The 144,179-nt window shown below is 33.9% G+C and overlaps 3 protein-coding genes across 4 annotated transcripts; 1 reads left to right on the plus strand and 2 right to left on the minus strand.

Annotated features, from left to right (window-relative positions):
• Nucleotides 1–9,186: 9,186 nt before the first annotated feature.
• On the plus strand, nucleotides 9,187–69,166 carry LOC108363060 (F-box/LRR-repeat protein 20). Its single transcript, XM_017616297.1, has 9 exons — nucleotides 9,187–10,656; nucleotides 22,146–22,262; nucleotides 55,671–55,754; nucleotides 55,845–55,939; nucleotides 56,149–56,326; nucleotides 65,556–65,744; nucleotides 65,807–66,100; nucleotides 66,177–66,389; nucleotides 68,168–69,166. The coding sequence occupies exons 1-9, from the start codon at nucleotides 9,499–9,501 to the stop codon at nucleotides 68,273–68,275; spliced, it is 2,436 nt and encodes an 811-aa protein (XP_017471786.1). The 5' UTR covers nucleotides 9,187–9,498; the 3' UTR covers nucleotides 68,276–69,166.
• A 17,495-nt stretch (nucleotides 69,167–86,661) lies between these two features.
• On the minus strand, nucleotides 86,662–92,199 carry LOC108363062 (UDP-glucuronosyltransferase 1-1-like). The gene is made up of 7 exons (XM_017616301.1): nucleotides 92,118–92,199; nucleotides 90,271–90,544; nucleotides 88,784–89,001; nucleotides 88,458–88,605; nucleotides 87,726–88,214; nucleotides 87,330–87,490; nucleotides 86,662–87,213 (listed from the first exon to the last, which is right to left on the minus strand). Exons 2-7 carry the CDS (start codon nucleotides 90,538–90,540, stop codon nucleotides 86,937–86,939), a joined length of 1,563 nt encoding a protein of 520 aa, XP_017471790.1. The 5' UTR covers nucleotides 90,541–90,544; nucleotides 92,118–92,199; the 3' UTR covers nucleotides 86,662–86,936.
• Nucleotides 92,200–94,574: 2,375 nt separating this feature from the next.
• Nucleotides 94,575–99,795, minus strand: LOC108363061 (UDP-glucuronosyltransferase 1-1-like). 2 transcript variants are annotated; one of them, XM_017616299.1, is made up of 6 exons: nucleotides 99,522–99,795; nucleotides 98,667–98,940; nucleotides 96,222–96,439; nucleotides 95,964–96,116; nucleotides 95,229–95,867; nucleotides 94,894–95,170 (listed from the first exon to the last, which is right to left on the minus strand). In XM_017616299.1, the coding sequence occupies exons 2-6, from the start codon at nucleotides 98,934–98,936 to the stop codon at nucleotides 94,894–94,896; spliced, it is 1,557 nt and encodes a 518-aa protein (XP_017471788.1). In that variant the 5' UTR covers nucleotides 98,937–98,940; nucleotides 99,522–99,795. The 2 variants fall into 2 exon arrangements, with proteins under 2 accessions (XP_017471789.1, XP_017471788.1); XM_017616300.1 differs by lacking the exon at nucleotides 99,522–99,795 and having other exon boundaries at nucleotides 94,575–95,170; nucleotides 98,667–98,936.
• Nucleotides 99,796–144,179: the final 44,384 nt, after the last annotated feature.

A 144,179-nucleotide genomic window follows, 5' to 3' on the forward strand; every position in this document is an offset into this window, starting at 1 on the left:
TGTTGCTGGTATGCGTTTGCTTGACCTCCATTTTAGCAGTTGTTGCGCTTAATTCGCAGGAAAAATAAATATCTCTGCGTGGAAACAAATTTTAGCATTTTATTTCGAAAATAATTCGTCCTTTTTTTATCGTCAATCTTGATTTTAAAAAAACGACCTTTGACCTTTGGACCAGGGACCACAGATAGCTTTTTATAGCTTTTCCCTGTTCATTGTTGATTTGAACAATGCGTGCTGTCTTCGCTTAATTTCACGTTCCTTGTTAGAGAAGAGAAACAATATGAGAAGAAATTGCGTTATCGATAAGATTGCAAGGCACCACCGATGATCTTTTCTAGTAAAGATATTGTAAAAGCTCGTTTAGTTAATCCTGTTTTTTTCAGAAAGGTTTGATTAGCTAGTAGTTCTGACCATCAGCACATTCTTTCGCACCATCGTTTCTTCGTTAAAAAAAAGCCCGTCTAACCATTCATGGAGATAATTAAATGGTTTGTTGGTTTGTGTTTTTTTGTGCTTGTTTCGAGATAACTCCTTTATGATCTTTTATTATACAATTGTACTGTTTTGAGGACATTCAAGATTTTTTTGAGACCTCAATATATTTTGAGAGTAATCGATACGTTTTCGCGTAATTGATATTTTTTGTTGATTTTTTTTAGTAAATTATATTTTTTGAGTAGTCAATATTTTTTTGAGTAATCGATATTTTTTGAGTAATCGATATTTTTTGAGTAATCGATATTATTTTTAGTAATCGATATTTTTTGACTAATCGATATTTTTTGACTAATCGATATTTTTTGACTAATCGATATTTTTTGAGTAATTGATATTTTTTGAGTAATCGATACTTTTTGAGTAATCGATATTTTTGAGTAAACGATATTTTTTGAGTAATCGATATTTTTTGAGTAAACAATATTTTTTGAGTAATCGATATTTTTTGAGTAATCGATATGTTTTATAACTAGTTGATATTTTTTGAATAACCGACATTTTTTTAGACTAATCGATATGTTTTAAAACTAGTTGATATTTTTTGAATAACCGATATTTTTTTAGACTAATCGATATTTTTTCGAAGATATTCGCTGTTTTTTCGAGACTAATCGATATTTTTTTGAGACTAATTTATATATTCGAGACGGATATTTTTTCGAGACATCGATATTTTTTTGAGTCTAATCAACAGCGATATCTTTCGTGACTTGTCGATATATTTGCAAATTTTTGTCGATATTTTTTCCAAATTTTTACGGGTTTCATCAGGTAGCTTTAGCACAAAAGAGGCACAACTCAAAATTTGGCTTTTTTGAAATTATGCGCTAAAAATGTGCAAAAGCTTGAGCAAATATTTGTTATAATTTGTTTGAAAAAAAAACGCTAAGGTAAAGGTAAGAAATAGTATTTTGCATTTTCTGGCAAACGTGTAATTTTGAGTTGTACCCCTTTTGAAGACTTTTGATTAGAAAACGATTCGAATTCTACTGTATATCGCTAAGGTAGAAGGTTTTAAGACAATTAGAGAAATTCTTGAGAATTAAAGCATTCTCTACAAAACGGAGACTTAGTTCTCGATATTGAATAGAAGTCTCATCGTATTCTCACGTTGAATTCTAATTGGTTTCTAATCATTCTCTAATCGAAAATACAATATTTCAAAACGTTAGAGACTGTGTTTGCCGGGTTTCTGAAAAGTAAATGAGGTCCATTTATTAAAAACAAAAATGAGGTCCATTTATTAATAAAAAAAAAAAAATAGTATTGTGTTCACTTTGCTTCTTTTCATTTGCTTCCTAGCAACAATTGCTATAACAAAACTTTGAAAGTCATGACACCAGTTTATTTCACCACAAAAGTTCTTAATTACGTAGCGCCGCTTCGCACTGCCAATCTAAACCATACATTTACTTTGTCAATTCAACAAAGTAATTTTAAATGAATCAATTAAAATGTACAAAACAATTAATGCCTTAGCGTGTCAGCATAATTCGAAAGAATTTCAAAAGCACAATTTTTGTTAATAAATTCTTTAAGAATTAAAATAAAATAAACAATCATAGACGAGTAATAAATATGACAATGAGAGCGAGATGAGCTAACTTTATTGCTGTGCGCTGTATAAATTTTAAATTGACGATACTTGTGTACAAAATAATTTATGCCATAATTAATTTTCATGTGGATGTCGCAGTATTCGAAGAAAATGTCATAAGAATGCATGCAAGATCAAACAAAAGCCAAGTGTTCCGGCATAGGCTATGAAAATCTGAAATATTTATTAATGCACATATGCTTGTTTATAAGTAATAATAAAGTAGAAATGTTTATGAAATCGGTGCACTATCAGCATTAACCTCATTTAAGTTGCAGTTGCTTGTTTCTGGTTTGTTGCGTTGTTTGGCTGTGCGAGTCGTGCGATTGGCGTGTACATATGTAGTTATGTACGTACATATGTACATATGTATGAGTACGTACAGTAATGGCCACAAAAACTCGAATGAATGAAATAATTTCCCAAGAAAATGTCGATAAGTTTCAAAAACTGCATAAGATTGTGAATAATTCCGAAAAACCTAATAAAACTTAAAAAAAAAAATCCGTAAAAGCATCCAAAAAATATTCGAGAAAACCTCCGAAAATTCCCAAAAATCCGTAAAGTTCGAATAATTAACAAGAAAAAACACACACCAAAGCCACGGAAAATGACGAGAATAAAGCACTAAGTGTCACGAAAAATTATATTTTTTCATTTTAATTTTTTTTATTTTTCATTTTAATTCCTTTTCTATTTAATTAAAATTTTTTAATTTCTTTTATTTTTAATTTTTTTTTTATACATACATATGTACAATAGATAGGTATTTTTTATATTATACTTTTTCTGTTTATTTTAGTTTTAAATTTAAAATTTTTTAAAACAATTTTGCTATCTTTTTTCGCCAAAAAATTACGTTTAGGCACTTTTAGCAAAGTGAAAAGTTTATAAAATCTTCATATGAGCTGAATAATCCTTTGAAACATCCACACATTTCTTAAAAACTGAACCATTTGTTTACGCAAATTTTAATAGCAATTCTTAAATATTTCACTACTCTTTAAAACATAAAATAAAAATGATGACCAAGTTCAAAACCCAATAAAAAGCCTTATAACTTTTTGGTTGTTATAACGCTTTAAATGCCAATTCATTGGCGGAACGAACTTTTTAGTACGTCACTGTATAGACAAATTTACATGCATACATACATGCACACTACACACTCCCAAATGCTTTAAATTTTGTTGTTTGCTTGTTTACACTTTTTACGCGGTTTTACACGGCCTTGACGAAAAAGAAAACAAAAGCACAAAAAAAAACTTAAAAAAATTTATACATACAAACAAACTTTATTCGTGTCTGTTCACCATCTTCCTTTTTCTACTCAACGCATTTGTTAATGTTTGAGTAAAATTTTATCGCCCCTAAAATGATAATAACGCGCTAAAAGTCTTGTCTTTTACCGCCATGTGAATTGGACACGAGTTTTGTTAGAATTTCTCAACTCACACAAAAAACTATGAAATACGCCAACGAAGCGAAGAACTTCTGCATTCTCAACTAAGCATCTCTGTCAGCTCTTTTATTTGTGTAATTCTAAAAATAAACTATCCATGCTCTGAAATGAAGAAGAAAAATATGTATAAGGGTGGTCGATTAAACAAAATTGGACTTTTATAAATTCTTTTTTTAATGAATTAAGATTTTTGGTGAATTTAATTTTTAACTGACTTTACATTTTTTTTTTAATGAACCCCCAAGGGTGGTCCCATATTAATACAGTTTAGTTCCGATCATTATGTCATGAAGAAGTTAAATTTTTATACGCTCATTGAAATCGGTTGTATTTTTGATTAAAAATTATGTTTTACTTTATAATATAATTTTTTTTTTATTTAAAAATTTTTTATTTTATGATTTTTTGGTTAAAAATTGTTTATTTTGTTTATTTTTTATTTTATGACTTCTATATTTAAGTATATTTTTATGAATTTTTATTTAGATTTTTTATTTTATGATATTTCATTGTTTATTTTTTATTTATATTAATTAATTTTTTATTTACCGTAATTAATTAGTTTCTTTTCCAATTTTTATTTTATTATTTTTTTACTTCAATTATTAATTGTTTTTGGTTTGAATTTTTTTATTATTAATTGCTTTTTTAATCTGATTTTTTCTACTTTTGCTTTGTGTGGTTTTCATCATTCATTTAATTAATAAATTTTTTATTTAACTATATAGTTTTATCAGCAAAAAAATTGATATAAAATCCGAACCGGTGACCCTAGTGGATGCCTGCATAAGCATTTATGCATATACACGTGTTCATATGTATGTAAGCATGTATATTGAAATGTATTTATATATTCACAATTATGCCTACCGGCATAGCACGCTGTTGATACATACAGAATTAATGTATTGTTTTGACTGCGGCCGAGTGACATTTTTGACCTCCTTTTGTTTTCACCGTCACCGCCTTGAAGCTATGTATTCCATTGTTCGGTGAAATGCAGTGTAATAAAAACAAAAACGCATACGTCATAAGTGGCGATAGTAATTACCTTTAATTTTAAATTCCACAATATTTTTTTTTTTTAATTTTATTTCTTGATGCAAGCCCATTAATTACTTTGCTTAAACTAGATGGCTCTTCATGCTAACTTTGCAAACTTAGTCCTCTTAAGGCTCCTCGCTATTTAATTTTGATTGTGTGATTTGCATATACGCATGACAGACGGCACGATTATCTGTATAAACAGACTTTATTTACGAACCATTTTATTGGTCACCGTGCTTATTTGGAAGAACTAAAGAGTTCCTTTACTATTTATCAACAAGGACAAAACAGCTGTTTTCTAAATGCACATAAATGTCGTCTGTTGGGGTAGAATTGTTATGCGCATTTGTATGCTAGTTAATCTGCATCAGCGTTGCCGTCTGTCAGGCATATTACCAAAAAGGTAATTCAATGAGCGTTACTTGGTCGTTTGGCTAATGCGAGCTCTATTTTCATCTGTTTAGGAATGGTTTCGGTTGATCTTCGTAAATAGGGAGGTTTGTTTCGTTATATACGATTTAGCACGTATGTTTTTTGAAGTTTCCACAAAAATTTACTTTGTCTGCCGGGTCCATGCTTTCTTTCCCTTGTTTTATTTGCGGTCAAATGTTGTAACACTAAGTGCTCTACATTTCATTAATCAAAATTTTTTAATTGTAGACTCGACGTACTTCTTTTGGCTACTAAGTAATCCGAAAAATATCGAAACATGTAGCTTGGATGAGTTGTTCCTCGATGCTTCTACCGTATTGCCTGGATCTTGCCATTTTAATATGAATTGTTTCCATCTCTGCAAAACTTTTTCTTGGAGAAAGCTGACCTCAAAAGACTTCCTCAAAAACTGCATGGCTTAGTTTTTCGCTCGAAAATCTTAGAGAAAAAGTGGCAATAGGTTATCGATAAGAACGTTACATCCCTATTTATACTATTGGTTAATGTTGAAATTTATATAAATGAGTTAATTAAAAAATCGATTAAACTGCTTTTAGATTTTTTATGGGGTATTGAGAAAAAATTAAGTACTGAAATTCAAAATTCGGTTGAACCAATTGGTTTAGTGTTTGTAATATATTAATTTTTTTATTTTTAGACATTTAGGCATTTATATATATCGTTCATTTGCTGCAAACATTCAATGATTGGTTTGTTTTTTTTTTTTCAGCGAAAATCGACATTAAATTCTCGTAACATGATTGATGTGCCAATGATTTTGAATAACAATGATTTAATGAAAATGTCACATATGCAGATCTCATTCATTTTCCAGTAGCGCATTGCGAGTTCATTTCATAATCCCCCCTCAAGTCTAATATTGTTTCAATCACTCTACAAAGCCTTCAATCGACAGTCACGCCCCTTTTTCTTACCACTGAATTATGCACTCAATATATACATATAATGCATATATTCACATAAATACATAGATAAATTTGCACAAGCACTAATCACTTTCATACAAAAATCAGCAAAGGTCAATGCACAGCAGTCCCCCCTCCCACCCCCCACAAACAAATTTTACCATTTGCGTTTCATCCGGTATTCCTATTGCAAAATCACCAAACAATCTATGAATTTGTTAATAAAAATTCAAATTCGTTGATACTACATATGTACATAAATATATAGTATATACTGTATGTATAGCAATTTTTTCCCCTTTGTTCTTGTTAACTGAAATGTGCAAACGTACAAACATTTATATCTAAATTGTATTTGTACTCTTCTCTTTCTCTCTTCCCATTGTTTTTTTTTTGTGCTCACATGCTCACACACACAATGCGATGCGAACGAACTGCGATGTTTTTCAGTGATTTTCGACGTAAACGCAACGACAACGACAATCTTTATCTAACTACTCTGTTACGTATACGCCGTGTGCGACCGACCCACGCGTCACCGCAACAGCTGACTTGGAGAAAGCAGCGGGATGAGTTAAGAACGTCAGAGCTAGCGTGCGGCGTGTGCGTGGATTAAATAAATAATACAAACCAAAAATAAAAACAAAATTTATACATAATTAGAAAGCCAATAAATTCGTTTCTATGTAGTGGATACCTACCGCCATAACAAAGTGGCTGTTAAACAAGTTCCGTGAACTCAAACCAACCCAAAAAAAGGAAAACGAAAAAAGGCAAACACAAAATTTCTTTATATTTTTTTATTTGAATTGGGCAAAAAGTGGGTTATTGAAAAGTAGCAAAATAAAAGAAAAAATATACATATGTGTGTATGTACATATTAATTAAAAAAGTGCTTAAAACAAAGCAGAAACAAATAAAGGGTGGAAAATAAAATCTAATAAAATCAGGTGATATTAAAAGAAATTAAATCAGCTGGTGGCATCAAAATAAAATACGAGTAACTACATACAGTTCAAATGCAAAAGAATTTTATTGAAAAGCACCCTGTCTCAGAATTTGGTTGAAGAACGCCCTATCTCAGAATTCGGTTCAAAAATGCCCGGTGCTAAAATACATTGAAAATGTGCTGAGATAGGTCGATCTTCCACTCAGCCATCGGTATAAAATACACATACACATAAAATAACATTACATGCAAGTTTCAATAAGCAAATCTAGCTGTCTGAAATCATAATGTAATAAAAAAATATGTACCAAAATAATGACATAAAATACCAAATATTAAAAATATAAAATTAAAAGTAATTAAAAGCAAGTTGCCAATAAAAATATAAATGGTGAATATGAAAAATTTAAATTAAGAAAATTTAATTAAAAGAAAAATTATTAGATAATTTGCTAAAAACATAGAATTAATTAGTTTAAAAATAAACTTCAACTGAAGTAAAAAAAATCCGACTAAAGATTTAAAACATATTAAATAAAACAATCAATAAGGAAATTAAAATGTATTGAAAAAAAAATAATACATATTAATTAATTTAAACAATGTGTCTAAAAATTAATTAAAAATTTGAAAGAAATTTAAAATATAATGGGAAAAATATGAATAAATAAAAATCAAATTTAAGGACATAAAAAATTAATAAATATAAAAATAAATCACAATTAAAAATAAAAAAATAATATAAAATAAAAAATAGTAAATTTATCATAATAAAATTTTTTAAATAAAGTAAAAAAAAGTGTTAAAAATATCAAAAATTTATGAAAAATAAAAAACTTATAAAATTTATAAAGATACAAACTTTTAAATCATGAAAATTAAAAAATTAACATTAATAAAAAGTAACATTTTTAAAAGAATGAAAATTTATAAAAAAATACTAATTTAAAAAATCTATGTTAAAAAATAAAAAATTAATAAATAAAATTTATAAGTAATGAAAAATTTATGAAAATAAGGATTTATAAAAAAAAATTTATAATTAATAAATAAATGTGAATAATAATAAATAAATAAGAATAAGTAGTTAAAAAATATTAATAAATAAAAAAAATATAATAAAATTTAAAAAATTAAGGAATCAAATAATTTAAAATGAAAAAGTTACAAAGATAAGTAAAATTAAAAATATATAAAAAAGTTAGAAAACCAATCAATTTTTAGGAACTACAATATTTTTATATTTTTGGACCTACAAAATTAACCTATAAAAATTGCTTTGGATATAGATGTTCATAGGCATTTGATTTTGTTCTTATAAATTCACAACACTTATGGAAATAACAAATTTTCGCAGAACGATTATAGTGATATCGTCGCCCTTATGCCAGAAACATGAATGTGTAAAACTGAAAATGTTGAGACATTGAGTTTGAAATTGGTAAATTTGCACATTCATGCTTCTGGCAAAAGGGCGACGATACATATATACATAATTAGAGCAGCTGAGTCTACAACCACTGCAGTTGTATGTATATTTTTTTGTTTCATTGAGTTTTTTTTATAGCATTTTTTTTTCATAAAATTTTTTAAATTTTTTTTTTTTTTGTAAATTGTTCTGAATTTTTTTTCATGAAATCTGATTTTATTGAACTTTTCTTCATAATTATTATTTATTTTGTCAGGTAATAACGGTTTATTTTATGTAACCTCTGCCTATTACTTTATTTACTTCCAATTATTTACATTTATTAACCCCTGTTGGCATGCGTTAATTTTACGGTAGTCGCCTTGTTTTAGCTTCAAAAACAAAATATGTAATAACAAACAGCCAACAGCAAAAATTAATTAAATTTACGTGCATATTTGCTGCGGTCAACTCAGAGGCGTTCGCTGGCAGACGCCGCGCAATCTTAATAATCTAAAAAAACAAAAAACACAGATCAACATATTTAACGAGCGACGAACTTGTTTTATTTGCCTGTGTTGCTTTTGTTTTGCGAGTAACGGACGTAATATTTTTGACACTTTTTTTTGTCTCGAATGTAAACATAAACCTGTTCTCGCGTATTCGTACGCGTTTTACGCAGGCTTCTAGAAGCAGATAATTGTGTCAGAAGTGCCGGATGTGTCGCGCGTATTTTCTGTACGACAAACAGGGCGTAGCAGTAACAGCAACAAAATAAAAAAAAATGAAAAAAGCGGCACAAACAGAAAATAATAATACAAATAAAAGCAAACAAAAAATGTATAGACTGGAAATTTTTTTTGCAAAGATTATGTTGTAGTGAACATTTGTTTTTTTCTATTTATTTATTACCAGCGGCTTGTGGGACTACAATAACATTTTGTAAATAAATAAAAACATCAAAATTTCGGAAAACACGCTTTAAAGAGTGCTAAAATACAGTTCTTGAAAAGTGCAGATAAAACGCTCAGCCCATTAACTGTACCAACAGTTTGTACGTTTAACTTGGAACAAACCCAAGACGCGAAGAACCAAAAAAAGCAAAAAACGAAAACCACATTCAAACCAAACCCTTCTCCAAAGCCTCAGCTTAAGCGCGGCAAGTGTCTTCGGCCTTAAATGTTCATCAAAAATAATACAATTTTGAATAGCAGCAGCAGTGGAGTTGGCGCAAGCATTGGCGGCAGCGGCATCGGCATAGGCATTGGCAGTAGCAGTCTTGGTGTTGACAGCATCGTTGGCGGTGGGAGTGAGAGTGTTGGCGCCAGCAGCGTGGCAGGCAGTTTGAGTATCGCAAGCAGTAGCAGCGTCGGCGGCAGCAGCAATAGCATCGGCGGCGGCGGAGGTGGTGGCGGCGGCGGTGGCAGCGCAGAGTTGCTTTACCCGAGCAGCAGCAGCAGTAGTAGTTCGAGTGCAAGTGGCCAAGTTAGCAGCGCTTGTAGTCATAGCGGTAGTAGCAGTAGCGTCAGCGGAGGTAGCGCAGCGCCTTTAAATCCAACACGGCCATCGCGCAGCACCGCGCAGACTGAAAATAATAATAGCGTTAGTGGTGGCAAACGCGGCCTCAATTTGAGCTTATTACACAATCACAGCAATAATTCGAGTAGCAGCAGCAGCAACAGTTGCAGCAGCGGCAATAACAACAACACTGCCATCAGCAGTGGCCTTGGCACATTAGTTGGCCACAGTGTTGGTGGCATTGTCGGCAGTGGTCGGCGTTTGATTGGCGGTCTTGGTGGCAGCATTTGGCGTTCGGCCACCTCGAACACATCCTCCTCATCGTCGTCGTCATCGTCCGCCTTATCCTCAGCCGCTGTTACAGCCTCCGCGCCGCCAACGGCAGCAAACTTAAGCGCTCACGCACCGGCTAGCGCAACAGCATCCGTCTCCTCAAATACGACATCGGCTTCATCGCCGACAGCTTCTTACGCCAATTCGACAGCCAGCAGCAGTGCTGTTGCTTTGACCATTACTGACGGTCTGGGCGCCAATAGCGGCGGCGGTAATAATTATTTTGTCTGTGGCAGCGCACCGGCGGCAGTAGCAGCAGCAGCAACTGCGGCAGCAATTGTTTATAGCGCCGGCAATAATCGGGCTAGCGGCATTGGTAGTAGCGGTAGCAGCAGCTATCTGCGCGGTCATACAAAAACTTTACTATTTCAAACGGTTAACGCAACAACAGCAACAACGGGTAGCAGCGTGAGCGCAATTGCTGGCGGCGAGAGCAGCGCCATCATCAAAATGGACGAGGAGGACTCGATGGATGAGGACATGCCAGTAAATATACATTTTTTAAATGCCTTTTTAGTATACATACATAGTATATGCTTTTCTAACTAATATGCATTTATACTGGCTCACATGCACATAAATATGTATGTATGTATCTAATCGTATACTACATGTAGTGCATAGAATTTGCATAGCCTCCTTTTAATAATGTGCATTGTATGTTATATTTCACCCACTAAATTGTTGTGTAACTACCCAACGGTCCATTCTAAAATGGGTTTCCGCTTGAAATCGATATTTATATAGTACTAGGTTATTATAAAGACGGTACAAATCGGAGCGAATATTACAGTAATCGCTCATTGATATGTTCTTGATGCATACATTTAGATGTATATCGATATATGTACATCGATTTACATACACACATGTATAACATTTTTGATAACATTTGTTTTCTATAGAACTTTCGATATTATCTCGATAAGTTTAAATTTTATTTTTTGTTATTTATTTCCGATAACTTTCGATTTTATTTCCGAAAACTTCCGATATTTTTTCGATAAATTTCGGTATTATACTCGATGAATTTCGATATTATTTCCGATAGCTTTCGAAATTATTTACAATAACCATCGATTTGCTTTTCGCTAACTTTCGATAACATCGATATAATATTTAAAATCGCAATAATACCCTGAGGCCACCGAGTAATGTTTTCATCAGAGCGGCCCGATTGAGCTAGCCTAACCTGACTTCTTTTCGATAATTTCGGTATAATTTTCGATAAATTTTTCAAAAACCTTCCATATAATCACTAAGAATTTTCTCTTTTGATTTTCAATACAAGTTTTGATTTAATTTTCGATAATTTTGGATTTAATATTCGATTTCAATTTTTGATATACCGTTCGCTTGAAATTTCGAAAATTTTCAACTAATTTTTCGAAAACTTTGAACGAATTGAATTTTTGATAACTTTCGACTAAATCTTCGAAAACTTTGAACTTACTTTTTGTAAACTTTCGATTTAAATTTCAGTAACTTTCAACTTTTGGTAAAATTTTCGATAGCTCCCGATACAACTCGCGCTAATTTCCGATAAAATTTTCGATAACTTCAGATACAATTCTCGATAATTTCCGATACCATTCTCGATCATATCCGATACAAGTCTTGATCATTTCTGATACAATTCTCGATAATTTCCGATACAATTCTCCATAATTTCCGATACAATTTTCAATAACTTCCGATACAATTTTCGATATTTTCTTTTAATTTCCGATAACTTTGGATTTTATTTTCCAATAATTTAATTTTCGATAACTTTTGATTTGGTTTTCGATAACTTTCAATTTAATTTTCGAAAAAATTTTGTTTAATTTTTGAATTAGTAATTTAAATTTAATAATATAAACTTAAAACCGTCAAAAAATTATGCCCAATTTTTATATGACTACAAATTTTGTACAGCTTTTACTTTCAAATGTTCATTTACACTTACAAATCCAATTTTTCCTAAAACAAAGTCGATCGCCTTCAGTTTTATTACCGTCAACGAATTCCATGCTAACCAAATAATATGCAAATACACATAAATTATCGACTAGAGGACCACGGCACTACATATTTTCCTAATCCATAAATTATGTCGAACGACAATTATCCAAGTCAACAGGTCGAGCAATGAATCAACAGTTTCTTTATTCTCTACAACTTTTACGTTAAATCCCGTAAATTGCTTCCTTAAAGAGGTAATAACCGGATTGTGTGCATATGATTCTAATAAATTGACTTACATTAATATGTATTGTGCTAGACAAGAAGTCGAAGTCGACACAACAACAGCTGTATTGCCTTGAAACAGCACCCTCGCCCACCCGCTTTTTTCATTTAGCCTAACTTATGTCCAATTTGAGAGGCGTATGGTATAGCGTTGTTGTTGTTTTAATTTCGCTATGTTATGCCGATAAAGTGGTGAATGTGCTATAAATCAATATGTGCTCGTAAAATTGTTGGCATTTTGCATAAACAGCAGATACATATGTATGTATGCGAACACTGTACAGCAACAGCAGCAATAACCATGCAAATGGATGGCGGGTGTTTCGTTTTTAATAAAATTACAATGCTTTTTAAGGTAAAATTTGTCTGATTTTTTTTTGTAAAAATATGGCTCCTGCTTTAACAAAAACTATATAAATCACACTTTCAAACTTTATACAGAACTTAGAAAAATTCCACTTATTTTTATCTAAATTTTGAGCTTTGTAACCAGAATATTAGAAATTTTTTGGGTATGCAGTTAACAAGCTTATAAAATTCTAGTAACATAAGTGCAAGTTTTGGGCACCTAAAAAATCGCATTGATTTTTAATATTCTTTTTTGCTGACGGCTTTTGCGTTTTTTTCCAAATAAATAGCGAAATTTAGAGGAAAGCTGCTGTTGACTTTTTTTTTTGTTTTTTCGCAATGGTCTTGCGCATATTCTTCCCCAAATATTCATGTTTACTTATATGGGAAAAGTGCAAACGCCGTCAACAAAAAAAAAAAATATTTTTAAATCAATGCGATTTTTTAGCCGCTCGAAACTTGCACTTATTTTACTAGAATTTTATTAGCTTGTTAACTGCAAGCCCAAAAAATTTCTAAAGATTCTGTTTAAAAAGCTCGAAAGTTAGATACACATTTGTGGAATTTTTCTTAAGTTCTGTATAAAGTTTGAAAGTGTGACTTATATAGTATTTGTTAAAGCATGAAACATATTTTTATAAAAAAATATCAAAAAAAATTTAGCTCGAAAAACATTGTAAATATTAAAAATGAAACACCACACCATTCATTTATTTTTGACCGCCACTGTATGTACATACATACATAATACTAGATAAAAAAAAAAAAAAACTAAATAGAAATGAGAAACAAAACAAAGCGCACGCGATTGCAAAAGTTAATGACTTTAATTGTAAATCAATTGTGGGCGAACAATTGAAGAAGCAGAAAATAGGTTCTCTTATGTAATAAGAAAAAATTCTATGAAACAGCAGCTGATTTTAAAAATATTTAAAAAAAATTAAAAAAGAAAATTATCCTTACTCAAAAGGCAAATATGGCAAATATGCGAGGCATGTTAGATGGCAATGTGACAGAATCCCATAGTCTACTGCCGTGTGACAGTTTTGTGTATCTGCTACATCTACAAGCATGTATTTACTTATCTCTCTTGTTCATACAAGGATCTCATTGCCCGGCTGTAGTGCCAGCAGGTGCAAGGATATAGCTAGTAAGTAAGGCGAGGGCAAGGCATGTTTAAAGCAGAGCTATTTACCCATGCGCTTGTTGTTTGTTGTTGTTGTTATTCGATGCCATGGGAATTCCAACGGCGCCAATGTTTGTTAGTCATTGTGGAACCATGGCAATTTCCGCAGACAAACCGAAACCGTGGGCGGTTAATTGGTTAACGTTGTGGGAGAGTTCATTTTGATTTCTGCGTAGTTGTATATACATAAATATGCAAATATTTTCTTTTTAGAAGTAATTTTTTTCTTTTAAAGAAGTAATGAAACAACGTACTAAATAACTTAACTTAGCTTAGATTTCGCAGGGTAGGGTGTTAATAATAAGTATTTTTTGTTAGTAGTCTTCAGAGTAGCCAGTTTCCAAAAATGACAAACAAATAAAAATACCAGTGAGAAGGGCCTTTTAATGATATTTTTTACGGTTTTTTTGTAGTATATAACGTATGTATATGATTAATTCGAAATTTTTAACTTAATTTTTTAACTACATTTCTTGACCAATTTTTTTTTAGAAAAAATTTTTTCCCTCAATGAAGGAAGGCTAATATTTTATGGCATTTGGAATTCATTTTCTTCATCATTTGTCAAATTTAGTTTAGACACAAACCAGTTTCAGCTTTTTGCCAAGCTCAGTGTCATATTTTTCGAACGAATCCGTCCTCGTTGGAAGCTTTAATAACCAAAATAACCAAAAAAACGGTTTCGTAAAAATAAGTATTGTATATTTTGAGCCTTTCGAAATTTCAATTCAAGAAGTCAGACGGAAAGAATTTTTTATATATGTTATTTGAATATATGCAGTGTGATGCTTGTTAGCTAAGGGGAATAACCAAATGATTTAAATTCAGGGACCGTAACAGGTACAACTTTTATTAAAAAAATTGCTCTTTAACAATTATTTTTTTACTTTTATTTAATTACTCCTTAAAAGTCGGTAACTGATTTATATTGATGACTTTTAAAAGTAAAAGTCACTGACTGATTTTTATTGCTGACTTTTATAAATAAAAGTCTTCAAAAACTGTTATCTAAGATATATAATATAAAAATAAAAAATAATTGTTATTTTGGATTTATAATATAAAAATCAAAAATAATTGTTATATTTTATAATTTTGCATAAAAATTTTTTTTTCAAATTTGAGTCTCGGTGAAAAAAGAAATTGANATTTTTGTTTGTTATTTTTGTTTAACAATATTCTTTCTGTCCAAATTAACAATTAAAATTTGATTTTTATTTTTTTGATCAAAAATAAAAGTTAAATCGAAAAAATCAAAGCGAAATTTGAAAGAAAAAATATGCATAAGTCAAAAGTAAACTTTTATTTATGATCGAAAAATTAAAGTCTAATTTCAACTCTTAATTTTTGATCGAAAAAATCAATAAAAAAAACGATTATTTATCGACTCTTTTGAAAAAATCCATAACAGTTACGGGCCCTGATTGTATGGTTGACTCAAAAATCATCTGTAGTGTAGGGGAGCGAATACCTTCAACTAATCTTCATATGAAAAGTGTTTGCGACTTCAGATTCTAGGTAGGCAATGTATTTATGAGAATAAAAAGGCTGCCTTGTTGCCTCGAAACGGCTTAAAGCTGAAAATTTCAGCAACGCGAGGTGTGACTCGTTAACTAGTTACAACAAAAATCACATTTCTTAGTACTGCCTAAATGTACCTGATTCTGCAGGGTCTGCAGAAGTATCCGGCCTTCAGAATCGCGGCTAGTTAAGCATAACACTGGACTCTGGGTACTTTGATTTCCGGACTTAGCAGTGCATTCGGTATAAAATCTCTTTTGTGATTGCCCAGCACAACATATCGATGGCTGAGTGGAAGATCGACCTATCTCGGCAGCCAGTTCGAAAACATTCTATCTCAAAAAAGTTTTCACGAACGCCCTATTTCAGAGTTCGTTTCAAAAACGCCCTATCTCAGCTGCCGATCCAAAAACGCCCTATATCAGCATATTTTCAATACATTTTGAAGTGAGATAGGGCGTTTTTGAACCGAATTTTGAGATAGGGTGTTTTTCAATAAAATTCTGAAATAGGACGTTCTTGAAAAGTTTTTTGAGATAGAGCGTTTTCGAACTGGCAGCCGAGATAGGTCAATCTTCCACTCAGCCATCGATATGTTATGCACAAATATGAAACCGAAATGCGATTTCTAGACAAACATTTTTTAACTGTATTTATCTGGAGTTCGAGGCCTCTTAATGTTGATTCATTAGATTACCTTTATCGTTATCGATATTGGCAACGTTAAAGATATCTTTACCCCTACAGTTTCGTATTCGATTTCTGTTCCTATTTACATATATATGTATGTGCCCTTGTACTTATACTTTTGTGTGGGAACATAACCTTAGTACCAAGCTGTGCAGTACAGGCACTTATTGTTTTTTTTTTTTTAGAAAAAAGTCTTCTCTCCCAGCAAATTCTATTTATATTATGTTTGCACAATATTTGCTTACACTCAGCGCTGACTACTCCATTTCACCAGCGGTTCATTGAACTTTTGCCGACAGATTGCAATTGAACTGTGTGCAAACGATTGGGTTGGGGCGGGGAGTGGTGGGGATTTGAGCACAGATCTAAATTTGATAGCTGTAGGAAAGCAAATAATCTTGGCTGTGGCGTAAAATGCATTTATGTAGATAAGAAAAGAAGGAAAACAAGTGAAGTGCAAATTGATTTTGAATTTGCATCTCTATTTTTTTTTTATTTTTTTTTTTAAGGAGCACGTGATAACAGAGTGCGAATGATGAAATGGAAAGCTTTTACTACGCAGTGCGGATTTAAAATGCTATCATTTTGTTTATATCGTTAAATTTTTTGTTGGCATTACGATTGCGGTCAAGGAAGTTTAACTAAAAACATTCACACAAGCGAGTATGTATTTACATACGCAAGCAGCGCTTTTCTTTGTTTGCCAAGATATTTTTTTTCTTCGCAAATATTTGCAATTTCACTTTACTTCGGTTGTTGGCTGTGCGAAACAAAGAGACTAGAAGGAAGTGCGAGTTGGAGTGCAGCAGTGTGTTGACGGCAGAAAAAAAGCATTTTTTTTTTATGTATTTGGTCTGTCAGCGACGGTTGTTAGTTATCTCATTCGCGTTTCAAAGTTCTCATTGCTTTGCCATTTTATGCATTCCTTGTTCGCTGCTGTCTACAAACTGATTAAGATCTGACGCGTTTTGTATTAACTTTCAAACTTATTTATGTACATATATTTCAGTCACGAAAGTTGGCGAATAAGTAAGACGTAGCTGAACTATCCAGCGACTCCAAACTAATAGCTGGCAAAAAAAAAAAAAAAAANTTACATACGCAAGCAGCGCTTTTCTTTGTTTGCCAAGATATTTTTTCGCAAATATTTGCAATTTCACTTTACTTCGCTTGTTGGCTGTGCGAAACAAAGAGACTAGAAGGAAGTGCAAGTTGGAGTGCAGCATGTTGACGGCAGAAAAAAAAAATATTTTTTTTTGATGTATTTGGTCTGTCAGCGACGGTTGTTAGTTATCTCATTCGCGTTTCAAAGTTCTCACTGCTTTGCCATTTTATGCATTCCTTGTTCGCTGCTGTCTACAAATTGATTAAGATCTGACGCGTTTTGTATTAACTTTCAAACTTATTTATGTATATTTCAGTCACGAAAGTTGGCGAATAAGTAAGACGTAGCTGAACTATCCAGCGACTCCAAACTAATAGCTGGCAAAAAAAAAAAAAAAAANATAAAAAATTCAAAATTTTTGGAAAAAATTTGTCATAAGTATAGTTTCGTTTTTATATAATGTGACTCTAACCGTCAACTTATTCAGAATTCGTTATATATAGGCGTCTGCTAACGGGACTCTAACCGTCAACATATTCCGATGCTCGTTCTTCGTTATACAGTGACTCAACAAATGACCACGTGATGATTTTTTTTAAATATTCGTAATGTTTTTCGAGCTATTTTTTTTTGGTATTTTTCTACATATAAAATACCGTCCAAGCTTTAACAAAAACATATATGTAAATCACAGTTTCAAACTTTATACAAAATTTAGGAAAATTCAACATATTTTCATCAAAATTTCAATATTTTTGGGTAAGTATGCAGTGCAAGTTTCAACCGGCTAAAAAGTCTGGTTGATTTTTGAAAATCTTTTTTTTTTGGAGACTATTTTAGCGTTTTTTTTTTTATATAACAAGTGCAATTTATAAAAACGGGCGTTGATTTTTGGAAATTTTGTTGCTCACAGTCTCCCACATTTTGAAAAAAAAATAAAATGCAAAAACCCGTCGCCAAAAAAATTCTCAGAAATCAACGGTATTTCTTGACTGTTTAAAACTACACTCCATTAGACTAAAATTTTATGGGTTATAAAATTGTATACCGAAAAATGTTCTAAAGATTCAGATTAAAAAGTGGAAATTTTGATAAAATTTGGTTGAATTTTCCCTAATTTTGTATAAAGTTTGAAGATGTGGTTTATATGGTTTAAAGCTTGGTCGATATTTTTACAGAAAAATAACAAAAAAAAAATAAAAATACGAGTATTTAAAAATATCAACACGTGGACATTTGTTTGAGTCACTGTATCTATGAACCATTTTTGTATGGAAAACTTCGCAACAACGTAGTTTTTTCGAGGGTTCATAAAAAATTTTGGGTGAGAAAATACCTTTCCAATGATACCCCACAAGTCGAAATCGGAAGAGTTTAGGTTCAGTTATTCAAGTTTTTCTTATACCAGTCTTTGAAAAAGGTAAAAAAACTGCATCAAAAATCTCATAATTACGATTCCATTTAACATTTTTTTTTTAATATTTGTATGTAAATTTTTTAATCTTAAACCGTTTTGGCATTTGAGGTGACTTTTTCAAAAAAACATCTTTAAGAAACTATTTTTATTCATAAAAACTCCATTTTTGGAGATATTTTCAAATCGGTCCAGCTCGCTTAAATCTTCATATTTTTCCGAAATATTTTGGTGGACTTCTTAAAATATAATTGATTTTATAACTCCAATGGAAAAACAGTACCTATTTTTTTGTATGGGGAGTGATGCNCCAATCATATCATCAAGTCCATTTTTATCAAGCAGCTTTTAAGGAAAATTTCCTTTAATACCAAATCTTACCTATATTGATTCTCTATCTCAGTATGCATAGTTATCGCCAAAACTAGGCTTGGCCATTCCATCCGAATTTTTTTACTATCCGGATAATCCGGATAAAAAAAATTAACGGATATTAACCGGATATGTGGTTATATAGTTTACAAAATTAACGAATATTAATCGGATTTTCGAATCTAGAAATTAACAATCAAATAATTAAGCTTTCTTTTATTTATTCTGTAATTCGATAGATCCGCACCAAACTCTTGAACGTTGTTCAAGAATAAAGCGATTCATTTCGTTCCGCGGAGATGTGATATTGACTTTCTGACAAGATATGCAGTGGGAAAGAGCAATGTCAAAATAACACATGATTAAAAAAAAAACACTATATGGACCACCCTTACATCCCAATCTCACAAATTGCGCGATTATCGCTGGCGCCACTCACAAATTCGAGTTAGCTGGATTTCCTAGGTTTCAAAAGCTTTCCTGCATTTGTCTGCTGCAAGAACGATGTTTTATTGTTGTCAGTTTTACTTTTACTTTACTTTGAAACCTTAGACCTCGTAATGCTATTTCTGCTATTGGTATTGTGGCTTTTATTTTTTGCCTGCGCTGCTGATAAGCCAAGCAGTAAATTCATGTTTTTATTTACCTTTCACTTCGTACGTACATAATTGCCAATTGTGTTGATGTTGTAGATATTTTGGCCAAATAAATCCAACAGCAAACAAACAATTGTTGCGGCGCTGCGCCTCTTTCTTCTTGCTTTTGAACTATTTAGACCACGACGAAATAGAAGAAAGCAGCCTGCGGAAATACCAACAAAATCATTTATTTGTATGGGTTTTTTTTTCGGCATTTTGTTTTGCTTTTGAGATTTGTTAGCCAATCCTAATTACTTGTATAAACTATGCACCTCACCTGTGAGGGTTGTTGGTTGGCGTTGTGGGAATTCAAAAATATTTACATAGCTAATACATTTGCATACAAATAGTACGTACAAATAAATACCAATAATTGCACTTGTAATGGGAAAACTTTCGTGTGGCCAAAAAAAAAAAAAAAGTTTCAAAATTTTGTGGCAAGAAGCAGCGGTTAACTTCCCCTTTTACTACTCAATACATATACAAATATATATGTATGTACATACATAGGTCGTACCATGACAACAAATTAAAAAAATAAATCGATACTCATACGCTTGGTTGGCTGTCGCTGACCGGCAGTTTTGTTGTTATATGTACATATGTAACTTAAATTTGTTTCTTTTATTGGCGCAATGGTAAAACCCTATTCAAGGTCAGTGCTAAAGAGGTGTTTGTCGTCGTTAGGCACATCGACTGTCTTCTTCGTTTGGTTTTTTGTTTGTTTTTTTTTCCCTTACACAATCGATTACTTGTGGTATGCGAGTGTAGAATCTTTTATTTGTGAACATGTGTGTGTGTTTATAAATTAATGCGTTAACTTTCGTAGATATACTATTTGATTTTTATGTTTTTGTTTGCTTTGCCCGAATGACCTTCCGCTTTGCTTAGTTGTGGTTACGTATTTATTTATTTTGTTTTATTTTTCATTGTTTTTTCTTTGTAACTTTGTGGTTTTGTGTAGATTGTGCATTTCTTTTGGCCTTTTACGGCCCCAGGGCGTTGTTATACACATACACGTACATCAATGGTAGCAAAGTTATTTGCATTTATTTTTTCATACTTTTGTGTCTTCTTTAATTTTTGTCGACGAACGGAAAATAATGTGCACATTAGGCCGTACCACTTTACAAGCAAATTAAATAATAATAAAAAAAAAATTGCCGTACACCCCGGAGTCGTAAAGTATTTTTGCAAGGCAATTTCGAAACATTTTTTTTTTGGCCGAACCCAGGGTTCGTCTCTTCACAATTTTTCGGTGACACCTACCCTGTGGTCAGCTGATTTAGTTAAGTGACATTAGGTTAGGGTTTTTGTTGAAAATTTCAAGACCCTACCCCCTAATTTTATGAGAAATATTAATGCCTATTTTAATAGCTTTTTTAAAGGTCATTTAGTCAGTTTAGGTCAGAAAATACGATTTTTTTAGATTTATGAGTTTTTGGATCATTTTTTTGATTCGATTTCAAAGATCGAACATGATCTGAAAAGAGGATATATAGACCTTTAAAATGGTAATCTATTGTCGGACTTGGCTTGTTGGTACTTTTTATGGGGAAAAATGAAAAAAAAAACCATACTTTTAATTTTTTAAATTTTGACCATCGATAATTTCCATAATTTGAAAATATGCAGTACTATCTAAAATTGAATCTATTTTTAAACAAACTGATGGCTCGTTTATTCCAATCGCATAAAAATTGTCGAAGTTAGGCGACTTTTCTTAAATACGGCCTTGAATTTATATGTCAGAGCTATTAACTTATTAATTATTTTGCTCAAATATTACTTGTTTTATTTTATTGTATTTTATTTTATTGTATTCTATTTTATTTTATGTTGTTTTATTTTATTTTATTTTATTTTATTTTATTTTATTTTATTTTATTTTATTTTATTTTATTTTATTTTATTTTATTTAATTCTATTTTATTTTATTTATTTATTTTATTTTATTTTATTTTATTTTATTTTATTTTATTTTATTTTATTTCATTTCAAAAAAGCAAGTATCGTGTTTTTGCACTGATTTTCTTTATTTCTTTGTGTCTTTCATATACAAATTTAAATCTTTTGATCTTGTTTTTATTACTGATCTTTCCTGCGCCTTAAATGTCACATTTATCGAAATGTATGCCAAAATTTCTTTTGACATCAATTAATTTTGTTGTAAATTGTAGGTCTATAAATATATCTAAATTTGTCTGTTGCTATTTATACACCTTTCCTTACATTTTGAAAATTATTTTACATCGTTTGTAATTTTATCTACATCATTCGCATATAATTTTTTTAATAGAGGATACAAATTTTACAAAAAAAAAAATATGTATGTATACATATGTTTTGTACATATATGTTACCCTATATGCACACAGCTGAATACACCAAAAAAACTTACTAATGAGCTTTTCTATTATTTTTAAGTTGGCACAAAATTTATTAAAATAATTCCTTCTCTCTCATTTACAGCAAACATTCCTCAGTTCTTCGGATACGGATGATGAACCTATAAAACAACTGCCAAAAGAAATTCTTTTACGTATATTCTCCTATTTGGATGTGGTGTCTTTATGCAGATGTGCACAAGTAAGTTGCAAAAAAAAATTAAAATATGAAAATGTTTATTTTGATTTATAGTGAAGAGTGCTAGGAAAGACGAACATACGCCAAGCAGATGATTTAACAGAATTATGCAAAATTGTGAGATATACAAAAAAAAAATCATAAAATTTATTGCATTTGTGTAGGCTAGTTTTATTAAAACTCAGAAAACAGAAAACGCGAATACCAAAAACGATTACAGTTTAATAATAACCATTTAAGTTCCGTGCGGAAATCGGCTGGCTTTCTCAAACTACTGTAATTATTAGTTTAGGTAGCTGTAGACAAATAGGCGGCTGCTTTCTATCGCTTCCATTTATAACCGTTAAATTTGAACTTCTCTGTGCTGCCTCGCAAATCGCTGTTCATTAAGCCACGCCACGTCACTTTGCGTCGCTCAATATTTAAATTGTTGCTCTTTAACGCATATTTATTATTTCCGCTATGCTTTGCAAATAAAAAAAAAAGCAAAAAAAAAAACAAATTTAATAAAGAAATATGTAGATATATTTTATTATAGGCATGTGGAACTTTACCTGCTCGGAATTGCCGATGAAGATATTAATGCTGAGCATTCATCACATTTCGCACATATTTTTTTATTTTTTTATTTTTTTTTTGGTCTATCAAATTGTNAATTTTCTTTTTTTGCAGCGTCACTGTTTGAGTCGTCTATTATTTATCAGCTGTTGCGATCATTTATTAAAATGTGTACTCTTTGCTCTTTGCCTTTTTTCTGTTTGTTTATACTTTTTAACTACTTGAGCGTAGTGGCAGTTAAATTTGATTAGTATTATTTTTTTTTTTACTCTTTCACAAAAAGTTAACTCTTTTTTTCGAAGTAAACTCAACCGATTGGTTCACTGAAAAAGATTAGAATTTGTATTTCTTTGTCATTGACAGTGTTTCTTTTGTACATTTGTATATTGTGCTTACCCTGCAAACCATTTTTTCAGAGTATTCTGAATAGTAAAGAAATTTTAACGAATTCGGAAAGATCCCATCCGATTTTTTTCCGAATTTTCTAAAATGAAATAAATTACGCACACTTCCATTCTTTTACGAAATTTCGGAAGAAAATCGGTGAAGAAATGAAAATAATGCTGCTATGTGAAGAATTTCTTGCAGACTTTTTTCAGAATTTTCTTTATTTTTCGTACAGAAATTTCTTTACGAGTTCGTGTCAACCACTTCATATAATTTTCTTTGAAGATTCGGAAAAAAATCGTTACAGAAATCAGATACTCCTAAAGATTTCGTTAAGAATTCGGGAACTTTGGTTTGCAGGGTATATACAGTAAGTAAAGAATTCTAAATTTTCTAAAAATTAAATATACTGTGTACACTTCGATTCTTTTACGAAATTTCGGAAGAAAATCGGTAAAGAAATGAAAACAATGTTGCTATGTGAGGAATTTCTTGCGGCATTTTTTTCAGAATCTTCTTTTTTTCGTACAGGAATTTCTTTACGAGTTCTTATCAACTACTTCATATTGTTTTCTTTGAAGATTCGTAAAAAAATCGTTACAAAATGAGATGCTCCTAAAGATCGTTTCGTTAAAATTTCGGGAACTTTGGTTTGCTGGGTGGGTTCATATTTTTTTTAAATTTAAAGTTGTTCCAAACATGTTTCTAAAAATCGAAATGTAAAATACAGTCGTTCTTGTAGAAGAGTATTCGCGATAAATTGGAAAGTGTTTGCACAATTGAATATGCAATTTCGAAATTTGGACATATCCGAAAACTTGTAGTATTGAGGAAGAAAAACGAGTACTTTTTCCTAGAGTTGTGATCTTTTCAAATATTTTCGGTATTCGCCATGAATACATCAGTAGAATTGATACAAAAATGTACCCTTTACAAACTTAGTAAATACAGAGAAGCATTTTGATTACATTGATATGAAAAAATTTACATATTTATCAAATCATGCGAGGCGTGCCCTGTTTTGAAATAGCACATTCAATTCTATTCGCACAAAATGCGTTTTATAGATTTTCAATATTTTTTCCTACGCAATGTTTCAAGTAGAATGTATAGCCACCGCCATAAGCGATCATTATCTTATTTCCACGAGTCATATTTTGCACTAGTTTCAAGACAAGTTAAAGAATTAGCAAATAAATTTAAGAAAAAATTCTTAGATTTTAAGAAACACTAGATACGTGCAGTTATGTTTAGCAAATTTTATTTACGGTACATGAATAACATATATTTTCTTCATTCCGCTCATACTCTATATTTGTACCGTAATATGCCCATTCTTTTTCTACCTGATCTTACTTATAATATAAATTTATTTATTTATTTCATCCATTCATAAATATTTATTGAATTCGTCTGCTCTAAAGTTGTCGATATGTGTCTGCGTATGCGGTTTCTCCAGGAAGTGAGAATGCCCAAAATTTGTATTGTAAATTTTTCATGCGTCGGCTGCATGCCTTTATTCGAAGTATTGCTTATTTTCAATAGAAATCACCCCGTCTTACTTAAGCTCATTGAAGATATTTATGACGCACAGATGTATGGTTTGTGGTTTTTGGTGTGAACTACACATATGTACATACATTTGTTTATGTCATAACAATTATCCTAGGTAGAATTTTATTATTTCCGTGTAGGTACGCAGAAGTGGTTCGAAAATTGTATCAAGTAATAACAGATTATTTCACCGAAATGTCTGGTAGATATTAGCAAACAATTGTTGCCATTAAATTTGAGCGGCGAGTTAATCACTGCCTTACTCTCAAAACTTGTAGCTTAAGGACTAGTGTGCGAGAAAAGCATTTCAAGGAAAAGGTATTTAAAATTATTGATGTGAAAGCTTCAGCTTTTGTTTTTTTTGAATATGATTTGTAATACATACAGTGGTGGTCACATAATTAGATATACTACTTTTTATAAATTCTGATGATTTATTTTTTCTGTGCTTATTTTTTTTTTACAAAAATGTAATTTATACTACAACGAAAACCATGTAACTCAATGTTTCTAACCTTGTACCAGTTTCATAAAAATTCGCAAAATTCAAAAAAAAGGTCGTAAAAATTTCAAACTATTGCATCAAAATTTATACTGCAGTTTTATAGGCCATTAAATTTTGTGTAAAATATTATTCATATTTTAGGCGGCTAAAAATTCGCATTGATTTTCGAGATTTTTTTTTTTGTTGACGGTGTTGCTAATTTTCGTACATGTATGTAAGCGAATTTTTTACAATACGGGCAATTATTTTTCAAATATTTTATTTTTCGCTAATTTTTTATAAAAATATAGTTACTTCTACAACAAAAACCCCAAAAATCAGAGTTTCAAACCTCTTGCAGAATTAAGGAAAATTATGCTAAATTTCATTCAATTACTGCACTTTTTATTTACGCTCTCTAGAAAAAAGTTGAGTATGCAATTTTTTAGCCCATTCAATTTCAGTATAACAAAGTGCAAGTTTGAGGTAGCTACGACTTACCATTGATTTTATGCAATAAAACTTCTCAAAAGTGTCCTGTCTTTCCAATTCATCGGCTCTGCAGTTTCCTGCAATATCTTCACGGTCTGAAACTAATATGGCCGCCTGACTATCGGAACATATGTTCACATCCTTGACTGGTTTTACAATCCTGTCAGCTTCTCTGATTGGTCCATCGATGCGAGGTGCATATTTAACAAATAAATTGCCAAAACGAGATCGAGAGAAGTACAGTTGGGTTTCGCCATGCACCTTGCAGATTTATTTAGTTGCCTGCGTTTCGCTTCCTCTTTTCTTGAAGTAGAACTTCAATATCTCTTAATTATGCGCTTTTTGGCAAATGGTAAGTAGTTCATATGGACTTTTTATCGGTTCCAAGCGAACTGCAGACCTTTATTATAACCTTGAACATATCAAAATCCAAAAACGCTATAATCCATATCGTCACTTTTGATACTTTCGTCGACGCTATGCGTTTTTTTTTGCTGCCATCGAGTTTTGCTGTTCGCCATAATTTTACTTCTTTTTATTTCGCTTAGTCGCCATAAATGCATATTTATGAGCAAAGCGATTGATTTTTGTTGTTTTTTTTGTTCGTGGTTGGTAGTTTTATGATTATTAAATAATAGGGGTATTCTTTTGAGTCTTACAAAGCGTTTGCATGGTGCACGTATTGTACGGTTTGCAAAGCTGTCCCATACGAAAACCGCTTTTTACCGTGCAATCGGTGCACTGTGCAGAGAATACCCCTAATGATTACATGCAGTGCAGGTTCGCAGAAGTAATATATATATGTACATACCCTTCGGCGGGGTCGTTGACAATTGTCGCTTTCGTACTAGTTACATTACTAGTTCCAATAGCATATTATGCTCCAGGTAGTAAGAAATCGAGCTATATTGATTACATATTACACCTTTTAAATGTTATTGGTCGTTTTAATGTGATAATGCTCTCTGATTACATAAACGAATTTGTTATTTGCCATTTAAATGTAAATAATAAATTTTGAATACTTATCCATGTTCAGTTTCTCTCTTGTGACCACCACTGAAATATCGAATTGAAAAGTACCAAATTAAAGCAATATATAACTACTACTTTTTATTTAATTTTTTTGTTTCTTTTCAAATCTGTTTATATATAAGCAGGCAGAAAATAAGAAAAATAATTCGAAAACTATGATTTATATAGATTTTTATACGGGCTATACGATGGTAACATGCGTTTTCCGAAATTTTCCATTTTCATGGTGAAAATTCTGAACGAAAATTTATTTGTAATTTTTCTCAATTATGGTAATTTTTTCCTTAGATAGTCATCTACAATAATGTTTTAAAACAAACATTTTTTCTCAAACTTTATAACACAACTTTTGCATTTGAAAACAAACGCTCTCTTAATTAATTGTCACCTCCTAGGATTGTCAAATGCGACAGTAGAAAGCATGTGTGGTAGATTTGCGAGGTATCGGTATTCGACACGCGAAAACTGGTGAATTCACTAGTTCTGTACTAGTGTTTTCCGCTGCAGGGTATATAATAGCACTCACGCATACATTGCTACTAATTGCAGTGGGTATGTATGTACATTTACATATATGTATGTCTGTGAAATATCTCAACGCGCTTGTTCCCATGCCATATTAGCGCATACATATGTGCCTTATATGCATGTTCGTATGTACATATATACGTATGTAGTATGTTTGTATGTAAGGTGATGAATTTGCATATGCTTAGTATGAATGCATGTAAAGTTCTTTTTTTTTTTTGCTCGCGTGCGCTCATATTCGTTTGCAAGGTCAGTTTCTGATAAAGTTTTTCATTTGCCGCGTAATTTAGCCACTAATGGCAATAATACATACTAGCCGCATATGTGCATGTTTATATGCATACATATATATTTACATACATATATAGACTTGTATCTACATATCTATATATGTATGTATATGCATTAGGGTGGTCCTTAAACGTAGGACATAGGATTTCCTAAGCCTCAACCTCTACGTCGATGCTTCTATAGTCGAATATATCACATATAAATTTGGATCCTGATTAAAGTCGGTTAAGGCGTGTCGCACAGGGGTCACAGTTCAGATTACCCTATGAGGACGTCTTAAACGACTCCAGTTGGGACCAAAATTTATATGTGATATCCTCGACTTTAGTAGTATCGATTTTGGGTAATAAATGAAAAAAATATATATATATTGTTTTTAATTTTTTGAGCCCATCTGGCCGTTGACCCCTTTGCAACACGCCTTAACCGTCTCCGATTGGGACCAAAATTTATATTTGATATCTGTGACCGTGGTATTACCGATTAAGGGTGTGAGACTGAAAAAAATCATTCGTTTGATTTTTTTTGAGGACCACCCTAATGTACATAGTCTTGCACGCGCTAAAATATAAATGCTAATTGTGCGTTTTAGTTGTTGATTGAATGCTCACACCTTCATACAGACATACATGTGTACTTATATAGACTCACAATTTATAACGAGTATTGAGCAAAAATGCAGTATCTGCATAATTCATAATGCAGTAATCTTTCACTTATGCATAATTGAATACATGTTTGTATCTATGTATGTACACACTTATGCTTATTTAAGCCCATTTGAGCTTTATCTGGTAACAAAAGATTTGCTGTTGAAGCAAGATATGTACATTAGACCGTACCACGTTATAAGAAAACAAAAAAAATACTAGTTTTTTTGCAAGGTAGTTTCGAAATTTTTTTTAACTTTTTGGCCGAACCTAGGGGTCGCCTTTTTGCAGTCAATGAACTTTCGAACGAAAAAAATGTGTTTGCTTTAAAAAAGAACATCGATATATCGCACTTAAAGACCCGACTGTAAATGCAGAAGCAGTGTTGGCAGAATGCTAATCTGATTAACGATTGAAATGTTAATCGCGAATGACGATTAAAATTAATTAGTCGCAATAATCTGTACGATTAACGATTAAAAAAATTTAATCATTAATCGTCGGTTGTGATTACGATTAAATAATTTTAATTATTAATCGTTAATCCGATTAAACAACATCTGATTTAGTGGTTCAGTTTGTCCCAATTTGAAATTAAACGCCAGATAAAGTTATTCTTTTGTGGTCGACGCTTATAAAAACACATAATAAGTAATAATTAAAAAAATTATTATTATTATTATTATTAGTAATAAATAATAGATCACAACGAAAATGCCCACCATATTGCTTCCAGCATAATTTAATTAATCACCAAACCTACTTAATGAAATTAAGGATTAATGATTAAAAATAAGTTTATTTAATCACGGTTACGATTAGCTGTTTAATCAGACTTAATTAAATCAAGCATTAGGTGCCTGTAATCCGATTCAATTTAATGAAATTAATTAGTTGATTAAAAAATCAATCGATATGGGCCAACACTGTGCAGAAAATATGATAAAAGTATAAAAAGTATAAAATTGTCTTGAAAAAATACTTTAGACTCAGGGGTATACAACAAACTTTGTTTTTGGTTCGGTCTAATGTACATAAATCGTAAGGAACGATATTGTAAATATGGACTTAATAAAGAATATTTAATGCCTTGTCGTGGCTAAAGAAATCGTCTGTGATTATTTTTTTTTTTTTTTTTTAATTCGAATTGAACTTTTCTCATTTGGTAAGCCACCAGGCTGTGAATTCTCTAAGTAACTCCTCGATGCCGTCCAGCATCTAGCTCCAGGTCATGAATTGAAATTTTTGTTTTTTTGGTAAAAACTATAAAACTATAAAAGTTCATTACGTACTAATTTCTTCTTAACGGAGCTTGCTTCTGCTCACTGTGCTTAGTGGAGAAAAATTGCAGTAAGAGAGTTGGAAAATCGATGGAAGAAACAGCAAAAAAGCAGTACGAATATTTATGGTAGGCTGGCCTATACCAAGATCAAGTGGGAGTTGTTTCCTCAATAAAGCTGCCTTGAGTTTACAAGACGATAATACGCCCGCTCTGAAAATATTCAACTCGAGAACCCGCTTGTGGTAGCAGAGGCAGAGGGAGGCTGCCACTGCGTTGGAAAGGCCGAATGGAGAAGGACTTGGTTTTACTTGGCATTTCCAATTGGCGTCAGTTGGCACAGAAGAGAAACGACTGGCGTGCTTGGTTGAACTCGGCCAAAATTGCTTCTTTATTTTTTTTTTACAAAATCATAGTTTATTCTATAACAAAAATCATATAAATCCATGTTTCAAACTGCGTGTAATATTAAGATCAAATTCAAAAAAAAAATGTTTCGTAAAAATTTCAAGCTTTATAATTAGATTTCTTAGAAAGATTTTGAGTATGCAATTTTGTAGTCCATTTTATTTTAATATAATTTTTACGCTGACGGTGTTGTGTATTTTCTTCCATACAAAGTATGTGCAACGATTTTTTACATGGAAGAAAATAAACACCATAGCAAAAAGTCAACGGTACGCCCTAGCTACTTCAAACTTGCACTTTATTTACTAAAATTTAATGGACTGTAAAACTGCATACTAAAAATCTATCAAAGAAATCAAATTTACAAGCTCGAAATTTTTACAAAAGTGGGTTGATTTTTTATTTATTTTTTTTTTTTAATTTGGAACAAAGTTTAAAAATGGTTTTACACGATTTTGGTTAACGAATAAACTATATTTTTATAAAAAAAATAGCTAACATTAAGTAAAAAAAAAACTTTTATTTTGTGCTGCGCTTATAATTAGGACACGGAGTGTATATTAGAAAATATATTGGCGAACTTCTTCCGCTCTAAAATTTTTTCTATACATTTCTTCCGCGCATAGAACAAAACGCACCCAGTTTTTTATATATGTATGCAATATTTTAAAAAGTTTGTGTTGTATTTTGCTGAAAATTACATTGCATTTCCTTAAAATTATTCACTTGCTTCCCATAGAACTCATTGCAAAGTACATTGAACTTGAAAGCAAGATCTCAATAAGTTACGCATCATCGAGTTAACAAAAACAAATCATGTTTTCATTCGCGTGACCGCAGCCACTACTGCTTTCTCTTCGTAACTCATCATTTGCCGAGTGAAAATTGTTAAACAAACATTGTGCTTCCATTAGACTAATACGCTTTCCGCCCATACAAATGTTCGAGTATCATTAAATTTAAAGCAGCACTTTTGTTGCTAAAGAAAATGGTGATAAAATTGCAGTCAAATGCGCGCGCCAGACACAAAGAAACCAAGCCACCAGCTAGCTGGCGTCGGACGGTGGTCTATTACCAGCAGCAGCGGCGGCGGCGGCGGCGGCAACAGCAAAACCCAACAACCACCATGGCGACAAGCTTTTTTTTTTTTTGTTGCAATGTTCACCGCCATGCTGCCAAGCATGAATCATTTTACGCTTTTTATATTCGCACTCAATGCGCTTTTTGCACTAATCCTTGCCAGCAGTGTGTAAATAAAAACGAGAAAAGGATTTATTTCTTTTTAGATATTCCTTTTTGTTTTACCATTTAATTTTCATTTTCTGCTGGCTTTGGTTTCATTGTCGTTGGACTCCTTTAGCTGTCTGCCATGAATTGCCAAGAATTTCACTGTCGTTGCGAGAACAAAGGAAATGCAGTGAAACCAACCAAGCAAACAAGCAGGCAAGCAAGCGACCAACCAACCAACCAACCAACCAGCCAACCAACCAATGAAGGACATTCATTGCCCTGAGTCATTTGTGGGACGCAAAAGGCAGCAGCAATGTGTGGTGTGTGAAGGGGTGTGTAGCAGCAGGAAAGCTTTAATGTTTATCGATTTAGAGTTGCAAAAATTTAAATTAACAGACATGCTGGTGAGGACACACAAAGCGAAAAAGTGTAGCGCAATTTCTTGTCATAACATTAAATAGTACACCGCTCGCACCCCATACACCCTTTCAGGAGGGAGGCTGGGATGCTGGCACTAATCGTAAAAATAAATAAATGTACTCAAAACGGTGGTCGACCATACTGTCTGACTGACTCGGAAGAGAAACTGTAAAACATTTTTAGTGTAGCGCCGCCGCCGTCGCCGCCAGTCTGACTGCGTTCAAAAGCGAAACTCGTAAAAGGCAACAAAAACAAGGAAGAGCCAAAAAATTAAACTTGCATCCAACATATTAAGCAGACAACAAAAACCTCCCAAAGTCCACAGTCATGCGGTGACCATGCGGCAAATGTTAAAATTAAAAGAAAGAGAAATTGTAGTCCATTACTTGCTAAGCGGTGGGAAATGGCCGTACAATTCTTGAATTCTGCTGTGAATCTAAAGTGCACAATAATCGTTTGAAACGCAAGTGGGTGGTTAAATTTTCTAATGCGATTAACTTAATGCCTTTATTTGCATCAGTTGCTGGCGCTTTTTACGTGCCGACGATGTATTTAGTTTAGACACCATTAACAGGGAATTTCTTGCCAGATCCGCCATTGAAGAAACTGTTGTTCAACTATGTGACGTCCAGAGGCAGGTAACATCTTCTCTGATATCCAATCGACAGTCGTGCCCTCGTAGTCGACAACAGTGTGCTCTAGACTTCTAGGTAATGCCTGTCTAATTATTTTCTAGGTACCAGTACCATTTTGTCATATGATTTGAGACTAAAAGCTAAGAGTATTGTTCTGACAACTGTCTAAATAAATCTCGGTTCGCGGATGCCACTTACTTTACTTTAGGTAAACACTCTTCCCCTTCTCCCTCGTCTCGGAAGCTTCGGCAGGAGTTATTGGCCGTCAAACCCATTCTGCCGACATGTCTTTCCATCAAACAGCGACCTGTTATAATACCGGTCACTTACCTAAGTAGATAGCGCTTTAACCGAATGAGTGCTTTGGACATATTCTTTTCGAAGCTGGGACAGATGTGTCGTCCAACACGTTGGTTCTTCCGACCATTAAGAAATTATTGGATGAGCCAAAGTGCAGCGAGCTTCGCTTGACAGACACTGCAATGATCTGGAATCCTAAAGCAGAGTTGTAATGAGAGTGTATACTTCCTCCTACTCTTAAATTTAGTTTAGAGATATCCGTGTAGTATATGATTTCGATCATCTCAAGGCCAAGGTAGTTCAATTTAGTCTCGTTTTACCCTTTTTCTTTCTGTAAGTACGAGCTCGATCGAGTTAGGTAATATTCAGTACATACAAATCAATCGATTAGATTTTAGTCCCAGATTTCGTGGCCTCCGTTTGAGTTCTTTATGACAAATCCACTTTATCTAATATACCTTCAGATTTGTCTAGCCAAATCGATTTTTGATCTTATTAAACATATTGGCCCTATTCAATAAAGTCTCGTTCATATCTGCACAGTATGGGTGGGAGCTCTAGCCGGATATCCGGATGAGAAAATAAACGAATATTAACCAGATATGCGATAGTCCCAGCCCTACTGCACAGTCTAATAAGATCCGCAATTTATTTTAGTTCTCTCGTCATCCTCTAATACCTTTCTGTATTGGTCAGCCAAGTCCAGCTTATTTTGTATTCTTATCTGGCATTGTAGCTCACCCTATTCACGATCTATCGTCTGGTGAATCCTTCTGTCTAAAGCTGAATAAGGCCATATCAACAAACGCCTGTATATTTTTTAAGATCTTGGTTTCCAGCATAATTCCCAACTAAATTCAGTTCAGTCCAATGTCGTTCAAACCACTCTCGATCCGATCTCAATTTTGTTCAATTCATATGTTGTACCCTGTTTCGAATTCAGAACTTCGCACACTAACTAAATCTAAAGCAAAAGTCGTGTGGTTTTCCAATTACCCTTCGACGCCAGTTGATTACTTCCACACAATTCCGTCGTCGCGCTTTTGAAATTCCCCCCGAAGTTTATGTACACTGCTGTTGAAAACTACTTGAAAACCACTAAAATCATTCAAGCGTGATTTCGTCAATCTCGCTAACAACAAGTTGAACATGTGCGTGTGTAAGTAATTGTCAGAAGACATTCACCAACTGTTATTAAATCGACATCACCCATCCTTGCATGCAACAGCTTATCCTGTTATTCGATGCTTCCACACGTTTCTTCTTTATTCCGGACGTTCTGGCTGGATTCGCTTAAACTTTATGGATCTGCGATCTGCATCCCAGTCAGCGTTGTGCGCATTTCGGTAAGGTTTCGGTCGTTGACTAATCGTCACCAGACAATGTTTGTGTGCGTTATTTTTTCTTGCTAATGATTTTACCGTTTTCTTTTTTGCTGTTGTTGTTGAGGTCGAAGAACTTTAGCCAACCAACACCAACAACATGTTGACGTTGTTTCACATGACCATGCGGATGAATGCTCACCCTCGGTTATGCGGTTATCCATCCATCCATCCTTGCATACAGTCAGGCCAGGCCGTTTGTTCTTTGTTGTCTGTGGCGTTGTCGTTCACCCACCGTTCGTTGTTCGGAGTTTATGTTGTTATTCGACGCGCGGTTTCTTGTCCTTGTTGTACTTATTTGTTGTTCATAATTGCTTTAAGGTTGTGGTAGGTCAATGAAATTTCCAAGCGTAAATGTCAAAGGTGCTCATTGCTTCGAACTCACACTTCAGAGATTTGGGTCGTCAGCTGTGGCGTCATCGAGGCGTTTTGCCCATACATACATATGTAGACATATGGCAGAGGGGGGATATAGTTAAAAGGTATTTATTTGGTCGTGATTATTTTACGCGCAAAAGTTTTCCGCGGATTCTCTTTCATCACAAAGGAAGCACTCAAAATTTTATTTTGGCAGCAAGTTGAAAACATTAAAATAATATTAAGAAAATATTGGTTGGAAGGACATCCGATTGTATATTATAGTTTATTATTTACATACATACTTAACTGGTCTTAATTTAAAGGGTTTTGAGGGTATTGAGTAAAAATTCCGTTTTCTATGCCACACCACTTCAGCAGCCGTAAGGGAGGTTAAAGGCTTGATGGGGAGGAAATAAATGGAATAGGCTGCACTTACATTGACTACAAGTCCTTACGTATTTTTATTTTTTTTCTTTATGTGTTCTTTTTTAATTTTACTGGGGATTTTTTCCGAGACCTCTCTGAATTTTGTTGTTACTTTTGAACGGTACATTTCAATATTTACTTTCCTGTTTACGACTGCTTAAAAAAGCAAAAATTTAAGGATTTTCTTGTTCGAATACCTAAAAGTGAAATAAGCAATTGACGCTACATTTTTGTTCAGTATTCGGCCAAGCTTATTTATGATGTGTTTGTTCATTTCGTTTCATATAAATCGAGGCACTTAAAAAGTGCCTACTCCGAATGGGTTTTTATGAGAAGCTTTCCGCATTGCTTGCTGATGTGCGGCCTATTCAGAAAAACCTTTTCTGGATAACGCTCGTACTAAGAATCAAACCTCGGTCATATGCCTAAAATTCGATTTTTTTTAGATTTTTTAAAATTCTTTTTTTTTTTATTAACAAATAGTCAATATGGTCTCGATAGCTAAAAAGGTTAAAAATCGGTTGAACGGCCAAGTTCGGGCGCGTACCAACTAAAACAGATCATTCTGAAACAAAATGAAACGGTACTCTATGTACACAGATGATCACTAACAATATTAGATCGTTTATGCTCAACGAAAGCAAACTCGAAATACTAGATCTGCACTCAAAATTAGTAAACCTTATTTCAGGCAGAGCATGGACCGGCGAAATAAAATAAATTTGACAAAATCAGCTGATTTGCTTACGGCAGAAATGTAGCATTTGACTAAACTTAAAAACAAAATGTTTTGTTCAAATACCGTGCCAGGTATGCATTTCATAGTAAACAGCAAGACACTTTAGTTAATTTTTGATGTTTTGTACTTAAATAAAAAAAAAATCGAGCATTTCTAAGAAGCAAGCTGCGATTTCTGGATTCCGATAAATCCTGAAAAAAATTGTGCAAAAAACAAAAAAAAAACATCCCAAAAAATCACGAAAAATAAGGCACAAAAGTAGCAAAAAACCCAAAATAGCTCCGAAAAAAAATTGAAAAATTCTAATGGTTCATGAAAAACCCCCCAAAAAAAATTAAAAACAAAAAATCCCGATGAATCCCAAAGAAATCATAAAATCTACCAAAAAACCGCAAACAATACAAAAAACGAAGAATCTCGAAGAAATTTTAAAAGCTCTCGAAAAATCCCAAATGATAAAAAACAATGAATCCCGAAATGTACCGAAAAAAAAAAAAAAAACAATTAAAAAAACTCAAAAGTATGAAGCTTTCATTTTGCATATTATCAATGCAAAAAAAATCAAAATATTTTCCATTAGGGGGATTCTCGAAACATTGCAAAGTTCTGGCACGGTAAAAAAGTGGGGAATGCAATCTATTAAAAAACAGACTATTTTCAGTGATATTCATATTTTAGAAACATATTTCGCGAAAGAAAAAAATAAAAATAATTAACATTACTTCCTTGAATAACGGTAAAAAACTACGAGTTTTACTGAATTTTCCATTGTATTTTTAAAATCAAGTTGAGTTTTTTTACTGAATGGTATTGCGTTGAAAATTTTTTTTTACAAAATAATTCCCAAATAAGATTCACGCCAAAAAATTTTGATGCACAAAATGCAGATTTTTTCTAGGAGAGTTATATCATAGTATAGTACAATATATAATTAACATTACATTGTACATATGTATGTGTGCATGTTTGTCAATACAGGTCATAAATTGATTTATCTCCCACTAAGGTCTAGTAAATTTTAATGAGCCGAAAAAATAAAGGATCAATAAATATAAGCTTGTTTACACGCTGTCTAGGCGGATATTATTCTTGCGTACTCAAATTACCCGTATGTGATTTTTTTCTCCAAAGAAATTTAATCATAAAACTTACAGCCAGCACACGTTCACAGCTTCCATAGAGATGAGCATAAGCAGCTAAACGCGCGTCTGTGACCCTACCAACAAGGGTAGTCAAAGGACAAACATTTTCTTCTTTTCCTTTCGCCCACTCAACGGCCAAAGCATTTCAATGTGAATAACCTGCAGCCATTCGATTGGCGGTGCTCCTTACAACCCAAAAATAAATATGCAAAAGCATGCATACATACACTTAATATATAAAACGTGCGTCGTCACCGTCGTTTTGATAAGGTGAATGCACTCTAAAGTAGAAAATATGTTTATTGCGTAAATTTAATACTTTTTTCTACTCATTTGTATTCTGCGCTCATTTTTATTTTTTTTTTTCGCGAAAAAGTACAAGTTATGAAAAGAAAATTTTCATATCTTTGGCTTCTTATTGTGATTGGGCGACTCAACACCCCTGTATGCGAAAATCAAGTTTAATTAAAAGTAATTAAGCGCTCATAAATTCTTAGCACCACTCGCTTGTACAAACGTATGCTATATTCTACTTAGCGCAAAAAGAAGTAAATAAATAAAGAACAAATTGTCTGGCATCAACCGCTGATGATAGCATGAAGCATATTTATGCAGCCGAATAAGGCGGTTCGAGGATTCGTCACACGACAGAACTTTCTTTTTTAAGTTCGTTTTGCACAACCCGATAATTTGTTTTCCTTTTTGACCGTAGGGTGACGGTAATCCGTCCCGACTTGACCTTGAACTTTAGGCTAAAGACTTGCACTGAAATTACGAGAAGATAAACAATTCAGGCAACTGTCTTTTAACTCACCACAGTCTTTCGAAAGACAGAGGTATTGAAATACAGAGTTTTCGTAAGATAAGTCTTTCGAAAGACGGGTCTTTCGTAAGATACAATTATTTTTATAGCCTAAATTAGGTGGTATGAACTTGTATAATATGTATGTGGTTACAACAGGACGGTGCCACTTGCCACACAGCGCATAAAACAATGGCCCTATTGCGAACATCTTCGGTCCTATTTAGAGCTGTCAAACTATCGACGATACTATCGATAGTTATAGTACTATCGCCACTATCGTCATATCATTGATAGCGCATTCTCTTTCCTAGCGCTTTTGATATTTGCACGCATTGGTTCAAAGAGAACAAAAATTGCCAGCATTATTTCATGAACGAACGAATAAAAAAGTATTTTTTTTTTTGCAGCGACGTCAATGACATTATCATCTATTATTATTTTTTCTCAAATGCAATTATAAATACGCGGTTATCGTGCTGGGTGATCTGTTTAGTTGGTTCGTGGCATTATTTCTAAAAGCGCCATTTTTTATTTTAAGCGTGGAAATAGAGGTTACATTGCCGTCTTAAGAGCGTGTCATACCGGGCAATGCAGTATATTTCAAAAGACTGTCAAATTGGGAAATTGCAGAAAGCAGTTGCATGAGCAGTGGCACCTTGCATGTAAAGTGTCTCTCGAAAGAATTTTTTATTTATTTCCGAAAGGCGAATTGCAGGGAAAATTTCTGAAATCGCTTTTTGACTGTTTACACGGCGAATGAATTTCTAGCAATATTTCTCGATATTAAAATGCAACCGTGAGCCGCTAAAATAAACAAATTTATAAAATCAAGATAACGAAAAATAAATGGATTTAGAAAAACATATGAAATGGGTCGATACTATCGATAGTATCGATAGTCACCCTTAAGACTATCGTAAAACATCGATGGACTTGACTATCGATAGTTTGACAGCTCTAGTCCTATTGAATGACCCTATGCATATGGGTGTTTCCATTGGAAGGTCTACCGCCGAAAAAAAATTTAAGTCATATATCTAACGTATTTATAAGCCAATTTTTCTGCTATTTTAAATATATACCGGTTATGTAAGCAGGAAAGTGTTTGCGTAAAATGGTCTTGCTAGGTGGCGCCGAAGTCAAAATATAAAATATATTCGACGTAAAATGCATGTTTCATTTGAAGCAATATTAACAAAAGTATAACTTTGGAAATTTATGTCTCGTCACGCCATGTCACTTAATTCAAAAAACCCTAAAAACAATTAGAATTACTCCAAATCACATTAAAAAAATTTTCATGAAAAGAGCCATCCACAATTCGCAGAGTTTTGCGATTTTGTAAGAAAAGAAAAAATCAACTTCCATTTTTGTCACGTAACGTCATTTAATTGCGTATAGATACGGACCATGCGGTTCGATTCTTTTCATTTTTCGTTTAAATATAGAGCCAATTATTTGCTAAACAAGGGTCCAAAAAAAAAGTTAAAGAAAATAAATGTTTTCATTGTTTGTATCTCATTGAAACGTACGACTGTGACGTATGTGACGTATGGAAATACCCATATGTTTGTGCATTCTTTTTTTATGCCAGTGGATACTGCCTTCGTTGCACATGCTGGCATGTACTGCTGGCAGCTTGGCAGTGGCGTTGCCAAATGTCCCATACTTGCCCGGACGTCCGTATTTTGCATTAAATTTGAAATGTTCCGCCGAGACAAGATTTTTCCCGAATTTTCGACAATTTCATTATTTATTTCAACCTGTAAACTTCTACTCAACATGTCATGCTATACATATATAGCTAAAAATTATCGTTGATTTTTTAGAATTTTTTTGTGGAGGGCAACACCGAATTTTCTTCAATATAAAATTCTAAAGAATCAATGGCAATTTTTAGCGACTTAAAACTTGCACTTTATTATACTAAAATTGAATGGGCATACTCTTTCTACGAAATCTAATTAAAAATCTAAATTTTGACTTCGTTGAAATGGATCACCTTTGTTAATATATAGCTCGTAGTAGGGCTTTTAAAGCAAATCCTTTATTTCTCATTTGTCCCGCAAAATTTTTATAATTCCCCTATTTTTGGCACAAATTATGCGTTTGTCCCGTATGGCAGGAAAAAAAAATCTGGCAACACTACTTGACAGACAAAGAAATCATCAAATTGAGCAGCATCTCTGACGCTGAATTGCGCCGATCAAAACTTGTACTTTCTATCCCTCAATCGCACTCCCGTGCGCCCATCTTTCTACGCACGCATCCATCCAACCACTTAACTATCCATCCGTCAGTGTTGTCGGCGCCGTCTGTATTATTTTGCAAGCCACTTTGTCTTGGCGCGACTCCTTAGCAAATATGTTTCCTTCATTTGCTTCGCCATGCTGCTGCATGGCGTTTCCCACTGTGATGACGCCTCTACGGCTGATGACAGTCAATAACTTTGAAGAACAACACAAAAATATTTAACGAACTCAAGTTTCAATTCAAAGTTACCTCCTTAAAGTTTTTGGTTTTGCTCTCGGTTAGCATGCCAAGTATAAATGAGTCTTTAGCTATTGTACTTAGTATTTAAAACAAACTTTTGCATTTGCTTTGCGTTTCTTCTCCTTCTTGCTTTTAACTTCTTTCTGCTGTGGAGTTTTGCGTACATTTTTTTTTATTGCTTTAGCAGTTTTTTTTTGTTCCGCAATGCTTTGTTACTTGAGAATCCTGCTTTCATTAAAAGAACCCCTAATAGTCCTTATCTGAAACTTTTACACTTTTTTTCACTCTTTTTGTGTATTTTTTTTTACTCCATATTAGTATTGAAGCATTGTACTTGCAAATTTAACAATAATCAGACTATCGACCTTCCCACATCAGCCTTGGGCAATTGTGCTGCTCCTGTGACTGACAGGCTATTGATTTAATTTTGTTGTCAGAACTCTAGTCTGCAATGCATTATTTATTTGTGGAAACCTACGTACATGCGAATCATGCGTTTTGTCATTAGTATTCTACAGTTCAGATATGAACAATTCATTGCTTTGGATGACAGACAAACAGACAGCGAGACAGGTAGGCGTTGTGTCGAAGAGCGTGTCGACATGCGTTACCTAGTTAATAGTCACTGCTGTTTTTACTTTGTTTATAATTTTTTTTTTGTCATTAGTTTCTGATGTGCTAAGCTTTCATTTCATATCAATGTAACACAATTTATTAACTGTCACACATTTTAGGAACAAACGAAAGTGTTAGACCAGAATGGTTCGCGAATTCTAGTCATACGAAAACTCGAATCTCCAATAGTTTAGAATAATTATCAGCTCTAGACATACCCCAAACCATCTGTTCCTTCAAAATATCTCGAAAAATTGGTTTACAAGATACAGCTGATATTTCTTTGTAAATATCTGTTGTATGTATATTACCAGTACAACAGTCCATAGCTTATCCCCCAAGATGAATGTGAAAATAATACATTACATAAAATCTCGGAGGGCTCAAAAGCTAATAAACGACGCTTGGATTGTGAATTCCTTAGACCCGTGATAAAGACGTAGGCTCTATTCTAAACCGCTAGGTGTCGAAAGAGTCGATTTTTTATAATCCGATTTGGATGAAAATAGACACTTTATTGGTGGTATACTGGTGGAAGTATTTGTTCTACGAAAATTGAATCTGCTCGCCACCTACAGTTGATATATTCATAAAATCTCTATTTACCGTTAGATTTTTACGAAAAATAGATCCGCTAGATGGCGATATAATCGAGATATTCAGTAAATGCGCATTTATGGTCCGATTTTGATGATACTAGAAAGGTATGCTGCAGGTGCGAAATACTTTATGAAAAATACTACGACCAGTCGGTGGCGCTGGAGTCGAGATACTTAGAAAATCTGCTGCGCAGTCGAGATTTCCAGAAAATCCATATTTATGGTATGTTTAGAGCTAGTTTTGACAGTATCCCATTGAATATTATGTCGAAAAACTGCTAATAACTTTAAAGTCGACTTCATCTTAATTGTGACTACGGGACATTGTTTATAAATTCATCAAGGCTGCATTTTTAGCTTTTAAAATCTGCGACAAGTTAATGGAAAAGCAGTAAGCTATGCAGACGGAGTCTCGGGTATCAGCTAGTTTTAAATAAATTTTCATTAATTATGAAATGTAATTCAATTTGAGCACTTTGAAACACGTTTTCGTACTTTGACTGAAGCTGTAGCTTCCAGAAGGTCACGTGTTTGTATGCCGCCCGACGCCACATGTTAAAATAATAATAATAAAAATATGTTTTGTGTTTCCGAACTATGAAAATGCATCTATGAAGTGCGGAACGAAAGAGAATTCAAGCGAAAAAATTCGATCTCTAGTCCGATCAGTCTTCAATACACCTTTTTTTCTTCAACCTTTCAATTTTTAAGAAATGTGTGTGACATTTCGCCTACTGTTACAATAGCAGAATCGCCCTTCAAATGTTACCCTACTTGGTTGACGTACCCAGCCGATTGAAGCAGGAATTCGAATACCTTATTGAATACCAACGCTAATATGAATAACAAATTTGAACGAATTTCATTAGCCGATCGACTTTGCTGTGACGAACTTTTCTCCTTGGCACGCTGTGGCGCATACAATTTAATCAACGTTCTTGGTTCAATTGACGAGAATCAGCTCTCTAGTTGATTTGCATGCAACAGCCATAGACGCGCTGACACTGCCACTGCCACTGCTACTCAACTTAATGTATCGGGAATGTACTTATTTAGTACGAGAATACGTCTGAGTGAGCCACAAAGTGATGCGGTGCATATTATAACGTTCGAATATGAAATTTGATTACAGACAGGCGAAGAAGCGCTAAGCACAATCGAAAGATAAGTATGTATGTTTGCATATTGATGGGAGAGTGAAAAACGCGCAGATATAGACGGGCAGGCAAGCGAGTTTATAGCGAAAATTTAATACTTTAACACGATTACATGTGTGCAAGTGCATATGTGTGTATGGATGTATAGGTGTGTTTGTTTGACAGTTAACTGGTAAAACGATTTTATATTCATGTTGAATTGCATTATACATGCATAGTACTATGTATTTACATATGTACTTGTGGGCAATCTTCTCACACTTCTCGTAGTACTCAATTTTACAGCATTATTAGTGGTTACTCATACGCCTCGCACCCGCACCCATTACCACAGCCCGCGACAAAAGATAGCACATCACCTTTTTTTTACCAGTTTTGACTACTTTTCTTTTGATTTGTTTAAGGTTCATTAATTTTTTATTCAAGTTCTGCTCCTTTTTTAATAAAAACCATATAAATACAAATTTGAAACTTTGTAAATTTTTTTTAAATTGCACAAACTTTTCAACCCAATTTCAAGTATTTTAATAATAATCTCTATATTAACTTTTCCTATGCAGTTTTAAAGGTTATTAAAATCTAGCAAAAGTGCAAGTTTGAGGTTTCTAAAAAATCCCGTTGGTTTTTTATAGTAATTTTTCTGACGGTATTATGCTTTCTTTTCCATAAAAAAAAAATTACTTAAAAAATGCGTGATACCGTTAGCAAAAAATTATCAATAATTAAAGCGTTTCTTTATAAACTTCAAACTTCCGCTTTATTTTGCTAGAATTAAATAAGCTATAAAACTGCATACCAAAATTTATTCTATATATTAAAATTATGTAAAATGCTGGGATGAAAAGTTTGTGGAATTTTTATAATTTTTTTACAAACTCTGAAATTTGGATTTACATGGCACTTGTTAGATAAAGAGCTACACATTTATATATTATGCATAAAAATAATTAACATTAAACAAACAAAAGATAAATTGTCAAAGCTTTTCAAAATGTTGAGGTGCTATCCTTTTGTCGCGGGCTGTATGTATGTATGTATGTGCGGAGTATTTGTTGGAGTTTCATATGCTATGTTTTGTAAATACATACATGCGGGTATGCAATTTTATCAAGTTTGCTGTCAACATTGAGTACTTACTAGCTGTCAACAATTGCTATATGTATGCAAATTTTATTCTCTCCACCTTCATACATCCATATCTAGAGGACCATGCATGAGTATGAGCGCGCCTGTCAAGCTTCAGGCATCTTCTGCCTTCACTCCATTGCATCTGCACTTGCCATAAAATTTTGAAGTGTAAATTCATGTCTTCTCTACTGAAGGCTGCATATTCTTCGCTTTTATTTATATTCGCTCATTCTTCGCTTTTATTTATACCCGCAAGCAATTCTGACTGCTGCAGCATCTTCCTCACAAAATGCGCTTCATTGTCATTATTTTATGATTTTCCCCCGCTCCCTACTCCCTGCTACCACCCCCCCTCCCCTGCAACGAATAGCTTTAAAATGCTTATGGCTATCATTGCACCGTGCTGTGTGTGGGTCGCGTCTCTCACTCGCCGTCTTTAGCCGTAGTTACACAAAATTACTCACATATATATTTTTACGTCCGCTGTTGCACTCCGCCTGTACATACGCTAGGCCGCTTTGCGTATTGAATTACAAATTAAGGTCATTCATTACGCTTGAGGCGCCGCAGCGGGAGCAGAGCAGCTAGGAGATAAAACTATTTTAGTCGAAACAGCTGCCTTGATCGTCGTTGCTGCAATTGCCGCTTGCGTTCCACTATGCTTCGCCATTATTACCGCTGCTGTTGCTGCATTATTATTTCTGCCGCTGCAGCTGTTCCTTTATTTTGCATACAAACCCTGCTGCTACTATGTATGTATGTATGTACTATATATTCACTCGATGCGGCGAGTTCAGAGTTCATTGAATGTTGCTATTTTTATAACCGAAAACGTTTTTTGTAATTTTTGCATCTCTAAGTGGTCGCTGGAATAAATATTTAGTTGCATACACTATCTATCACTACACTGCAGGCGAAGTGTACATAGACGGACAGACATTAACATAGCAATATATGGTGCATAAGCAAGTACGCAGACATGCTATTTTTGCTCACTGACACTTTGTTCCTAGATTTAAGCAAGTATTAGCGCACTCAAGCTGCTGGATTAAACAAAAATACGTTGTGTGTGTTACAAGCACAAACTTCTAGACAAGACCAAAAGAGATTTACTATAGTAAAAAATATAGATTTTTAGCAAAGCAGCATGGGCATAGAATCAGAGTCTGAATAACTCAGTGAGAGAGGGGGACCAGTATGTTTTCATGTATTTGTATAAAAAAATAAATATTTATTTGATCAAAAATGGTGGGTGGGCACTGTGGCCAATGGTAACTATAGGTAAACAGCAAAAACTCCGGAAGCATTGTTCGGAGGTTGCATCAGACTAAGCCGAGCATACTTTGAACCGCCATAAAATATCAGCTTAAGAAAGTTTTATTACATACCAGGTGAGAAATGCATGTGCAAAAATTTCATAAATTTAATGAAGGAAACTTTGGCACACACCGCAGTGCATGGCATGCATTTAGGCGCCAGGTGTTAGCAGTCGCGCCTAAACAGAGTTTGTGGTGAATTAGTGACCAGAGACCTCCTCAAAAGCTGTCTGAGAACATAAAATATGCGGTTGCATTCCGGTGAGCATAAAAATAGTGTGTTATCGCAGTCGTATTAGTTTTTTCCATTGATTATTGTTTTAGTTATCATAATAACTGTCGATATAATTATGGGTCTTATAGATATAGGGCATGTTCGATTTACAATTACAACTACACTTTATCAGTTGAGCAGTTGCAGTATTGCCGCTTTTATTTGGAGTGTCGAACAAGCCGCTAATCATATTTGTAATCGATAAATAATCATTATTTTGAACATAATTATCGTTATCCTTATAACTTCCACTGTTGCCAAAATGGTTTTCATGGCTATAGAAGTAATTTTCGTCAGCAACAAAATTTTCGTTGCTAACGAAATAATTTTCTTTATCGAAATAGTCATCGTTTTTATCATAATGTTATCTTTTTTATCGCAATATTTTTTTTTTATCATTTATCAAAATAAATGTTATCAAAATAGTTATCGTTGTATCGAAATAGCTTACCTTTTTATAGAAATAGTTATCGTTTTTATCGACATAGGTATCGTTGTTATCGAAATACATATCGATTTTATTGAAATAGTTATCGTCTTTATAGAAATAATTATCGCTCATATTAAAATAGTAATGGATTTTTTCGAAGTAGTTATTGTTTTTATCGAAAATAACTTTTGAGTTATCGAAGTACAATTATCGCTTATGGTAATCTGCTTTATCGAAATAATTATCCTTTTTATTATCGAAAAAATAGTTCATTATAGAAATAGTTCGTTATAGAATAATTATCCTTCTTATCAAACTAATTTCAGTTATCGAAATATTTATCGTATTGTCATTGTATTGTCGATATAACTAGCATTGGTATCGACCAAACTATCGCTGTAATCGATACAATTTTCGCTGTCATCGCACAATTATCGTTTATATAGTTATCGATTCTTTTATCGTTTATCGCTGGTATTCATCTTATTGCAATTATATTCGTTTACTTATTTGCATCTTATCTGCAAAAGAACGCAACTAATCCGTAATTACTCCGTTGACCAGTCACAAAGGGTCATGCGGCTATGAAATAATCGGTTCTCTTTTGTTCGAGCATGCCTTATGAAGAGACTAATTTCGCTAAAATTTTTTTTTACGTAAAAAAATTATCGCCAACTGAGACTCACATCCACATAAATGTCGCATATTAAATGCTTAGTTGCATACATAAATAAAATTGAGTCGAAGGATCGTAGTCAAATTCTTGTATTCCTTGACCACTAGATATAGATAACTTTCCTCCAATTTTTCATTACATACATATGTACATGTGTGCATAGTTCCGTGTTCGAAAAGTTCAAAGTATTTCGAGACTTAAAGTGATTCACCGATTCCATTGCATGCAACTAACTGAAACGAATTGCAGCATTGTGAATATTTCATATGTCTAGAAATTTCGAAATTGCTAATTTCACTTTAAAATCTAAACTAGCCTTGAAAAATGGAATTAATTTGATTCATCGATGCATTCGTAATTGTTTGTTTACATTTTTTTTTCTCTAAATATAAATAACACAGACGATCGGGCGCAAACGAACGCATCGTAAAAGGTTAAATGTTGGCAAGGCAAAATAAAAAATACATAAAATAAACTAAAGCACGTGGAATTTGTGTGTATATTTTTAACAGGCGCATGAAGCGACTAAAATAAATGTATGGGCAAAAGTCAGACAGCTCAATTTAAATTTAGAAAATTTATTGACTTTGATTTCTTATTATTATTAGCTTATGCGAGAAATGAAGAAAAATGATATCAATTCAGCCAGACAGGCAAGCAGAGACAGACACAATAAAGCATAAGCGGGCGGAATGATTGATTTCATAATGCCTTATGTCAGGTCACCGTTACTTCTTGGGACACACTTGTTTTGCTTTCGCTAAAATCGGCAAAAATTAGTTCATAACTAGAAATAAAATATCAACATGTAAATTTTGCATGGAGGACCCATTTATTTTGGTTTACGTACAAAATAAAGACATGCCGAGAATTTAAAAATTTTGAAAAAATTTTTAGCGGTCACTTCCAGGGCTTGCAAAACTTTGAATTAAAAAAAAAATAAAAAAATTCGCCAAAATTTTTGACTTTAAATGTAAAAAATTTTACATATTATTGAAACTTTTCCTATAAATTAGTATGTATATATATACTCGCTCAGTTATAGCTGGTCAAAGTCAAAATTATGCCAGTTTTTGTGATTTGAAAAAAATTAAATTTTTTGAAACCGCTTAATTTTTTACTTGTGTACGTAGAACCTAACCACTGGTAATTTTTGGTCATTCAAAAACTAGACATTATACATTTTGGTGAGTTTTGCAGGGGTAGTAAACAAACCGAATACAATTTTCTTAAATTTCTTCAAGGATTACTCTCTGTTTTGAAATCCATGTCTACTTATTTTATTGAGTCTTACAAAGTCCACAAAGCAAATTTTTTTATGTAACTAAATTTTTTAAAAAGTTCCTTGTAAGCTGACTGGGCTTTTCCAGATCTGGCAACCGTCTATTCAAAGCTAGTTCTGATAAGTGGTAGATCTACCAGCCCCTTCAATTCCACTTACGATGTAGTGTGATAACCCGATTGCATATATCAAAGCTTTAATTTTATTCTTTCTCAAACAGCGAGCTCTTCCATTTTGCCTTTTAAATAATCATCAAAATCGACAAGTTTCATACAAACAAATATTTTCTTCGGATAAAGTGATTTATATTCTCTTCTGTGTTGTTGTAATGAACATTCAAACGAAATAAACGCATGGATGATTGGAGTGATGCATATGTAATAGGGTGGTCCAAAATAAATAAATCGGAATTTTAATGCTCTCACCCCGCGGATTGTTCTATACCGCGTGTTTGCCACTCAAAGCGCTCAAAGTTTTCCATGTATTTTTTATTATGGAGAAAAACAATTTTTCGTAGAAATGGTTTAGCATTCTTGAAAATCTATATTTTTCGATCGGAAAACCCTGTTTCTCTTCAGGAGACTTTCAATAATAATACCCAATTAGCGACCTGTAAATATCGAAATAAAAAATCGGGGGTATTTTTTCGACAATCCTGGGCGTTAGAGCATTAAAATTCGGACTTCATTTTTCCATATGCTTTTTTTTCGACTACCCTTATATGCAATCAATGGTTAAAGCTTATGGCCAAGGGATCACGCGCCACTGACTGATCAATTGATTTAAGTGATTTATTTGTTTAATGCCCCTTTTTAAATAGGAATTTTTTTTTTAAATTGCTATACGCCGTGGTTTAGTGAACTCTACATCCACAATAAATGGTTTCATGGCTGAAGGACAAAATTGTTTTCATTTCATGTTTTCTTTTTTTCGTTTAATGTCATTTTTACTGGCTGAATAATGCAATTTTAGCTTTGCAAACTACCATCGTAATACGCAAATCGAATGCGGAAGGCGCGCAATAAGTTTATTCAAAGTGAATTATTTATACAACGATGCATACTTACATATATACATACATACAAACGCTGCGCATTTTTTTTTGTTTGTCGCGGTTGGTGACTTTTCACAACACGCAAAAATTTGCATTAACTGCATGCGGTGGCTCGGCAGCGTGCTTGACTCACTGACTCATTGCCGCCGCTATTGTTGGAGCAGCTGCTACTGATCGGACTTACATATTTAACTGAGCTCAGCTCAGCTTGGCTTGGTTTCGACTGTAATGACTCCTGGGGACTCCAGTTGCTGGTTGGCTTATTACCGCGGCCAAACTTTTGTTCGAATTACTGGCGCGTACTTTCATACACAAAAATATAATGTATACATACGGTGACCATATTTATGAGAGCCAAATACGGGACAAAAAATAATTTTGCAGATTTTTTCCACAACAGCTTACAGATCTTAAAGCCGTCTTCAATGATTCTAGATGTGTTGCCCTGAAACAGTATCCTTTTAGTAACATCACAAATTTGTAATTTTCTCGATATTTTTAACCCGATTTTTTTTTTAATTCGTCAAATTTTAGTATAATAATGCTATTTTAAGTCGCTAAGGCTTACCATTAATTTTTGGCAAAATTTTTTTTTGCTGTTGGTATTACGCCTTTTTTTAACCGACTTCCAAAAAAGGAGGAGGTTATCAGTTCGTCGGAATATTTTTTTTTTTTTAAGTATGTTACCGCAGAACTTTGGACCACGTCATCCGATTTCGAAAATTTTTGCATTGGAAAGGTAGTGTCTCAGAGGTGGTCCCATACTAATCTGGTTAAGATCCGATCAGTGGATCATGAGATATATATATATATGTATATATGGGTCGTTCTTAAAAAACATGACCATTCTGAATTTTGTAATTTTTAAAAATTAAGTTGGCCAAATATGTTTATAATTGGCCTCATGTGGTTACGGATGGTATCAACAATAGGAATCCATAACCAGCAGTATTTTTTTTAATTTTTGGAGTTTTTGGAGTTAATAAGTCACGGAGTGGACCGGTAACAGAGGGGACAAATTAACTCAAAAATACCATATTTTAGCTTTTTATTCGAATTTTGGAGAATTTATTTGTCCACTTAATTAATGTACATAAAATATTTATAAAAAAATTATAAAATAAATAAAAAATCACTTTACTCACCGTTTTTCAACAGTAACAGAGTTGACACTGAATAAGGGTACGTACCCGGCATACAATTGGGTTCCTTACTCAACAACGCACTAAACAAGACTGAACAGTTCAAAACACATTTTGTTGATTTTAGCTAAGTTATGATGGAGAAGCATAAGAGAAATATACGCGTCATAACGTTTAACAAACATTTTTCAATAAAATGAGTGGACGTAACAGAGGGGACCAAAACCTGGGGACACAAATTTTCTTCATAAAAATTATACAAAAAAATTATTTTTCATCATTCTTTTCTATATATGGTATTAATATACACAAACTGAATAACAAAAATTGTAAATATTATTTTTTTTTTCAATTTTATTTCAACTGAAAATAACTATTAAATTTTTATAAATTGGCTCGGGACACAGGTTTTTGCTAAACCTTTGACATTGAAAATATTTTTTAAGTTATTTTCAGATAATTAATTATTTTTTTTTTTATAATATAGTTACGTAGAATCGATAATAATTTATAAAAATGCAGATATTTTTCTATTTTCTTTTTGAAGAAACAAAATATAAAATAGTAAAGTCTGGGGACACCAATTGGTCATGTTTTTTAAGAACGACCCATATATTTTTTATATGAGAGTTGAAGTCGATTTTTTTTTTGCTAAAAATTACTTGTTCATACGAAGTAAGTATGTTCGACCGCTTTTTTTTTGAAACAGAAGCAAATGAGCAGCACTTTCCACTCGCACTTTATTATACTCAATTTTAATGAGTTACAAAGCTGCTAACGAAATTTTCTTCTAAAGATTATAATTAAAAAGTTTGAAATTTTGGTGAAACATTAAGTCAAAAAAGTGGCTAAACTAAGTTAAGTCGAGTTGGAGAAACCAGCCCTAAATATCTAAGGAAAAATAGCCAAAACTTACTAAAATATCAAGTCTTAATTTCTATTTTGGTCACTGTATGTACTCCTCGATTCGAATCACAGGCATTCAGATTAGAAAATAAAGCTGTTTATGGAGAAAATTACGACCATATACCAACATCGCTTAAAAAACTCGTTCATAGACATGCCATTTAAATGAGCTGTTAAGGCGTCGAAACACCGAATACGGGAGAAATATAGGACATTAAAAGATATTTGGCGTCCCGTATAAAATAAATAAATTACCAGGACAATGGGTCAAAAACGAGGCCTACCGCGTATAATATAGAACGGATGGTCACCGTATGTATACATATCCGTACATGTAATCAAGTAAAATACTTACATTTTGTACCTATTCATGCATACCGCATTTGTAAGCATTTACCATACATAAATGATTGTCATTGTATCTGTCTGCAACTGCAATTGCAAAGCAATTTACTGCTGATCGTGTGCACCGTTGTTGGTTGTTCCTTACTTAGTATTCGTAATTGCTGAGTGACAGGAGCAGCTGTTGTCGTCGCCATCGTCAGCTTTGAATCGATTGCTGGAAATGTGTTCTTTTTCGTCTTCCTCTTTTTTTTTTGTCCTAAAAATAATCATTACTGCTTCGTTTCTTACATATTGCTATTTTTTTTTTTACTTAAATGGTAGGTCAAAAGATCGCAATTTTTTTGTTTGAAAGTTATCAAAAGTTTGTCTGGCTTGTCGTTTGTATTAATTTTTATTGCAGTATACTTATAGATCGATTTTTATTGTCTGGCACCTTTGATCTTTCATAAATACATATTTACGCAAATATGTATACGTATTACGATTGCAGAAGCATGCAAAAATATAGTATCAATGCAGAAAAGACACAGGATCTTGTACTCTTCACCAGGAAATACAAGCTTCCAAGCAAGCGTTAAGAACGTTCGCCGTGCTGTATGCTACGGGGCAGTTTAGTTAGTTTAGTTTAGTCAGTGCTAAAAGGCGAGCAGCATAACGCTAATGGGGCAATTCTGGCAACTGCCTTTCCACTTACTAATAAGACCTCCGCGTTTTCAGATCTTTCGATTAGTCTTTCGAAAGACAGAAAAGAGCTTTCAAAATAGTTGCCAGAACTGACAATTATTTTACGAAAGACTTTTCGTCTTTCGAAAGACTGTAGTGTGTTGAAAGACAGTTGCCAGAATTACCCTGTAAACCTGCTTATTAAAGACCAAAAATTGCATTTGCACTATTTTTCGGCCGAAAGCTCAATTAATATTATGAATTTATTTATTTATTTCTTTAATTTCAGTCTACAGATTTAGTTTCTTACAGACTAGCTAAAGACTCTGGTTCAATATTGTGAACAAATTACTCTTAAATCTATCAATACTTATGTTAAAATTTTACTGATCAGAGTAAGAAAAGGCTAGAATGGTGTATTTTTGTTTTGTGGCAACTTAAAATATTTCAAGGAAAGGTGTAATTTCTATAAAAAAAAAATTTATGTTTGCTTCTTTTTTTAATTTTTTTTTGTAGTGTAATCAACGCAAACGACTTTCAAGAAGTGTGTTGATCTCATCCACTGAAAGTTGTTTATTTACAAATCGCTCTACGTGGCTTTCACGTGGTGGAGGCTCTTTTAATGCGTGATTTTTCCGCCATGAAATTTCACCTCGATGACGCAAAGATAAACCTTGAATTATTGGTATGCGAGTAGCATAAATACGTAATCACATTCACTGCTATCACTTCAATAATAAAACACCGATTTTTATTAATCCAATTTATATTTATTAATTTATTTGTTTATTTAATGTATTTGTTTATTTAATGTATTTGTTTATTTAATTTATATGTTTATTTAATTTATTTACATACAAAAGCGTCGTATTCTGCATTGTTTTTTGCTCGTGCGACAATTTGCGTAATAAAGCTGATAACAATAAATATATTATCTATTTGATATATCAAAATCCTGAGATAAGAACTTGTGAGCTTTCTGTGAGAGGCTTGCCACTCTACGACAATCTCTTCCTAAGCTTATTTCTGTTCGCAAATTTTGGCGAACGATTATCCGTAAAACGTTCGGATACTCGTATAACACCGTTGTCCTGGAGACCTTAACGCTACCTATTATTTACTTGTATAACTTTTTCGATTTTAAAGTGTTCCAGTCTCCGTAGTTGAAGTGCTTATCCAGAGTTGAAATGCTGCAGCATATTTCTTAGTTCTCCTATGAATCTACCTCCGCTTTTGAAAATCCGTTTATATCCGTTTACAGTGATCGGGTAATAGTTATTTAAAATAGCAAAATAGCATTCATTACTGCCTTTATATTGAAAATTTTATTATTTATGCTCAATCATAATCACACGTGCCACTAATTCGTTTCTAACAATTTCTTATCAATAATCGTTTGAAGCTTGTCTATATATGTATGTTGTATGTTTCTAAAATTAGGGTTTATAGGTGCGCTATAATTTATGTTGTTTTTTTGTTTTGTATTTTACGCTTAAATTGGCAAACATGTTAAATATCAGTTTTTTTTGTACATACATGCATACAAGTATTTTAAATATGTACATTAGACTGCATCACCAAAAAAAGTTTCGGGTTTTCCTACAGAATTACAAAATATATTATATTTGATGACTTCCACCAAAATATTTCGAAATAATATGAAGATTACCATGTGCTGCACCGATTTGAAAATACCTCCAAAATTGTGTTTTTTATGAATAAAAATTGTTTCTTAAAGGCTTTTAAAAAAAATCCCCTCAGATAACAAAGCAGTTTATGTTTAAAAATCTTCATAAAAATATAAGAAAAAATCCAACGGAACCATAATAACGCGATTTTTGGTGCTGTTTTTTTTAACTTTTTTTTTCAAAGATTCGTTTAAGAAAAACTTGAATAACTGGGCAACAACGATGCCGAATGATATCTCACCAGCCTAAATCGGTTTTGGCCCAGTTATTCAAGTTTTTCTTAAACCCATCTTTGAAAAAAACTTAAAAACACAGCATCAAAAATCCCATTTTTATGATTGCGTTGAACTTTACGATTAAACTGGTTTGTCATCTGAGGTGATTTTTACAAAAAATCATAAAAAAAAATATTTTTATTCATAAAAAACTTTACTTTTTAGGTATTTTCAAATCGACCCAACTCACGTAAATATTAATATTTTTCCGAAATATTTTGATGCAAGTCTTAAAATATAATACATTTAAATTTTTTTTGTATGGGGAGTGATGCAGTCTAATGTCGTATGTATGTATTCGTGATAACGTCTAGGCAGTGTTTTCAAGTTCAAGTTGAATGTGAGCGCATGGATCTATGTACTTTTGCTGGTTTGTCTGCCTGTTTATTTGTTTGTAAATTTGCGGCGGGCGTGTAGCTATGCTGACGCGCGAATTTCAGTGACACCGCAAAAATGTGTTCTACATTTGATTCTTGACTTTGAAATTGCGAATTGGAAAAAAAGAAAAAAGCAAAAGTTTTAAAACTTTTTTCTCGCAAATGATGTCTGTAAATCCAAAAAAAAAAATCGCCTTTATATGTACCTCTGCTGTAGGAGTGTTATCAAAAAGGCATGAATAGTAATGATGGACAAGTGAGCACTTTAATTTCATAAAAATGTATACTTACGTTGTTGTTAATGGCGACGAAACTATGGTTCTTTATCATCATTAGCCGCCAAAATGGGAATCGGACTGGCCTCGTCCGAGCTCACTACGACAAAAAAGTAAAGGAATCTCAGAAATTTGTTTGCAATTCCGAATGTATTTAAATGGATATAAGTTTTTGCCCATTTTCTTTCTAAAATGTTTATTGGTAAATATCTTTAATATATGTAATTACGGTTTATAAGATATCTTAGTGAAGGTATGCATCATTTGAAACGCATTTACCCTGAGAGCAGTTGTGAGTACAACTGGCACGCCACTTGGATTGTATTATGGCTAGTAAACTAAACCAGAGAGATCAAAAAAAAAAATATATATAGGTATTCACATTACGTGATAAACTGTATCTAATAATAATAGATTGGCGTTTACACATATGTACATATGTATGTACGTGTTTGGTCGAGCTTCTCCACCGATTTGTGGCGTGCGCCTTGATGTTGTCACACAAATGGGAGGGACCTACAGTTTTACGCCGACGCCGAACGCTGATTGTATTTTTATGAAAAGCAGTGTTGCCAGGTTGACGATTTGGTCGTCATTTGGAAGATTTCTAACTGTTTTGACGATTTGACGATTTCGACAAGCAAATGACGATTTTTCCTCGGTGTGCAGTTTTTTAGTGCCAGCGATTTATCGTTTTGTTTTACTTTTGCAGAAAATTATTGGGCTTTTAACACTATAACACCAAAATCTTAAACCCAAACTATAATATTTTTATATATGTATCTAAAAATAGATTCCAAACTTCTTATTTCAGACCTTTCTTCTAAATTCTAAGTTTCTTTGGAAAAGGCTTCCTGTACCATATATACGCATGGACTAACAAATTTTAATAAAAAGAAAATGTAGAATTCCACTTCCACTGGGTTGCCTTATGAGCAAAAATGGGAAAATTATATATTCGTTAAGGTTTAAGTCTATTTTCTAATTTAAAAAGTTCGATATATACCCAAGTACCTTGCCCAACACAAAAGGATTAAAAAAAGATTTTGTCAGGAAATTAGTACATTAGAAAATATCGTATGTTTTTTAATCTAAATACAATTAAGAAGTTTTCTATATTCATTTTTTTCGTATATCAAACAATTGCCAAAATTCCTCTGGACACTGTTCATTTTAATATTTGGTGGGTTGACGATTTTTCGATAACAAAGACGATTTTCGAGAACCGATTTGACGATTTCTCAGTTCAACTATCTGGCAACATTGATGAGAAGCTATTTTTCATAGCAGAAATACACTCGGAGGTGTGCCATTGCTTGCCGAGGGCCGACCGCTGTTAAGAAAAAACCTTTTTTTTATATTTTTTACGATGTTGCTTTGACCGGGGCTTGAACCCAGGCCCTGCGGAGTGGTAGCGCTCACTGCTAACATCTACATCACAGTGGCATTTATAATTTTATCACGTTTATCGACAGTTTGTGACCTTAGATGAATCCCCCTAATATATATTTGAATATTTTTTTGCTCATTATATCACACTTTCCTAATATTTATTTAATAACAAATTATCAAAAATTTAATTTCCAATTTTTGTTTTTATTCTATTTTAAGGTCTGCAAATATTGGAATGTGCTAGCCTTGGATGGGTCGAGTTGGCAGAAAATCAATTTATTTGATTTTCAACGTGACATCGAGGTCAGTCAAAGTCATTTGAAATCATATATATATATTTTTTTTTTGCAAATCAATAAACAAATTAAATTTTCATTCCTTTTTCACATTTAGGGTCCAGTTATTGAAAATATATCCCAACGATGTGGTGGCTTTTTGAAATTTCTTTCATTGCGCGGCTGTCAATCAGTTGTTGATAAATCAATAAGGTAATGCGAAGTGTTAATTAGAATTTTCACTATGCATTGGAATAAGAAAAAAAAACATCTGCCAGATAATTTTTTATACTAATTTTGTCAATTCAAGGTTTTGAGGTTTTCAATGCATTTTCCAATCTCACCCTTAAATTTCTAGTGTTTACTTTCAATTTTGTGAACTCTTATTAATTTATTCTCCATTTTTTTATTAACTCTTTCAGAACATTAGCATTTCACTGCCCCAACATAGAAAACTTGGACTTATCCGAATGCAAGAAGATCACCGATATATCGACACAGTCAATAAGCAAAAACTGTGCAAGATTAACAGCAATCAATTTGCAATCGTGCTCTAATATAACCGATGATAGCTTGAAATATATATCGGATGGTTGTCCGGTAAGTAAATACTCGTTTTAAGTTATTTCATAAAGGAAATTTTGAAAGAGCTTGTTCATAAAAAGGACAAAAAAATTTAACATTTGAAATTTACAGGGAATCGCATGAAATTTTGTTCATAATATTATTACTTAAACGAAATCTATGGCTGTCATGGGAAAGAATCAATTAAACGATATGCCAGAGTTCGTTCGGTTTAAAAAACGGACACATTTTTCATGAACTCTAACGTTAAACTTCTATGCTCCTCTAACAGCAGACATTAACATCCTGTGCACATCATTCCCACAAATAAGTGACTTTCTCTTTACTACCACAAAACGTTCGGACTTAAATGGATGTCTATTTTTGGCACTATATACAATGATTTTATTTTTTTTTTTTTTAATTTTCATATTGCGAACCTCAGCACTTATGTTGAGAAATGTTAAAATTGTTGCCAAGTCCAAAATATGTTAAATTTTTTGCAACCAACGACAGGCTGCTGACTGCTTCTCTCTGTTTTCCTTTGAAGAGCACTAAAAGAGGCCTACCAGTAAAATTTCATCTCCTTGTGGACGCTCTTGCTGCATGTTTTTGTGATTGTATCAATTTCTCTCAAAAATAGTTTTCGCTCTCTTTTTCGTGTTCGCTCTATGCAATCCTCTCTGTTTATGTGGAAATTTGCTTGCTTCATGTCCTTGCCCATTCAGTTTCGTAATAAACAAATAAATTGAGGCCAAGAAGAGCTCAGTTGTACATAACCACTTGCAGCTACACGCACACACCTACAGATGCTAAGTAATATGAACATTTTTTTTAACCACTTTTAACCTCCACTCGCCAGCACTCGGCTTACAAAGTTATTTTTTAGGGTATTACATATTTATTTATGTATGTACGTGCATGTGTGCTTATGCTGGCAACACTGACAGTGAGCGCTGAATTTGTTGGTATTTGCCCAAAAAGTATACAAGAATTCGCATAGCATTTATACACATACGGATGATTATCTACACATAAATATATATGTAAGTATATACTAATATATTTTTTTTTATTAAATTTATACATAGATATGAGTGTATGGAGATATGTATGTATGCTCAGCAATTCGCATTCTCAGACATTTGGCATACCATGTACTCGCACAACCCGTGCATATACTATTTTTGGCCTACTTTAAGGCGTTTTTGCTAGTTCTTTTTCCAACGCACCACCCGCTGCATCTCTGTGTGTTTTTAATTTTCTTCCTTCACCTGCTATTTATTTACATACCTACCTACGCTGTGTATATCTTGTTGAGTGCTGCTATTTTTGTTGGATTCTGCTGCCTACGCTTTTCTCGTAATAATGAGTTCATGCCAGTTGTTGCGAAAAAATTTGCATGTATTGGGGGTGTTCTTAAATTATATGCTTATGTGCTGCATGCATTCGTAGTATTTGTGTGAGTGTTTGTGTGTGTGGTAAACTTTTGGCGGTTTTTGAAAAAGTTTTCCCCAAGTCCAAGTTTTTACCAACATTTTTTTTTGTGGCTGTGCTCCATTTAGCACTTTCGCATTTTTGTTGCTTGGCACTGGCGTAATTTGTGTCAGCCTAAATCGCAAGTATGTATGTGTGTAGATATGTATGTATGCCACAAGCGAAGTGATGTTGAAAGAGGTCATGCTGGCATTAAAATAGGCTCTGAGGAGGATATACTTTGAAATTATAAAATTTATGGTATACTACTCAACGGTCAAAAATTGATGAAGTTACCTCTAGCTTTATATAATGTATGGTTTTTTTTTGGGAAAAAAAAGCAATAGTGTCCGACCTATGTATTTTCTTGTAACTTCTGCCAGTGACGTAAATCTGATACTTTTTCACTGGCAAATGTTATAATATGTATTCGATATTTAATTCAACCCAATTTTTGGTTATTTTACACAAATTCGCCAACAAATACATATGTCACACTAGGGTGGCCCAAAATTTTTTTCATAGTAGAAAATCCACGGAACCTCGACAATTTATTCTAATGCGAAAAGAGTAAATAATTATCTTTTATTTTTGAAAATTTTAATATTAACGCGTGCCACCGAGCACCTTAATTTTTCATGGGAAAATTTTAAATTTTCGAAAAATCGAAATCATTAGCCAGGATTTGAAAAAGCTAACTTTAAACTACTAGAATTTATTATTATATTATGGCTATCATTCGATAGAGGAATACTAGTGGGACTCTCACCTGTTGGCGACATGGCTGTCAGACTCAGAGGTTTCCAAAAAGGTTGTATAGACGTTGAAAAGGCTGTGATCTTATAAAGTAGGGTTTCCACTTGTTTAAAAAGTCAAATTCAACTTGAATTAAAGGTTAAGGGTTAATTAGGTAATTGGAATATGTAAAGAATATGAAGAAGAGGTTTAAGAAGCTTATAATTTGAAAATATTTTGAAGAAGTCCAATCTAATAAAATTATTCACCATTTATATGAAATAATCAAATAAGGTTGTCAAACGAAAGAGTGTTAACCAAACTTTTATTAGAAAATTTAGAATATTTTTTAGGTGTTTGAAGAGGATCGCCACCTGTTTAAAAATTCAAATCCAAATTATTCAATAAATAGTTTTGAAAATACTACGTTTTCAAACTACACGCAGAGGGCTTATAAAATCTAGTAAAATTTAGTTCATCAGTTAAATTTCAATGAACATGCATCACAACGTCAGACGAAAGAAATTTTAAAATGTTTTAGTTTGAAAATCCTTTTAAAGAGGGTTACCACATGTTATAAAAGTTGGATTAAGTTAAAATATACACAAGTTATGTATTAAAATATGAGTGTCAGAAAAAGGAGTTTTGATTAGGGTTGCCACATATTCGAAATGTCATATCCATCTAACTTTGTATAAATATTTATATACATACTTACATATGAATAAATATAAATGTTGAAAGAGACAATAGAATAAAAAATCAGAATATCGTTTATCTTTTTTAATATCTATTGCAACATTTTATGATTAATATTAAAAAAAAAATACTTTTTAATATACCACTTTTTTATAAATGGAATAAAAAGTTGAAAATTATTTTTTCTAGACTATTTATGAGATATAAAATAAAAAACGTGGAGCGCATGTAGTAGACTTGAAGTAATAAAGTTCCTTAACACCTGTATTAGATTTAATTAACAGTTAGTCTAGAGTCAATAAAATGATATTACAGTAACTTTTGTCTCATTAGGTAATTCATACTAACAATATAACGGGCATTGAAATTTCAGGTCGATTTACCGTGATCGATATCAATAATTGGTAAAAAAAAATCGGTATTGGGTATTTACATATCATTTGGCATATAATTTCAAGTCTGTTACATGCACTCCAACTTTATCATTTTAAATCCATAAATGGTATATAATGATTACACGGTGCGACATTAAATTTTACACACAAAAAAAATTTATATATTCTCGAAACCATGGTCCAAATATAGTAAAACTGCGTTTTTAGTTTTTCTCTCTGTCGTTGGGATTTTTTTAAGGACTTTGAAATTGTAAAAATATAATTAATTCAAAAAATTATTTTAAAAAATCAGTACAATGTAGAATTACACTTCGAATATCAAATTAAAGAGAAAATTCTGTAGAATTAAGGCCGATTAAGGTTTTTGGTGCATAAGGACGATTAGGTATTGAAAAAGTCCTTTTTACATTTTATAATTGAATATCCTTGAAATTTTACAATAATTATTTTCGAAAAAATTATGTGTCACTTAAAAAATACTAATTAAAAGGACATATTCAATACCTATTCGTCCTTGTGAACCGAAAAGTTTTCATTTTTTAATTCTACAGAATTTTCTCTTTCATTAGGTGCTCATACTGTTTTTCTATATTGGAATGAATTTTTTAAATTATTTTGGGAATTACAAAGACAAGACAAAATCTATGAGGCCAGGAAAAATTATTTTATATACTTACATTTTTTATATTATATGTAGTCCATTTATATAAATTTTTTTTATTTTATTTTATTTTTTACATTAATTTTAATTGTAGACATGCATGACTATTTTTTTATCCTATTTTATTTAATTCCATTGTATGCATTTAAGCATGTATAAACCTATTTAAGTACATATACATACATATGTACTTATGTACCTACATACATGTATACAAAATTTTTGCCTAAATATTACTGAATGACCTTGTACATGCAGCCGAGCGTCCATGTATGTAGTTCAAGTGTTTAAGTATCTCCATACATATATGTATTTATGTATATGTATAAAACATAAACATAGGTATGTATGTATGTATGTACATTGTACATTCGTAGTGCATGATGATTTGCTGCTTTTATTGCATTGGCCCACTTTCGAGCCAGCTATATATGCTGGGTATATACATTTATACTTAGAAATGTACATATGTATGTATGTGTGTGCATAATTTTATTTAGTTCATCGATAAGTGCACCAAAACTGCTCATCTGTGAGATTAAATAAATATTTTAGTATGTATAAAAAGTAGCAATACATTTTGTTAAAACTTCAACACTCATTCCACACCAAATTCGTAATGTTTTCTTTTCGAAATATTCAATTCAACGCTTTAAACATGCCAATTTATATACATAGATACAAGCACACGCGCCTAGAAGTATGCAAAAGATGTTTGCTTTCACTATTTTTTTTTTTTTTACTTTTGTACTAAGTACGCATATATGGCTACAAAGGATATTTACGCATACATATGTATTCATTCTTCAAGGAATTCCAACTATACATACATACATGCATATGTGCAAATCCCATGATTTTTTCATGAAATGGTGGTTCACCTATTATCTTCAGTTTGGTATAAAGGACAAGACTCCATCGCGAAATTGTGTCTAAAAAATTAAAGCTTAAGAAATATATACTAAAACGAGTAATTTTTAGCAAAAAAAATCAACTTAAAAGAAAAAAAATATATATATATATTTCATGATCCAATGATCGGATCTAAACCAGATTAGTATAGGACCACCTCTGATTTTCCATTTCGAATTATCGAAATCGGTTGACGTGGTCCAAAGTTATGCGGTAACATACATAAAAAAAAAAATATATTCCGACGAACTGATAACCTCCTTTTTTGGAAGTCGGTTAAAAAATAAATAACCACTCGCTCAAAACCCCGTAGTTGCGTATGTAACGTATACACCCCGTAGCACCATACGAAGTCATCTTCTAACAAGTTTACTCGCATGCCTTAACTTGAAAGCCATACTATTTAAAAGTGATTAAATATTGGCGTTTAATATTTTTACACAGTATTCATTATGCACATATGTATATATTTCTTTCTTTATATATATAACAATTTTAGATAGAATTTCGAGTGCACCAATAAAAATTTTAGAAATAAAATTTTATTTTCTCAAATCATAGTCTTCTTTTACTCAATGCAATTTTTTTCCTTTGATGAGACACTAGTTTAGTTCGTTTTGGAAAGACGAACATTCTCATCGTTTAATTTTAATTAACATTTTGAAGTAACTTAAATTATTGTGTTGGCATAACAAAAATGAAAAATAGTGGAAATAAGCAAACGATAATTTACAAGGCGTCTTAGCGCGGTGCATGGGCAACTGGCTGAGTCAGTGGGATCGTCGGTTCGAATCCTACTGAAAGAAGTCTGATGAGGAAATGTGGTGATTTCCGAAATAGCTATCACTTCTACCATTTTTTCAAATTGTTGTTGCTTTTCCACAATAAATTTTTCATTTAAAAATGGCCTCGAGCTCATTATAAAATTGTTGAATTAAATTATTAAAAATAAAAAAGAAATCCTAAAATTTCAAAAATTAAGAAATAGCTGCGACAGATATTTTGAATGCTGCCTTTTTTTTTTATTGCGTGGTGTACTCTTGAAACTTCATAGATATTTTGTACTTGACGCCAACGTCCATTGCTTCAAACATGAACATTCTACATATTTGAGAACTTACCAAAGTTATTTAAAAAAAACAACCATTATGATTTTTGCGAGTGACATTAAAAAAATTAGTAATTTCGGTTCTTTTCCGCCTAGATAAACGGTTTAAGGGTAAAATTGTTCAAATACCTGGTATATTTTTATTGAACTTGTTTCTGGAACTCCATTGATTGAAATAAATGCAAGAAGAAAGCTTTAGCATTTTTTTTTTGCCGAGAGAAGGGATTGACACTAAAAAAGAACAACTAGTAATCATATACATACATACATATTTACATCCTGGTTGGGCCATTGCCTCGTTATCTACAAAATATTAACAGTCTATCAATTTTCTAAATAATTTAAAATTTTCCCGCAGACGCTGTTCAATGAATATATCAGAAATATAATGCAATCAACTTGTTTGACATTTTGTGATGCTTGATACATAATATGTATGTACATATGTATGCAGGCTGTGTGTAGTACCAGCAGAACCACACAGTGAATGCACCCCTTCATCATTTCATTGTCCTTCACTTAGGTTTGTTGTATTCAAAGTTATGTATGAATGAGTGGCAGCATCCACTGGTATCTTTACTTACATATATTTGCCCTACATTTTCCACAGCCATGGTCGCACCATGTACTACATAAGTGTCATTTATGTATATATGTATATATATAAATTCACTTGAGTATGTACATAGATGTTTGTAATATATGAAAAGATTTTCACTTTCCTGCTGCTTGTGCATATCCTTTTATACTTTCTAAACTATGTAGGCACTTATGTACATACATATGTATACAAATAAAAAATATACATACATTATATTTTGCTTCCTTCCTTTCTTCTCTTTTCTTATACATACATACATATGTATTGAAACTTTCCCCTTTCACTTTTTTTTTTTTTAATGCGACGCTTTTGATAACCCAACCCAGCCTTGCGTATCAACAGTTGTTGCTATTCTTAGAACTTTCTGTCACTGTTTTTAAAATACTTACCTACTAATGTATATATTTATACATTTCTGCACAATTTATGTACATAAAATATATGTACCGATGTCCATCGAATAAGTGGATATTCAGGCATCTCGCTACGCTGCTGTTTTCCTCATCTTCTTGCGCTATTTTACATTCACCTACTTTCCCTACGTTGGGGCTGCTAGCGTTCAAGGCCAATAGACCAGCGAGGCAGCAATGCAGCCAACCCTCCACTGAGCCAACCAAAAGTAATCCTACCAAATATATGTACATACATGCGTACAAACTTACCATTGCAATTCAATGCTCCTACTCATGGTTGGTGACAGAAAGACGAGTAAGAGGAGCAGCAGCAGCTTTTGTTCGTATGGCTACTATGTAAGTCGCTGACAGCGGACGATGCCAGTCATCGTCGCTGGTGGTAGTGATGGGGTGGCATTGTTGGCAGAGCGACAGAGAACTAACTCTGTTGGTCTTTCGATATTCGCACGTGTTGCATTAGTGTGCGTCTTTGGGGATCAATAATGAATGGTCTTTACTGCATTTACACTGTGCCACTTTTTTTACGCGTTGTTCGATTGCATGCCTCTGGACATGCGATTTGCTGGTAATTGTGATTTTTGTGATTTTTTTTATGTATTTATTTCAGCGTGTTTTGCTTTTTCCTATAATTCTTTACTTGGTATTATTGCAATCTCTCGCTTTGCGAAAACAGCTGACGATTTCCTGTATTGTTTTTTTCGTCTTTAAAGCGATTTATCACAAGTATTGCATACTTTTCGGCTTCAGGCATACAATTTGTTTCACTCGATATCAATGCATGTTTTAACTTCAATAACCTCAATTGCTATTTTTCATTTTGATTGGCATACTTACAGTCGTTTTTTATGATTTATTGTTTAAAAAAAAATAATTGGACATTTAGTTTTTTCGAAAAAGTCGAGTTTGTGAAAGTATTTTATGCCAATACACTTATTCCGTGGTTTTTGTTGTAGCAGCAGTGCTCAACCTCCCCAGAAGGTCTGGTCATCCTATGACCCGTTCGACCTCGGACTCTGTGAGGAGGTGTTGAGTTCCATGAGAACCATATCCGCATGCTGGGTAGGTGCTTTGTCACTTCTGAGCTTAGCCGACAGATATAACTGTCAAGTCTGTGGCACTAGCCGAAACGAATCCGAGTCGCAGTTATGCTTACTCTGTGGAAAGCTAAGGCTCATCTTGAGCCATCGCGATAGACGTTGTTTGGTGTAGCTGCCGTCTGTCGCGCTGAGTAGGCGAAGCATTTCGAAACAGCGTTGTTCGTGCAGGTTATGCTCGGACGACATGAGATGACATCCTGCAGCGCGACGTAGAGCTGTGTTCTGACACGTTTGCATATTTTTCTACTACGCGTCGTTTGTTTCCGCCAACCACATTACCGACAGGCTTATACGTTGCTGGCAGCTGACGGAAAAGGGAGATGTACCAATTGAAGGCTACTCTGTGTCGAGTACGCCACCTTGAGGAAACTCCGGTTAAATTCTACGCGGCTTAAACTTAGCGTTGCAACTGATGATGGTCGTCCACGCAAAGAGTAAGACATCCACCGTTTCGCCCGATTTGGAAGCGACGGGTGTAGGATGTATGCAAATGCAAAATTTAGAACCATACAGAACTGCTTTAAATGTGAAAAAGTTACTGAATTTTAATCTCTAAATCATTACCAGGCTCGCCTAAAGATACACAATGTCTCCATTACATTGCCTGTTCCGCTAACGATTGCAACTTTTTGGATATCATATTATTTATTTCACGTGATGAGTCCCCCCTCCACCGTCAAAAAATTCGAATCCCAAATAAGGACATATAAGCAGTGGGATTCTACTTTTAAGCCCAAATTGTCTAAAAATATGTCCCATAAAAACTCAAGAGATTTAAAAAGGAAAATCGAGTGAAATCAGTGAAATCTGTATTGGTTGCATATTTTTAGGCAAACGAGTTTATCAAATGAGTTTCTGCTACATTTTTTTACTTGTTCTCATTGCTCATCCAACCATGCATTATTATTCGATTTCATAGAGACTTTTATATTTTTTATGCGGTATTTCTGTAGACGACACTAGACTGGAGGACGGACTAAGTTTCCTCAGCAACTTTTTTGTGTTGTGAAAAAATATCTTGAACTCTATTAGTTCATAAAAAATAAGCTTAAATGAACTAGTATCATTATTTTTATTTCCTATGACTCCTCTTCATTATGTAAATACCTTAATCTTCTATAGTCCATCTCTAACAAATTTCTCATTTTACGCTTCTTTTCTCTTTCAGAACTTACTTGAAATCAACATTTCATGGTGTCATTTAATCTCAGAGAATGGCGTTGAGGCCTTGGCGCGCGGCTGTAAAAAGCTACGCAAATTCTGCAGCAAAGGTTGTAAACAGGTCAACGACAATGCCATCACCTGCCTGGCCAAATTCTGTCACGACCTAATGGTGCTCAATTTACACAGCTGTGAGGTATGCACGCGAATGTAATGAATGTAAAAATGTAAACTCAAACCTCCTTATCTTCCCTACAGTCAGTCACCGATGCCTCGATACGACAGATCGCAGCCAATTGTCCTAAAATGCAAAAGCTGTGCGTTTCGAAATGCGCCGAACTAACTGATCTCTCACTTATGGCTCTCTCACAGAACAATCCGATGCTGAATACGCTCGAAGCGTCTGGCTGTCGTAATTTCACCGATATCGGTTTTCAAGCATTAGGCAAGAATTGCAAATATTTGGAACGTATGGACTTGGAGGAGTGCAATCAGATAACAGATTTAACGCTGGCGCATCTGGCTACCGGTTGCCCCAGTTTAGAGAAATTGGTATGCGTGAATTTTTATTCAGTTTTTCAGGTTAAGCTAAGCAAATTTTAATTTAACTTCACTTTATTTTTTATAGACCTTGTCGCATTGCGAGCTTATCACTGACGATGGAATACGTCAGCTGGCGGCTGGTTGTTGTGCAGCTGAAAGTTTATCCGTCCTCGAATTGGATAATTGTCCATTAATCACCGATCGTACATTAGAGCATTTAGTATCTTGTCACAATTTACAAAGAATCGAGCTATTCGACTGCCAAATGATTTCGAGAGCAGCAATACGAAAATTAAAGGTGAGTGGGTAGAAGAAATTAATGACTCAGACAAATTAACGACTCAGACGAGATGGGTGTTTTTACCGTTAAATCTGGATGGTGGTTCGAATCTCTATTGTTCCTTTACCTTCTCCGTGCGTGAACTGTTCCCACTCTTCAAAAAATCGCTTCAATTTAAAATGGAACGGCATGCTTACATATGTAGGTGTATGGCATGTCTTGTGAAGTGCCTGGAGGCTGATATATGCACTTTAAATACCGATCAACCAACAATTTTGAATAGTATTTGCTGTAACATACTGTTGACGATGGTTAATTTTTAATTCTGGAATGAAAAGTTTAGGAACTTTGACAGGCGATGCTCTCATCTGTACTAAATCTGCCTCTCCCATGTAGCCAGTGCAACGCCCCTCTCGCAAGAAGCCATGGTGAATATTTCAAGAAACCACGCCTAGTCGCTTTTTTTCATCTACTCGTTAGAAATTTCCAACGCTCCATTTGCGCCGTTTGCGTGTTTTATTCGCAGTCAAAAATCTGTTCCGTTTCTCGACACCACAAACTTTTACAACAGTAGAGTCGAGAAAAGTCAACTAATACACTGTATAGGCATCAAAATTGCCTTAAAAAAAATCAGTGGAACAAAAAGGAGGGACTTAAAGAAACAACCCTCCGGTGGCTGAGTAACTGAAACGCCAAGTCAGGCTCAAGTAGATTCAAAATTGAATAGGACTGCACATAAGCAAATTTTCTGGTTAAGATTGAGCATTAGAAATCAAAATGATATTTTTGAAGTTGAATCCTGTAAATACAATATATCAATCTCTGACGGACTAATAGCAAACATAACACCCGAGGGGTATATTAGCGTATTCACGACAGTCGTAACCGGAACGGCCCAGATTTATATCACTCCACCATCACTCCTTAAAAGACTCTTTGAGGATTTAGAAGCAGATATATTAACTTAGAGATTCCACAACTGATGAACCAAAATCAGCGGAAGAAGTGGAAAGAGCACCCCAAGACCTGAAACTTAACCCCTTGCGTTAGTTGTTGTCAACCGTCAGATCTCTGCCCAACGCGATGATGCACGATGCCATCGTGGAAATTACAACGAATCATCCTTCGAAGCTATTAACCCTGAGTCATTAAATCGTTTGGGTCTGACGGGAGTAAACACCCTTACCGAGGTCCTAAATTTGTCGTTAGCCACTCTCATCACTCCTGATATGTAGAAGTATGGGGGAGTCATGTCACTACTGCAACTTATCGTCCGATAACTATCCTTTACCCATTAGTAAAAATACTTCATGTCACTGTACTTACTTGAAGATGCACGGCTTCCGCAAGTGCACAGCACCACGAAAGCATTTAATGTCTTAACCTCTCTCCCCTTGTGAGAGAGGTGCGCTGGCAGTGTTGGACTTAGCGAAAGCCTGCGACATCTTGGTCACTTCTCGCTATTAGAGAAAATTGACATATCATCTCTCCCACCGGGTATAAAACAATGCTCAACCAATTATGTGAGTGATCGTAGTCGATTACAAAAAACATCAAAGCCACTTTTGATCCTACATAACACCAATCACCAAATCTTCACTTGCTCCGTTAAACCCACTCAGCCAACACAACTCTTTCTTTGCTTCGTGAGCTGAGTTTGACGCCGAACAATAATCGATGCCGCTACAACAACAACGTTCAGCCTGAGCCATTGTTTCAGAACTCGAACGTTTGATTAAAAAAAATATATAATTTGAAAAATAAAAAAAAATAACTCCTTTCTCACAATCTTTCAGAATCATCTACCAAATATTAAGGTACACGCCTATTTTGCACCAGTAACACCGCCACCAGTCACCACTGGACATCGCCCACGGTATTGTCGCTGTTGTGAGATTCTCTGAGATTCGGCCATCGGCTTCGCCAGGAAATTCTTGTGCAAGGGCCCTACTGACTGATGTTTGTATATATTTACTAGTACATTTTTAATTGTTCTGACGATCATAATGACATCGCTAACACTCATGTATCTCTTCTCGATGATTTTTTATGTTTTTTGAAAATTAACTAAAAATATTAAAGAACAAATGACAACATGCATAAATAACTACAAAAACAACCACTACTATAATCACAAGAATCACAATTAAAAATAGGAAAGAAAGCCAATGCAAGTGGTGGCATGATTTAATGTTTTCGAAAACTAGCTAAGGCAATTGCAGTCAACCCCAGCAAAACAAAACAAAGATTATGTTTGAATAATGCTCTGTAATTGAAATTTATTGTATATGCATAGGCAAAGCTTGGAATTACGTGATTGCACTGTAAAAATAGAGCAGAAATGTAAACAAACCAAAAAAAATGGAAATTAAATGCAAAGCGGAGTGAAAGCAAAAATTATTAAATGTAAATTCGAATTGATTGAGACAAATTCACTGAGTTTTTAAGTCAAATGGACTTTATAAGGCAAAGGAACGCGATCTATGTTTTTAAGTAATATTGTACGAATAAAAGGTTTTGTTTTAACGAAATTCTAAAATCAAAATATAATGCACAAAGCAAAATTGAGAATTATAAAAGACTAAACGTTTAAAGCGAAAGAAAAAAAGAAGCAAAAATAAGTAATTAATTTATTGAAATTCAAAAAAAAAAAAATCACTTAACTGCAGAAAAATCAATAAAAGAAGAAAAGTAAATTTACAAAAGAATTCGCGTAAGACGCTTTGCAATTTTACAAAATTTTCGCCGATTTTTGTGTTTCGCGCACGCATGCCGTAAAGTGAGTATTAAGAAAACAAAAAAACATTAGCAATACAGTTTGAGAATTGAGAAGTGAACTGCGAATTGGTAGAGAGGTTGAGGAGAAGGAAAATGTTTGTAATTGTATTCGATTGTGACTGTATTTAGACATACATATCGTTACCTTAATAGAGAAAGGCCCTAACTCATACAGTCGTTGAAGTGCAAAAAAAAAAACCGTAACTATTGCTTAAATTAAAATTCGATGAAATGCATCAAAATAAATCAAAAAGGGAATTTTGGATTTTTACTTAGTTACGGCCTTTTGTATTTCAGCGACGATGTGAGATGGGGCCTTTCTATATTAAGGTAACGATATGTATCTACATTACGCCCTCATTATTACAAAATTTTTAAGCCGTTACAACAACTGCAAAATTAAAACAAAAATTTGTTTAATGTTTTTTTGGCCTGTTAAAAAGTAAATAAATCTCGTTTTGTTTAAGATATACGTTTATTAAGCTTGAACAGTAAAGAAAAATTACACCTAGATTTTTTTTTTTAATAATGAGGACAATGTATACATACATTTCAATTTGTATATACTTCTGTTGTTGGTTTTTTTTTATATCATTTTTTTGTCGCACTTTAAGTTATAAAAGGAAATTTTTTATTTATAATTATCATGTCATGTATAAAGCATATACTATGCTAATTAATGTTTATATTTTTTTACACATAACACAAACTGCGGAAATTCGCGCACGCATTAACACATAAATATATTTGAAACAATCATCATATATATACATAACATACTACACACCTATGTACATATGAACATACATCTGTGACATGTGAGAGTCTGAAAAGCAGTAGGTTTAACTAAATTAGAAATTTCTTTTAATATTTTCACCTACATAAAATTAGTGCAGTTTTTGCATTTCATACGTTTAGATTTTTGGCTATGTGTATTATAGCCACGGTGACCAACCGTCTTGTATTGTATGGAAAAGTCGTATTTTTTTAGTCAATTGTGCTCTTAATTTATTTCGTTTATACGGAACTCAAAATGTTCTGTAGAAAATTATTATTCGAAAGTTTTAACAAAAAAATTAGAATTTGAAATTGTATCTTAAGCGCTAAGGAACTGTTTATATCTTTTAATTGAATTAAGGAAACGCAGATTCCAGTTTCTGACTAACGGGGAGCATTAAAAAATCAAAATGTTACGAAATAAGTAAGGCTTTTAATTAAAAAAAAAAAATTAATCAATGGCACGTTCTGTAGGTCCTTCGATTACAACTAAAACTTCATTCTAAACTGATATGTGAATAGAAGAAAGCTTTCTCAACTCCAAGCTCCAAGTTCAGAAAGCTCTAAGCAAAACTTAGATCAAAGTTTTACCATAATCGCGGCATTCGTGATCGAATGATATCTCGTTTTAAATTGAATAATTGCAATTTACAGTTTTTATTCCAATAAAATTCAAATTCGGGCCCTAATAAAGCAGGTAGCTGTGAAATATTGAATCGCAATAAAATGGGCAAAGGTTTTGGTAGGCGGGCACAGGTTAAAAGCTTTCTTTGGCCAAAATTTAAATTAAAAAAAAAAAGACTTAGGTAGTGACCTCTATTATACATAGTTTGGTCTACCTCAGAGCTTTTACTCAGCGCGCTTTCATATAAAATTTATAAGAAGCTTTACAAGCAGCCTCATTGCATAAGTCGTAAATTAGGCTGAATTGTACGACTCGACAACATTAGCATTGTCTACTGTCGTGCTGAAATAAGTAAACGACGAAAATTGTCGAAAACTATGCAGTGCTGCCAAGTTCTTCCGTTTTAATACACTAGTCGAGTGGAAATTTTAGGCAATGACGCTAAATTTTCGATACGATTCGACTCTCGAAAAACGACTTGCATTCGGCACGACTCTCGCAATGAGGCTGAAGGCTTCAAACGCGCGGGATTGGTTTTGGTCGTGAATGTTCTATAGGCACGCATGCAGTGCGTTTTTCAGCATTCTATATATTAAACTGGCGTAAAAGCTCTTTGACCNATCTCGCAATGAGGCTGAAGGCTTCAAACGCGCGGGATTGGTTTTGGTCGTGAATGTTCTATAGGCACGCATGCACTGCGTTTTTCAGCATTCTATATATTAAACTGGCGTAAAAGCTCTTTGACCAATACTTTTCTAAATTGTAGTAGAATAATTTGTAATTAAACTATCTTGTGATTGATGTTTAAAATCTTTTGTTAGATATATTCTAGTTAGATTGAGCTTGAAGACTCTTCCTTACACACACAGTTCATTTACAAATACTCACACACATATATACATATATACACCCTGCAGTAAAATTTAGAGACAGTCTGACAAAGCGCTAGAACCGAACTACATATGTATATCAGAACTATATCTGAACTAGTGCAAAACCGATGCAGAGCGGAACAGTTGAAACTTGCGGTGCAAATGCTGACTACTGGTACAATACGAGAGTAATGCACTGGGCGACAATTGCCACCGCCAATGACATCGCCGTGTAAAACTGAACAGTTGAAAGCATTGTTTGGCTATTGAGCTAGAACTAGTACTGTCGGCAATAGGTCTAGTTCTGAGGTAGTCAGACTTTCTGCAGGACATACATGCACACATACCCTCATTGCATTTAATTACATTTGCATATATACATACATAATACACACATGTATTTGTCAACTTGGCGCATAAGAGATTTACCAATTTTTCACCAATTGGCCGGCGAGCAACGAAAGTGTGTAAATAACAAAAAATAAAATAAAAATTATGTGATAAAATTTATGTAAAGAATTCGCTCATAATGAAATTATTATTTTCTCAAATTTTTGGTAAAAACAAATAAATGTATGTATGTCATCTAAAAAAAAACTCTAAGCAACCGCACTATCGCGGTTTAAGCTTATCGTGGGCGTATACATATTCAGTACCCTCTATCTGCAATTTTTAGAAAAACTACGTGCTGATGTTAGAACCCAACTGGGACTTAATTGTCATCATTGATGTAAATTTTAACTATGCAATTCAATAGTAAGTAAATTCTTCTAACAAGCGATGTACAAGCTCAGCATTAACATCATCGATGCCAGAGTTAAGTCTTAGGTGGATTTTTACATCAGAATCTCATTTTGATGGAAATTGCAGATAGAGGGTGTTGAATATAAGCCGCCGATGTGAAATTTTTGCTGAAATAACAAAAACCGCTAAAAAATGTGAAGATACACAAGAATATTGAGAAGAAAGGTAGCTAACTACTTTTTTCCCTAGGGAAGTATTGTGTCGCTTGCCGGAATAAATTCATTTTCAGGCAAAAGCCGACACACATACAAACAAACAAACAAACAGACCAACAATTTAAAAATGACTTAATACCACAACACATCAAATAAAATTATGTTAAAATAATTAAATTTAACTACGAAAACAAAACTTAGTGTCCCATTGCATGAGTAAGCAACAATAACAAATACAATACACTTACAAAAGAAAAATGCAAAAAGAAACAGAGATAAGAAAATAGCAGAGACAAAAGAAACAAGAAAAACTCAAAAATCTACTAAATTATACAAAGCAAACGTAAATAGCGATAAACAAAACAAAAGCGAGAGAGAAATGAAAATACAATAAATACAAAAACAAAAGCAAAGAGAAAAACAAAAAAAGCAAAATAAGCAAACAACTAATCTTAATGTTTAAGTAAGTAGATGTGTGATAAATGCTTTTAAATTTTTAAACTAATAATATAATATTTAATATTAATGATGAATATTAATAAATAAATATAAAGTAAAATACAAAAATATGTATATTTAAATGATACTATTTAAAATTAATACTATACATACGAGTACTATATATTGTATATTTAATATTAATGAATTAATGATTTAATTAATTGCAGCGCGTATGAAAACTATGGTATATATCTACTATATAAATAAAAAATATAGTTACGAAATAAACAAGAAATACAAAGCAAATAAAAAAATTTTAATTAAACAAAAAAAAGGACAACATCTGCAATTATTCGCTACGATGCTCGCATGCTAGTAAGCATACATTGTAAAGGAAAGGGCGCATTAGAAGGGAGGTTGCAGCGCAAAAATTCATTACAAAAATATTTAAGAGACATTTTAAAAAGCTTTCAAACAGCGAAATTTATTTAAGAAAAATTCATTTTTGGTGTTTAAAATTATTTATTGATTTATTTTTGGATACATAAATTTAATTTTAAAATGGTTTATTACAAAATAGTGGAATATAATTAGCAAGATGATTTTTTTTTTTACTTGTCTCTTACTAGATGTACCCCAACAAATATTTAAGTTAGAGAACAATTCAAATTCGAATATGTTTCTCTAAAGAAGAAGGTTAGAAGTCAATTAGAGAAACTGTCGAGAATTATAGCATTCTCTAAAAAAAGGGGACTTAAGTCTCATTATCTAATCGTATTCTAACGTTAAATTCTAACTGGCTTCTAATGTCTTGTGTGTTTCTAATCATTCTCTAATCAAATTCTAACATAGGTCTCTAACCTGATTTTGGATTCGAGAATTACATTAGAATTCTAATGTAAAATCAAAATATTTCTCTAACCGTAGAGACTGTGTTTTCTGGGACAGGTTTATATGGAAGGACTTCGAGAAAATTTCTCAAATTCAGATATCTGTTTCAAATAAAGCCACATTATTATAAGAACTTTCTAACCTTTTCCCTAGAATTATTTTACCAATAAAAAAAAATGGTCAAAGGAGCTAGGCTGTTTCTTCGTGCTAGATCCAAGTTTTGTTCATTTTTTTTTTGTATTGGCACCATGTGCTTAACAATTCTGTGAATATTTTTATTTATATAAAATTCTCGACGCAGTAAATTTTGTAAACTGAAAATGACACAAAAAGTAAAAGGTTAGTAGCGTTTATCCGTCTTTATTTATTTTAAAATAATACGCCCGTAGGTTATACTCGAAATAAAAGTAGGTTTTAGCGACAAAAATCATATTCAATATAAGTAAATGGTAAGTTTACTTTTTAGATAAGCGAGCGTCTTTAAAATTTTAAAACTAGATTCTGATTTTCCGAAATGTTTTTTAGAATATAATAAAAAATAAGCAATTGCTTTTTCTTAAAATTTCAGACCTTTTACTTGATTTATTCAAAGAAATTTAAGCAAATGGTCTGAAATTTTAGGAAAAAGAAACTGCTTATTTTTTATTCATAAGGCCTTATGTTTTCAACATCCAAACACCCAAATTCTTATCATCAAAATTTTTGTATTTCAAACTTTTTATTTTATTTAGAAGACACTTTCTTTGAGTACTAAATAGCCATTGAATTTCAAGATTTTTAAATTTACGCATTTTTTATTTTGTTTGCAATTAAGAATAGTCGTTAATTTATGACCGACTTAAATCTTTTGTGATCTAAAAAACTAAAATTTAAAGTAACGGTTAAAATATAATCGGAAAAATTAAAATCGACAAGTCATTTTTAAGCAAAAAACAAAACCGACTTCAATTCTCATATAAAAATTTAAGAGTTAATTCTAATTAATTTCTTCATAAACAAAATTAATATGGGACCCGCTTTATAAAATATAGCTATAGAAATCGGTTATGTCCAAAGTTATGCGGTAACATACATAAAAAAAAAGATTCCGAAGAATTGATTTTTGAAGTCGGCTAAAAATAAAATAAAAAATAAAATAAACAAATTGATCGGAAAAATAAAAATGACATTTCAACGGTTAAATTGTAATTTTTACTAAAAAGATTACAGCCGCTATGGTCCCTGGTATTAACAAATTTAAAAACTCAAAACTCCGATTTAAAATTTTAATAATAAAACGCTTATCCCATCAGACGACTATAACTACGGGCCATCAAATTTTATGTGGTTTTTTGTTTTTTATTAATATGGGTACTTACATATTTTTGTATTTCATTATTTTTCTAATAAATTTTCTTTTAATTCTTTCTTTTCTTTTAGAATACCTGCGTATATAAGAAAAAACTGTAAATATAACTTCATTTTTGAGAAGGGCAATGAAGAATGAAAATGCACTGATATTGAAAATGCGAAAAAAATAAAAAAAAAAAAAACCATAAACATTCAAACAAAGCAGCCACTTTTTTGTATTTAGTCTGTGATGTTATAACATAAAAAATTATACATACATATGTAAGTGTAATATTTACTAAAATAAGTGAAAATTTCAAAATTATCATAAAAGCATAAACTCGGTAATTGCTAAGAGTGCATAAATACAGTGCGAATAGACAGTTAAGAAAATGAAGTGGTACATATTGTAAAAAAAAAAACCAAACTCAAAGGACCATATTTGGAGTAAATCGAAGCAGAAACTTGAATAATGTAAGTAGAAAATGCTAAGATATGCTTAACGACAATTATTAAGGAACTGTTCAGACAGTGTTAACGCAAGCACGAAAATACTGAAAATACAGAAATACATACACAGCTAATTACAGTATTCAGTTTTCATATCCGAACACACAAACCTACTAAAACACATCGAGCACCTATGCCAGAAATTACAAAAAAGAAAAAAAAATACAAAGTAAAAAATAATCGAATAAATTTAAAGAAAATTACAAAAAATCGTGGAAATACATTAATAAAACAGATATTTTTGGCTTTACAAAAATTTTACTTTTAATACTTTGAACAGGAAAAACTTATGAAAGGCAAAATTTGACATACATACATATATTCTCTTCGGTTTTGTCTTGGAACATTTTCGGGATGGTTGCAGATTCTTCCTAGAGTGCCCCCATTTTTTGTTTTATTGGGCGCTTTCAAGTATATTTGCTTTTAATCCTTTTGTGCTTTAATTGGCGATTCTTCGTTTTTTTTTCGACTTAAAATTTTATGACTTATTTTTAGGAATTAGATAGATGGATAAATGCATGGGTATTTTAAAACAAGAGACACTGTGACCTGAAAGGTTTTTACTATCTCTAAAGAGTGTCCCTAGATCAGTATGCCCAAGAAACTCTCCGCTTTCCTAATAAATCCTAAAGGGGCCTTGATGGTCAAATTCTTTATTTCTAAGGTTTTGACGAGTCCATAAACAGGGATTCCGTTAGCCAAATCTTCACGATGTTTTCACATGACTTTATTGTTTTATTCGGAATCTTTGGAGTATTTTTTTTCTTTATTTTGCGGGACTTTCTGAGTTTTTTGGGAGTTTTTCGAAATATTCATTACTTGTAATAATTTATTTGGAATTGTTCCGGTATTATTGCTGCTAATTTTTCACAGATTAATAAGTGATTTTAAAGCTTTTTCAAGACCCTGACTCTTGAGGACTTTCGGGAAGTTACGGGATTTTTCTCGAAACATTTTGGAATTTTCGTAGCCTTTAATATTTTGCTCGGTATTGTCCGGGAGTAGATTCCTTTTTCTTTTTAATTTTATTTTTTTTATCTGGATCGCCTGAAAACGTTTTTAAGATTTTTTTCGGAGGTTTTCATGCCATTTATTGTTTTATTCGGAATTTTTTGAGTATTTTTGCTCTTTATTTCGCGGGACTTTCCGAGTTTTTTAGGAGCCTTTCAAAATATTCGTCACTTTTAATAATTTCTTTGGAATATTTCATCTATTTTCACTGCTATTTTTTTACGCATCAATAAGTGATTTTTCAGTTTTTTCAAGACTCTGTGATTTGAGACTTTCGGGACTTTGTGTAATTTTTTCGGAGGCTTTGGAAGTGTTCGTTTCTTTTAATATTATTTTTCGGTATTTGTGGGATTTTTTTTCGGAGCCTTACTATTTTTTGGGTATCTAATCCTGCTCTTTATTTTTTTCATCAATTTGTGTTTTCTTCTTTTTTCCAAGACTTCGTGAGTTTTTTTTTAAGTATTTTCTTGCAAAAAATTCGGAACTTTTCGTGATTTTTAGTATTTCACTCGAATTTTTTTTTTTAAATTTTTTATTAAAAAAATTGGTAATGAAGCATTTAAAACAATAAACAGTACACAACTTAAACCGTTTAAAGAAAACAAAAATAAAAATTATACACACAAAAAATAAAAGAAATTAGACCCCAAAACACAAAACATTACCTGTTTTATGCAAAAATGTGCTGCACATATTTTCTTGAAAACTTTTGAAATCACCAACAAAAAATAGAATTTAACAAAAAAAAAACAAACAAATGCAATTATACAAATTATGGAAAAATAATAGAATTTGTAGCGCAAAAATTAGTGTTGATATGTTAAGTGTCGTTAAGTGGTTAGTGAACAAGAAAAAGGTAATCATCAAATCTTAATAGAATCTGTACTGATTTGTGTATAGTAAGTAAATACATAAATATATATGTATGTAGAAATATGTACATATGTATGTCTAAGCGTAAGCGAGCAAGAATCGTCATCTATTTTCCTATAAAACATACAAACAAAGATACACACACACACAAAATAAATACATACTTATATACATACATGCATGCATGCGTATAAATAATTAAAGATACAGCAACAAAAAGTATGCAATTAATGCAACTTAAGTACAAGGAGTTAAGCTCACAGACATTTTTAAAAATGTACTTTCATTTAAGTTGTAATTACATTGTACATACAATGCATTCGATGTTTTTATTTTATTTTTAATATTTTTATTTTTTTATTTTTTTTAATATTTTTTATTGAGCTTTGTACCACGATTGTTCATTAGGAAAAATTGAAAAAGCAACAAAGTCTAAGCGGTAGAAGTAATAGCAGCTATTTCGGAGATCACCAAATCTCTTCATCAGACTTCTTTTTTTCCTAGACTTTTTTGTTTGAAAAAATTTCGTTTTTAGTTTTAAATTTGTTAATCAAATTCAAAACCGCGAAAATACATTATCAGAAATGCTCGTAGATCATTTTCATAAACAATTTTGCAAAAGAAAAAAAATCACTTACATTATTTTTGCGGCTAGGGCACGAGATATTTGATGAAGTTAATTTTCTTCTTAATTTTTCTAATTTTTATTTTTTTTGATTATTGGCATTAGAAAGCGGCAATTACATAAAAATGTTCGGTTTATGAATTTGGCTATTATTATATACATACGTAGTACATATAACTTTATTAATGTTAAGTTTTTTGTTTCAATAACCTGATTTCTGAAATTTTCTTTTGTGTAAGATTAGTATAATATTTTATTAAACGTGTTTTGAATCTCCTTTATTTTATTTTTATCTATTTTTTAATTAGTAAGTAAATGCGTAATTAGGGCTGGGAGTTCTATCCGGATTTTTGGAATATGCGGATAATCTTGTTATACGAATATCTGATTAACCCGATATCTGGTTGTCAAAGTAAGCGGATAATAACCGGATATTCGGATAAAAAAATAAACGGATAGTAAGCCGCATATTCGGATAACAAAATTTATGGATATTAGCCGGATACCCGGGAAACAAAATAGGACAGATATTAACCGTATATCCGGATTTTATCCATATGCAACAACATCCGAACGGATATCTGAATATACGGATAGTCTCAGCTCTATGCATAATTGTACAGTGAAACCTCGATATAACGAACCTTGACAAAACGAAAAGCTCAATATAACAAAATGTTTGCTGAGTCCTCTCAAAAATACTCAATTCTCCAAAGAAATATGTTGACGGCAAGAGTTCCGTTATAAAAAAAAAAACGAAACTACTTATAACGAACTTTTCCAAAAAAAAAAATGATTTTTCAATCGTTGTATCGAGGTTTCACTATACATGTTTTTAAATAATTTTTGTTTTTTTTTTACGCTCCGAACCATTTAATCACAAAAGTATAAAACAAATTCCGTTACCGTTTTGGAAACAACTCAAAAAGTGCAAAAGGACAATTTTTTCGACAATTAAAACTTATGTAGAAAAAATATATTCAGAAAAATTTTCAAAACAATTATTAAATAGTTAATGATTAAATATTATAAAAAAAAAATTTACGAACAAATATAGTTTGCAATCAGTTGTGCAACAACTATCGACACATAATAAGCTCACCAAATCACAAATCATTATGCAATAAGTACATGGAAATCTACATTTTAATAAAAAATAATAATAATTCCACTGAAAATTTTCAATAATAAATTCTGAAAACTAAAACACATGAAAAAATGCAGCAAATCTTAAAAGACAGCAGGATTATAAGTATGTATGTACAGGATTATGTATGAAATTGAAAAGAGTTCAAAACAGTTCTTGTGAAGCGATTAAGAAGTGGCAAGGCGTACGAATGCAAAAGCGTAACTGTACAATAGTACTTACTGTAATTCAAAGATTTCTTCTTAGCTTAATTTACGTTTCATAAATGTGTATTAAGTATAAAATGCAAAGTATTACAAATAAAAAAATAACACAAGCATACGCAAAAAAAGTATTAGTCATAGCAACAAAATAAAAAATTGAAATTAAAAGTAAAAAATTTAGATTCGCAATAAGCGTGACGGCATTAATTAAGTTATTCGTATTCGTAAAATTTAGACGAATAAAAAAGATATATATACTGTATAAACACGTTCGTACACCAAGCAAACACGCCCACTCAAAAATAAAAAATAAAATAAAATAAAAAAAACATTAACCAAAATCTATGAGCAAATAAAAAATAATAACAATAAAAAACACCCAAAGAACTGTTGATTTCCTCTTCTTGGTATTCGTAATAACCTACATTAACGACAAGTGAAAATTAAAAACAACAAAAAAAAGTGTTTAAAAATCCCAACAAATAAATTTGCGAAAAACGTGAATGAAAAAAATTAAATTATGATATTAAAACAAATTAAAAAACAAAAACAAATAAAATTATTTACACAAGCTTTTTATATACAACAACAAAATAAATATATATATATATATATAAAATATCTTGAAGTATGTAATTAATATTATTAAATACGAAAATAAGCAAATAAATGACGAAGAAAGCCAGCGTGTTGAGCGATTTTCAAAGTAGCAGGCGTTGAATAACTGTTGGAGTTATTGTACTCAACAGCAGTCGACAGGAAGCCTCGCTGCAAAAGAAAATAAAAATATAAGTATAAAAACGAAAACGAAAAACACAAATAAATGAAAGGTTTTAAGTGGATAAATAAAAAAATAAACGAAACTATGTTTTTGTTTTTTTGTTGTACTCTTTAGAACCCCAGTTTTGGGTATAATGCAATTCGCATTCTGAAGCCATGATTGTTACTGCCGTCCCTAAATCGGCGCGCCAAGCGTCAAGCAACTGTCAAACATCCTCATACCCAACGCGCTAATTAAAGGTTAAGGAATAAGACTTAGATAAAGACCAATACAAGAATAAAGGTAAAAGGTGAGTACGTAAATAGATAAAGAAAAGATGCGTAAGCACAAAGGTGAAGGGGAATATGTAGATGAAGAAAATGATAAACATAAAGGCATAATTCAATAATACAAGGTTCGATAAACTGACAGTGGTCTCTCTCGCACCGCTCCCTTAGCAGCGGCACGGTGTTGCTTCTTTGCAATTTTGCTTGGAAAAAGTGTAGCTTTGGTGTGAAATAGAAGTATAAGCTTTTGTGCAATATGCTTATTTGTATATGCATATGAAGCATATTTAACTGATAAAAACATAAATTGTTTTTAAATTGGAGGTTTACATCAATCTTATAGTAGTTTTATTTTAATTGTGAGTCTTTTTGCAGTTTTAAACAGCTAAATAGCACATAAATAACGTAACTCACATAGATATATCAATATTACGTTCAATATTTCGTTTAAAATGCCAGATTTCCTGCAAATACATTAGAATTTACAAAAGGAATTTCACTACTAATTGAGTACTTTTCTACTACCATTTTCACACCACGAGATTTCATTCCTCCCCTTTCTCCGTCCTTCGTAAATGCAACCTTTTGTAAGGGAGTGTCAAACCGCGGCTGTCAATAATTATCTAACCTTGTATGATTGAATTATGCATAAAGGTAAAAACAAAGATAAATATTAAGAAAAGTTTCACAAAATGAAATAATTGATTTATTGTTTAAAAGTATTAGAGTAACGGTTGAAATCTTCCGACCTACATGTATGACAAAGTCGAAAATGCACATATTTCAGGAGGTCAATGTACTTGAAATGGTAATGTACGAAATGGAGAGTTGAGGAGATTCAGAACTTAGTGTGTTTGAAACCATTTAGCGATCAACCCTATATGTATCAATGAAAAATGTCGTATAGATTGTTGATTAAGCTAAGAGCAAGTATTTGTCACTCTTAACGAAACTTTATTTTGATTTTGGCTATTTAATGTGAAATTTAATAAAACTTAATAATCGTAATAAGGAAGCAAAATTCCAAATGGGTCTCCCTCTTACATTAAAAGAATCCTTAAATTTTTGATAATTAAAAATTACTTGAAATCTGGATCCACCGAAAATTATACTTTCTCATCACTACTCACCAGTGTGTCCGAATTGGGCGATTAACTGCCGTCCCTAAATTGGAGCGCTAAGCGTTGCGTTATCCATTGTCGACGAGTGTCAGCGCGCGCTATCCCCAAATCCACGCGTCGTAATTTTTGCGTTTTCTCAGATCCTCTCGTTTTTATTCTCGTTTCCTCTTTCACTTTTTTGTCCTTTCTCTTTCTTTCCGTCTTCCGCATCCAACTTCAACACGTAACGCCCTGTCAAAAATGAAAATTCCATTTGCTCGGCGTTAGCGCCGCGTTATTGTGGGATGCTTCATACAAATTGTATGGGCATGAGGATTTTTGACAGTTGTTTGGCGCTTGACGCGCCAATTTAGGGATGGCAGTTAGCGTCAATTTGGCGATTTTTTTTTTATACTTGCGCGAAAAAATTTAGGAAATCGTCTTTGGCGATTTTGTGAGTTTTTTTACCTTCAAGTCCACTTTTTGTGCGCTACCATGTAAATGCGTCGAAAGTAGGTTATGGAGTTAGAGCTTTAGTTTTGATATAGCAACACTTATTATTGTTATCGCTTTTATTTTAGCCAATATTTGACAACCATTTGTGACAACTCCCGCTGAATTTGAAATTTGCAATTTCATAATAGCTGAACTCGCCTTATAAAAGCTTTTATTTTATTTTAATGCCGTGAGAAATTGGGCGATTTTTGGCGAATTTTTTTCGAAATGGATTTTTCTTTTTAAACAATATGGACACCCTGTTACTCGCACCCAATGGCATTGCCAGCTCGCATAGAATTGATTTTTACACAGCGAAGTTCGCAGGATGCAATCAAATTGGAAATATTCGCCATTGGCGTGAAAAATTGCAAGTGGCGTTGTTCGGTCGGTCAGTTGTCGGGAGTTGATGAAGTGTTAATTTGTATTTAATTGGAAAAACGATTAAAAAATATACAATAAGCCAATAAAGTGGAATGGATATTGATTGCAGTACAAGAAAGTGTGTGCAGAAGGAAGATTGTGGGTGTACGATGCGGAGGTCTCTGAGAAGGCTTCGTTGCTCTATTGCAAGTTGGACAATTGGGTTTAATATAAGCCACCGTGGGTTGATTTATATATCTACTGCAAGTTGCACAGTTGGGGATTAATGCGCCACCGTGGGATGATTAGATATATCATATATTAGCAAAGTGTATTGATTTATACAAGGCTTGCCCGGCAACAACCAAACGCCCAATCAGGCGCTTGGAAAGAGGAGCGAGCAAATTGCACCGCATTAGTATCGATGGGCCTGGCTAGTGCACATGCAATTTAAGTAAAGATTATACTGAAGCTGCTAGAAACAGTTAATGAGAGTTATAAAAAGTTAGTAATTAGGCCTGTTTGAGACTGAAAAGTGTTTAAAAAGGTTAAACGAAAAACGAACCGAAGATGTGTGGCCCAAGAAGCAATTCTAATGCACCGCTGCACAATGCAGTTAAGTATTGTGGGTATTTGGGGCAATAAAACTTAAGTTTTTTTAGTTGAATACCAAGAGCAATATTATGTAAAAAATAAACTTTCGTTTGTTGAAGATATATCATAAAACTACAAGCTGAAATAGAATTTTCACTAAAATGGACATTGAAAAATCGATGTACTGCATTTTTCATGTTTCTTTTATATTCGCCTGCCAGCGGTTCGCCATTTTTTTGTACTATGCACAGACGCAGCAACAACAAAATTGACAAGAAAAGAAAACAAAGTGGTAAATGAAAATCAGCTGTGAGTGGGAGAGAGCACTTGCAGGAAAATATAAATAACAAAAACAATGCAATTAAATTTTAAATGAAAATGATGCGAAAGCCGCTAGGTGTCAACAAAAACAATAAAAAATTATATACATACATAATTTTAAATAACCCGTTGAATTAACGGAGATTTCTGGAAAAATTCACAAGAACTGCGAAAAAAGACATTCCAGCTATAATTTGAGCTCGTATATAAATATTTGGAGTTAAGATTTTCAAAATATATACCTTTTGTTGATTTTGACAATTGTGTTACACTACCTATGATAATGCTCGTGTTCTATTCGCTTGGCGTGATTAGTGATTCGAAGTGCTTATAAAATAATTGATTTATATATATTGTTGTAAAGAAGTAAACTTAGCCTGCAGCCTGTGCATCAAGTACTTGTTTAATCAATATGGTGCACGATGATTATCAACGTTTTGCAAAATGTACTTATGTGCAATAGTTAAAGCAGTTATGTTGCAATGTGTACTTTCGTTTTTGCATTAGGTAAGTCCTTATAAACTTTTATTTATAGTTATATATGTATGTACATATGTACATTCTCTTGACCTCATGAAAAATGATTTATTTTTGCTAATTGAAAGCATTTTGACTTTCTTCGACAAATCATATGTTTTCTCCCTCTTGCTCTTAGTTGCTTCGGGTTTTTGTTGCATTTGCAAATAAAGAGAAACTTTGTTTTTGTTTACTTTTTCACTGGCGAGCGTTCATTCTCCGGCGAATTCGGCGTATCAGCTGCTAATGTCAAAATGATGACATTTATTTGTTTACGTACGTCAGCAGTGCTGCCATGCTGAAATAATCTATCAATACCAAAAAAATTGTAGCCCATATGGATAGGCAACGTTTATAAAAAAGAAAAACGGTTTTTTGATTTAAAAATTTAATGATTTGAAAACTGTTTTTTTATTCAGGTTTTAAACCGTTTAAAACCCTGATCCTTTTGGTTTACCAAAAAAAAATCCGGATTATAAAAGCACTGCAAAAAATTAGAAAACATCGATATCGAATTAAATTACATTTTCAATTACACTTATTACTTACTGCTGTGCAATGCAAATCAATTACAATAATATTTTTGCTTTATTTTATATAACAACTTTCAAAAATAGGAAATATAATAAAGCGTTGGATATGTTTATACAAAACAAACAAAACAAAAACAAACTTCATTTCATAAAAATAAACTTAAATTTATAGATATATACATATGTATGTATGAATTTAATTATAGGCAGGTTCTGCAATTCACTTCCGTGTGAGTTTCAACCCCTGGCAATTTGAAATAAAAGCGAATTAGAATGAAATTCACTCGCAAGCGAATTGCATAATCTGCCTGAATAACGACTTCAAAATTAAGTGTACGGTGATTTATTTTCAATAAATGCGCCCTCATAATTTGCTGGCCAAATGGCTTTAGAGAAAGAAGCCCATTTGCAATGTCAAAAAAGTGGGGGAATTGAACGGAAGTGGTTTTTGCTAAATGTATGCACATACATATGTACATACATACATATGTATATCAACAATAAACGCAAACAAATGAATACGTATATACATAGTTATGTATGTATGTATGTATACTCATTATTGTTGCTGCAGCGGCACCCTTCCATTAAAAAAATAATAATTATGCACATACGTATATATGTACACAGTATGTATTTAGTGTCCGATCGAAGCTGGAATTTTTGCCGAAGCCGAGTCCTAATATTAGGTACTATTCGAACACCGAAGCCGAAGCCGAACATTAAAATTAAGTTCTACGTTTCAAAAATAATAGGTCTGTGATTTTATATTTCGTAACAAATTATTTTTATTATTTTTTAAATAATAGGAACACCTTACAAACATACATAGTAGAAAAGAAAAACAAAAACGGCAAAATGGTGCAGTCTTAGCGTTAAAAAACATTTTAAGGACCTGAATAACTATCATAAAATCAATACTCAAATTAAGAAGCTTTATGTTATGTACAAAAAAAAAAATAAGTTTGTCTGTGTTTTCTCCTAAAATCATACATTTTTCCCAATTTTCTAACACTTCTCTACACCTTCGAAAGCAAAATTCTGTTCGACAGAAAATTTGATAGATACTCAACGAAAATTTCGACACGGTTGCATAGCTCATAATACGAATTTCACTTTCGATCTTCGATAACCAGCGAAGATCGAAAATCGAATTAAACTCATAATAAGGGCCCTATTGACACTACGTAGAACAAGTGGTTGATCTAAATATTCATTTATTTCAATTGCAAAAATAGTTGTAGTTTTCGCTCTGCGTGTAATTACAAAAAAATGAACTAAGGTGGGGTAGTACAACAACGAAAAGGAAATACTAGAACTGGGTAGTTGAGGCCAATGAACTTTGCAAAAAAATTAAACTGTCTACTTTGTAGAAACTGATTGAAACTGTAGACATTGCGAACTTTTAATAAGGCGATCCCTACGTTCGCCCAACAAAAAATTATATTTTTTTCGGAATTGTCTTGCACAAATTCTTAAGACTCAGAGGTATACAGTGCACTTTTTTTCTGGTATGGTCTAATGCAAAACTCATTATGCATTCATTACAGTGGTAAGTGGTTCAGGTCCTCAAAAAAATTATTGCCCAAAAATCTGAAGCGCTTTCTCTTTGTACAGCCTAACCTAGCAGCCACGCGACCAATTGACTCGTGTACCGCTAGTATTACCGTAAGAAAAATGTGTTACGATCATCGAGCACCTTGATACTCTGCATGTGTATAGATTAGTCCGCCTGCTACTTTGAACTTCTCCTCAAGTTGTAAAAGCAGGCAACTTAAAGAGGCTGGACTCGGTTCCCCAAGCCTTGTATAAGACTTTTTAGTCCTTATTTCCCGATGCACCACCATGTTCTAAAACACAGGAAAAAGGGACTAGTAAGCCCAAGACAGAGAGGGAGAGAGCCCAAGAGGATGTAGCCATTTTGGAAATTCCTTAAGTTATGTATAGACATCGAGTTAGTCCGGCTTCAGTGTCTTCATTGCAGACACATTTCTATAACAAAAACAAATCATCAGGTGAATCATCCTTTCACCAACCTTACCTAGAGTCTCAGCCTTAAAATTATTGCAATAATCTGTAATATTTTGTATACATACATCTTTGAAGATTGAAATTTTATGGTAAGGATCGTAATATCTCGGTAGACGCTTCGAAAACGCCCTATCTTAGAAAATGATTGAAAAACGCCCTATCTCAGCTGCCGATATATTGAATTTATAGGGAGTTAGGGCGTTTTCGAAGCGGCAGCTGAGATAGGGCGATGTTCCACTCAGCCGATGATATACATATGTATGGGCATTAAGGTTTTCGGGTTCCTGTGCTGTGCGGTGCTTAGATTAACGAGGCTCATTAAGTGTTGTTTCAAGCTTATTTAACTGTAAAATGTAACCAGTTCGAAGAGCTCGTACCAAATGCAGGAGTGCGAGGTAAGGTGGGATTATATAGAGGCGGTGAGTATCGTGCGAAATGTCTTGAAATATTGAATTTGGGTATACCAGAAACAATGGATACCTGCTAAGGGGCTTAGTACTGGTTTTCAGTATCATTAAATGCGCCTAAGCAATCTTTTGTTTCTCTGCTTTAGAGTGACGCGCGCAAAACTTATAGAAAAGAAGACACCAGCTAAGCAGTGCTGTTAATAAAATAAAGCCGACGAAAAGATAAAGATCCAGCGCGTGCGAGACAACGTACGATAAGTGCGCCGCATCAGCTTTAGTGAGAGGAGCGCCTTTCGTTTGGGCGACATATTCCACCCACCAGATGGCGGTTTGCAGCGCAGTTTGTGGCCGATGTTTGTAGGAGAACGCGATCGCTTTGGCGTTGTCCATGTATCTAAAAAAAGGGGGGAAAAACTCGTATTACATAAAATTTCACTAAGAATATGAGCGTACATAAAATATGAAGAATAAACAAAATGTGTTGTTGTACAGATGCGCCACTTAACTTACTGCTTGTGCAGCACCTTCTTAACCGATCTGAGCACTGCATTTTCCGTGATATCCTCATAGCGCAGCACTACACCCATACCGCGTTGCTTTATTGCCGCCGCATTCAGGAATTGATCGCCAAAAATGGGTGTGGCTACAACGGGCACACCACAATAAGCTGCCTCAGTGCAACCCATTAGGCCGGCATGTGACATGAAAACTTTCACATTAGGATGACAGAGTATGTCGCGTTGCGGCAGCCATTTACTTATATACAAATTGTCCGGCTTGTGATCCAATGTACTATTCTCCCATTTCCAAATGACGCGCTGCTTGAGACGNTTTTATTGCCGCCGCATTCAGGAATTGATCGCCAAAAATGGGTGTGGCTACAACGGGCACACCACAATAAGCTGCCTCTGTGCAACCCATTAGGCCGGTATGTGACATGAAAACTTTCACATTAGGATGACAGAGTATGTCGCGTTGCGGCAGCCATTTACTTATGTACAAATTGTCCGGCTTGTGTTCCAATGTACTATTCTCCCATTTCCAAATGACGCGCTGCTTGAGACGCTTCACAGCGCGCAAAATTGCTTCACGCTTGGCGGGCGGCAAAGTTTCGGCGCGTATCATCGAACCCCAACTAATGAAGACGACGCCATGCTCGGCATTGTCGATAAACTTTTGCAGCTCAGCATCCAGGGGCTTGGCCGTTTGTATGTGTACGCCGCTAATCTCCACGACAGATGGTGGCAGTGGCATAACGCCGCTCATTGAAAAGTGTTGATTCACAAAGTACGCTGCAGTTTGCTTAGCCAATTCAGCAACGGAGGGTAGGTCATGACCAAATTTTCGGCGTACAATGGCATCCGTANGGGCTTGGCCGTTTGTATGTGTACGCCGCTAAGCTCCACGACAGATGGTGGCAGTGGCATAACGCCGCTCATTGAAAAGTGTTGATTCACAAAGTACGCTGCAGTTTGCTTAGCCAATTCAGCAACGGAGGGTAGGTCATGACCAAATTTTCGGCGTATAATGGCATCCGTATCTGAGGTGGTGATAAAGCTAGGGAAGAAGTGAATAGTAATACAGAAGACTCCCGATTTGCAAGTAAATATGTAGTTCCAGCTACATTTTTAACTACACATACCCATAAAGTAAACGCTCGCTATGGAAGAGGAGCCAGTTGAGAAGGCGAGTGCCAAAGCCCGATTGTCCCATGAAGCTGTCGGGTATAGACGTTGGCATAATTGGTACGCCCATGCGATCGTAGTGCCAAGGCAACATTGCGCAGCTAATTTCGTGTGAACAATGCAAAACAGAAGAAATCGTAATGTGTGAATTATAATAAATGCAATTTGTGCTTTTGCTTAGAAAAAAAATTGCCAGCATTTCTACTCACCTACTCAACGCTATGAATGGCGCCTTGAGTTGATGTGCCACCGCNCAAACTTGCCAGCATTTCTACTCACCTACTCAACGCTATGAATGGCGCCTTGAGCTGATGTGCCACCGCCATCATGCAATCGCTGTTGAATTGCTCCATGATGATCACATCGAAATGTTGTTGGTGCCGCAACACTTGTGCCAAAGCACCCGAATGTAATGTTTGATTGCAGGCATCTTTCCCCCACTCGTGGATCATAAGGAGTTCCAAATAGAAGTTGTAGAAAGGTTGGTCTTCAAAGGCCTGCAATTAAGTGCAACGGAACTTATTGATAACAGTTGTTGTTGTAGCTTAGGTTAGGTTAAGTGGGCGGATCTGAGAAGAGTTCCACCCGGCCGTGAAAATGGAATGGAGCAATACGAAGTTCCCAGTCATTTCGGTCTGGATAATGGACATAGAAATCCCGATTGAAGTCAGTTTCCGTGACTTGATAGTCACAGCTTATGTACTCTCTCGAGGATCGTGGCGTGGCAAGTTCTTCGCAGCCTGTTAGATGCCCTGAGTCGTAAAGGGATTTTAGCTGCGGCACTTTTAACGTATAGGTCTATGGAGCTCGAGAATAAGTCCTCCACTCGTATCCCTTCGAGGAAGGACTGGAAAGACGTCTCGGTCTGGGCCTGCAAGATAACTCCACAGCCATCTACACGGATGGCTCCAAACTAAATCTAAGAGTAAGGAGTGAGATACACTCGAAGATCCTCTCACTGGATCTCTGCTTTATGCTACCAGACCACTGCAGTGTCTTCCAAGCAAAACTCGTGACTATAAAAGAGGCGGCACTCTGGCTTATCGAATCTTCTCTTAATCTGCCTTCAGTAACTATATATTCCGATAGCGGCTATCAGGTCTCGGGATTGCTGCAAGACCTCATCTATAACTGCGATAGAATGTAGGAAAGCCCTGAACGATCTAGCTTCAAAGTCTACTACTCACATCGTGTGGATGCCATGCCACAGGGACGTTCAAAGCACTTGTGCGACGGACGAGCTTGCTGTCTGACGTCAAGTCCTCTCTTGCAGCGGGCATACCCATATCTACCTGTAAAACATGACTCAGGGCATACTTCGTTGAGATTGCAAACAAAAGATGGTCGGAAGAACCGCCCTCATGTCGGCGAGAAGACGTTCATTCCACCACCACATTTTTGGCTGTATCCCCGATCCAAGTGAAGCAGACATTCACGAATTGTCGCGCTTTCTGAACCTAACCAACTGGTTTTACTTCTAGGTGAACGGACGGGTTCGAATTCTCAATTGGTATCACAACGTACCCACTGGGTCTAAGTGTGCCTCTCTCCCACGTTGGATGAAGGCATGCCGTTAGTTTATCTTGAGGACAACTATTGAACGATTATAAAAGCAGCAACAAAACAAATACACAGTATCTCATGTAAAGCAATTCAACTCTTAACCCAAAAGTAAACACTTCAACACTTTACAGTATTAGTAATTATGTATGTCAGTCCGAAAGTAATTATTCAAGTCGCATCCTTCTTTCTTAAATTTCACTCACCTTCAATTCTATAGAATTCGTCAAAATTTTTTGACCTGTCAGCGGCAAATCCCTGTACTGTTGCGGTGGGTTTTCATCCGGAAAATGACTTATCACCGTAACATCATGACCTTTTTCAGCCAGGCCACGCATTATGGGATGGAAGAAACGAAAATGACTATAGCCAGGGTGAGGAAATAGGCCGAGTATCTTAAGCGAGTTACTGGCTTGCACCAAAGTGCAACAGAGCCCAAGCAGCTGTAAGAGGTGGCCAGATGTTAACATCACCATTTCTCTACAAGGGATAGTGAAAAGAATTCAAATAAAATATTCGCTCCACCATTCAAAAATGGCGACACAGACATTAGCGGTTCTTTATTTTTAACCGACTTCCAAAAAAGGAGGTTATCAGTTCGTCGGAATATTTTTTTTTTTTTTTTTGATCTATGCTACCGCATAACTTTGGACCACGTTAACCGATTTCGATAATTCTTTTTGTACCGGAAAGGTAGTGTCTCAGAAGTGGTCCCATACTTGAGATCCGATCAGTGGATCATGAGATATATATATATACATATATATATATTTTTTTTTTATATGGGAGTTGAAGTCGGTTTTTTTGTTGCCAAAAATTAATTGTTGTATATACATACATAAATAAAATATTTACTGCACCATTCAAAAATGGCGACACAGACATTAGCGGTTCTTTATTTTTGTATATACATACATTGACAATCAAAAGTGAGAGCATGGTGTTTTTTGTTTAATATTTGCAATGTTTATCAAGTTAAAATTTCGTTGTTATTTTTTATAAAAATATGGTTCATCAAAACCACATAAGGCAAACTTTCAAACTTTATACAGAACTTAGAAAAATTCAACAAATTTTGGTCTAAATTCTGAACTTCTTTATCTGAATTTTTAAACAAGTAATTTTTAGCAAAAAAAAACCGACATAAAATAAATATATATATATCTATATATTTCATGATCCAATGATCGGATCTAAACCATTAGTATGGGACCACCTCTGAGACACTACCTTTCCGTTGCAAAAATAATTATCGAAATCGGTTGACGTGGTCCAAAGTTAAGCGGTAACATACATAAAAAAAAAAAAAAAGATTCCGACGAACTGATAACCTCCTCCTTTTTTGGAAGTCGGTTAAAAACATTTGAGTACGCAGATAGATCAGTTTTTTAATTATTCTAAACCGAGTGCAAGTTTTAAGTGGCTAAAAGATCGCGTTGATTTTTAATGATTTTTTATTGCTGACGGCTTTTTGCACTTTTTACCATATGAAATGGATTTTATTGTATAATAAAATGCGCATGACCGTTTGCAAATAAAATTTAAAAAATAACGCCATATTTTATAAATTGCAATTATGATGTGCATAAAACCGCGAAGTCTGTCGGAAAAAATTTATTAAAAATCAACGCGATTTTTTAGCCGCTTAAAACTTGCACTTGTTTCACTAGAATTACTTAGCTGATCTATCTGAGTACCAAAAATTTTTCTAAAAACTCGGATTAAAAAGTTCAAAATTTAGATTAAAATTCGGTGAATTTTTCCAAGTTCTGTATAAAGTTTGAAAGTTTAGCTTATGTCTTTGTGATTAAAGCAGGAACCACATTTTATAAAAAAATAACAAAAAAAATTTAGCTTGAAAATCATTGCAAATATTAAATAAAAAAAAACACCATGCACTCACTTTTGATTGCCAGTGTATTTAAGTGTGCACTTATTAATGTCAGTGGCCTGGTTTTTCAATTCACACCTAAAGCCATTTTTTTTTTTAATTTGACTGGTTTGATTGGATGTTGTTCCTTTTTTTTTGTCTGATCATTTCAAGTTCACTTACCAACGCAAAATTAAAAGGCGTTGAATGAACAGCTTTAAATTGATATAGTAAATGATTAAATAAAATAAATTGAAAAAACACACTTTTACACAAGTTGAACGAGTTGTCACAGCTTTCTTCTGCGACTGATAAATTAAGACTAAGTCAAGGAATTTGTAAGATCGCTAACTTGCAGCTAGAAGTGTATAAGTGATAGCGATCTCTTTCTCCGGTTTAAGGAGCATATGAGGGGTGAGAATTCTCAAAAAGATAACGAGTTGGTGATCGCAGTGGAGTCGATTTTGGAAAGGCTTGTAAAGATATGTAGGCTCTAAGCTAACCGTACGAGGGTAGTTATTATTATTTTATGATTTTTGTTTTTTTCGCTCAAAAATAATCGCTTTTTGGTGATTTTTAACCGAATTCCAAAAAAGGAGGAGGTTATCAGTTCGTCGGAATATTTTGATATTTTTTTCATGTATGTTACCGCATAACCTTGGACCACGTCAACCGATTTTGATAATTCTTTTTGCATCGGAAAGGTAGTGTCTCAGAGATGGTCCCATACAAAAATGCCCCTCATTGCGTGGCCTCGACCTTACAGGGCGGCATTGGCCATCAAGGCTGACGCTGAGTCCACAATCTTTAAACCAGATGTCTACAAAACTGAGTGAATTTTGTAGTACCTCACTCAGGACCTCGCCTCCCACCATAAGAAGGAAATTACACACAGCCACAATTGAAGACTCCCAGCGTGTGTTCCCTTACGGCTAACCTCTTTTCGATCGTCGATACGATTTCATGGGGCGCGGTCTCCACGGATTTTAGAGCAATGTATAACAGTTAATTCTGTTTGGCAACCATTTTTAAAGAATGGAGCAAAATACAAATGGCCTTTCAACAAGAGAAAGCGAGCTTTCACACACCTCGTCAAACAATTGATTTTTTAAGCATTGGTGGGCCATACGCAGACGGTTCCGATTTGCCACCTTTTTGAATTTTCAGACAGCGGAGAAAGTTGATTTCTTTAGGAAATAATTTCCGTCATCTCTCCTCAAGTTTGGTTTCTTAGACATAACCGGTTTCGACGTTATGCCACCTTCAATGTGACACTGATGATGGCACAATGCCGCAATCGGTTTGTCTCCAAACCAAACTTGACCAGGAATGAAGGGAATTTGTTCCAAAATATATCGTTTTTTCTCCATTCTCCATGTTTTTTTTTTTTTTAGTTAGTCTTAGAACTTTTTAGCGACCCTCGTATAACTTCTGTTCAAAAAGTCTCCGGAATGCACTTATGTATGATTTAAATAAAGCGAGCTTGTGATATCGTCAACAAATATTGTTTTCTAGTATCAAAACACAATGACTTGTATGTACATATATATGAATTTACATAAATATATGACTATTTGATGAAATGGAATGTTAATACAGCATACTTCAGTCAGCATGAGTACTTTCTGTTTCCTCCACCTCACCGAAAGTGTTTTAAGGCAATTGAGGCTATATGGTCAACAATTCAAAGAATGAACTGAAGGCGATGCCTGAATACAGTACTTACATGAAATGTGCTTTGCTGATTACTTAGAAAAAATTTAGAATACATATGTACTTAAATAAAGCTTTAGCTTAGCTTAAAGCTTTAAACAAGCTTACAAAAGAACTAAAAGTGACCCCAAATAACGAACGAAACTCTCAAACTCGACGATACCTGAGCAGTATTGATGCATCTGCAACTACCGAATATTCTCTCTGGCAAGTAGCGAGCAAATTCAAGAGACCCACCCTGATACAATCTGCAATAAGAAAGGAAAACAACGAATGAGCAAAGGGTGATTTAGAAAAGGCTAATACATTTGTGCGATATCTAAAAAAGGGAATTCACACCGCATAACTTTGAATCCCCGCCCATGACAATAAGTTCCCTGTGTTGTACTCATCAAATAAAAAAAAAAATAAAAAATAAAAAATTGACTAAAGCACAAGTAAAAACAGCAATTGGTAAGTCAAGCCTGAAAAAAGCTCCCAGCTCACTCTTTTGACTTCCTTGCTTAATGCTGTCCTCATTACGGGATTTATACCACCACAATGGAAGGAGCCACACATAGAAATGATGCTCAAACCCAGAAAAAGTGCGGATATAGTTTTACACGAAAGTCTTACTTGAAAAAAGCTCCCTTGCCAACTTGCATGCTGAAAAGCTCTTTTGACAGAAATCACTTGAGCATGTTCCCAACGGCTCATTTTGCTCGCGCTGCTCCCATAGTCGCAATGGCCGAGTAAGCAAAGCGCTGGCGTGCCATTCGGGATATCCACGTTCGAATCTTCGGGGATCGGATTTTTGTTTCTTTTATTTTATAAAAATGTTTTCCTTTTATTTATTTTATATTAATTTTTATTTGTAGGAAGAAAAACAAGCAGGGAACAGCAGAAGCAGGAAAACTACGTATACTGGAAGCAATTGAGTTAACAATCTTTGAAATCACTTTCCATTTATTTTACCACTACCAATTCGACTACAAATTATAAAGTGTAGTAAATAATCATAATTTTGTACTTTATTATCCTTGAACTGAGTTGTGTAATTTCATTCTAAAATAGTTTCATTTTTTTATGTACATATGAATCTCGCTAATTACGTACACTAATATTTATTATATGTAACTTTTGAACTTCATTTGATAAACTAAACTCATGCCACGCCAAAAATAATTGTACTTAAAATTTTTGTGCTAATCGCCATTCTGGAAATCTATTTACAACTACAAAAATATCACAAAAAGTGGTATTGTGTTTAGTTAGTCTTTTGTTTCTCTATTTTAGGACGACGCGCGCAAATTTTGCCACAAATGAAACTCCAACTTAGTATCGTAATGAATAAAACCATGCCCACGAATAGATAAACATCCATTGAGTAGTAAACAAAGCGTGATAAAAACACCGCATCGGCTTTAGTGAGCGGAGCGCCCTCTGTTTTGGCGACATATTCCACCCACCAGATGGCGGATTCCAACGCAGTTTGTGGTCGATGTTTGTAGGAGAATGAGACCGCTTTGGCATTGTCCATGTATCTGAAAAAAAAATTTGAAAACTTATTTCTTTGCTCCCCATTTGTGCCACTTAACTTACTGCTTCTTCAGCACCTCCCTAACTGATCGGAGCACTGAATTCTCCGTGATATCCTCATAGTGCAGCACTACGCCCATGCCGCGATGCTTCAAAGCCGCCGCATTCAAAAACTGATCGCCATACATGGGTGTAGCAACAACGGGGACACCACAATAAGCCGCCTCCGAGCTGCCCATTAAGCCGCTATGTGACATGAAAACTTTCACATTAGGATGACAGAGTATGTCGCGTTGTGGCAGCCATTTACTTATGTACAAATTGTCCGGCTTGTGATCCAATGTACTATTCTCCCATTTCCAAATGACGCGCTGCTTGAGACGCTTCACAGCGCGCAAAATTGCTTCACGCTTGGCGGGCGGTAAAGTTTCGGCGCGTATCATCGAACCCCAACTAATGAAGACGACGCCATGCTCGGCATTGTCGATAAACTTTTGCAGCTCAGCATCCAGCGGCTTGGCCTTTTGTATATGTATGCCGCCAAGCTCGACGACAGAGGGTGGCAATGGCTTGACGCCGCTCAGTGAAAAATGCTGATTCACAAAGTATGCTGAAGTTTGCTTAGCCAATTCAGCAACGGAGGGTAGGTCATGACCAAATTTGTACTGCACCATGGCATCGATTGTGGGAGTGGTGATGAAACTGTTAAGCATGTGCAAAAAAGAGAAAGAGTGTTAAAAAATAAAATAAAATTGTCTACTTCGCAGGTGTCTGCTGGGTATTTTCATATAAACTTACTCATAAAGCAAACGCATGCTGTGGAAGATGAACCAGTTGCCTAGGCGATAGACAAAGCTCATCGACTCCGATTGTCCCATGAAGAGTGTCGGTATAGATGATGGTATCATGGGCACGCCCATGCGTTCGTAGTGCCAAGGCATCATCGCACAGCTAATTTCGTGGGAACAATGCAAAACAGAAGTGCAATTTGTGAGTTATTAAAAATGCAACTTGAGCTTTTATTTACAAAACCACATTTCCACTATTCCCACTCACCTACTCAACGCTATGAATGGCGCCTTGAGTTGATGTGCCACCGCTACCATGCAATCGCTGTTGAATTGCTCCATAATGATCACATCGAAATGTTGCCGCTGTCGTAACACCTGCGCCAAGGCATCGGAACGCAGCGTGTGATTGCAGGCATCCTTACCCCAGTTGTACAGCATAAGGAATTCCTCGAATTTATTGTAGAAATGTCTGTTTTCAAACGCCTGCAAGGTGTAAAAGGAACATTAGAAAAATCGATATGTAAGAATGTAAGGGTTAGTTTGTCTTTATGTATTGCAAACCCTCGTGGAAACTTAATAAAGAAGGGCATGTATCTTTCCAAATGAAGAGAAAACAGTGGCGGTTGATAGCCCAAACGTTGCGTAAAGAAGCTATCAGCTTATTATCAGATCTAGCGCACTTCTGGAATTCGTCTGGATTATCTAGAGTAGATTCACTTTTTACTAGCTTTAAACTGTGGTAAGCACGACTTGAGAGCGCGTCAGAAACATCGCCCTAAACCGAGCTCGGCGAAAGTGCTTTGTAGAAGTCTCAGCTCCTAGGAGAAGTCGTAAATGAGCAGAAAATCAATTCCAAAACACAGGATCGCATTTGTTCTCAAAAAAACAAATATAATTATAAGGATGCAGAAAGACTGTAAGTAGAAAGCCACTTTTAAAAAGTCTCGATATCGTAGCCTAAAGCCTAGCAAGGTCTGCTTTGCAAGGACCACATATTATCTTCTGTTGGTTCATAAATGTGTGGCACACTTAGGCCTAAAATGAATGGCCCGTTGTGATACCACAACCCGGTGTGATTTCACTCCCCCTTGCTGGTCATTTAGAGTCTCTCTTGAAGTTGACTGTTTTCTCCTTCTCAGAAGTAGTTCTTGCAATTTCTGGAACATCTACGAAACGATACTCTGAGCCGTTTTCTCACCTATACGACAATGGCCCGTTAGAGCTAAGTTGGTGTTATATAACCAACACATATATTCTTAAAAAATGCAAATATCGAACTCTTTTTTCCAATTCACCTAAGGCACTTTGCCTAGATATCCGATAGGTCCTGCTTTGTATCCATTCATTAATTTTCTAGAGCATAACAGTCTTTGGTAGTTCAACTCCAGCTTGATTACCAGCTAAAGCGAGATTTTGTACCAAAAACATCTCCGTTAACAAAGCAGTCAATCTTGGTTAATTGAAAAGCTTTATGATATCAAAGCAATGAGTGTTAAAAAGCCGACCATGATTTGTCAGACATACATATATTGATCACTTTTATTATACATGAAAGGTGGCCTCCTCTGTATGTTCTATAAATGAATTGCTTTTTCGGAAGGTATAATTTTTTGGAGGAGAAACTTTTTTTCCTTTTTCCTTTAAATATATATTTAGTTTTTCTTCCACAACTCTACCGAGACTGAAATGTACCGGAAACAGCTAATGTGAGAAAAGCGAACTGAATTTCAGTACGATATAGTATTGTTTACAAGGAAATACTAGGTACCATATTTTCTTAATGAAGTGGGGTTTACAACGGCCTGCTTCTATGCTTATCATGGGGGTCTAACCGTATACTTACATACATATAGATTCAGAGCAGAACGCCAGCGTTGTAGGAGGTGTTTTTTGTTAGGAAATTTCCATAAACCTCAAGTTTAGACTATAGGATTTCCGGAGCTGTTTCAAGTAGAGGTGGTAGGGTAGGTAGTAGTATTTTGCCTAGTAACATTAGAAAGATGGGTACTATTGCAGTCAAGCGGAAACAAGTGTTTTAGAATCGCTTATATCTAGTGTGATCGAAACTGGTTGGGAAATACCTGACCAGGAGAAATACTTCCAAATTAGGTAACTGCAGGGTTAATGAATTTGTAGTCAGGGCATCATCAAAAATATTTCTCCGGACAAGGAATATATATGAGTTCCTACCTGTGGCCAATTCCTAAACTAATGGGCGTTTAAGGGCTGTAAAAAGGCGAAAGGAGCTTCTTAAGCTAGCTAAGCGCCAACTTAGGGGCTGGAATTACAATAGGACCTCCCTACTGTCGAAGCAGTTTGAGCGCCTCGTAAAAACAACACGATGATTCCACTATATGGAGAATCAGAGCTCACTAAAATGGCAGCAGAATGTGGCAACTTGGCTTACGTGCCCTGAACTTCGTTAAGGATGGTGCCAAGCACTTTTTCTCCTTCTTCCATCCCCCTATTGCTTTATGACGACTCAGTGCTACAGATAGATCTTATAATAAGCTTGATATAGGAGAATTCCTCATACTCCCGAAGTCATTTATTATCGGAACACTTTAGATTGTTTATGCCCGCAGAGTACCTACGTTCAGTTTTAACTTGGGATAATAACTCAGTCTTCTTTTCCAGTACCTCAGTGACGAGTGCACTGAGTCTCAACCAAACACCATTTTAACAAATTACCACCCACACTTTAACTTACCTTTAAATCCACACTATTCGTCAAAGTTTCGTGATTCGTCAGCGGCAAATCTCTATAGCGCACCGGTGGGCTTTTATCCGGAAAATGACTTATCACCGTAACGTCATGTCCTTTCTCAGCCAGGCCACGCATTATTGGATGAAAGAAGTGAAAATGACTGATGCCAGGGTGCGGAAATAGGCCGAGTATCTTAAGTGGGTAGCTGGCTTGCACCAAAGTGCAGCAGAGGCCAAGCAGCAGCAACAGGTGGCCAGATGTTGGCATCGCCATTTCGCTGAAAGAGAAAGGTGGTTGCTTTTGAATGAATAAAATACCAAAATATGCGCATATAAAATTTTAATTTGCATAAAATTTTCGCGAGACAAAAACACTTGTATATAATTTTAACAAAAACCAAAAAAAAAATAATAAAGAAAATCCCAAAGCGATTATATAAGGCACTAAATTTTCTTTTACGACCACAAATTGCTCTGTGATGTAATACCCCGTCACTGCATTCACTTCAATCGCCAATTCCAATTGGCAAATAAAAGCGCAGAGCGTAATGATAGACAGCTCCAACGAAAGTACGAATTGTTTGCGATAGAAGTAGCGCGAAATTCATTGCACTGTTAACAAAAAAAAAAACACAGTCGATACCGGCTTTGACGGCTTAATTTTATATGAATGCACCTACATATATGTCTGTATGGCTGTGTAGAAGTTGACGTGTTTTTCAATTATCACTTAATGACACGTTTTTTGCATTGCCTATTTATTTGGCTGTTTAATCGCTTTAAATTTATATTTTTTATCTTTTGTTGATATATATTTACATACACAATTTTTTTGTCTCATCATTTCCAGCTCACTCACCAGTGCCTGATTATGCAGCAAAATTTGAAAGTAGCTGCGTATTTTTTTATTTTTTATTTTTTATAATTTTTTTTTTTTGATATTAGGCTAAAAATTCGCGCCGAACGCTCGACACGTGCAAAAATTCTTAACAGTGTTTTATTAAAATGTCCACGAAATCAAAAGAAATTGAAAATAAATCAAAAACCAATTAAGTTTGCTGCACGGCCGAACCGTTTTGCTGAAGCTTTCTTCGACGACTGACTAAGTGAAGGCACTGCCGGCTAAAAAGGCCTTAGTAAGCTCGTTAACTAGCAGTTCATATGTAGCAGACAATTTCCCGTGCGCACATGTACATACATGTACGGATTTGTATCTATGTCTTTGTGCTCGTGCCAAGCGATTGTCAGCAGTTTGGTCGTTTGCACTATTACACCCTAGTGAAAGTCATTAGATAATGCTTGCTACACAAAACAAAAGAAGGAACCAACTTAAAATTTGTGTCATCATGACTTATCTTTTCTGTTGCAACTGATAGCGAATGCATATTTTATTGACTACTTTTTGAAAATAAAATCAAAAAGCATTTTTGAGAAGTGCTAAAGGAATTATTTATGCTGATATGAACACTTGATTATTTCCTCTTCTTGAGTGGCGCCGCGGCTTAAAACTGTCTTTTGTCAAAACTTGGTAGCACAATGTTTTGGTTATTTAAAAACTGGCCATAAATTTTGGACATAATTTTTAGTAACCTAAAAAGTGAACATACATATGTTTTTTGTCTTTTAAAGCCTGTGCCTAATTTTTTTAAATTGAAAACTGGACACAAATTTTTTTTCAATTAAAAACTGTACATACATTTTTGGTAATTTAAAAATGAGATATGCAAACATCTTCACATATTAGATATTTTTAGAGTTGGACTTTTGGTAGATCAAAAACTGAACATAATTTTTGGTACCTACTTTCAAAATTGGGCATATGTACATTTTTGGAAATTTAAAAACTGGTTTTCAATTTAATATATTTAAAATAATAATAGTCAGTTAAAAGCACGAAAAAACTGGTTGGCTATTCTAAAACTAGACATAAAAAATTGGTAATTGGTACAGCTGTATGTACATAAAATTTTTGGCCTTATAAAAACTGAGTATACACTTTTAAATAATTTATAAAAATTGTTGATATTTAATAGTTAGTTAAAAGCCGGACAAAAGTTTTTGGCTATTTTAAAACTAGACATAAAATATTGGTGATGTAAAAGTTGTACATAAAATTGTTGGTCATTTAAAACTAGACATAAATTTTTTGTAATTAAAAAACTGAACTTGAATTCCGATATTTTAAAAACTACTAGATTAATTTTTGAAACAGAGAACGAACATATTTGCCAAATAAAAACTAGAAACAAATTTTCATATTTTAAAACCTAACCCTAATTTGTTGTGACACAAATTTTGGTGCTTAAAAAATTGGGCATACATTTTTGCAATTTACACATTACATATAAACATTATTTAAAACTTGGTGCACAAAATTGAATGGCCAGTAAAAAACTGCGCAATTTTTTTTTTGTTATTTGAAAAATAACATACATTTTGCGTAATTTAAAAACACGACTACAATTTTTGTCACATTTTTTGATAATTTTAACAACTACACGCACATTTTTCTCATTTAAAAAATTGGCCATGATTTCTAGCAATTTCGAATTTGAACATACATTTTTGGTCATTCAAAAACCTTTCATAAACTACTGTTCATTTATGAACTGAACTTGAAATTTTTTTAATTTATAATTTGCACAAAATTTTTTAGTAAGTTGGACTTTTGTTTGGGATTTTTTTTTTAAATGAAAAAATATGTCATCCCAGTTTGGAAAGTTTAGTTTCTAGGCTGGAAAAGTTTGAAGACATTCGTTGTTGTTTCTCATTTGAAATTTAGCTTAAAAGTGGATAGGAGTATTTGCGAGCTAATTTCGACCTTATGCGTTAAGCATAGTTCCCCAGATATTTATATGAAATCATATTTACAAAGCATTTTTGCAAATTTTTACGGAAATCTCAATGGAAATGACAATCCCTGCTTATGTCTTTTTTCTAAACGAGATCGGTAATTTTGTACGGTACTTTACCGGGACGTTACACATTTAATTTTCCCCTTTTAAATTTTGATGATATTCGACAAGCAATGTGTGTGTGGAAATTGAAAGGCAAAACTGATTGTGTGTCGGCAGCGTTATTGCCTCAAATTGCCTTCAGTAAAACCTGAAAGTTTTTTCCGAATTTACTTGGAAAGCGTTGGAAATATTCTGCAAATTCGAGACCAAGATAAAGAAGGTCCTCTGGTATATATATTTTTATGCATCTATTTAAATGAAATATTTTATACTAAGCCTCAACAGTTTTAATTTTAACCATGGTAGTACTACACTGAAAAAATGCTTATCGCTAGAAAATCTCCCTTCAGTCAAAATTTCAATCAACTACGGATTTTGTCAACCATTTTGGTTGCGTAATATAAAATAAATAAAGGGTAGTAAATGTATGCTCATTAACTACTTAGTACTAACTTTATAACACGGCTCCCATTATCGCCCATCTTCAAATCACTTGAAACCAAATTTTTTTTCGTAGTGTTTTTTAAATATTGGCTTTGTTTCTTTTCTTTTCTAGCAGATAATTATCAGGAAGAAGAAGAATTAGAAAATTGAAAGAATTACGCTCACAGAGAGCGAAATAACGAAAAAGTAAAGAAACGCAAAACTAGCAAGTAATCAGCTGATCGGTGTATTTGACTATTGAAAATATTTGGCTCGAATTTTTGTTTATCCATTTTGAGAGCTGCTAGTTACTGCTAGTTACTGCTAGTAAAAATTTTACTAATTAGCAAGAAAGCCAGAGCTATTATGTTCGTAGTTGGCCAGCAATTAAACGCGTGTTTACCCTATTGTTGGTGTGAGCGCACATTCAAACAAACATGATTAAGTCGGTACCCTGTAGGAAATTCCTTTAGTGATGTTTCGGCGCTAGCAAAATTTCGAAAAATTTATACAGACAGTGAGAGAAACACATCGCTGGCTAACATCAAATAGTTCAACATTCCGACTGTTCCATTTAATCGGGACATGTCTCCCGACTTCTGGCGGTTGTCATGGCGCTCTCATAACAGGCCGAAATGTCTTCAAATTCTATGGAATTTTTTATTTTTTATTTATCGACTTCGAAAAAATATGCAGGTTATCAATTCGTCGGAATATTTGTTTTAGGTATGTTACCGGAATTGGAAAATATTAAAAAAATGAATACTGAAAAATTTATACCTAGCCGAAAAAAACAACTGACTACGGTGATAAGCAAAAAATCGTCTAAAAGCATGTACATATGTAGATGTACTTCAGGGGAAATTTTAGGTCAAATTACACGTTTTTGCGTGCTACAAATTCTAAATACATCATTTTACGACATACAACAAAGGGATATCTCTCTTAGTAGTACCACAGAAACGATTGCATTAGTAAAATTCCCATCAACTGCAATGAAACCATTTTGTAACCCAGTTTTTTTTCTTTGTTTGCCTCAACGTTTTCTTCTCAATAACAATTTACTTTTAAAAAATAAATTTTACAAGCACTGCCCAAATTCAAAAATACTATTTATATGTATACCAGAAATTTATATTTAAGTGGTGGTTTTGATTTAAATTTTTAATAAAATTTGTAAATAAACCCTTTCTATTGAACTTCGTAGAGAATAATAAGTACCAACCTTAAATTAAAACAACAACATTTTTAAAGTTAACACGTGGGAGTTACTTGTATAAATATGTAGCTCGCTTAAAGCACTTATTTCCGTAAATTTCTTAACTTTCATTAAATCGTAGGCATAACTACTGTATTTGAAATGAAATGAAAATACTCAAGAAATATTTCCTTTTTGGTTGTTGTTGTTTCCGACAGGGTGGGTGTATGATGTATTATGGAACGAATTTCCGTCATCCCTTGTCAAATTTGGTTTGGAGACAAACCGGTTTCGGCGTTGTGCCATCTTCAGTGTCATTTTTCGTTCTGCATAATTTTTGTTGGTTGCTCGTATTTATACTCCTTGTTAACTACCTCTTTCTTTTGTTAGGTACGTCTTTTTAGTTTTGCAGTGTTTGCGGTACTCAATAGGTAGATGAATTGTTTTGGCTCGTTTTTGACGGCAGGTAGAAGTCCGTGATTTTTACCCCCTTTGTTTTTGCAGTCGGTGTATTCCCTTCCATATCTGTCCTTAATATTTTCTTGTTGTCATTCTTCTTCTTGTACAGTAGTTTTAGAGGTTCAAACAGTACGTCCGATGCAGTATTTATTTGCTCATTTATTATTTGTCCTTTGAAGGTCTTCTGTTTATATATTTCCATATTTTCTAATATATTCAATCTTTGTCCTTTATGTTGTACACGGAGAAGTTCTGTTGTTTGTCCAATCTTCATTGGTGTGCATTTATTTTTGATCATGTGATTCGCGAAGTTCGATTCTATTGCAGCCTCTGGTTTTCGTTTTTTCTTATTATAATCCCTTATGTGTTCTCGATACCTTGTTCTTATATTTCGCCCTGTTTGTCCTATGTAACTGTGTCGGCACTCACAGGTTAACTTGTAAACACCCTGTTTATCTAGCGGGTCTTCCTCGCTTATTTTCTCTTTCAATATATTTCCCACTGTGTTCCTTGTTTTAAATGATGTCTGAATGTCGTACTTATGAAAGAATTTGGCAAGTTTGTAAGATGTCTTTCCTGTGTAAGTTAGAGCTGCCCAAGTTTTTTTATTGTTTTCCTCTTTGCTAGTCTTTTTCGATTTTGTGTCCTTTCTTAACTTCTCCACCAGGCCTCTCCTATATCCGTTATTTTCCGCAATGGCATATATTGTATCCAGTTCCTTCTTGTAGCATTCTTCTGTTAGAGGGGTCCTTTCAAGCCTCGTTATTAGTTGTTTAAATGCTGCATTTTTGTGTTGCTGTGGGTGGTTTGAGCTATTGTGTATAATTGTGTCTGTGGCTGTTGGTTTTCTGTATATTTCGAACTCTATCTTGTTCGTGGTATCGTTTATTTTAATTGTTAAATCCAGATAGTTAATCTTTCTTTCCTCTTCCGTTTCCATGGTGAATTTTATATTCTGGTGTTGTTTGTTGAGATAGTCTAGTATCTGTTTCTCTTTGTTTCCCTCTATTAGACATATTACATCATCGACATATCTCGCGTAGAATTTTACTCCTAGGTTGGTCGATAGGTTTTTCATGTATTTCTCCTCCAGTGTTTGCATGAATACTTCCATGAGTATTGCTGACGTCGGATTGCCCATTCCTAACCCGTTAATCTGTTTATATATCTTATTGTTGAACCGGAAGTAGTTTTGTTTTAATGTGACCTTCAACGCGTTTATTATTTCCGTGACAGCTTCTCTTTTCATTTTTCCCATCAGTATTTCTTGTACGGTCTTTATGGTTTCTATTGTTGGTATCGATGGGTAAAGGTCCTTGATGTCGAATGATACGAATTTAGTGTTTTCGTTGATCTTCAACGATTTCATCTTCTCGATTAGTTCCGTTGTATTTGTAATAGTATATTTATTGCGTAGATCCAGGCTATCCTTCAGCAGCGTCTTTAGGTGCTTGGAGAGTCTGTATCCGGGAGCAGACTTGTAATTAATGATAGGTCTCATCGGGGTGCCTGGTTGTGTGTCTTCGGCAAGGCAAATACATCACTCAAGAAATACTTAAAACTCTTTGGAAATAACTAACACATAATTTGCAATTGCCATTGCCTCTTAAATATATGTTTTCAAACAACTCCATATATTTCCTATTGGGTATGCTTTAATGTATAAATATTCCTATTTTCGTATCGGTTTTTAACACGAAATTTTCATTCGAAATATGTTTTTACCTAATTACCTTATCAAATTTACGATTACGAAAATAAAGTACATATCTAGAGAACATATCTAAGGCGTTGGTATTATTTTTGTTAGCTAATATTGTTTTCAATAACATTTGAATGCGGTAAACCTAATCAAGACCCAAGTGCAAACTAAACTTCGAGTGGCTACATCCGATCTAGATTGATGTCGGGCATAAGGCTATTACTGGAAAACTAGCCTTCGTAAGCCTTCTGTTGAAAACAAAAAAATTCATTTTAAGGCTAAAAGTCAAGAAAATGTGTTTTGCAAAAAGAAAGCATCGACTTCTATCTAGAGTTCGACTGGCTATAACTTAAGGTCTGATTATGCATACTGCGCATAACTTCGCACAACTTCTTAAACGTAACACAACTTTACAAAACTTAAGGCTAGTTATGCTTCGCATGCAACCAAATTTATCAGTACCACCAACTTTATGCATCGACGCAATAGGGTTATTCACGGTGTCTGAAAAAAACAGCTGATTTTGGTTTCTTTAGGTAAATAGATTTGTTTACAGAAAAATTCATTTAAGTGGGTTTAATGGGATATATTTGTAGTCCAAATTAAGTCGACACTAAAGTTCTTCCCAGTTTGACATAATTTGCAATACAATATGTGTCAAAATATGTAAACAAAATACGTATGTTTTTATTAAAAAAAAAAAAATACGTAATTAACTACATATATTAAACCATATATTTACTAGAAAGAGCATAAAAATACCTTTCATTTGATATATAAATTTATATAGTTAGATTTAAGGACAACTGTCAACGGCGAAATAAAGCAACTGTATTGATATTTTAATATAAAATGAAAATTTTGAATAAAAAATAGCGCATTATTTTCTTCCAACTGTTCGCCTGCAGAGCTTTTTTTTTACATATAAAATCATATTTTAATATTTAATGATATTATCAAAGATTTTTTTATTATAAATCATATATTTAAAGGTGTTTTTGTGTCTTGTGCATATCTTTTCATTTAGTTAATTAGGTATTTCTTTAAGAAAAAACAAAATATCTTTTGCTTTGTTGATGAACACTACATCTCCAAAGTTCAAAAATGTTCATCACAAAAACCGTTTTTTTTTTTAATTTGGCTAAATTTAGCTGAGTTTTAAATCAAATATCCTTCGAATCAAAGTAGACAGAGCAAAACCGACATCAGATTTGGAAAATTCAGAGTTTTTATATTAAGGTAGTTATCACAATTGAAAATATTTCTTAAAGTTTTTTTATGTTTTTACCTATTTTTGGTCACTCACACGCCCAAAAAAGTGAACCGTGCGCTGCTAGGCATTTTCATCCATATAAATTGTGCTCGAAAACTTCTTCATACTCAATCAACTATATCGCCAAGGGTGTACATTTTTAATATGGTTTATTTATTTAATTTGTTTAATTCACTACTTTAGTTTTGAAGATCTCACGCTATAAATTCAAGTGTAATTCATTTTATTTTTAACCGACTTCAAAAAAGGAGTAGGTTATCAAATCGTCGGAATATTTTTGTATAAGTAGTAAGGTAATGTCTTACTAATTTGGTCTAAATCCGATCATTGGATCATTAAGAAATTATCGATACCCTTAAATTTTTATATGAGCATTGAAGTCGGTTTTGTTTTTTGCTTAAAAATCGATTTTTCTTAATTTGTTTTCCTATTTTGCATTGTGTTTGACATTTGGCAAAGGTACAATAGTAGGCCAAGAGAACATTGAAATTGATGTAGTTAAGAACGAGTTTTTGTGTTGTGCCATCCTCAGTGTCATTTTTCGTTCCGCGCGAAATCTAACCATACCGGGTCGTCTCCATCCTCGTATAAGAATCAAACAACACCAAAAAAAAACTAATATTATTTAAAGTCGCCAACGGGCTCTACCCAAGTAGGCATAACTCACACAATATCTCAAAGATAGACCACATTGCAGATATAAAAGTATACAATTAAATAGTGTGCCAAATTCTCTCACGTAAACCATTATGTTTTAGTGTCTTCAGATCGTTAGCTAGAGAATAAATCGCGTCCGTAGCATTTTATGCCATGATATGCTAGGCGAAAACACAATGTACCAGAGTCTGATAGTACATCTTCATACATTCATGGTCACACTATCAGCTGCGGTTAAGTAGTTTAATGAACTTATCTTCTTCGTGATAAGAAAAAGTTGCTGCTAGTGTTTGTACTTCGCATTGTATTAATGAGCTTAAGAATTGTAAAATACTAAGTGAATAATAAAAAGAAATCATATACAGTGGTGGCTATACGAATATTTTTCCATACAAAATATTTCAATAAAAGCCCATCTAACCCAGTACTTTCACTCTTATTTTTACTACAAATTCTTGCCTTTTTTATAGCTGTGCAATGGATTTTACCCGGAAACTTTTAATCCTCGGTATTGGATTATCATCAGCACTCACCGGGTATGTTAACCAGCAACTAACTACGTGAGTAATATTGGCTTCCAAGTGCAGAACTGTAGCTGATTTGTCACATAACCTCAAATAAGAAAGAGGCGGCCAACTGACAGTATCGAACTGTCATGGGTACACGAGGCGGAATTTGTAGCCCCTCAAACCAAAATCCTTGCAAACCCGATGGACTAAATGAATTTTATTTTATAAAATAAAAATAAAAACTATACTCAAAATTCGTATCTCCTTGCTAAATTCTCATTCAACCAGCAAATTCCAGAGGCTGTAGGGACTGTGCACACATGCATTTTGGGTGATGTTTGAATAATCTCGACTAACCAACAAGTTCCTAAAAGACTATTGTTAGCTATAAGGCTTCATATTTCAGAGTATTTTTTCATAAATTTCGAAGTTCTAAATTATTAATTATTGCACCTGGGCACGTTGTAAAGAGGGCAAAAATTCCAACAGGGCAATTCCGGCAACTGTCTACTAAAACTTATACTAAAAATAATAATTTAAAAAGGGAAAAAAGAACAAAAACATCTAAAAATTAAATTTTAAAACAATAAAATTTAAAAATTACTATATATTAAATTAAATTAAAAAAATAAAAATAAGTAGTCCCCAAAAATTAAAAATAAAAATATTTTTCTTTTTAAAACAATAAATCTAAGAAATAGGAAAAAAATTAATTGAAAAAATTAAATAAAAATTAAAAACAACATTTAAAAAAAATTAAAAAATTAAAATTTTTTAAGCTAAATTAAAAAAATAGAAATGAAAAAATCTTTTAAAACGATATAAATATATCAAAACTAAAAGAAAATTAAAAAAAAAAATTTTGTAAAAGAAGAAAAATAAAAATGTAGGTAATTGAAAAAAAAGAAAAAAACATAAAATATGTTTCTAAAAATTAAATGAATTTGAAAAAAAATATATATATGTCAGCTAAGAGTGAAAAGTTGCTAAATCCACCTTTTATGAATACTCAATTTGATAAAGGAAATAAGAGAAATTAAAAATCCATTGTTTCGAAAAGGATTAAGGTACTTGTTTTATTTTTTCTCGTCTATATTCAATGAAGGACAAATTTACTAAGGCCAAAGGAGGCACCGAAAAACCGAAAAGGCCAAATTAATGCGAAATCTTTTAATGAAGATCGAATCCTTCTGATTCGTATGGAGTTTCGTTTTGTTTTAAACATGCAAAATGATGTATACAAAGTTTTGCAAAATACTTAAAGAAAATGGCAATACGGTTTTTTCATCTACTGTAAAATTTGTAAAAACTTTTCACTCTAGGCTAAAGTTTTTTTATTTTTAAATTAATAAAATCTAAAAAGCCAAAGAAGACTAAGTTAAAAGAGAAAACTAATTACAATAAAAGAAGAAAAAAAAGAATTAAAAATATAAAAATCCTATTCCCGAGGATGCGAACATCGGATCTCTCAAATGGCATGGCAGTACTATGCTCACTCAGCCATTGCAAGAAATTACCTAGAAGGCAGGATTTGAATTGTTTTATGACTTCCTACCCTATCTCATACAAATTTTCAAGAACGTCCTATTCGGAATTTTATTGAAAAACACCCTATTTCCGAATTTGGTTGAGGAACGCCCTATCTCAGCTGAAAATATGTACATTGAAAATGTGCTGAGATAGGGCGTTTTTGAATCGGCAGCTGAGATAGGGCGTTCTTCAATCAAATTCTGAAGTAGGGCGTTCTTGAAAAGTTTTCTGAGATAGAGCGTTTTGTAACTGGCTGCCGAGTTAGGTCGATCTTCCACTCAGGTATCGATATGGGGTTTTAGCTTTTCTTGAGAGCTGCATACTGGCCTTTAGGTAGCGGTATGTTCCCATATATTCCTGAGACAGTCTAATTCATTTGCATTTGCTCGAAAAAGTAGTCGTTTTGCGGTTTTGCATTTTTTTGAAAACCCTAGAAAATTCGTAACGTCTAAATCCTTTCGGATTCCATGCCGGATACTCTTGACTCACTGCTTTTAAATCACCCATCCTAATTTTGAAGCCCACTATTGTGAGCTCGTGTAAACAATTACCGAGTATGTGCTCATATAAATACTACGTGCTTGCTTTAATCCATGCAATGCCTGACCGTTGATAACGTAATCAAAGTGTCGATAAGAATGAGAGCTACGAGAAAAACAACAGAGAAAAAGTAAAAGATAAAAAAACAAAACATTCGTTTATGGATTTCCTTTGTGTTTGTTGGCCGACACTGACTGCGCTATCAGAGTTCTGCATTTGTACTACATATTTTTGTTTGCGGTTCAATGTTTATCAGTAGGGTTGTTAGCTAGTTCGCTGTCAGCTGTTGTTTCTGAATTTTGAATAATGTTTGTTGTTATTGTTTCAACGACGATTAGTTGCGGGTTTTTTCATTTACAATTGCAATGTTGTTGTTCCCCCTCAATTTTATGAGCTGTGTGCCAATTTTGTTTTGCTACTTTACCCTTTTTTTATGGATTGAGTGCTAATTTTGCATGCGGTAGACGTAATGTCGACTTGTGCATGTCCTTATTATTCATTTTCATTCTAATTTTGCTAATTATTATTTTTTATATGTTTTTAGTTTCACGTGGTTTCAAGGGGGTGTAATCAATTGTAATTTCATTACAATTACTTGATTTATATTGTATTTGATTTATATTTGATTAGTTACTGCTTTTATAAATAAAGTTCGCTTTATTTTCTGTGCACTTAAATATTCAACAATTTTATTGAGCCCCACTGCCTGAACCGTTTTTAACGAAAACTTTATGAAAAAAACACAATTTACATTTTGGTAGAAGTTTTAGCTGCTATTTCGGAGATCACCACATCTCCTCATCAGACTTCTTCAACTGGGATTCGATTCATAAAATTTGCATTAAAAACGGCCTCAAGCTCAATAAAATTGTTGAATATACAAAATTGTTATATAAGGCCATAAATAACAAAAAAAAAAACAAATTTCCACTTAAATGTAAAAAAGCTCTAGATGCATCTGTATTGATTGTGTATTGCATAAACAATTAGTTAGGTGTGGACGAGTGAGAGAGCGACAAAGGTTTACAAATGGATTTGCTGTTTGCTATAATTTATTATTTATTTATAATTTATTCACCATACTCTCTAGGAAAATGCTGCTTCATGTCATTTGGCTAGCACGAAAATCAGTTACATTTATTTTCAGTAAGACTTAAGACCTACAATTAGCAGCAAAATAAGATGAGCCATCGCATGCGCAGTTGCTTTCGATGTTCACCCATGGCTTCTGAATTAAACGATCTTTTCCCCAGGGTATCATACGTATGTGTGTATTTAGTACCCTTTTCGATCGATACTCGTCGCCAATAATTCGGCGTTGAATAATTCTCTAACCAGCCTCCAGATAGTCAGAAGCCTGGGCTCAAAGTCGAGGTGTTGAGGCCAGTGATATCAAATGCGACTGCATACGCAAAAAGTGTTGGGCCCGTCTTAAGCTTTCCAATAAAAGGCTGAAGTAATCACCCAAAAAAGAGTAAACTTATCTAAACCTAGGACGGAACTGAAATTTGCATCCAACGTCATTCTACATAGCCGTATTTTTTTCGGGGAAATCTTAATGGCTTTAAAATATTTATCAAAGCTTATCATAGATACTCAAGTTCTAGGGCCCCACTAAAAAAGCACAAAAAATTATTTGAAAGAATTTTATGTCATTGCCGCAAACAGCAAGATATCCCTTTTGGCCAAACATGTATTCCATCTCAGACAAAGACTTGGTCGGACATGTGGTATTCATCAGACCCAAATGACCTAGATGAGCTTAACATGTGGTATGTGCGCCCTACCAGCTCTTAGCCGCCAGTTTTGAACAGCCTCGTCTTGTTCTAGTCGAAGGAGTCCTAGGAATGTTAATCCCTTTTTAGGTCCCGAAAATCCCGGGATTCTTGACCAGTATTGGCTATGTTTCCTTTTTATTTAATTAAAAAATTAAATTTTTTTTATTTAATTGCATTAAAAAAAAATTGTTTAATTAAAAAAGTACCTATTAGTCCTTATGAACCCCAACAATTTTTTTTTTTTAATTCTAAAGAAATTTCCTCTTGCATTTGGTACCCATATTTTTTTATTCTACATTGCATTGAATTTTTTAAATAATTTTTGGAATTTATCATATCTTTGAAATTACAAAGTCCTTTAAAATAAATCCTGACGTCTGAGGTAAAAAATAAAATCACCACTTTTAATAAAAAAAAAATTGGTTCCAAACCCATTTATTTATTATTTATTTTATGGCAGGAGAGATGTAAGCAATTTTTTCGATTTAAGTTGTTGAAAAGTAATGAATATCTAAATCTCGGGACTAATCCCGGAATCTCGGGATTGTGATACTTATTTCAAATGGTACCTAATTTTTTAATTTGGCAAATTAAAAAAAAAAAAATAGTAACATTTGAATACATTTTTGTGAAATCCTTCGCGTATAAGTACTACTTTTTATCAATTAAAATTTTCTTGACTAAAAGTTTTTACAAGGGATTAATTTTATTTTGGTATTGCACTTTGTTTTTAGAAATAATCTACTTTCGATTAAAAATAATGGCACCTTATTTTGCATTACTTTATCCCCAATATGGCACCTCATAGCTGAGAATAGTAGTAGCCATGGTCATATCGAGCTTCTCCACTTAGTTACGATGTGCGCTTTGACGTTGTTACACAAATTGAAGAACATACAGTTTCACGCTGTCTCCGAATGGCAGTCGTTTTTTACTGAGGAGCTTTTTCAGAAAAAAGCTCTTTTGGATGATGGCCGTACCAGAAGTGAAAACCGACTACTCGTACATGGCAGCAGTCTTGGTACCAAAACCATTAGATTAAACTGCTGAAACTGGCAAACTGGTACTATGCTTCACAACCAGCAGTTTTTAGAAAGGTTTTAACATTTTTTGAAGAACAGGAACTTGGTTGATATTTACTACGGATTTTTCTAGACCCGGATTTCTTTTTAAGGTTTTTAAAGATGAATCTTGCTTTTGCTTTAAAAAAATAATAATTAAAAAAGTGGGCTTACATAATTTATGAAATTGAAACGTTAAACTTGTTAGCATAATATGCGTATTTGTAGACAAGCCTACCATGTACATATAGCAATTTTTTTAACCAGGGCTATAAATTGAAAAAAAAAAAAATTCCTGCTGCCAGCTTTGCACGTGTCTCGTGTCATGTTTCCTCTTTCGTAAATATGTTTTTGTTTTATGGCATTTTTTCTATGTTTTTACTACACTGCACTTTTTTTGTGAAACATGTTGCTACGCTTGCAAAACGCAAACTCATCAATAACCAGAACTTGGTACCAACAACCGACCGACAGACAACATTGTATGAAAGCTAAGCGAAAAAAAAAATGCCAGCGCGCTGAAGACTAATTCGACGAATAGCCATAAAGCCGTAGAACTATAGCCACCAAAGCCGTGTTCTACAGCGGCTCGTTTTGAATTGCAATTGCAATGCAATAAATAAATAAACAGCTGGTGGCAGTGCAATAATAACAAAAACAAAAAGCAATAACAACCGGACAACAGGCAAAGTGGAGGCATCGAAACGAATGTCTGGTAAAAAAAAAAAAAGTGTGGACAGACACGCAAGGAAGGTAACACTGTCGGGTCAGTGGTTACCTGCAAGTGCTTAGAGTATTTGTACATCGTATTTGCAGCAAATGTATGTATATGGATTTGCGTAGAAGAAATGCAGAAAGTGTGCCCATTCGTGCTCAGTGCTGATGTCAGCACTCGTCTCACTCGTCCACCACTCGTTTGTGCCCAAGATGTGTGACCCAAGTGCATTGTGTACTAGCAATGTATAGGTATGTACATATATGTATTTAGAATGTTCAAAGCACAGGCCAAAGTCAGTCGATAAATCGAACGACGAACCGCAAGCCCACTAATCAGTAAACGTAATCAGAGGTATTGGCGGTAAGGAAGGATGTGTGCAGAAGGTATGATGCACCAACATTACCAAGTTGTTGGTTAAAAGAAAACAATCGCATAAAATGTATTACAAATATAATAATAGCTTGTAATTGTAGGCGAAAGACAATGTAGTGAAACAGGTGAAGGTGAAGAAGTGGGGAAAAGATATTGGTCCGCGAAACCACTGAAGTTGCTATCAGAGATGTGCAAAAGTGGCTGATAAATTGGCGAGCTGCGGGAACGATCGGGTACATCAAGAATCTCATAAACAAAACTCATGAGAGCCGTTGGTATTGTGGTATTGACACCTGCAAAACAACCAAGTGTTTCCTGAAAAGGCCTGACAGGGTGATATTGTGATAGCGAAATTCCTTCTCACACAAAGGAGTGATGTACGAACCCTGATAGCAGTGATTACGGGGCACAATCCATGGGGTCGACATATGATCACCATAGGCATCATCGACGATCCACTGTCATACATCTTGTTTGGAGGATGAGGATAGTACAGAGCAATGAATTCTCACCCCGCCCATATATATAGCCACAAGTTCGGCTTGTAAGACGCTAATGGCCTTGTAGGCGGAATAGATTTTGACTGCTTTTCCGCTCTATTAGAATTTCGAGATAGAAAAATTTATCTTTTTGTTCTACCCTAACATACATATGTACATTTTTGTTCTTTAAATTTCCGGTAGTACCGCTCGTTTATCATAAAACTCACAATTGGTGTAAGCTTTCGGTTATTTGAATTGGTAGGAAACAAACCCGCTGGTGGTAGCAGAGGAAGAAGGAGGCCCCCCCTGCAATGGAAAGATCAGGTGGAGAAGCACTTCGCTTCACTTGGCGTTTCCAATTGGCGTCAGTTGGCACAGAGGAGAAACGACTGGCGTGCTTTGCTGAACTCGGCCAAAATCGCTTAGGCGGTGACAGCGCCAAAAAAGAAGAAGAAGGAAACAATATTTTTGAGACTGAAAGATATCTTATCTTACCTTGGTACAAGTGCATGGTACACATATCGAAACTTTCGGGACTAACCAAAACAATTTTCGGAACTAACAGAAATAATTTTCGGGATTAATAAAAATACTTTTCGGGATTAACATACCTAATACTTGCACAAATATGTATGTGTATGAAAAGTTGCTAGGGGAACTGTAAAATAATTTACAACTCATTTGCCTGTGTTAGCGCATCGTTGTTTCCTCTCCTTTTTGCTGTTGAATATGCATTTGTATTGTTTACATTTTGCTGTCGATTTTTTTTGCCATATTTCTTTTTCACTTAATTTTATGCGCTTGTGTTTATGTTGGCTTCTACCTATTTTTGTTTGTTTTTTTCTTTCTATTTTTCTTGTTGTTTTGGAAGGTTTTTTGTTTTCCCTTTTTCAGTTGTTTTTTTGCTGTTTTTTTTTTAGTTTGTCTTTATTTGCCTTTCTTGCTTGCTGTGCTTTGTTGCCTTGGTTGTTGTGTGTTTTTTGTTGTTGTGTGTTTTTGTTTTTGTGTGTTTTGTTGTTGTTGCGTGTTTTTGTTGTTGTGTGTTTTTGTTGTTGTGTGTTTTTGTTGTTGTGTGTTTTTGTAGTTGTATGTTTTTTTGTTGTTGTGTGCTTTTTGTTTTTGTGTGCTTGTGGTTTGCCTCAACTTTAAATTTTCTCATCGTATTCAGGTTATCACGACAAGGTCGGCGATTTGGCAGCAGCATCAAGTGCTGGTAACTCTAAAGTGATAATACGGAGAAAAAAAAAATTGTTTATTTTTTTCTTAGTTCGACAGAATTTTTATATTTAATATTCGTCATAATTAAAATTAAATCTTATCATATGACTTTTTTCACCATCCAATTCCGCGAGTCAGAGTCCGAGAAATTAGGCAACACGCTGATTAAAGTACTTTTGGTGCTTTCTTATCAATGTGGTGGGTTTGTAGAGGCACTCGTTGCTCACATGGCAAGCAGGTGTAATAAATAAGCTAGGTTAGAGAACTGTTTAATTTGTAGTACTATCTTGGGTATAGTTTCGCTACGGTGCCCCGCGTTTCTCGCGGTAATTTCGACTCTTTTTCAGATGATTGTTTGCCACCGGCCTTCTGAACACCTGGCTTTCGTCGTCCGGGTAATGTTCGGACGATATGAAAGGGATGGGCTGCTACAGTCGCATGTACAGATATCTGGATATCGCTTTTTACTGCCGATCACATTCACGCTAGGTAGATCACCATAGAGGGGCCGATTGATTACCTTGTAGGTAGTCAGTTGCTAATGGGATGATGTTGAGGTTTGCTCTTGGGCAGATGTGCTTCAAGTCAGTTAAATGAGCGTTGCGTGCAGTTGTAAACTACTTCTGAGCAATATGAAGTAGACAATCGGCGGTCAAAGGCGGATTCTGACCGGAGTCTACGGCAAACGGTATATCGTCCATAATTTATGGGTACGACTTTTTGCCTAATGATTCTTACTCCTCCTCAACATTAAGATAAGATGATTTTCACTTTTAAAACATGTAATTTAAAAATAAAATATTTGGCTTTAAATTCATTGATTTCGTGCTACGGCCTTATTTGCTCTCTTTTTCTTTTGCATACGCCGATCTTGCCAATTAAAATAGAAAAGTACATGCAACCCTGCGCATAGTCAGTTTCGTGTATGCATTTTACCCTCTGTCATTCACGCTCATTTGCGATTATCGTCTGCAGATGTACATATGTATGTATACATGTATGCACTTCGCTTCGAATTGAAATCAGACGCGAAATGCTTTATTTTTCGCATCATCATCGATAACTAAACGATTTTTATAGCCACATTGCGATCAGTAGTGCTGCGCCGCAGGAGATCTGATCAATAATACAAATTTACTTACAAAAAAAAAGTTGTATATACTATGTTTATACATTAGGGTGCATCACTAAAAAAAAGTTGCGGTTATTTCATCGGAATTATAAAATTTATTATATACACTATGGACAAATGAAAGTGTACACCTTGTTCTAATATAATATTCACACTTATTTTCATGCAATTTTTTTTCATTATTTATTTATGAAAATATAGTTTATTCTATAATATAAACCTAATAAATAAAAGTTTCACATTTTGTATCAAATCCACAAAAATTAAAAAAAAAAAATATTCATCAAAATTTTAATTTTTTTATTCAGATTATCTAGAATAAAATTGAGAAGAATTTGTGCATTTTTTTCTACATAAGCATAAATCTCTTATGCAATAAAATCCGGGAGACCATTAGCAACCAACTTTCAAAAAATTAACGCCAGTTTTTGTAAATTGCATAGTTATATAAAAAAAAAAACCGCGAAAGCAGTTTCCAAAAAAAAATCTCTAAAATCAACGCTATTTTGTAGCTGCTTGAAACCTGCACTTCATTAGACTAAAATTGAATGGGCTACAAAATTGCATACTCGATTTTTTAGCAATTCTGAATAAAAAGTTGAAAATGTGGATAAAATTTGTTTGAATTTTTGTGAACTTTAAATAAAGTGTGAAACTTTGATTTACATATATGGTTTATATTATAGAATGAACTAAATTTTCATAAATAAATAAGGCAACCAATTTTTTGTACACTCTCAATAGTCGCCTAGTGTATACATATTAAGAAAATATTAAGATTTACGTGAGCTAGCCAAATTTAAAAATCTCGTTGTTTATTTTGATTCCTTTGATACACTTTTATGCAGATCTTTTAAGCTTAAGCTCTTCTATCATCTGAGGTGATTTTTGTGAAAAATATTTTTAAAAACTAATTTTATTTACTTATAAAAACTCGATTTTTTGGGGGTAAATTCTAATGGGTCTAGCTCGCGTAAATATTAATATTTTCCCGAACAATTTTGGCAGAAGCATTAAAATACAATAAATTTTATACTTCCGTTGGAAAAACAGTACCGTTTTTTTATGGAGAGTGATGCAGCCTAATGTTCATATGCATGAATGTATTTATATATATATATGAATGCATAAGTGGCTTTTAGTAAAATGTAGCAGAGGAATCACTTGTGCCGCATGTGGCAGGAGTATTTTTTTCATTCATTCTGTTTTTCGTTTTTGTGTGTTTCCTTCTTTTTTTTGTGTCTTTGTATTATTCCTCTTTCTGTGCGCATTCCAACTTATCGCGTTCCCATTCCGCTTGTGCTACCCTCTTCATCCTCTTCCACCGATTGTTGCGATGTTGTCCGATCAGCTCCACCACTGGCACGGATGCGCTGCGACATGTTCAAAACAGTGTGCCGCATGGCTACGAAAATACATACATGTGCCTGTGTCTTGTCCATGCCATGGCCGTCTGTCCACTCTTCGACGCACCTAACATCACATACACATTTCCGTCCGGCCCTGCCATCGCTTGCAGCATGTCAATGTGTGGTGTCTTCGCTGGCTGCAAACTACACGACCATCGCCATCAGCGCTATCGCCACCATTAGCCTGCACTACTAACTGACTCACCAATCACCACCATGCACCGCTCGCCAATCACCAGCTCTGTTGCATCGTGTTGCCATCCGCCATCCACCGTCCGCTGTCCGCTGTCCGCGTGCTGTGGAGCCTCTGCCACCACCGCTTGCTGCCAATTTTACCCACCGGCCTGCTGTTGGCGGGTATTGTTTTTTCATTTTTTGGCTGTTTTTGTTGTTGTTACTTATCGGATCATTGTACTTGAGTTCATTATTCAGTTTGTTGTTTTTCATTTTTGCGCTTCCTTTAACTCTACTTTCATTGTTCTTTTCTATTTATTTTTTTCAAAAGCATGTTTTGTTATTATTATTTTAGCCGACTTCTTCGGCAAAATAATAAAATTGAAACAAATAAAGATAGGTAATGTATGTGTAAAATTTAAAAAAAAAACGCAAAATATTTGCGGCTCTGTATGCACTTCATTGGAAGCAAAATTTCATTTTCGTATGCATTTTTTTTTTCGTTTATTTGCCTTATTTTACTTTGACGTGCCCTGCGATCGTCGGTCGATTCTTCGCTTTTTATTTTTAAACATTTTTATTCGCGCGTTTTGATTTTTTTACATCCGCCGTGCTTGCGTCTTGTTTCCATTTAAAATTGCGTTGGTTTATTTTTATAAGACATATTTTTAGGATGCGTTATTTTTAAACTTTGCTGACGCGTCGTCAAGCGACTGACCCATGCGAGTCAAGTGAGTGAAATGGAAGTTGCTGGATTTCTTCTTGAGTTATTCGAGATGATGAAGGAACGATTTTAATAAGGAAATAAGGCATCATGTGTCCGGAAGTTAGAAATAATTAAAAGCTCAGTAATTTTTTGTGTATATTTGATGAAACAAAAAAAAATATTTGAGAAGAAAAGAATTTAAAATATATGTACATATAAATACATATGTACATATGGATATTCATACTGTGGCGGACAAACAAAATAGGGATGCGATATTTTAACAAGTTTTGGCTAGTTTTCTTTGGTTTATTTAATGTTTATTATTTCTTCACGAATGTATTGCTTACCATCTAACAAAAACCATCTCGGCCTAAATTTCAAACTTTGTACAAAAATTAGGGAAATTCGGGGAATTGTGATCAAAATTTCTAAAATTTTAATCAGAATTTTTAGAAAAAAAAAATTGGTTTGCAGTTATGTAGCCCATTTAATTTTAGTTAGTCTCCGAACGAATTCGAATTTTTGGACGAAAACGAACCGAATACTCGGCTTAATTTTTTTACAACTTTTCTGCTAAATAACTCGGCCAATTTCGGCCGAAACCGAACCGAATCCGAGCCCAAGCTTCATGGCCGAACTGTTCGGTAACCGAACCCGAACGCTCGATCGGACACTAATTTTAGTATAATAGAGTGCGAGTACTAAAATATTAAAATTTAATGTGCTACAAAACTGCATACCTACATGTTCTTTAAAACTTTGAATGTTTGTTGCACATTTGTTGAAGTTCTTTGAAATTTTAAAATTCTTGAGTAAAGTTTGAAGTTTTTGACTTAAATGGTTTTTGTTAGATAGTGAGCTATATCATATAAAAAAATAATAATAAACCCAAGATATTAACCAAAACTTTATGAAATGTCGCCGACTTATTTGTTTGTTTGCCCGCCAACGTTAATAAATAGAAAGACCAGGCGATCTATTGTGCTTGCAAGCTCCTTAAAGCACCACACCACATTCAGTCCGGCTTTTTACTTGTCTTTTAACTGACAAGCATAATTACACTACACAACTTTCCGATATTACGAGTAACAACAACATACCGATTCTACAGTTGGACTTCAGGCAGCCAGCCCTAACTGTTTACATACTAGGTTCATTGACTCGGCTTTTCCAAACCGGTTTCCACCGGGGTTTTTCCTTATCTATAGGCGTTTTGTTTTTTTGAAATCTTAATTTTTCGAATATCGAGTAAACCGGTTTTTTTTTGACGAACAAACCGGGTTTTTTCAATTCATAAAAATCTCGACCTCTCAATAAATGTTTCGAGTTTTTCGAAGTTTGCTAGGTTATTTGGAGATGAATTTTGGGATGGAATTTGATTCCAATAAATGAATGCTTGGCGCTTAAACGTTTTTTACTTGTTTGGCCGAGCTTCATCTACAATTCGTGTTCTGCTTCTTGATGTTCTGACACAAATGGAGAGATCTACACCTTTACTCCATCTCCGAAAAACTTTTTTTTTTATGGCAGAAGTACACTCGGAGTTTTACCATTGTCTGCCGCAGGGTGACCGCTATTTGAAAAAAAAAATTTTTTTGATGTTGCTGGGACCAAAAATTGAACCATGCATGGACCTGCCGAGTGGCAGTAGGCACATCTAAGCACTCGGCTCCGGCGGCAAGAGCACTGTTCAAATCCAAAAAAAAAATAGAAAAAAATGCAATTAACAATTAAAAAAAAAAATTAAAATAAGACCAAACGTGAATTTGTCCCAGATTTTTTATTTTTTTTTTTACCTGCAAAAACGTTTGAATCTACATATTTTGCTTTGCTCTTTTCTAAATAAATTCAATATTTACTGTTAACAGTTTTATTGTAATTTTTGGTCATGACTTCATACTAACTTACAAATTTTCAGTGTATTTCTTAATTTCAAAAGCAGGAACCAGCCTTTTCAAATTGCAACTTTTTGGAAAACTTGAAAACCGGTTTCGGAAAAAGGCAAATAATCGAAAACCCTAATACATATACATATGTACAGATATCCACATAAGGAAAAATAATTTATTTCTATGGAAATGTTCGCAGTACAGCTTTATTATCCTTATTTCGATTCGTATTTCACAGACGGAATTTGGTTTCATGTATTTAATTATTGCAGCACTCGTTGTGCTTCATTCTCAGTACTTCTTTATATGTCTTCTTATATGTATGTACATACATACATATATATATAGTATATTACTTCGATGGTCATATGTATATTAGCTGACAGACAGACAGCATTTGACTTTTAAATATGTACAAATATTTCTCCATATGTATGTATGTATGTATGTACATAGAAGTAGTGTATGTTAAGATTTAGTTGCCATTCTGCGAGAGTTCCTTTCGTCGATTCTTTTGTGCTTACCAAGTTTTCTTCGGTCAATGGTTTTTTGTTGATTTATCCTTTTCCTTTACGTTTTCATTTTGTGCACATATACTATGTACATATGTATGTTTAACGAACGTAAACTTGGTCTCGCTTATACTGCCTGACGCATGCGTGCATTAAGTAATCCCACGGGTTCTACAAAAAAAAAATGTTTAGCCCATTCACCAAAACAAAAACAATGGGTTCCCATTAATTTTCAAACGACCTCAATAAACATAGACATTTGGATGGTATAAGGCAAAAAATCTTGAGTTACGCCATTTTTAAAAAATATCTATAGATTAACTAAAATGATAGTCATAATGATTTCATAAATATATTTTCTAACTGCTAAATTGTTTGCCCAAAAATTACTCATCATTATTTTTGTGTCAGTCCTAACGACCAATGTTGTTGTTGTTGTTGTTGTCGTCCTGTCTTTTGTTCATTTGTGACACGCTTCCTACACACGCATCCCGACTATGTTCCACCTCAAAAAAAAAAAAAGCTAGGCAAAAAAAAACACCAGCTAGCTCGCTAAGTGATTGCCATTTAACGCTACGCACCAACGTCAAAATCAGCAGCGACGGCAGTGGCGGCAATGGAGGCCATTACACCTTTACCCCAGTTTATGGCTGAGCAAATTCCTGCCTCTGCTTTCTGGTGCGTTGACTTATTTTGGCTTTTGACGCAAAACATTTTTTTGTTGAGTCTTTTGGTTTGTCTGTTGCTCTGCCTCGTTGAGTAGGCAATAGTTAGAGTTGCTTCACTTTGTCAGCTATTGGTTGCTCTTTGCCGTCTTCTCTTATTTTATGTAATTTCTTCGCTTTTGTATTTCTGACTTTGTTGATTCCCTTTCAGATATAATTCACAATTCTGTGTCAATGATAATTTGCTGTTGTAACATCACATCATTCATCATAATTTACATATGTATCTATCTTTATCTGTCTTTTGTGCTTTGATTTATTTTATTGTTAATGTAAAGTGAATATTTAATTAACGTACAAAGTGGTTGAATCACAAATAACTTTGAGGCAAGCGATACTTTAATTTCTTAGTCAGTAAGGAGGGCGGTATACAATTAAAGAATAATGATTTTATATATAGTATATAATTGATTCTTTTTTGGAATTTGTACCTCTTCTAACTCAGTAGTAATTGGATTTCACTAGTCTGACAATTCCCTTTAAACTTAATTGATATATCCTAACCTTATTGAAACCTTATTTAAAACTAATAATACACCATTTAACAACCATTCTGTGAACCATGCGCCACGATACTTCTATAATAAACTGATTTTTCCGAAGATAGTTTTACTAATTGGAGGCGTTCGCCTTTAGCTTTTCGATGGAATCAAGTACTGTTCTATGCAGTTCGCTATAGGAGGTCATATTTATTAGGCAGCTCGAGCGTATAACGGCCTGCCCTCATTTTAATCAGAAGCGCACTTCGTATCACTCCTACCCTGACACTACACCCCGCGCTTGGCACAGTGCCTGCTGATATGTATTGTAGCAAGCAGGACTGTGATCATATATACATATATATATGTATGTATGTATATCGATCCATGCGTATCCGTGGACTCTTTCATCTATGGATCAAAGCAAATTTCGATGGATTCACTTCAAATTTAGGCTTCTGGGCTACTGTAGTATTAGGGGGGTAGAGGAAGCCATTAAAGCAGTGGCCATAGACTCTCAGTTGTGTGATGCACCACAGCAGAGAATGAACTTTTTTGTGACAAAGTAAAATATCTCCAGAACTAGAACAGATTTTGAAATAAAAGTAAGGTTATTTTAAAACATTTGCGATGGAAAAAAAATCTCGTTAAATAAATAAAAAAATACCTTGAACTTCAAAAATAAAAGTTTTTAAATTTTTCCTTATCTTAGCCTAAAAACAGTACTCAAGGAACGTTTTAAAAAGTTTTTAACACATATTTTTGTTGTTTTAAGCCGAGGAACCCATTTCCAAGGTCGCAATATACATTTTAATATTTTTTAAAAGTGTTCGTAACAAGCTGTTTTTTGGATAAAATAGACAAAAAATTGGTTGTGGAATGTTTGTTCTGCCTTGCTGTTGAACGGGAACATTTTCTAAATAGTAAGGCTTCTTTGGGCGCTAAACATCATCGCAAAATTTTTTTTTAAGATCATAACTTTTCGTATAAAAACTAGGGTGGGGGTGGTCCAAATAAAATAAAGTCTGAATTTTAATGCTCTTACCCCCTAGGATTATTCTATACCGAAAAAATATACCCTAATTTTTTTTTTTTAAATCAAAAAATAATTAAAGGTCGTTCAAAGCGTTCAAAATTTTTTTATGTATCTTGTATGAAAAAAAATAAATAAATTTTCGATCGGAAAATTCTGCTTCTCTTTAGGAGACTTCCAATAATAATACACAATTGTTTATTTCAGCATTTCGAACTTCACCTTTTTTCACGTGCATTTTTGGACCACCCTAATGGACATGCATAGGTTAAAAGCTCGCTCCGATCATTACTGGTTTAAAGCTTGTTGGTTGTTCGTAAGAAAACTTTAAAAATTTTGTGTAACCATCTTAGCTATCGATAGGTGTAAAATTTGCGTCAACCCCGCAGGAAATATGTCAGGCTTCTTGTGTAGCCCAGCAGAAAATCTGTAATTGTTTATTGTGTACACAAATGAACTTCTGGACCATTTCAGGCCTAGCTCACGACTAGTTTAGCCCCATTTCGGGACTAGTTCGGAATTATTTCAGGACCCTTTCGAGACCCGTTCAGGAATATTTCAGGACCATTTCGGAACTTGTTCGGGATCATTTCGGGACTTGTTCGGGACCATTTTGGTCCTAATCCACGACTATTTGAGGATAATTTGGGACTAGTTATGAACCATTTCGGTAGTTCCCGACTATTTCAGGCCTATTTCAAGACTAGTTCAGGACTATTTAAGGAACTGGTTTGCGATCATTTTGGAATTAGTAAGAGACCTTTTCGGGTCCGTTTATAGACTTGTTCGAGGTTCTTTCGGGACAAGTTCACGACTTTTTCACGACCACTTCAATGCAAATTTGGAACTAGTAGTACAAAATTTCCACACATTTTTAAAACAATTTGTTGAATACTTTTGAGTATGCAGTTTTATACTCAATTCTCAAAAATCAACGGTAGATTATAGCCACTTAAAACTTGCACTTATTATAACGAAATTGAGTGAGCTACAAAACTGCATACTCAAAAAAATTCTTTTCTTTAAATTTTTTTAAAAGTTAAAAATTTTGCTGAAAATTTGTCGAATTTTCCTAAATTTTGTAAAATCTGTGAATCATTCATTTATATGCCATTTGATGCAGAACGAACTATATTTCTATTAAAAATGAACGAAAAAAAAATTCATTACGAAAAACATTGCAAATATTAAAAAAAAAACACTGTACCGAAACATGTTCTGGTGAGTGTATCACTGGAAAGATAGAAAATCTATACAACACATAACAAACATATAACAAAATGGACACAGAAATAAAATATAATATCATTAAATTATATTTCATATTTGTGTAAAAACGTAGGGTATAAGCTAGTATTAAATAAAAAAAGGAAAACTGTCAATACCGAGGATCAAAAGAGGGTGCTATTCAAGTGACCGATACTGTATGTATGTATGTATGCTTGTGTCGTGCATTTCCATTCAATCAAAACAGATGGGAATATGCAAATAATGTTTTTATTGCCTCATTTGGCATTGTCTTATAGTCAAAGCCGGAGAAAATCAAAAACTCACGCAACAACAATAAAAAGTAAAAAAAAGCTTCAAAATTGCTTTAAAAATTGTTTTAACGTACACATGTAGATACTATTCCCGACAATGATGTGATCAGTGGTGGTGGTGATACCAGCAGACAGACACGCGACGCGCCGCGTCATCAACAGGAGCAACACTTGGCGACATCAGCTGGCCACCCAGCTTAACATTTTTGTTGTTGTTGTTGCTGATGTTTTCCCCTTTTTTATTTATTTTTGCTGCGTTGAGCACACTGACCTTTCGTTTAGGTTGAATGGCTTTGCACAAACTGAGCCGAATTGAGTGTGGTCGCCGCCATTGCCGCGACGGCCGCGGCGGATGAGCCAACGACTACATGGTGACTGGGGTGGTGGCCAGCCAGCGAGCACTGGGAGGAGCAGGAACAACGCAGATCTTTTACGTGCATGGCTTTGTTTTTGCAGACCATCGTTATTAGTTTAACTAACTCGCTTTTTATGTCCATACTTGCATACGTTTGTGCGTTCTTTTACGTTCATTTAATTTGTGTTTTTAATATTTTTACTTTTCAATGAGGTTCATTGCCATTTTTCTGTTCTTTTCGCTCTCAGCATGTTCGCTAGTTTAACGGCAATAATTTGAATTGTTTGTCTGTAAAGTTTACGTTTTTTTTTGCAAGAGATTCTCTATTTTCGTTTCTCTTTATTTTGGAATCTTTATTTTCGGTTATTGGCCTTTCGCTCTTGTACGGGTTTATGACGAGCGGATTGAGTCATAAACTTTTTAAAACGTGACGGTTCTCATGCTAACGTCCAATATGGCCAGTATATGTTACGTGCCGATTTTCTACTATCAGTTCTCAAAGCACATCACTGTTTTATGACACATCGATCGATTTTTCGCCGATCCCTATCAATGCCAAATACAGACACATATTTTGTCCTTATCTAAATAGCTTCAATCATTATTTTTGATTATAATTTGAATTGGTTTGTTCCTACAACGAACACGTCGCACTACCATGATCCGACTTTCCTCAAGAGAGAGAACGAAGTTAAGACGAGGTTAGGGGAAGAGGACCATCCATGTAGGGTCAAAACGCGACAGGATACTTTCCGGTGGTATTCAATATAACATTAGGCCTATGTGCCTATTTCGGCTTCTGGAAATGGCATCACATTACACTAGAAGGTGTAGAGGTGTCGAGTTGTCTTAATGATCGCATGCGAAATCGTTTGATCAAAAGCCTAATTTTTGCAAGCGACCCTGTCCTGCAAGAAAGATTGTGGCAATTCTTAAATCCTACTTTCAGAAATTTTTAGAGGTATAAATCTTTTCTTTTTCTAACGTAATGTAACGTGTTGAAAAGCGCTAGTGCAGTTCTCTCGTTGCTCTTTTCTCATTCCCGAGCTCTTCTCTAGGCGTATTTGAACCTACCCAATGGCATACATAGATATCCCAGCTCTGCGCCTAGTCTCCTGCTCATATGCCCCGGGATTTTTTCAGCCGTCTGTGTACCAGTGCGGGTTATTACTTTGAAGACGTCTTTCCAGAATGGAGGCGCTCTATACTGCTTAGCTACATGCTTCTATACTAAACCTCTTTTCAAATACTATCGTCCGTGGAATATCGTTTCTGGAATGTAGGGCCAGCGGGATGATATCACCTTTCCTCTGCCAAAATCAGCGAAATTAAGAAATTAATTAGAAATCGTTTAGCCACCTGCTCTCTGGTAACTCGAGCTCTTAGCAGACTGGGCGCACCCTTGTAAGTTGCATGAATCAGAATGAGGAGAAAATGTATCAATACCTTCTCTGCTGTTGCCCGGAACAAGCATTGGATGTCCTTAGATCAAGGGAGTTTATCCACTTTTTGCAGAGTACCAAATGGTTTTTGGGGGCCTTGAGTTTAAGTGAATTTCACCAGGGACTACCACTTGACCCTAACGTGCACAATTCCACCAAAATTTATCATTTTCCTCCAGAGGAAATCTTTCTAACATCGAGTTTCTATAAAAAAAAAATAAAAAAATAAAAAAATTGTTGTCGTAAACTTTTTATAAGCATCTTGGGGTTGTTTTTGAAAATAGCGAGTCGAAAAACGAGGTGTAACAATTTGTTTCTTAACTGTAATATTAATCCCGACCATGGCCGCCATCCCATTCCTTGTTCTATCCCCTACAATACCTTCTCTGCCTCTGTAGAATGGATTTAAACCGAGCGCAAACAATTTCACAAAAAAAGACATTTAATTTCAGCTGCAGCTCATGCCCTAAATTTCTGTCAAGCAAACTTAAAAAATAATGAGTACATACATAAATCTTCAAACTATTCTCAAGAATCATACAAATGATCCCCATGAATTGCATTCAAATGAAGTTTGAATATTGCCAAATATCCAAAAATGGTTTTGTTGTACATAAAGTACTGTACACATATATACATATGTATGTATGTATATTGCAGTTCCTTATAAATATACATGATTTTGCCAAATCCATAAATTTTACAATTTACTCGGTATGTACGCGCTCGGCATTTAAAATTTACCAAATGATGTGCTGATTACGCTGATTTATGGTGAAATGGCGAAATTGTAAAAACGCGAGAGGCATTAAACAAATTCAATAAGTGTGTCCGTATGTATGTACATATGTATGTAGTTTGGAAATAGCGCCCAGCTGTTGTAAATTATTTGTTCTTAATGTAAATACGCATACTGCATACGAATATAATTAAATAATCAATATTTCTTCGTTGAATAAGAACCAGTGAAGAAGGTATTAATTTNGATTCGTAATCAGCGACTCAAAAATCCCCCAGGTAAGAAGTGGTGTAAAGATCCATCAACGAGTATTTGTTTAAATAGTTTCGTCCAGCTAGATTTGCGATCCGAACCACTGTGGAGCGTTCTTTAACCATTTGCTGAAGTAAAGCGTTTTCGAAACGGCAGCCAAGATAGGGGGATATTCAGTAATCTGGAAGCTTAATTTGGCGATTTGGCTCTTATCTGTTAAGCTTTGATACATTCGTCGAAATGCTTTAGCGGATTTCAGTAGATGAGAACCCCATCTACTACCATAAAGCTCAAGGGAAGCGTCTTCAAGAATGTTGTTTTACATTTTAGTGAATGAGATCAGTTCCATCTCGTCAGGATTAAAGACAAGTCCGCTGTTAGCCGCCCATTGACAGACTTGAAATCAAGACTTGACGTGTCTGAAAGGGGTCTAAGGTGCAATAATTTTTTGTTTATCAAAAAATATCTTCAATTATAAAGAACATCACATTCAAACATACAACTCGAAACAGCTGCGGACAAGAAGAACAAAGGCCAAACAAAGAGTCCGACATCAACAAAGAAATACACCTCGTTTTGCCAACAGAATACATGGAGTAGTGGCCGGCTGTCCAATCACCAACCTCGGCGCGTTTAGCACAGCTCAGCTGTTGTTCTGCTGTGGCTGCAGCTTTCTTTCTGCGTTGGAGTTTATTCATCTAACTGACGGTCAAGTCACCAATGTGTGACCATTGGCTGATGAGGCGTGTAGAGCTTACCTTACATATGTAGCTGTGTACGTTGCCCATTTTCCGTTAATGCTTTTGTCTCTTCTCAGCTCAGCTTGCTGAATTCGGCTCCTTTTATTATTGGCAATGCTTTCATCAACACATTGGGCGATTCATTCCACCGTCGCCTGCAGAGGAAATGTGTAATTTTTGCACAACTTTCCCCTATAAAGCATTCACATTCACTTATTTATGTTGAGTGCCATAAAGCATGGCAAGACATAACAACTCAATGAACCAGCAGAATCGCAGTGAATGGAAGAGATGAAAGAAATTTGTATCGGCACCACCGACCCCATCACTGTAACCGCCAGCAAACAGTCAATCAACCGAGCAGCGGCAGCCGTGGAGCCAAGTAACCGCCAACAATTTAGTGGGCGAGCGGAGTTGCGGGTGCTGAACAAAAATTATTCTTTGACTGACCGCATAAATCAACAAGCTGCTGCCTATACATACATATGTATATTTCACATTAACTTGATATACTTAAATAAAATAAAGAATGCTGCTGTCTGCATTTTAAATGTAGTTTTAATAAAATAAACATTGAATAGCAAGAAGAAGCAGCTTCAGTGGTCAGCAGCTGCAAATGCGCTGATGATAAAGTTTGTATGTAGTTGTCGTTCAGTAATTTTTTCCGCTCGACTGCGTCGGTGATTGCAATGAGGTGAGGTGATATGACTTACTCTATGCTGATGGCAAGGATAAACTTTATTCACCTACTCTCCTAAACGAGAGTTGTGTACATTAGACAGTGCAGCGTTGCAAGCAAAAATAAAAAATTAAAAAGTTCAAGGTAATTTCGAAAAAAGGGTTTCTTTTGTCCGAACGTAGGGGTCGCATTTTTACATTTTTCTGCTACGCCTACTTACATTCAGTAAAAAAAAAAATCGAATTCGTTTTGCAAAAATACTTTAGACTCGGAGGTTTACAGCGACTCTTTTTTCTGGTACGGTCTAATGTAATATGTACGTATAGCTACCCAGTTACAGCATATTTCGAAGTTCTTTGCACCGGGTTTTTGACCGATGACGCGCGGACAACCAAACGGCTAGGGGTCATTAACAGGCAACTCGCACCTATAGGTATACATATATGTTTGTCGTCTTACGCATTCTTAAGCATCTTCATTTGCCACAAAAACGCATCTCATCATCACCACCACAGTCAGCTGTGCGCCAGCCAAGGAGGTGCACATTTCAGAAATCTTTTGTTGTCTGGCTAGTTTACCATTTCTGCTGCGTAGCCAGAGCCCTTTTCCACAAACTAAACATCAAAATACGCGTGTATATGTAAATATTTTACTTTCGGAGTATTTATGTATGTATAGGGTGATTCAACAAGGCCGCGGATGTTCGCAGTATGACCATTGTTTCATGCGCTATGTGGCAAGTGGCAATGTCCTGTTGACACCACATATTGTCCTAGTCCATGTCATCTAATTCAGACCATAAAAAGTTTGTTATCATATCACGATAACGTTCACCGTTCACCGTATTAGAGTTAACGGCATCATTTTCGAAGAAGTAAAGTCTGTTGACATTTTTGCTTGTTTACGTAAATGTTTGTATCATTTTTACGCGTTCTTCAACTGAGTATCGCTCCATGACTAAGTTTGCCACAATCTGTGGTACCAACTGTCTAAAAAATAAAAAATAAAAAATTTAAATAAAAATATTAACATATCACAAATACTTGCTGATAAAGTTCTGCATCACTCTTGCATCACCCCATATAGTATGTGTAGGTACTCGATTTAAGCTTCGTGCATTCGTTGTCCCTTTGCTTTTTTATCCTTATCCTTACGAAAAAGACGCTCAATGATTGCCTAACAACAAAGTCGTCTATCCCTTGACCAACACCCCATTTCGATCGTCGTCCGCGTATTCGCCGTCTGGCTGACATCTCGTCAGCACCTTCGGTGGCCTTCATTGCTCTTCTAAGCACTGCACACATGCATACATACATATGTATGTACATACAACTATGTTAACTGCATTTCCTTTGTGTCTGCACTGGCTGAGCAATAAATGTTTATTGCCTTTGTCCCAGCGAAGAGACGAGCCGCGCCTCAGTTAATTGTACTCTATTGCAGCTTCTTTGCAGTCGCCCCATTTTGTCTACCTTCCTTTGGTGTGTTTTTTATATCTCACTGAGACTTAAATCCAAAGCAGCTTCCTCCTAGTATCTATCTTTAGTGTCTTTAATTTGGCCTCTGCTGGTATTTCCACTACCATATAGCTACATACGTACATATTTACACAAATACATGCGAATTGTAGGTTATTTGCTTTTCAACGATAAATCCATCTTTTGTAAATAAAGTGGCAGCGGCAAGCATTTTTTTTACGGACATATGTATGTGCATACAGTGTTGTACATATCTATAGCACCCCCATTTCAAAGTGATATTGTTTGCCACTTTTGTTTAATTATTTATGTATTTTAAGAATTTTCAATAAAAATTCATTTCATTTTCTAACAACCAATTTCACGAAAGCAATATAAGTGAAAAATGATTTTGATTTTTTGAATTTTATATGGAAATCGACAGAAAATAAAAAAAATATTTTCCATTTAAATTGCTGGGGAAACCGGCTGTAACAAAACTCATATAAACCCAAGTTTAAATCTGTTTAAAAGAATAAAAAAAAAATTCAACAAATTTTCACCCAAATTTTAAACTTTTTTCTCAGAAGTGTTAGAATTTTTCTGAGCACACAGTTTTCATTAAATTTTGGTCTTATAATGTGAAAGTTTTTGTGGCGAAAAAAAGACCCTTGATTTTTTATAATATTTTTGTCGCATTTGCTTCCATATAACGAATAAACACAATTTGTGTATTTGTCAATGTTATTGTGGCTTATAAATATTTTATTTTTAATATTTTTATTGAGCTTTGTACCACGATTGTTATTTTGTATGAAAGAAACCCGCAACACCTTCAATTTCAACGAAGAAAAAAATTTTAAAAAAATTAACGGCTGAAAACTAAGCCACTTGAAACTTGTACATTATTAGACTGTGTGCTCAAAAAAATTCTAGCACTTCTGAGAAAAAAGTTGGAAATTTAGGAGAAAATTTTTTGCCTTCTTTTGTACTTAGATTTTCAAGAAGTTTTAAACTTGGGTTTATAATGAGTTTTCTTAGAGAATGAACTGTATTTTAATTGAAAATTCCTAAAAAATTAATAAATAAGCATGAGTGGCAAACAATATCATTTTGAAATGGTGGTGCTATTGTATTGGCCAATACTGTATGTATGTACAATGCACATATGTAAGTATACATTCATAATAATCCTTATAATTGTGTAAACTAACATTTAGTTTGCACTAGCTGAGTAAACATTCGCAATTTGTGCTAAAGATTTTGTAACTCTTTTGTAGTGAGGAGGCTTTTAAAACAAGTAAACGTTGCACCCTGCTTTTTTTTTTTTTAAGAAAAATTCAACCAGAAACTGTATTCTGCGTTGCTTTGTACTTTAAAGTTTAGAAATTTTGTTTGGTACTTGTTTTAAAGCTGTATATTTTTGAACAAGTAAGAGCACACGCAAAGTGGACGCTGAAAGCCGAGCCGATCGTAAAGCTGATTTCGATTGGCGCTGATCAAGATTTGTTGGCACCGTCGAGTGGATGCGAAAATCAGCTCTGAATTTCGCGAGTACTTTAATTTTGTAGTTTTTATAAATTGCATTAAGTATTGCATATTTTTTTAAAGAAAAAAAATAGTTTGGAATTCATCCACTAAAAGTAAAACGAAATGATTTCGGTGATTTTTTTGATCGCAAAGAGCAAAGCGAGACGCAGTCTGAGGGGGTTTGCGCGATTTTGTGTGAAATATATGGACCCAATTTTAAAACTTATTAGTCGCATTCATCATCTTTACGCTCGACTCGGCTTTTAGCGTCCACTCTGCTGGTGCTCTAAGTCTCAAATCATTTCAGCATCAACAATGCAGAGGCTCTTTATGAAATGAAGTCGATTTTTGTTTTGCTTATTTTTTAGAACTAAGCATCGAAAGTCTAACTCCAAACCGTCTGTCTGTGTTTAGTTTTAGAATTATTTTTCCCAATTTCTGTCTGCATCCCAGCTAGTCGAAAAGTCGCTTGTTTTGAACCGCTCAGCGCGCCTGAGACATTTGACGTGAATCACCCCTTCTACGTAAGTTTTGTGAAATAAAATTCCACGCCGCCAGTTTAAACGAATTACAAAATGTGGGCAACACGCTGCATTCCGTCATTTACAGGACCCCCCAACGACGCAGGAATGACAACATTCATTGACGATATGGCGACGAGTTTTGTCACGGCCATACTTTGCTGACGTGCAGAAATGGCGCTTTAGTTTTAGAATTTGATGTCATTGAGCTCATAAGTTCAGTCGCATAATTTGTCATCTAGCTCTGTTGATTCATATATGTACATATGTAGTATAGCAATTTAAATGCGTAAATTCATTTGCCTTTTTGGAGAGTTTTTACTTTTCTTCTGGCACGCTTTCGTGAATTTAATAAAGCCTCTACAGATTAAAAATCGAACGCTCTATATGAGAGCACTAGCAAACTTTCGAAACTTTATCTTTTCTAAAAACGCCCATAAGCAAAATTACTGCGCTACATTACTTTTTATGGCTGCCGGCTTTTTATTTTTTATATTAAAAAAAAATAGGTCACGGCAAAGCAAAATAGTTTTGCTATCTGCGATAAGACTAATTATGTATATCATGTATGCATGTATGTAATCTCAACACACCCACACACCAAGAAATTAAAATATAAATGTATGACCTTTCCCTGCTTTCATATCTACATACATATGTGTGTATGTACGTATGTATGTATCTAATCATATTTAAACATACATAAATTGTAATCATTGCTAGTTATCTCATTTGACTCATTTTAGAATCAGTCAAATAACTTCATACACGGGCATGTCCATTAGGGTGCTCCAAAAATGCATTTGGTGAAAATTTAAAGTCGGAATTTTTATGCTTTCATTCCCTAGGATTGTTCTATACCGAAAAAAATTTACCCTTATTTTTTTATTTTGAAATCAAAAAATATTTCGAGGTCGCTCAAGCTGAAAAAAACAACTTCTTGTAGAAATGGTAAAGAATTCTTGAAAATCGATATTTTACTATAGGAAAACTTCGTTTCCCTTCAGCAGATTCCCAATATTATTACCCAATTATTATTTTTAACTATTTTTGCATAGTAACTATATTTCATAGGTCTGCCAAAACCTCTAGAAAATAGCAGAAAATACAGTGGGGAGATAAATAAAAAATCTTTGGTATTAAAAAATGGTTAAAAGAACGATTGGGTATTGTTATTGAAAGTCTACTGAAGCGAACCAGAGTTTTCCGATCGAAAAATATTAATTTTCAAGCATCCCATACTATTTCCACGAAAAATTGTTTTTTTTTCCCCCCATTTAAAATACATGAAAAACTTTGGGCGCTTTGAGCGACCTCTAAATATTTTTTGATTTCAAAATAAAAAGTTGGATTATACTTTTCTCGATATCGAATAGTCCTAGAGTATGAGAGCATTCAAATTCCGACTTTACTTATTTTGGACCATCCTAATGTCCATACAAAACAAACATTGGGATAGTCACTTGGTTTGGCTCATAAAAATTAGCTTGAAACTTACATTCACGCTTTCCACAACTTCCGAATATCTTCGCAGCTCATTATCTGAGTGCGTTTTATTTGTATTTGTAGAACTAAAAGTTTCAACACCATAGCTTTGGTGCATTTTAATAGAATTTTCAGAATTTTCGAAGAAATGAAATTGCTTTTGGATATACATATGTGCATTCAACCATAGATATGTGTACACATGGAAAGATATGTGTATGTACATTGGGGTGGTCCAAAATAGGTAAAGTCGGAATTTTAATGCTCTCACCCCCTAGCACTGTACACATGCATACTTATGTATCGAAAAAAATACACCCCCATTTTTATTGGGAAATCAAATAATATTTAGAGGTCGCTCAAAGCGCCCAAAGTTTTACTTGTATTTTATATGAAACAACTTTTCGTAGAAATTGTATAGAATTCTTGAAAATCAATGTTTTTCGGTCGGTCTCCTCAGGAGACTTTATTTAATCATTTTTTAATACAAACATTTTTTTATTAACTTAAAACTTTGAGCGCTTGAGCGACCTCTAAATAGTTTTTTTTTTTTGATTTCAAAATAAAAAAAGGGGTAAATTTTTTCAGTATAGAACAATCCTAGGAGGTGAGAGCATAAAAATTCCGACTTTACTCCCCCCCCACGTGAATTTTTGGACCACCCTAAAGTACATACATACATACTTAAATATGTATGCGGTAAAATCAACGTGTAATAAAGTGTGTAAATACGTTTAAATATGTATGTATGTTTGTGTTTTAAATATGCTTTTTGGACAGGTTCCAAAGTAAACATTTAATAATAAACGAACAGCAGCTGCTTCAAAAAAAAAAACAAAAAAGCTGCCTTTGTAAAGTTGTTGGTTGGCTGAAAATTGGCGCGATCGGTGGCTTTTACTATTTTTGATTAATTTTTTTTTTTATTTTAGTTTTTCGTTTTCGTTTTCATTATGCATTTTAACCTAATTTTCAAATATTTTGTAGCTCCTAGTAATTTTAGTGTTGGTTGTGTTTTTTTATTCTTTTATAATTTTCATTTTTGTGTCTTTAACCTCATCTATCGTAGTTTTTAATTATTCGCCACGAAATTTTGTATTATTTAATTTCGTAGAAAATTTACTTTAATACATTATGTCATTACATTTTGAAAGCCAAATAGTCGTAAAGCTATATTTTTATGACGTTTTATATATTAAAATCAAGTAAATAAAAATACTGGGCGTGCGCCAAATTATACTGGAACCTTGCCAGACTTTCTTGCCGGTATACGTAAGAATTTATTTACTTATGAGTCCGAATTCTGGCGTATTGCTTTTAATTTGTTCTTAAAATCTATTTCATCGAATCTAGAGACCTTTTTTTTTTGACTGTGAAGGACCACTAAGGACCGGATTCACAGTGCGTAGTTAAACTATTGTTAAGTTAATCACTAACAAGAGTTTAACTGCCAAGAGTTTGATCCGCCGATTTCCTTCAGTGTGAAGAAGAAAGAAGTAAAACTTATTTACATGAGAGGTTTTCCTTGCTTTTGAACAACTACAACTTTCGCTTTAGTTCATCCCTTGGGTATGAAATTTAGTCTCAAGCAAGTCTTCGAGATGACAACTTCCAAGGAGCACAGATCTCAGTACTCTAAGTAGTACCTTTACCATTTCCTCGCGTTATGACGTCCTGTCACCACTCGTCTTCTGATTGCAAGTACATCGTTGAAGCCGGACTATTCACTATCACTTTTCTCAAGCAATCACCCTCCGACTACTCCTTTGCGCCTTCTATTGAATTATGCAGCAATGAAGAGTCCCGCTTTCCTTCCTTCAGTAAATTCCTCCTAATATACCGCTTTAAAAAGCTTCTCCCGCGGGATATGTTTTGGTCATAACTTAGTGCTCTAAAAAGCTCTTAGCTCAAAAGTCTTCTTTTTACAATTTACATAAAATAAAAGCTCTCTACGGCCAACACTGCGCCAGAACACTGACGATCAGTGAGCGGTTTTTATCAGTGGACGTCCTTACAAAATCTATGGAAAGCTTTAAAAAAGAACAGCTTTTCATCGTGACTGCTCTAGGACGAATACTAAAGTAGCGTCGAGGAGAGAGAGATTCTACTCTACGTACGGCCACATCAGCCACGACCAAAATGCATATGTATATCACGGGAGAGAAGCTTTTTGAAGCTTTCCGTAGATTTTATAAGGGAGCCTATAGAGCATAAGCTGCCTCTGGTCGTCACGGGTCTACACAAAATCTTTCAGAGTCTTATCCATACGGAATTTTACTGCTCTCACCCGCTATGATTGTTCTATACCGAAAAAAATTATACCCCTGTTTGCTTATTTTGAAATCAAAATACGAAACAATTTTTTTCCGCCATATAAAATACTTGGAAAACTTTGAGCGCTTTGAGAGACCTCTAAATATTTTTTGATTTCAAGAAACAAACAAAGGAGAATAATTTTTTTGGTATAGAACAATTCTAGGGGGGTGAGAGCATTAAAGGTCCTACTATAATTTTTTTTTGGACCACCCTAATGTACATACATACATCTCGAATAGAGACCAGTGTAATTCTCGAAAATTGCCGAAAACACTTACTTTCTCTCTTCCTTAACTCGTTAATGTTGCCACGTTAAAGTGATTTGTTGCAACCATTTAAGCTGCCGGTCGCTGTATTATCGCTGCTTATTTCCAAAATTTGCATTAATTGGCCATTTAGCAGTGTCAATTAGAGGCGAAATCGCACAGTTAGTTGCAATAAAAGTGGCAAACACATAAAATCTGAACTACAGTTCAAAAGTAATAAAAATTCAAAGCCGAGTTGAACGTAGTGGCATTGTTTTAGGTGCCCGAGCTGTAGGAGGAAAGTGGGAAAATCCTATAAAAAATTTAATAAAAAAAATAAGCGAAAAATGCCACAAAATCGAAATTATGTGTATATGCAAACTCATTAAGTAAAACAAGAAATGCAAGCAAGATCGCCCGCGGTGACTCGAGGTAAAACAGCAGCAGCAACAACAACGATAGTGTTGCAAACAGTGGCTAATTTCAATTTTCCGATGTTGTTGCCGCATGCCACAGCTATCGACAGCAGCTGTAATATTTAGTTATTTGCAATCAACTACACAGATCCATAGATGGATTCATGTTGGTGCCACCAGCACCGTTGTGTGGCATATTGCAAGTTGTTGCCAGCTTGTCGCCAGTTTGCATGTTGTCAATTGGCGTTGTTGCCGCCGTTGCCGCCGTTGCTGCTGCTGCTGCCGGCTGTGCGGTTAGACGATTAAATTTCTACTTTCACTGAATTTTGCAAAAACAAAGCGAAGTAAAATTAGATAAAAAGTAAAATTAAAAATACATACATACATATAAGTATACATAAGTAGATAGTAGTATGTATGTATGTAACTAAGTTTGCCAAATACTAAGTATTATGTGTGCAATTTTGCATTTACACTATGCACAAGAAAATGCATTTCTAGCAGTCTCGCATTGGCCGTAATTTCCACAGCTGCATCAGCTGTTGTTGATCGACCGGCGAATCTGCTGGTGCTAGCTGGCCTGGCCGGCCGCGTACAGTGGAACAAATATGTATTATTGTAGGTATGTATGTATGTAGATATACGAAATTTTTAGTTTCCAAAAATTTTATGCTAAACTCCTAAAAAAATTATGTTAAACTAATCTGATAAAAAATATTCGGAGAATATCAGTTACATGAGAAAACATTTTTTTTTTTTAATTCACAGTGGCTTTAAGTACTAGACCTACATACATATGTATGAATGTATGTATATTAGACCGTACCACCTGAAGGGCTGTCTGCAGCTCTCAATAAAAACAAAAATTAAAATACTTCCTTAGCAAAAGTTTACAGATTTTTGGTAAGTTTGAATTTACTGATATTAGGGTGATAAGAACTGAGATCTGATAAGTAAGTACTAGAATTGGGTACTTGAGGTCAATAAACTTTGGAGCAAAACAACTGTCAATTGGGCGTATTTTTTACCAGACCTCGCGTTCGGTTTGTCTTTGGGTCTTCGATAAAACCGAACAAAGTTTCTATTTCAAGTGTCTTTGGATCATACGTTTTCGAACAGTTTTGTAAAGATAATAAGAGAACATAGGAAGTGGAGCTTTTAGTCTATGTACGTTTATATAAAAATTATAGAAAACTTTTAAAAAGCTTCTCCCGCGGAGTATGTTTCGTCCTGACTGGATTGAACTATAGAAACCTATCATAATCTTTATCAGAAGCGACTAATATTTAGACCGTGGGCTAGGCTTTTTAAAGGTTCCTTTAGAATTTACATACATACACCTATGGATGCGCACAGCCAGCAGAGAAACGTAAATTTTGCCGACGAGGCGGTCTCGTACAATTTTTCGTATCCGGATTCCGGAAACGAACAGAAACCGACTACAATTTTTGTTCCTTTACGTATCAAAAAACGTCCAAAAAACAAGGCGGATATTCGCATCACTATTTGTTGGCTTTTATAAGGTGCCGGGTTCGAATTGCGTCAGGTGCTTCCTTAATTTTTTTTAGAGCCATGAAAAAGCATCTGTGAAGTGCAGAAGGAAAGCGTATGGAACGAAAAATTCAGCCAGACCAATTTCAAAAAAAAAAAACAACCAAAAACGACTGATTCACCACAATTCTCGGTACTTGTCAGTACATACATTTTAGCCGCACACTTTACGTGGGAAAAAGGATCGAAAAAGTATCAAAAAATGGAATCGGCAAATGAACAAAACTAGCCATTTCATCCACTTTTTTGCCTTTTTCGGACCGTTTTACGGTTTTTTTGCTGGCTGGGTTCACTCGGGCGGTCGCTGCCTTATAGCTTAGACAGACGGCAACGCTAATCCGGAATTATTATCTTTGAATTATTATTTTTAATGTTTCATGTAATTATAGCTGTGGACGCTTTAAATAAAAATCAAACTCTAAAAAATTTAATCAACTTGAAGTAAAATAAAACCAAGTAAAATAAAGTTAAATAAAATATATTAGATACTTAATAAAATAAAAAAGGTTTTTTTTTTGAATCGGTCGAAACGATGTTCGAATCAGTGTTGTCATCGAAAATGTCCCTGATCAACATTAAGTTTGAGAATTAACCCTAGGCTTAATCCCGTGCAACTGCAGTTAATTCCTGCGATAATTCCGGATTAATAAGTGGATTCAGATCAACGTTGCCGTCTGTTTATGCTTTAAGATCAGTCACAAATACCGCGGGCATTTTTTAAGCTTTTTATAGGTTTTCTATAGAGCATACGGAGCAAAGGCTCTCTGATCGTCACTCTCTTAGATAATCTCATACTCAGAAATTGTTAATATCGTCTACCAGTTGGAAACAATGCGAAAATACATATTTTCTTCTAACAGATTACTTTATCGTATATAAATACTCGACTGTCAAAGCCCTACCTATTAAATATATGTATGTATGTATATCGTAATACGAATATAACCTGAGGTTAAAATAAATAGAGAAAGCATTCACGTTGTAGGTCAACCCCTTTGAAGACGCCCTTTATTCTGATGCGTAGAATATATTTAATAGCTTATCGAGATTTAAATTAATTAACAAATTTATTTGTTATTTTACATTGTTTTGCCACACTTTGCCCTCGCCCAGCCCACCACAAGTTTGACCGCCACCACAACGCTATGTTTTGTGTATCGCTTGGCGTTGCTATCGCGGTGTAATGATCTCGATTTCATTGCCGCCTCGCATGCACAGTAGTAGTAGTGCGTTATAAGCGGGCGTGTCGGCGAGCGCTGGGTGGTGTGTGTGTGCGAGTGGCTTAATTACATTGCCGTTTGTGGATCGTTTGTTGTTGCAGCGGCGCTACTGTGTGATGGTGCTTTGCCTGCCTGCACTAATATGCAATTTATTTCAGTTTTCTTTTTTGCTTCACGCCGTCGTTGTGCTCAGCCTCAATTTCCTTCATTTTCAACAATTTTGTTTATAGTTTTTATAATTTTCCACTGATTGGCGTTGCTGTGCTTCGCGTTTAATTTTTTTTTTTTGCCTTTTTGTTTTGCATTTTTCTATTTTGTTTCGCACATTTTTTCCTAATCAATTATGATACTGTAATTTCTATTATTTTCGCTTGCATTTTTATACTTATTCAACATTTTTACAATATTTCTAATGCCATTGCACGCATTGTGCATTTCCTCGTTTGGCTTGAATGTTGCAACAATTTGAAGAGTGTCATTTCGGATGCGCAATTGTGCATTGTGTGTATTTAAAGGAGTTTATGTGTGTGTGTGTGTGTGTGTGTGTTCCGCCTGAGAGCCGCTTGTGTGGAGATGTCTTTTGCTTGGGTAATTTTCGCATTTAAATTAAATAAATATCGTAAATGCTTGCACGTGTGGAAGCGTAGCGTAATCAGTGTCTGCCAGTAATAACCCAACTGGGAAATCGATTGATGTATCGAGCCAAAAAGTTGTAAGCGACATTTTTTTTTTCAAAATTTAATTTTTGATGCAGAAATCCTACTAGATGCTCTAGGAACAGTTCTGCATCAAAAGAAAAATTAAAATAAAATGTCGCTCGCACATCTTTTTGGCGGTTAGGACTCGATATGTATGTATGTTTGTATCGTTTTGGCAAACGATAGTTTCAACTTTTTCTTCTAAAACGAAAATGGTGTAATTCATCAATTACAACCCTTCTGTTAAATACTTTTTCAAAACTTCAATTTATTTCAAGAAATCTCATTTAACGATCCATGTAAACTACTATAAAAAAAAACATTTTTTCGAGTTGAAAAGTTGTGCCTTGATCTGTCAAGGCTGTGTGTAATTTTTAGTAATATTCTATTTTAAATACTATGTATGAACATACACACATTTTTCTTTTTTAGACAGACGAACATATGTTTTTGTGTGTATGTATGTATTTAGCTTTGTAAATATTTAACCTTTTGTCTTTCCAATTTTCCGCGAAATTGGCACTCTTCATTTCATCTCTTTTAAGTTGCCTTACTTTTGCGTCACGAGCAAAGCCAAAAATAACAGCAATTTAAGTACTGCGCTGTATTATGCCCGTATCTTTTGAATGAGGAAAATTAAGAAATTTTTGGTCGTGATCCAAAAAAAAAATTTTTTTTTGTTGTTCGTTTAATTTATGTACGTAATTTTCTTAGAGAAAATTTTGACAGAAATATTATCGAAGAAGTATAAAAAAGTAAAAAAATTACATTTTTATGTATTTCTTCTTCTTTTTTAGTTAGATAGTTTTCTTAATAAACATAATAATAATAATAATAATAATAGTATTATTCACCCAGTGGTTGAAATCCAACCATTACAACCATTACTATACTTACCGTACGCTGAGAAAAGAGTTTAGTTACGTCAACTGACTTTTTTCTGAGTGTTGTGAATGGGTGGAGGTCAGGTGAGGTTAACATGACATAACATAGCTGAATCTTCAGTTTTATTTCTTTATCTCTATCTCTATCCCTTTCTGTTTATCTTTGTCTTTATTCTCATCTTTATATTAAATTTACCTTCATCTTTGTCTTTATGTTTATCTTTTTAACCAAGGTAAATTTTAATTCCTAGGGGCATTAGTTGAAATTCACTTGGAAGTGAATAGCAAAACCTGCATGAATATGTTAGTGTTTGGCCGAGCTTTTCGCCGATTTGTGAAGTGCGCCTAGATGTTGTCACACAATAGGCGGGGAACCTTCAGTTTTATGCTGCTTTCCATGGCATAAATATACTCTCGAGATTCGCCATTACCTGCCGAATGGCGATCGCAATTAGAAAACACTTTTCCTATTATTTCGTTTCTGAGATTAGTCGGAAACTGAGCTCTATCCTAGGCCGCCAGTATTCCTCACAAGCCAACATAATATTCACGCACGCCGGCAATTTACTGTCAAAAATTTCCCATAGGATCAACTGAAATTGAAAGGCGTGCGTAAAAAGCTACCCCAATTCTGTCTCGTAGTAAAATAATGTAGAGCATTTCTGTTTTGGACATACTATAATTTGAGCGGGCACTCTGTGTTGTCACAGCGACGACTGTTAAATTCTAGATGGCAGACATCTTAAGCTTCAGGAAAAGGTTGTCGTTGCCTACCAGGAAGTTCAGATGCATTTATCAACCGGACTGCGGTGGTAAACTCGATCAAGGAAGTGATCAGAAGGGAGAAAACAGAAATGAAAAAAGAGCATCAGTAATGCACTGCAGGCTTTTTTTTCTGAAAAAATCCAAGATTCTACTTAGCTTTAATAAAGAGAAACGGGGAATCGAATGATCTCCGGCGCTTCCATGACTCATTCAAACAGTTACAACCAGGGTACGAAAATAAACTGTACAAAACAATTCCCATTTGCTCATCGATCATCATATCATTTGTGGTTTTGTACAGTTTTGTAAATAGTCAGAAACAAATTGTAAGATTCACTGTCATTTTCCCCAACGAGAAACGTTTGCTTTTCGTTTGTGACAATTGTACCATAGGGTACGTTTTATATGTATGCAAACGTTTCAATTACGTGAAAAATAATTTTTTCTGTAAATTTTCATATCCAATTCAATTAAAAAACATTTTTATTTTTTTTATTCATTGCAGCCATTCGTTTTGTATTTGTTTATTGCATATATGTACATACATAAAAATATTTTCCCTGCACGATTCATTTCGTTTGTTGTTTCGTCTGTAACTACTAAACTACTGTAGTGTACTATCGCCAAAGTGAACTCAGCCGTTTTGTTTCGTATTGTACCGAACTGTTAAAGTAATAAACGAAACGAAATAGTAACGTACAATATAGTTTATTTTCGTACACTGGTTGCAACTTAAATTTTTGTGATCGCGAGGACGTCTAGGCTCTTATGCTTCCTACCCCAAAAGCTCCGCTCAATTTTCCTGGGTGCTTTAGGTTTAGCAGAAATGTGGTAAAGAAGAGAGGACACATACTATCCGTAAAATCCGTAAGATTGTTATCCATATAGATGCAGTGACTCAGAAGTATTTTGTAATGATTTTTTTACGATATTCAAAATGTTTTTAAAGGTAAGTTTTTTTCGTAATTTTTTTTATAAAAATTTAGCTCATTCTGCAACAAAAACCATGTAAATCAAAATTTCCGACTATGGAGAAAACTAAGGAAAATTCACGAAGTTTGAATCAAAATTAGACAGTTTTAAAGCCTATTAAATTTTAGATGAATAACGAGTTAATTAAATTGCTTAAGTTGATATACATATATATATTTTTTGCGGGACTTTTTAACAACTCAAAATGTACACTTTATTCTGTACACTCGAATTTTTTGCAAAAAGTCTGATTAAAAATATTGAAATTTTGATATATATTAATTTGCATAATTTTTGTAGTAGAATGGGCTATATTTTATAAAAAATTTACCATTACACTAGCGTGGGCCGAAAATCCACTTTTTTAGAATTACGATAGCGAAACTATGGTTTATTATGCTTTAAGAAAAATCTGTGTGAAATTTGGAATTTTTTGGTCAATATTCTAGGCTCGCCCAAGTCCATTAAAGTTCAATATGCTCAAAAAATAAAAATTAATAAATAAATTAATTAATACATTTTTTTACTAAAATTGCTATAATCTTCGAAAGTATTAGTCCTACATAATTTGGTATATGGGCCTTTTTTGTAGACAATCGAAGTTGGCTAAGAAAAAAATTTTTTTAGTACTTGATCTTTGGTGGACTTGGGCGAGTCTAGGATATTGATAAAAAATTTTCACATTTCACACAGATTTTTTTAGAGCATAATGAACCATATTTTTGCTATTACCAATCAAAATTCTAAAAAAGCGGATTTTCGGCCCACGCTAA

Source organism: Rhagoletis zephyria, unplaced genomic scaffold (genome assembly GCF_001687245.7).
Source record: "Rhagoletis zephyria isolate East Lansing unplaced genomic scaffold, Rhagoletis_zephyria_1.1 Rzeph_scaffold_01179, whole genome shotgun sequence".
Lineage (NCBI taxonomy): Eukaryota > Metazoa > Arthropoda > Insecta > Diptera > Tephritidae > Rhagoletis > Rhagoletis zephyria.

What these genes read in the sequence shown, in the direction of transcription:
- LOC108363060 (XM_017616297.1), top strand. Translation starts at nt 9,499, where the DNA reads ATGTTCATCAAAAATAATACAATTTTGAATAGCAGCAGCAGTGGAGTT. An exon ending in ATATATCGGATGGTTGTCCG is followed by an intron (nt 56,327 to 65,555) that starts GTAAGTAAATAC and finishes TTTCTCTTTCAG; the next exon opens with AACTTACTTGAAATCAACAT. An exon ending in TCAATTTACACAGCTGTGAG is followed by an intron (nt 65,745 to 65,806) that starts GTATGCACGCGA and finishes TCTTCCCTACAG; the next exon opens with TCAGTCACCGATGCCTCGAT.
- LOC108363061 (XM_017616300.1), bottom strand. Translation starts at nt 98,936, where the DNA reads ATGGCGATGCCAACATCTGGCCACCTGTTGCTGCTGCTTGGCCTCTGC. An exon ending in CGAATAGTGTGGATTTAAAG is followed by an intron (nt 96,440 to 98,666) that starts GTAAGTTAAAGT and finishes TACACCTTGCAG; the next exon opens with GCGTTTGAAAACAGACATTT. An exon ending in CCATTCATAGCGTTGAGTAG is followed by an intron (nt 96,117 to 96,221) that starts GTGAGTGGGAAT and finishes CCACGAAATTAG; the next exon opens with CTGTGCGATGATGCCTTGGC.